Source organism: Sinohyriopsis cumingii, chromosome 14 (genome assembly GCF_028554795.1).
Source record: "Sinohyriopsis cumingii isolate HCF-2022 chromosome 14, ASM2855479v2, whole genome shotgun sequence".
Classification (NCBI taxonomy): domain Eukaryota; kingdom Metazoa; phylum Mollusca; class Bivalvia; order Unionida; family Unionidae; genus Sinohyriopsis; species Sinohyriopsis cumingii.
Window position 1 is genome coordinate 39881026 of NC_142974.1, and position 144179 is coordinate 40025204.

General features: G+C 35.5%; 1 protein-coding gene across 1 annotated transcript; it reads right to left on the reverse strand.

The window, feature by feature from the left end:
- Nucleotides 1-17981: 17981 nt before the first annotated feature.
- Nucleotides 17982-110701, reverse strand: LOC149783616 (cysteinyl leukotriene receptor 2-like). Its single transcript, XM_089931868.1, has 3 exons — nt 110311-110701; nt 28148-28262; nt 17982-21131 (listed from the first exon to the last, which is right to left on the reverse strand). Exons 2-3 carry the CDS (start codon nt 28184-28186, stop codon nt 19947-19949), a joined length of 1224 nt encoding a protein of 407 aa, XP_089787994.1. The 5' UTR covers nt 28187-28262; nt 110311-110701; the 3' UTR covers nt 17982-19946.
- Nucleotides 110702-144179: the final 33478 nt, after the last annotated feature.

The following is a 144179-nucleotide window of genomic DNA, read 5'->3' on the forward strand; positions in this document are numbered from 1 at the left end:
AAGGATTCCAAAAGAAATAAGTAGGTGAATGATTGAGTAGTGAACATAAATTAATTATTAATTTTGAAAACAGGTATATGCTGACAGAGGAGCGTATTGTTTTAAGCTGCTTAGTTTTAGGCTCTAATGTGAAGCATCCTTCAAGACAATTTCATTGCTGGTTTGGAACTCGTATGCTCTTGAGAGCACTTAAAGTTCGTAGTGGTCAGTTAAGTAAAGCGTGCTTAAACTGGATTTCTGTCTAGCTTCTTTGCTATCATATGGTACTATGTAAATGATTGTTTCTTTTCTTTGGTGTTTCGGTTTCGTCTACGTACTGACGAATGGAGATCTTACACGACAGATGACCTAATATCTTTACTGGAACCAAGAACTCCTGTCATACAAATTGGCGTCTTAAGCAATTTCCGTTTTTTATACAAACTTACGACACGACCAATTAATTGCATGAGTAATTTGCTTGGGAACCTCAATGAGTATGCATCTAAGCAGAGACTACAATACAATGCTGATGAAAGCAACATTGTCATATTTTCAAGGAAAATAATCCTGCAAGAAAATTCTTTCCGGCTCTTTGAGATCAGACAATCCGTATGGTGTCTTCACGAATATATGTCGGTGTTACTGTCTACTCTGACTTGTCTAATACCGCTACTTTGAAAAGTGCTGATGAAAAAGGAAGCTTAGGATTGTCATCATTCTAGAGACTGGCAATGGAAAGGATGGCATTATTCCATATTATAATTATGAAATCTGGTCAAAATCAATAAGGCTATGATGTTTTGACGCGAATTTAGGTCAGACTTGAATTAGTGATATATATGTAAACGTATGCAATTTCAAAGATATAATTGATGTTTATTGTCTGACCTGTCTCTTGTTTGTTGGACTTTGATAAAGATCCAAAGGTAATTGATATTTACAGTAATTGTTTTCAAAAGTCATCGTGGGCAATCAATGATATAGATAAAGGAATGAGCAACAAGCATATACATTTTTGGAACTCCCTTCTCGTTCTAACCATTTTTTATACTGTTATTGTTGCTGATTTGATTCATGTAGGACAAATATTATAAACTTTTGAAATTTGCTGGTGAAGTTTTTAAATAAAAATGTACATTCAATATTACGCAAAAGCAAGAAATTATCGCAGAAACATTTACAACAGAAACATGTTTCTATATATCTGGTAACCTGAAAGACGAAAAGAAGGACCAAATATGAAGATGTTGGCGCTGATGGTGTTTGGCTAATGGAAGATCAGGATCATTCCAATTCATCACGGTTGTTCTATATTTCTAATAAGAATGTAAATTTTGTAGAGGTTGTAGGTTGGACTGAAGACAATTATCTTAGATGTAATTATATACCTGCCTTGAAAATTCCTCATTGGTTTAAAAAGATTCGAAACTTTCAACCATTAAAATATATCTATAATATGTGACCAAAATTTGTATTGGGCTTTTGAACATAAAATTTGCAGTGTGGTCTAACGTAAAAAGTTTTCCTGCTTATGTTCACATACTGAGCATTAATCGCAAGATTTGAAATGGTTTCTGAAAGATAGTCCTTTAATGAACTATACCAATGTCGAAGTCTTGTTTGCATACATTTGTGTAAGCGTGTTTTAAAGGTAGTAAATGATCACTTCTGGTGGATTCATATTTAAGTGTGATTTAAAAAAGTATAACAAATGGTTTCTTCTAAATTCCATAAATAATTGATTCCTTATCGCAACAGACATCTGTGAAATCTCTTTTATATAAATTGTGTCCAGTCGAAAGGCTTTGGGAGTTTTCTTCCATAGCGAAATTGTTTATTACTCGCTCTCTCCATTACGTCATCGCGTATACTGGAGCCATGCCATGCATTGTACGTATAATTGTAGCGCGTTGTTGAATGTTTCATGAGAAAGGAAATTCCTAACATCCACATCTTAACAGCTGAGGTCACATGATAGGTTAAAGCTAGTTCTGCGCTGCTCGTCGCCAGTCTGTTGCATTTATCGGAACCAATCTCTGCCACAAGCAATGCTCACATGATCCTATATTGAGGCATCCAATATTTATATCACTTTGTACTTCGATTGATAACGTCCATGCTGCTTGGAGCAGTCTCCAGCAGTCTTGTAATGCGTTTCGGAATTGGCTTTTTTATAAAAGCAAGTATAACTGCCTAGAGATGCATTTTCCCACGCATTTTCTTCATTAGATTGTAGGCTGACAGTATTGAGGTGATTTTAGCATAATAATAATATCGACGTGCCTTCAATATAAGAACCATTTACTGTGGACTTCAAAATAATTGCCATTTAAAACAGTCAGAATGCTTATTACAAGAAAATCTATTGTTGCTATTTCATCTTTGGATGAAAAAGTATTGATCATTAAGAAACACGTGATTGGAGAAATGATTCAAAACATCATCTCAATTTTCAAAATGATTGATTAACAAATTTATATCAAAATATCTATATTATTGAAATATGATTATTTCATAGATTTACATATAAACGTCATCTCAATGATCAACATCATTGATTGAGTGGTTTACATTTAAAGACCATATCCATCATCGATGTGCCTTATTGATTGAAGATTTACATCTGGGGATCTTTTTATTATCTACATAAGTGATGTAACAAATTTCATGCAATAGCGTTCAACCACTTCACGATACCGTTGTACACGTATTTAGGACAATCGAAGATCGTGTACTCTAATTGGTTGGGCCTGTAAAGTTATAAGTTATTTGTCTTTAAATTCCATCTCTTTACTCGGTAAAATGTTTGTCCCTTACTTTTGAGATTTATCGTTGTGTTGTTTCTGAGCATGAAAATACGTGTCCTTTAAAATGAAGGAAGCACCTTTATTAGAAGCAAATCTTTCTTCGAACACAGTAATGTCCGATGTAACAAGATCATACTTATCTATTCTCCTTTAACTAAAGGTTATTATTTTTTCGTTTGGTTCTAAGACGTTGTTTTATTTTGTTTATTTACGAATGGAACAATCATCAGAAAATATATCTCTGTCACTAATATAATTGAATTTTGAGAATTTCACAAAGGCAAAGCAATATAAATATTTATGGAGTTCATGGGAAGCCGATTGGTCCAAGGCGTTCATCATTACCGATCACGCACATATCTCGAGTTTGACCAATGTGGGTATGTGAGGAAGTTTCTGGTAGCCTCCAGTGGTCCACTGGATAAACTAAAACAGTACTTTGTCACATCCGTCTGATCTCCATGCAAGTCAAATAGTACGTACTATATGCTTTTCTTATGTCTCAGGAATATAAGTACGATGTAAGTAGTTTTTTTTCCATTTTTGGGCGCCTTTGTGGCCCATTCCATCCATACTAGCCTCTACCCCCAAGATATATTTATCCCATACGCGACTATGCTTAACACTTTTCATGCTCATAACTAGTGATGGGATTAGAGTCTCAGAAGGAAGGAAGTACCTCAAAGGGTTTCCATCCAAGAGCAAATAACAGCCTTTAAAATCCGTTCAGAGAACCTCGCATTTCAACTGCTTTTTCAACTACTTTTTAAGCAACAACAAAACAATTTATTTTAATGCCTGGTTCTTGAATATGATGTTACAACGGGTTATGTGACAGTGGCTATAGGATGGTAGACTTGTTTAGTGGATAGGATGTTAATATGACAGACTGGTTTAGTGGATATATGGATAACATCATACTGGTTTCGCTGTTATATGGACATGATATAGCAACTATGTTGTAGACATAATGCACTGTGGTGTTATGAAAATCCAATTAGTAGCGTTAAATACACTTGATGTTTTTGTGAAAACTATTTTGAAAATATGGTTCATGTATGCAAGAATCAAAAGATTAAAGCTTTAATTTGGGAGAGTATTTGACTCGTTCTGTCAGAGTATATCTGATCATCGTTATTGCATTCCTAACGGCGTCGTTCTTTATGTTAAACTGAGTGTGAAGGCATGTAATAATTGTATCGTACTATGAACGAATTATGCACGGGCAGCAAAATCATATTAACCAGTGAACAGGTCCACTGAAGACTATTTTACTCGAAGTTATTAATGATGGAGTACACGTAATTATATGAAGTGATGTTATATATGGTGAAAGAATGTTTGTCATGCAGGAAATATAATCTTTAATATCTCCGCTAAGTATAATTGAACACAGATCACGTGTGTATGGCTTTCTCCGGTACTAAGCACACATCTTCAGCAGATGATGAATCTAGTCCTGCATGCCGATATGTGTGTATATTAGACACTCTCCAATGGAAACAAAGTATTTTGATGATATCTAAATAAGCAGTCATCTGACAGAAATCAAGTCCACATCCATTGCGAATTCGTCTGACGTACATCATTTACAATGTCATCCAAGTTTCATCTGACAAACTACGAATACACATCATTTCGGTTCCAACTAACACAAATCCAGTACAAAGTAATCCCTGTTTCAGCTGACAGAAGTTAAATACGCAGTAACTCCCGGTTCAACTGACAGAAATAAAACACACAGTAATTCCGATTTCATCTGACATAAAACAAGCACATATTAATTCCGATTTCTTGTGAAAGAAATCTAACAAACAACCAACCCGGTTTCATCGGACAAAAATCAAGACATATGGAAGAAGTTAATATAGATATTCACAATCATACATCAGAAAGAAAGGAAAATATCACCTCTGAATTGTGTAATTAAATGAGTGATAACAAAAATTTAAATCATATATGGAGACAACATCCAGTGCATGTTAATATTTTAATTCGCCCCCGATTGAGACTCGACACTGGATGCACAGTTTACGGTACTTATCTTCCTCTCGACCATGCTGCATGCGTTGGATGTATTGGACGCTCATGCTTGAGGCAAATACAATAAATCCCTCTGTCAAGTAATGATGCATGCGTTGGATGAATTGGTCGTTCGTGCCTGAGGCAAATACAAGACATCACTCTGTCTAGTCATGCTGCATGCGTTGGCTGTATTGGTCGCTCATTCTTAAGGTAAATACAAAATATCACTGTCAAGCAATGCTGCGTCCGTTGGCTGTATTGGTCACTCATACATGAAGCAAATACAAACGATCACTCTGTCTAGTAACGATGCCTACGTTTGATGTATTGGTCGCTCATACTTGAGGTAAATACATAAGAATTCTCTCTCTAGTAATGCTGCCTGCGTTGGATGTATTGGTCGCTCATACTTGAGGTAAATACGTGCGAATACTCTGTCTGTTAATGCTGCCTGCGTTGGATGTATTGGTCGCTCATGCTTGAGGAAATTACAAGATATCACTATGTCAAGTAAATCTGCATGCGTTGGATGTATTGGTCGCTCATGCTTGAAGCAAATACAAGAGATCACTCTGTCAATTAATGCTGCATGCGTTGGATGTGTTGGTCGCTCATGCTTGAAACAAATACAAATGATCAATCTGTGAAGTAATGCTGCATGCGATGGATGTATTGATCGCACATGCTTGAAGCAAATACAAGAGATCACTCTGTCAAGTAATGCTGCATGCTATGGATGTATTGGTCCATCACACCTGAAGCAAATACTAGAGATCACCCTGTCTAGTAACGTTGCGTGCGTTGGATGTATTGGTCGCTCATGCTTGAGGCATATACAAGAGATCACTCTGTCTAGCAATGTTGCCTGCGATGGATGTATTGGTCGCTCATGCTGGAGGTAAATACAATAGATCACTCTGGCTAGCAATACTGCCTGCGTTAGATGTATTGGTGGTTCATGCTTGAGGTAAATACAAAAGATCACTCTGTCTAGTAATGCCACCAGCGTTGGATGTATTTGTCGCTCATGCCTAAGGAAAATAAAAATATTACTCTGTTAAGTAACGATGCATGCGTTGGATGTATTGGTCGCTCATGCAAAAGGCAAACACAAGTGAACACTCTGTCTAGTAATGCTGCCTGAGTTGGATGTATTGTTTGCTTATGCTTGAGGTAATTATAAGTGATCCCTCTGTTTAGTAATGATGCCTGCGTTGGATGTATTGGTCGCTCATGCATTAGGCAAATACAACAGACCACTCTGTCTAGTAATGTTGCCTGCGTTGGATGTATTGGTCGCTCATGCTTGATGCAAATACAAGAGATCACTCTATCAATTAATGCTGCTTGCCTTAGATGTATTGGTCTCTCATGCATAAGGCAAATACAGGAGATCACTCTGTCAAGTAATACTTCTTGCGTTGGATGTATTGGTCGCTCATACTTGAAGCAAATACAAGAGATCACTCTGTCAAGTAATGTTGCCTGCGTTGGATGTATTGGTCGCTCATGCTTGATGTAAATACAAGAGATCACTCTGGCTAGCAATACTGCGTGATTTGGATGTATTGGTCGCACGTGCTTGATTCAAATACAAAAGATCATTCTGTCAAATAATGATGCATGCATTGCATGTATTGGTCTCTCATGCATAACGCAAATACAAGCGATCGCTCTGCCAAGTAATGCTGCATGATTTGGATGTATTGGTCGCTCATGCTTGAGGTAAATACAAGAGATCACTCTGGTTAGCAATACTGCCTGAGTTGGATGTATTGGTCGCTCATGCATAAAGCAAATACAACAGACCACTCTGCCAAGTAATGAAGCTTGCTTTGGATGTATTGGTCGATCATACTTGAAGCAAATACAAGAGATCACTCTGTCTGGTAACGTTGCTTGCTTTGGATGTATTTGTCGCTCATGCTTGAGGCAAATACAAGAAATCACTCTATCAAGTAATGCTGCATGCCTTGGGTGTATTGGTCACTCATGGTAAAAGCAAATACAAAAGATCACTCTGTCAAGTAATGCTTCTTGCGTTGGATGTATTTGTCGCTCATGCTTGAAGCAAAACCAAGAGATCACTCTGTCAAATAGTGCTGCATGCGTTGGATGTATTGGTTACTGGTACTTGAGGCAAATACAAGAGATCACTCTGTCAACAAATGTTGCCTGCGTTGCATGTATTAGCCGCTCATGCATGATGTAAATACAAGAGATCACTCTGGCTAGCAATACTGCCTGCGTTGGATGTACTGGTCATGCCTGAGGTACATACAAAAGATCACTCCGTCCAGTAATGCTGCATGTGTTGGATGTATTGGTCGCTCATGCATAAAGCAAATACAAGATATCATTCTGTCAAAATAATGATGCATGCATTGGATGTATTGGTCTCTCGTGCATTAGGCAAATAAAAGATCACTCAGCGAAGTAATGCTGCATGATTTAGATATATTGTTCGCTCATGCTTGAGGCAAATACAAGAGATCACCCTGTCAAGTAACGATGTATGCGTTGGATGCATTGGTCGCGCATGCAAAAGGCAAACACATGAGCTCACTCTGTCTACTACTACTTTGGATGTATTGGTCGCTCATGCTTGAAGCAAATACGAGAGATCACTCTGTCAAGTGATTCTGCATGCTTTGGATGTATTGGTCGATCACACCTGAAGCAAATACAAGAGATCACTCTGTCTGGTAATGCTGCTTGCGTTGGATGTATTTGTCGCTCGTGCTTGAGGAAAATAAAAAGATTACTCTGTGAAGTAATGCTGTTTGCGTTGGATGTACTGGTCGCTATTGCATAATGTAAATGCAAGAGACCACTCTGTCAAATAATGCTGCCTGCTTTGGATGTATTTATTCGCTCATGCTTGAGGAAAATACAAGAGATCACTCTGTCTGGTAATGTTGCTTGTTTTGGAGGTTTTTGTCTCTCATGCCTGAGGTAAATACAAGAGATGACTCTGTCACGTGATGCTGCATGCGTTAGATGTATGTGTCGCTCCTCCTTGAAGAAAATACAAGAGGTCACTCTATGAAGTAATGGTGCATGCTTAGGATGCATTGGTCGCTCATGCTTGAAGCAAATACGAGTGATCACTCTGTCAAGTGATTCTGCATGCATTGGATATATTGGTCGAGCATGCTTGAAGCAAATACAAGAGATCACTCTGTCTGGTAATGCTGCTTGCGTTGGATGTATTTTGTCGCTCATTCTTGAGGCAAATACAAGAGATCACTCTACCAAGTAATCCTGCTTGCCTTGGATGTATTGGTCTCTCGTGCATTAGGCAAATAAAAGAGATCACTCAGCGAAGTAATGCTGCATGATTTAGATATATTGCTCGCTCATGCTTGATGAAAATACAAGAGATCATTCTGTCAAATACTGCTGCATGCATTGGATGTATTGTTCATTCATACTTGAGGCAAATACAAGAGATCACTCTGTCAAGTAACGATGTATGCGTTGGATGTATTGGTCGCTCATGCAAAAGGCAAACACATGAGCTCACTCTGTCTACTACTGCTTTGGATGTATTGGTCGCTCATGCTTGAAGCAAATACGAGAGATCACTCTGTCAAGTGATTCTGCATGCTTTGGATGTATTGGTCGATCACACCTGAAGCAAATACAAGAGATCACTCTGTCTGGTAATGCTGCTTGCGTTGGATGTATTTGTCGCTCATGCTTGAGGCAAATACAAGAGATCACTCGATCAAGTAATGCTGCTTGCCTTGGATGTATTGATCTCTCATGGAAAAAGCAAATACAAGATATCACTCTGTCAAGTAATGCTTCTTGCGTTGGATGTATATATCGCTCATGATTGAAGCAAAACCAAGAAATCACTCTATCAAGTGTTGCAGCTTGCGTTGGATGTATTTGTCGCTCATGCCTGAGGAAAATAAAAAGATTACTCTGTTAAGTAATGCTGCTTGTGTTGGATGTCCTGGTCGCTAATGCATAAGGTAAATGCAATAGTTCACTCTGTCAAGTAACGTTGCATGCGTTGGATGTTTTGGTCGCTCATGCAAAAGGCAAACACAAAAGGTCACTTTGTCTAGTAATGCTGCCTGAGTTGGATGCATTGGACGCGCATGACTGAGGCAAATAGAAGAGTTCACTCTGTAAATTAATGCTGCTTATGTAGGATGTATTTGTCGCTCATGCTTCTGGCAAATGCAAGATATCACTCTGTCTGGTAATGCTGCTTGTGTGGGATGTATTTGTCGCTCATGCTTGAGGCAAATACAAGAGATCACTCTATCAATTAATGCTGCTTGCCTTAGATGTATTGGTCTCTCATGCATAAGGCAAATACAGGAGATCACTCTGTCAAGTAATACTTCTTGCGTTGGATGTATTGGTCGCTCATACTTGAAGCAAATACAAGAGATCACTCTGTCTAGTAATGTTGCCTGCGTTGGATGTATTGGTCGCTCATGCTTGAGGTAAATACAAGAGATCACTCTGGCTAGCAATATTGCCTGAGTTAGATGTATTGGTTGTTCATGCTTGAGTTAAATACAAAAGATCACTCTGTCTAGTAATGCTGCCAGCGTTGGATGTATTGGTCGCTCATGCTTGAGGTAAATACCAGGTATCACCCTGTCAAGTAATACTGCATGCGTTGCATGTATTGGTGGCTCATGCTTGAGGTAAATACAAGAGATAACTATGTCAAGTAATGTTGCATGCGTTGGATGTATTTGTCGCTGATGCTTGAGGTAAATACAAGAGATCACTCTGGCTAGCAATAATGCCTGCGTTGGATGTATTGGTCTGTTATGCTTGAGGAAAATACAAATGATCTGTCTGTCTAGTAATGCTACCTTCTTTTGATGTATTGGTCGTTCATGCTTGCGGAAAATACAAGAAATCACTCTATCAAGTGTTGCAGCTTGCGTTGGATGTATTTGTCGCTCATGCCTGAGGAAAATAAAAAGATTACTCTGTGAAGTAATGCTGCTTGCGTTGGATGTACTGGTCGCTATTGCATAATGTAAATGCAAGAGACCACTCTGTCAAATAATGCTGCCTGCTTTGGATCTATTTACTCGCTCATGCTTGAGGAAAATACAAGAGATCACTCTGTCTGGTAATGTTGCTTGTTTTGGAGGTTTTTGTCTCTCATGCCTGAGGTAAATACAAGAGATGACTCTGTCACGTAATGCTGCATGCGTTAGATGTATGTGTCGCTCCTCCTTGAAGAAAATACAAGAGGTCACTCTATGAAGTAATGGTGCATACTTAGGATGCATTGGTCGCTCATGCTTGAAGCAAATACGAGTGATCACTCTGTCAAGTGATTCTGCATGCGTTGGATGTATTGGTCGAGCATGCTTGAAGCAAATACAAGAGATCACTCTGTCTGGTAATGCTGCTTGCGTTGGATGTATTTTGTTGCTCATTCTTGAGGCAAATACAAGAGATCACTCTATCAAGTAATCCTGCTTGCCTTGGATGTATTGGTCTCTCATGCATAAAGCAAATACAAGAGATCCCTCTGTCAAGTAATGCTTCTTGCGTTGGATGTATTTGTCGATCATGCTTGAAGCAAAACCAAAGGATCACTCTGTCAAATAATGCTGCATACGTTGGATGTATTGGTCGCTCATACTTGAGGCAAATACAAGAGATCACTCTGTCTAGTAACGTTGCCTGCGATGGATTTATTGGTCGCTCATGCTGGAGGTAAATACAAGAGATCACTCTGGCTAGCATTATTGTCTGCGTTGGATGTATTGGTGGTTCATGCTTGAGGTAAATACAAACGATCTCTCTGTCTAGTAATGTCACCTGCGTTTGATGCATTTGTCACTCATGCCTGAAGAAACTTAAAAGATTACTCTGTTAAGTAACCCTGCTTGCGTTGGATGTACTGATCGCTAATGCGTAAGGTAAATACAAGAGTGTACTCGGTCAAGTAATGCTGCCTGCGTTGGTTGTATTTGTAGCTCATGCTTGAAGCAAATAAAAGATTTTACTCCGTTACGTTATGCTGCCTACATTTGATGTATCGGTCGCTCATGCTTGAGGCAAATACAAGACATCACTTGGTCTAGTAATGATGCATGCGTTGGATGTATTGGTCGTTCATGCTTGAAGAAAATACAAGAGACCATTTTCTCTAGTAAATATGCATGCGTTGGATGTACTTGTCGCTCATGCTTGAAGCTAATACAATAGATTTCTCTGTCAAGTAATGCTGCATGCGTTGGATGTATTAGTCGCTCATGTTTGAAACAAATACAAGAAAACACTGTTTAGTAATGCTGCATGCGTTGGTTGCATTCTTCGCTCTTGCTTATAGAAAATACAAGAGACCATTCTGTTTAGTAATGCTGCATGCGTTGTATGTATTATTCGCTCATGCTTGTGGCAAATATAATAGATAACTCTGTCAAGTAATGCTTACACAAGTGAGTGAGAATAAGTCTTCATCCATATTTTTGTTAGCAGGTTTGAATGGCTAAACCTATCATTTGTTGTCAAATATTGCAAATTTGAATATATAATTATGAAAAATTGTTACGTAGACCTAATGTGCATGAAACAAAAGCATTTCTGCTTCCATCGTGTATAAAATATTGGATTAAAATATCATCATTTCTTAAACATGTATATTATAATATCGATTTCTGGAGATCACATTATCACGGCAGATGAATGTTGACACTGTAAAGACTTTAAGGCTTTATATTCAACAGTTATTAACTTCGTGCTAATTAATTTGATGGAATCTAAGAAACTAATGATTATTTGTTTCAAAAATGATAGCAATTATAGCATATGTATTCTTCATCTTTATATAATAGTTGGTTTAAAATAGTCTAGTATAATCCGGATATGCCTCAGATTTGATAAAAAGTGACATATCGCGGAATCGTTAAATAAAGTTTGATATTTTGTCGATGCTGAACACTAACACAAATTTGTTTTTACTATTGTGGATAATATTGTTCAGGTGCATTTGCTATGGACTTCAGTTAAAAATTAATTTGGCATTGCCAATAGCAACTTCGACATTAGAGAGAAAAATAATTATCTGTTCCTTCCATGCATTAATCAAACTAATCAATATTTCATACAGAAGGCATTACCTCTGGTTTCACCATGCACATAAGACAAGTAAATTGCGTGTTGTGCAGGAATTAAGTCAGATGAGAAAAACACAATTTTTACAATTGCGTCATTCCCTTTGTAGATGGAGAGCTTCATTCGTTTGACTGTGATCAGGTTAAACATGTAATTAGTGCCATTTTCAAGAATAGTAGATCACATATTTAAACAAAGGGTTCCTTTCGAACCACGTCAATCTAAGGATATTAGATTTTATTTATTATTTTGAATATACAATTTTTTATTTTACCTCCCGCGTCTGATTCTGACGTTCTAACTACTAGACCATCGGATGGGTCCGTAAACTAAGTAACAGAAAAGAGCGAAAACCAAAACTTTTTGTCAAATTAAACAAATAATTTATATTCCTACAACAAAAAGTAAAATATTAAAAAGATCTTTCAATAATGTGAATTGAATCAGATATTGTCCGAAATGTAACATCACGAGTACAAAAGTATTCCGCATGAACGCCGACCTTGAAGGTGCTGATGACCAAATAATATCAAATAACGTTGATGTGCTAATAGTCCTGACATATAAACGTTTAATCCAAAGCATATCTAAATAATTTTAAAATAATCTAAAGCTGATTTAGTACCAAAGCCAAAGAGCACAATGAAATTCTAGTGAATGAATCCTCTAAAATTAAATATGTACACAACCAGAATACAGTTGTCAGGTCTTATCTTAGTTCTTATGTTGAACACTTCCTTTATAAAAAAAATACATGAAGACACAATAACAAAACAAGGTGAGAGTCATTTTCCTATCACATTCATCTCCAAAACATTACAATGTTTTAAAGAAGGGCAGGTCTGTTATTAATAGTTAATAATTCCAATTATTATGAAGTGATTGGGTCTTCTACGCTTGATTGGATGTAAACGGTCACGTGATGCTGGTCTGGAATATTTTACACATCGATAAATTCTGCGGACTACTTTTGGTTCCCTGTTACGAAATTATTTTATTTGAAGTTTTATCAATATCAACGCCTTACACCCTGATAATAATAATAACAAGCTCCCACCCACCCATTCATGTGATTTCCGATAACAATTGACAAGCCACAACTTAAAATCCACCATTAGAAGTTAAAACAATGTAATTGCACAGACCTTCACGCACTCCAACTCTCATGCCTTTTGCTGAAGAATGCATATGGCAGGCTTTAGAAGCCAGTCTTCGGAAATAATTGCATTTTACCTCGACGTGATGTTAAAGCAGCGGTTATTAAAGGTCTGGGTCATATGTCAGCCAAGGGATGTCACTAAAAATGGACACGAGTTTGCTTTTGAAGGATCGAAATGCCTAGAAAATAATAACGACTTTGCCGCAACAACACGTGCCATACGCAAGCGTAATTTTCAAAAAAAAAAAAAGGAATATTCCTAGTTAAACCGCAACAACCATTTGTTATATATTAATATATTGATTATAACAGTATATCACTGGCATGACCAGCAATGACATTCTGCAAAGTATCAATATATAAAGAATCGATGAATCTAGGCTAGCGAAGATAGGGATTTGTATTCTATCGCAGTTAAGATGTTAACGAAAGAAAAATTCGATGTACAACAAAGTGAATGTTTTGTTGGTTAAATCTGCTGATCTGATGTTATAAAGGAAGTAAATTGGAATTATAAGGATTAAATGATCATGGCTGGGTATTTATCGATGTGTAAATTTTACCTAATCACTCGCAAGTAAATAAAGTCCGAATATAGTAAAGAATATGAAAAACATCATATAGACAAATCCTTTACCCAAAGGACTATTAGCAATATTATTTTTATTTTCAAAAACTTAATTGTGTCGTTATTCAACGAAGTCCTATATATCATTAAAGGAATAAAAAAACAAATCAGTCGTGACCGCAGCATTGCTAAGTTGTTGTTGTAGATGCATTACCAACACTGTCGATGTGTGAAGATGAAAGATTAGTGTTGTTTATGTCATCATTATGTCAATCTACGTTGTTGTTACGAGCAAATACAACAGACACGATTGGAGGCACGGCAGCAGGTCTGTTCTCGTGGCTAAGATTCCCTGCATCGCGTCACGTATTTCAGAGCTTCAGGACAAAGGATGGCTGGATAATCAGAAAACCCGATAGCGCTTGACAAACGCAACGGTCCCTAGGCTTTGCTGCCACTTAGAGGTAATCAGGAACCGACGAATTCCTCTTAGATATTGATCACAGCCATGTCGCTCAATCATATCTGATAGCAATATCGTTCATGGGTATATTATAACTTCGACACGGGACTACACATTTCTTGGCGATATATTACTCTTCACTGAAACATCTTGAATTGTGCAAAGAAAGAGTTGTATGTGTATATATATATATATATATATATATATATATATATATATATATATATATATATATATATATATATATATATATATATATTTCCAATGCTGCTAAGGTAGACTGCGGGATGGAGCTGGTGCTTATGGGAGTATCGCCATGATATTGTCGGAACGAACACTACTCAACGATTTGGAGATCATTCTACGAATTGACGTGCCCAGAGGAATCATGTAACAGGGACATCGCAAACGCACAAACAAGTCGCAAGCTGTCAGTTACACACGCGCAGGCACCTGGTTAAATAAACATATCGAGCACAAATATGAGGGTTACATAAGCAACTTCGACAAGTGAGATTCGCAACCCAAACATGCACGAGCGACCTTGAGGCTGTTCCACTTAGTTATGTCTCGTAGCAATGCGAACTAACTACCGCTCAGTGACGTGCAACTTATACAGGTTAACGCGCTAGATAAGCTGGTCACAGGATCGCATTTAATTTATCGCGGCCGATGTCGCTGTTACAGAAACAGTGTATTTCCGTTGTTCATTGCAATCACGCGTTTAATCGCCTCTGTATACCATATAGTCACGAACGCGGCTTCACCTTGGTGCAGTTGAATGCGTCAACATAAAAGTTTGCAAAATGCAAGATCGGCCACCGACGCAGAGTGAACGATCGTTTTCTTCTATTTATTAATGATGCTGTTGGCACAAAATTGGCATTGGCTTCAACTGGCCCCGCGAGGTTAACTCGGAATGGGACGAATAACTTTATTTCGTAAGAAACGAATTAAATGTTTTCTTGGTGTTGTATGTGGAATGAATTGTAGGAGCGACCCCTGTCCTCCAATGATCAACCACACGAGACCGCAATAATCAATACTTATTTGCAAAATCACTCATTGAGTCGAATGTTCGATTGATCCATGTGCGATCGTTTATTTTATTCATACAGTTTAGAGAGTCCAAGTGATTGGAGTAAATCAAAATTGTTAATGCGCCTAATTGGTATCAACAGTTACAATGACGTTGACGGTTCTATTGACCAGAAGCTATTGGGGTCCTTGAGACAGTGATAACTGTAAGATAACCCCATGAAAGCCATGCGTGAATAAATAACTTACCGCAAACGTTGTGGGATAGCCATTCCAGTAGATATTTATAGAAGAACTCGTTAAACTGGTTAATGACATGCCAGAGCCGACGTAAACAAATAAGTGTCCAAGTACACAACAAAGGCGATCTAATGGAACTAATGAACCTGTCCAAGACTGGACCTTAAATTGTGTGAATTGTTTATGTTAACTGAAAAGCGATAACATCAGGAGGATCGCAGTAAATTCACTAATACACAGACAACGCAAGGTTTGGTTAGATCAATGAACTTAACTTGCTCCGGGACTCAGGCGTGTCCATAAGGACGGTATAAAGTGAGATTCCCGACAAAGTTTCAAAGTCGTCTGATACTATCAGGTCAACATGAGATCCAACAAGATCGTGAAGGTACTCACACAAGATGGCGAAGATGACTATCATAACCGAATATGCTGATCACGTATAACGATTTGCCTGGTGCGTTTTAAACGCAGATTTTTATCTTTCAAGTTCAGTACGTATTTTTAGCTGCCTTGCTCTCTGACGTGGCGACTTTTCCTGTTCATACTCGCGTGGCAATGACGCTTTTACACGTTCGACAGCTTTAGAATGTGTCAGCATCGATTTCACGTCAACGTTACATTCGGTAATGTATTGCTGCCGTTGTTTGACAACCCTATAATCCCAATGCAAGGTGTAACTACTGTCGTCACGATGTTGTTGAATTCCATCAAACACTTCTCTGATGAGATCCGGGTACTGTTTCGTGTGACGTTCATGACCATTGTGCTGAAAGGTTCGATTTAATGAACAAACAGTTCGATGTTGTCCACGTTTGTGTTGTATATGTATTACGACACTTTAAAATGACTTTGATATTTATACACAAGAGGAGACATTCTCACTAAAACTGTGCTGCAAATAATAATCTTTTGAAATTCTCCGCACCATTATTTGAAGCGGTTGTATATATTTACTTACGGTCGACAGAAGTGTGTTTAGTCAGTGTTAAATTTTAGCAGGTGTGAACTATAACCCATTGAAGTCCTAGAGTGCCAAAATTATCTTACTGGGCTCAGATGACCTCCCAGACCATGTATTTATCTCAGAGAATTATGTGCGCCTGGTAGGTATTTAACTGCGATTAACAACGTCCATTTGACTTCCATATCGGTACAACACAACTGAGCTCAGCAGTCTGCTAAATTGTTAAGGAAATGGTATGTACCACGACCATGATCCGATCTTAAAAAAAGTTGGGATCAATAACGTAGCAAGGCCGTCCAACCAACTAACTGAACGCATACATTTATGTTAACATAAAGATAAATCTTTCGGCTAATTTTTTTTCCGTTTTGGTGACAAATATCTGACACTTCCCAAAATGTTTCAATTTCGTAACGATTCCTTATACACCTCTGAGTGTTTGGCGAAAGTTATAAACACTGACACATGTCCCATGTGACCACCATATATAAGACCCTGTTTGGCCGAGTGGTCTATGGTTCTGGATGGCTGAAATGTCTAATGCGTTCACGTTAGCATATTACTCAGACATATCGCCACTGTCCGAGTGAAATCGAGTCTCGTCTCAACCAACGTGGTCACGAGAGAAAGCTTGCCAGTAGCTACCTGCTAGGTCTTGTTTCTTCTTAGGTTCTTTGCCCGGCAAATATGCTGACCGCCATATCAAGCCCATCTTAAACTAAAAGCTGGCGTTGCACCTTCAACGGCGTGTCTTCGTTGCTTTGTAGCTACATAATGTCGCGAGATAAATATGGTTTAAAAGAATATATATATATATATATATATATATATATATATATATATATATATATATATATATATATATATATATATATATATATATAGCTTGTTGTAATGTTACAGTATTTCTTTCACGTTAGTCCACTTCGTCGTATATGAAGTTAATCAGTACATTTTGCTACTAACCATGAACAACGCTGGACAAAACTGTTGCGTTAGATTGATATTGATGATGAGACTGAAGGACTGTAGGAGATGGTCAGTTCAAACTGAATAGCGATATTAAAAATGTGATATATTTTCAAGACGTCAAAGCCCTCGTGAAATATTAGTATTTATTTATTTTTGGTCAAATATACACATATATACACGGGTGCATGTAATGGTGCTTTTCCGTCTTGTGATAGAGCCAATATTGTATTATAGCATCATCCTAAAGACACACCAGCAAAGACAGCTCAGGAGGTGTAGGGCGGGTGTCTAACTTTGGATTTCGAGTCCTAAGCTCTGTCAAATCAGTAGAAACTTGATGGGGAAGATATATTGCGTTTAATAGGGCAATAGTTTGAATTCGTTAGAAAACTAATAAGTATGTAAGATATTTGTGAATGAATGCCTATGTTAGGGCAAATACAATAAAAAGTGTATGTTGGACAAACGTTATCTATTGTAATAATGGACATCAAAGTTTCAACTCTGATAAATTAAAAGTAATCAAGATCGCAGGAGATGTAATCTCCTATTTGAACGATTTTGGGTCATCGATTGTGGTATTATATTTTTGACTTATGTAGCGTTCTTCAAATTAGATGAGCATGTTAAAAATAATAAAACGTGAGAATTCACAACGTTTTATTTACAAACAAGAAAATATCACAACAGGTAAGCATTCACAAAGAAAATAAAATGGATTATATGAAACTGTGCAAGGAATGTTTATCAAACTTCATCTCTATTATTCATAAATCTATAGACATTTAAAAAGTACGATAAAACAATAAATAGCATTTGAAAAACAAAGATCACAAAGTCATACTTCATTAACAAAGCAATCAGAAAGTTACAGTTTTTTGTTTACATTCCATATACTAAATACGAGTACACACCATATTTATCAGTGACTGAAAACTACAAAGTAAATCAAAGTGACTGGAATATGATCGGAAGGTGTCGTATGAGCTCTTTGTTTTCTTGCTATTTATGTTGTTGATTTGCTATTGCTGCAATATGAACAACACGAACAGCATCAGCAATAAACGTAGCGCCAGCAATAAACGTATTGCCATAAATAAATGTAGTGCCAGCAATAAACTTATTGCCAGCAATAAACGTATTGCCAGCAATAATCGTAATGCCAGAAATAAATGTAATGCCAGCAATAAACGTGTTGCCATAAATAAATGTAGTGCCAGCAATAAACTTATTGCCAGCAAAAATCGTAATGCCAGAAATAAATGTAATGCCAGCAATAAACGTATTGCCAGCAATAAACGTATTGCCAGCAATAATCGTAATGCCAGAAATAAATGTAATGCCAGCAATAAACGTATTGCCAGAAATAAATGTAATGCCAGCAATATTTCCTTTAAAAGCATATGTATAGGCTGTAGAGATCCGATCTTTATGATGGCTATTATAGCGGCATGAATAGTAGTAGTAGTAGTAGGAGGAGGAGTAGTAGTCACAGTAGCAGTAATAATATAAGTATAAGTAGCACTAGAAGTGTTAGTAGTGGTTTAGAGCAGGAATGGTGAAGAAGCATTGGCGAGACAGGAAACAAACTTGAATGTAGTCGAAAGTCGTGGCTGTAAGCTGCACTTTATAATCATTGCCAATATCGTTGTAATGATTGGAATGATGCTATTCATTAAACTAACGCCTTGTTTGGCATTATAATGCAGACTTTACTGCCGTTGTAAACTTGCTTTCTTTCTTTCCACTACACACAGATCTCATTAATTTCTCACAATTATCGTATGATTCCGTCTATTAACAGAATTTGTTGATCGAGAAAAATTAAACATTAATTTTCTGTAATCTTCGAGGATATAGTTTGCATCAAGTGCTTACTAAGATGTAAAAGATAACCGTTTATTAATTAATCCCTTTTGTTTTAGCAAAACAAAAATATTAAAGAAAATAAAATAAAAATAATATTGAGGTCAATACAACGAGTGAACGTACGTATGGATGAGCATGAAGAAACAGGGATATATGGACTCACAGAGGTATGCAAAACTGATTGCTGTATCGGGTATATGCCAAGGTTGCATTGACAATAAAAGTGGCATGCTTATCCAGAATGTTGTAGATTCTCCGATTCTCTCCTTACTGTGTATGAACATCTAATTTTAATGTCATTTTTGCAGTTATCTTTTATATCTTTATTTTGCATCGGTATGTTTTTGTAAATTGCACTAAATATTAATTGTGTTTCCCTATAAGATAGACTACAAAACGTAAATACATATCTGCATTGATGATTGGATGCAATTGTAAAATTGACGATAGTTAATATATACTCAGAACTGAGAACAATGTCAGAATATGTATCTTATATACATCTATGCAAACATAAAAAAGTCCGTCAACACGCCTTACTATACCGTATCGATATTATCTGCCCTACGATAAATCGATAGTATCTGCCCTACGATAAATCGATAGTATCTGCCCTACGATAAATTGTGCAACCGTAATAATGCTGTTTTGATGATATTACTATAATTTTATTACAATGATCTGTAAAATACATGGTATCAATTCTCACGAATCGGGTCTAGGATGATATGGTCGATAAACTGCTAAACCCACGATTGTGGCGTTGTGTGAGTGTTACTTCGCGAGTTAGCTGAATAACGTCGGTCGTGTTTATTGTACTTGTCTTTCTTCAGGAATAGATGACGTAACTCATTCCGGAAGTAGGCGCCAGTGACACTGTACAAGAAAAAGTTTATACAATAGTTAATGTAGAAGATGGTTCTCGTTATGAACAGGGCATCACCCAGATGATGTGAATCGCTTCCTGCCAATGATGCATCATCCAGATCATCGGGGTATGTCCAGTATATTTTGCACCACACGGAAAAAAAGGGCACGTTTAAAGTAACAAAACATATCGAGATCGCCAGCAAAATGATTGTAAACTCCAACCGGATGATACTCTCTTCAGTCACGATTTTAATTTTCCTATAATGTTTGTTCCTTATGAACAATTTCCTGATAATAAAAACGTTTAAAATGGACAGGATAAAGAAGGGGATAATAGTAATAATGGCGGCAAATGTGCTGTCCAGGAAATATGACGTGTTCGCGTATTCCGGGTTTCCGGTACAGATCGGAACACGGTTTGGTCCTACCTCGTATACTCCACTCAGAATTGGCTTGTACACACAATATATGGACCCTATTACGACCATTCCCAAAATAATTCTTCTGGAAGCACGGGGATCACATATATCCCTCCTTTTCAAAGGATGACATACTCCAATATATCTCTCAACGGTGAAGCACGCCAGAAGCCAAGACGAAAGGAATCTTGAAATGTACTGGAAGTAGAGTAAAATCTGGCATGTGCCATTATGAGCCAGAAATGAAGCTGTCACGTGACCAGTCAGAACAGGAAGTCCTCGCTTGATCCACTCTGTAAAGACATAAAATATGAGGACCATCAGGTCAGATATTGACAAAGCCGCCAGATACTGACTTCCGGATAATTTACGCATGTTTTTGGATAGAAATACTGCCAGAGAAAGACAATTTCCAATTACACCGATTGTGAAAATTACTGGCGTAAAGTAAGTAAAAAACAACTGTGAACTGGTAACTATGGTAATGGCATTCCCTTGTTGTAACAGGTTCTTGAGATCATCCAGATTAATAGCTGAGCAATTGGATGCATTTCCTCTTGCCACGTCAAGCGTCTGGTTTGTTCCCGTGTCTTGCCCATAGTCATCTTTGCACTTTTGCATTTCCATCGAAAAGTTCATCTGCAAGAGAATTACGAAATATTACATGTTGTTTTTTAGACAAGAAAGCAAGAGGCAAATAAAGTAGCAAATATTGACTTGAACTTTGTGAACCTTAGATGTGTTTTTAAATCAAGCAAATATAATGACAAATGAATATGCGCTCAAACATACTGTTCATTTATTGGCAATTGTGTTTTCCTTTGCGTAATATAATCATGTAAAGACAATATGCACTTTTAAGTTCTAATGATTAATGTGTCCGTATAATGGACCTTTGAAAGCGGACCTTTAAAGTCCACCTATTAGGCCGGAAAAGGTGAGGGAGGTGTCCCTAGTCTAGGAATTGGAGCTGTTGTATCTACTCGCAGCGAAAAAGGCACGAAGCAGCGTAAAACGTATTGGTTGATCTCGTGGACATGAGTTGCAGATCAATAACCTTAGCTATTCAGTAAATCGACCTTAAACGTCAACCAGATGTTAAGCTTTACAGGTCAGTCAGAGTACTCTTTAGTTTGCATGTTCAACTACTCAAACAGATTCAGGTAAGGAGCAATCTTATCTGTCAACAAAACAATGACAATGCCAAATGTCGTACCAGTTCCTTTTTGTTTATACCGATGGTTAGGTTTTAGCGCCATTGTAAGATAAGCCACATATGGCGGCCAGTAGAACTGGTGAATGAATAACCCAGGATATTCCAGGTAAGAAACACCGACCCAAGATATGCTACTGGTTAATGTAGCACGTCCCACATTGTCCAAGCCTGAGACTCGAACCCCGACGGACAGAGATTAGAAGGCAACGAAAAGAAAAAAGAGAGTTTTGACAAAGTGGCTATCCCAGGCATAATTCCTTTTAATAGTAAGGTTCTACAACGAAAGCAAGCATTTTAATGCCGTAATAAAAGATGCATGTATCTAGCAGAATTAATATGTTATTACACCCAACTGATCTTGAAAAAGATATTTTGATCTGAACACACGGCGCAGTATGGTCAAACTAATAGCATAACCGAAGGACGCATTTGTGATTTCCCGATTTACATTCCGTTAGCTGCAATCAAATTATAAAACGCATTTAAATGAAATTCAATGACATAAACCTGTCATAATAGCTGCAACATTTAACTTAATGTGTGTGCTCATATAAGATTAATAATTCATGACACTTTTGATTGCAACATATTTCTCACAATAGATCTTTTGATTGCAATACATTCAGAATAATGGAAACATGTACATTTAAACACATTGAACGGGTTCATACTATCGTTTTTGCTTCTCGTTAAGATGGGGAACAAAGTTTATTCATGCCTCTCATCTCCCCCAACGGACGAGATTATTTCACATGAGAATTACTTCTCTTTCTGATCTTAAACGTAACCGACATAAAGATAATATTGTTGAATATCTGGCCAAAAAGAGAGTACCATTCAGTACATTCCTACTAACCCAGAATACCAATCTAATAAGCTGCCACCAAACCTACTTTCCTAACCAAAACCCAAGTATTTATAAGCATACAACACCAACATCCCAGCTAACAGGAAACCTTCATTCCTAACACAAAAAAGTATTGAATTGCCTACAATGCCAACATTCCATGCTGCAGTCAAACCTATATTCAAAACCACATACCCATGTATATACATGCCTACACATACATATATACATTAATTCATTGATAATCTTAAAATCTCTTTCCATCAAAATATAAAACTTTCCTGTCTGGATGGTTTAAATATGAACAATTGTTATGAATGTTTTATGATTTATTGATTACCTGTTTAATAGCAAGTTGCTGGGTATCATGATACGTTGCTCAGTCTCAGGTAGCATGATACGATGTTTCGTTTCCAGAAAATGTATACAGTGATAATACACGTGTAACATGAAAAGTCTTTGAATAGTTGCATATGTTTTGGTGGTATAATCGCATATGTGTTAATCGGTCGAAATACATAAGCTTCATGAAACAGAACAATGCAAATATTAAAGAAAGTACCTGTTGTAGTAGGTCCAATTCAAAATAGTTGCTTAATTTTTGCTTTAACACTCACTGTGTATTAACTGATGTTGTTTATTTGATAGCCTATAACAAAAAATAACATGCACTGTGTTGCACAGACGCTTCTACACGTTTCAGTTCTCCTTTAATGTTTCGATAGATTTTAATCGAAATGATCACACTTTCCGTTAATCTTCTCTCATGCCAAGTGATATTTTATTTTTTATTTCATGCCATTCGAGATGAACTGACTGATTACAGATTATTGCTTTTCATATATAAGGTTTCTAAAAAGTTGACCGTCGGTCGCTTATATATATATATATATATATATATATATATATATATATATATATATATATATATATATATATATATATATATTGCATTACAAAACCGGTATTACATAGGCGTTGCAGACAATTCACTAGATATATAAATATATAGCTAGCTAGGTAATTAGATAGATAAATATATAGATTGCAAGATATATAGATATATAACTAGATAGATAGATAGATAGATAGATAGATAGATAGATAGATAGATAGATAGATAGATAGATAGATAGATAGATAGATAGATGAATGGATGGATGGAGAGAGGGAGGGAGGGATTGATGGAGGGAGGGATGAATGGATGTATGGATCTGCGGTGATGGATGTTGACAACTATTTGGTAGTATCTAATGTGCCTTAAAGTCTAAAACTAAAGTGTCAGTCTCTGCCATACTTGTCGCATTTGTGATCTCTAGCTGGTTTATTTGCTTATGTTGGAACTGTCTGTGGAACCTTATTTTTACATATGCTTAGGATCACTCTCGTATTATGTCTTTTTCTGTTGTGACTCATGTTGCCACGGATTCTAATCAGAGGCAACCTCTTCCCACGTGCTTGTTCTGATTCTATGTTCCATTATATCCAGCTTGCATGCTTCCTTATATAACAGATGAGCTCGTCCCGCTTGATTTGCTCCCCATCTAGGAGGTCCTTTCGAATTCAGCGATCTTAAGTTCTGGACATTCGTCCCATCAAATGCAAGGGTCGTAGTCTTAGCAGATTGACATTCTTGTCATCACTGCTCTACCCAAGCACTGTGCTGATGGGAACTTTGTCACTCCAGGTAATGTTAAGGATGCGCCTGAGACAGTGAACGTGTAATTCATTAGGCTTTCTTTTGTGCTTTATTTGTTTTTCTTGTCTATGTTTTGCATTTGCCTATGAAAAAGAATCAAGAGTTGAAAGCGTTCAGGCTAGATAGATACTGGGGCCCGAGTGGCCGAGTGGTCTAAAGCGCTCACCGTTACGGATCACTGCCATCTCACCTCTATCTGCATGGGTTCGAGTCTCGGGTTCGGCCAATGTGGGTATGTGAGAAAGCTTGCCGGAAGCTTCTCGTGGGTCGGTGGTTCTTTCTGGGGTTTTCCCGGGTTATTCCTCCACCAGTAATACTGGCCACCATGTATAGCCTATCTTGTGCTGAAAAATGGCATTAAAACCTACAACAACAACAACAATAGATAGATACTAGTTTCGCACTGTTAGTTGTCAGTTTATTGCATTTATCTGAATCAAGCAATCCCTGACAAATGTGATCCATTGCCCGATCCAGAGCACGTGAAAGGATTGTTATTTGCCATATGATTTGTATTCTTGGTACGAGAGTAGCATATATATAAATGCACGTGCTTATCTGATCGTTCTTGGACCTGATATCCAGTTTAAAATGAAGCGTTAACAAATTTAATGACGATTATTGCGTGATGATGAACATTTCCTCAAATAATTTGTTTGTTGCTCCGCGTCGAATTCAGATAAGTAATCATGTTTACGTATTTTGGAAGGAAGCAGCCAGCTATATATTTGTTTATGGCATAGAAACTGCATCACTCACAGTGCCAAGTTTATGAGTTTCTTGTAGGATGATGAATACAGGCGACCATTAAGGGAATATAAATGAACATTTGTGGAGTAATAAGTTTGCATAGTTTGAGGACAAGTAATATTTTATTTGTACTTTAAAAATGTATACACTAACGATTTTCCAAAAAAATGTGAATGTTGAGGTTGTGGATATAACCGCATGTAATGTGATCTACGGTATCGAAAACGATATTAAAATAAAAGTAAACAAAATATGGGTTGCGATGATGAAGTTTTATCTCAAGATAACCTCCCAAGTCAATTAAATAGAGGAGATTTAAGTTATCCCTTATTGCAGTCCTGCCTTCCTGGAATAATGTTTACTTCTGGAGAAAACAATTAATTGCAATTGCCAACATCTATTTTCTCAGAAACTTATTAGGAGCATAAATGACAATTAATCTAGACTTTGTTACTGAACAAACAAATTATCCCATGCTTCATGTGACTAAACGTTCTTACGTAAACTAGGGTGAGCGTTATAGTGCATTTTATCAATGTTTGTTATCAGTGTATTTTATCATTGTAATTTATCAGTGTATTTTATCAGTAGATTTTCTTTGAAAAAATTGGAATTCCCCTTCAAATGTGAAAATTAGCATTGGGCATTGTTTTGCTTTGGAGATGATTAAGTCGCATCTAAGTCCCCATATTGACTTTTTCTGGACATGAAATAAACACACAGCAGAGATATTTCTCTTCAGAATCTATACATATATCTGCACATCTGAATCTGTAAATATGTGCATGTATGAAAAACAATATATTGCTACACCTACTATTACTGACTGAAAGTAACATATATTATAACAATTAATTAGATTTGTGGGGACAGACGCGTATCAAATCGCTATACTGCGAGATTTTGGAATATCTGGTCGGGGACGGTAATGTGCATAATTACACTTTTGTTTATAAAGCAGCCAGACGGACTATTACGGACACGGTAAACCTCGATTTCATAGTCGAACCGTCAAACAATGAAAAGTTCCTTTAAGCGGTAGTCGCAGTGTAGAACGTCTAATTAACCCCATATTTGGCGCCTAGTTATACAAAGGCGGCAAATATATTTAATCCTGATTGGTTACACTAACTATGAGGCGTGTTTCCCACACTAAGTTTCCTAATTTTAATATAGCCTCGTACTAATCTCGTAACAGCCACGTATTTGTCTCGTACTAGTCTCATACTAGTCTCGTGCAGGCCATATTCCAAGTCATACAGTTACAACATCAAGCATCCGGACTTGAATTTTTGCGATTATGGCTCGATGGCATGCGCTAGCATTCATTGTTTCTTTCACAAAAGAATGAGTAGTGGAGTCGGGGAAGAAATGTTCCGTTCTCGTTCTAGCTGCTTACCTCACTTTAAACAAAAAGCTAAGTTTGATTATGTAAACACTCCTAATATACAATAAATAAAGCACTGATAATGACCAAACACGACGGAATCAATACTTGAGTGTTACATACAATCCATAGTGAGATTTTGTCCTTCCTCTCTATCAGCAAATTGGCAAAGACGTATAGAAATATATGAAAGCAGAATTTACAGCAATATGACAAACCATTTTACGTCTATGCCTTCTCCTTTTAAGCGGACAATGTCAAAATGATTATCCACTGGTCTTTTTAGATGCATATGCTATTGTATTTTGGGACCTTTTGGCACTCAGATCAAAATAGACAGTAGTGTGTGTTATGTTGCTCAGTCCTATTTATTCTGTTCTATTTTGCTGCTCCAACAAGCGTATTCCGAAATGTGTTTTGTTTCTCAAACCAGCTTATCCAAGAATGTGTTGTAATGCTAAGTCCAAGGTATACTCGAGTGCGTTTCGGTCGTCAGTCCTAACTATCTTGCTATGTTTTCGTTCACAGACACAAAGATCCTGGATTGTATTTTTTGTTGATAAGGCAAAAGTGTGTTTTTTTGTGCCCAGTCGAAAGTATCAAGGTGAAAATTTTTCGCGATCGGATAGAAATTGTTAATTCATCCGAAACATCAAGAAAATTGGAATTGTATCTGGGTTCAGCGCGAATACTGGACAATCTTAATTCCCATGGTTTAGTTCAGTTAAATATGGCGGATGTGATGATTTTGTGCTTACACACACACACACACACACACACACACACACACACACACACACATATATATATATATATATATATATATATATATATATATATATATATATATATATATATATAGTTCTTGACGTTGAATTTCCTTGCACAACACTCAGACTTTTGGAATGTGTCCAGATATTCATGCATGAGTATGTTCGTTTTTGTAATTGCTAAGCCGTCAAGAATAATGACAACTTGTGCTGATTACTCCGAAAATAACAGACTTTTCTACATAGTTACCAATATAGCAAAAGCATAACCTTTATATTAATCGATATTAAATTATTAAACTTACCATTTTCACCAACAAGTCGACTTAATAATTATCCTTAAAAATGAAAAATAAAAACAGAAAAAGAAGAAAGAAGAAAAGAATAACAAGAATACTTCATTAATGAAAACTACTGCAATCTGGTCTCGTATATATGTTTTCTGCTGTTTATTCTATTAATACGTTTATCATCCATCTTCTGCAGATTCTGATCCTACCAAGCTCTTTTTTATCAATTTGCGAAAGGCCGCTCAAGTCAATGAACATCAATAAGGGGTAGGTAACTGCGTGATTTACATATGTAGGATCATTTGCAAGGTTTTTTTATCTGACCCTCCAACTAAGTAAGGAGCTCGTCTGCTGGAAATGAGGTGGCGAGGTTCGAAAAAGTTAGAGGACATCGTATGTCATAGATAAATTGAACGATTAAAAAAACATCCCTCTTACAGAATTTCTTAGTATTTTCCATTACTTTTTTCTTTTTCTGCAATGTTTCTGACATATTTTGCTTTTCAGGATCTATAACGTCAGGATTTAGAACTATACTCATATATATGTCTCTTCGTAAACATGTGTTGAAGTTTTCGGCGTAAATATCTGTTGAATTTAAGGAAAATGGCTGAATTATTATGAGCTTGTCTGCGATGTGTGTCTTATTATTTATTTGTATTTGTGTACAGAGAGAGGTGGACAGGCAGAGTGTACCTTGTCTGCCATTTCCATGAGAGAATCAAATATGTCCATAATGAGTTACAGCGCTGTCTCCGTATTAATCATCTCCAAGACGAGACTGTCGCTCTACTTTCCTCAGTGAGTACACCTGTAAAGAAACAAATATAATTACTTAGCTGTTTCAATGAAAGTAGAACTTTATTCATGTTCACAAAATAATTATTCCTTGCTAATTCGATCAGGTGTTCGACGCTTTTTTTTTCTTATCTGTCCACAATCTTTAGAGAAACACAAGTTGAACGAACGGCAGGGAAACACATAATGTCGTCAGTGACTGAATTGACTCGTACACTCCCTTCTGTCTTGTAGTCGGGAGAGAAGAACTTTTGGAATGGATAGTGTTACTTTTCTCTTAGTCGCTAATTTTCATGTGTAATTTGAGAACTGTTGATGGCGTAAAGTTCATATCAAGATGAGTATGTATGTATGTATGTATGTATGTATGTATGTATGTATGTATGTATGTATGAATGTATGTATGTAAGTATGACTGACTGACTGACTGACTGACTGACTTTATTTCCTCTTCAACAGAGATTACATCAGATTAATCAAATTCAGGATAATACAAGATCATAAAATAGAACAGAAAAGTGACAAAAATGCAATAGTAAGACTGTGTCAGCTATGACTATATCAGATTATATCAGGTTACTAAGATACATATTATACGTATCATAAGATTATGAGACACAGTATAGACGAGAACGCAAGCATGATAATACATCGTCAACTAATGCATTTACAAAATGAGATATATAAACATAGAAAACAAGATAGAAATCTCTAAGAAATATACATAAACAAACACACACACATACACACACACACACACACACACACACACACACATATATATATATATATATATATATATATATATATATATATATATATATGTACACACACATATATTAATATATATACATATATACACATACATGCACATACACAGACATATATATACATACGCACACATATACATATATATATACATATAAACATATACATATATATATATAGAGACAGACATACATACACATACATATATACATATACACACATATACACACATACATACATACACACATATACATATACACATACACACACATACACACACATACATGCATATATATACATACATATACGCATGCACACATATATTCATATACACATACATACACACACATTCATATGCATACATACACATATATGCACATATACATACACATACATACACCCATATGTACATGCATATACACATACATGTATATACATAAACATATACACTGTATACAGCTGTCATACAACAAAAATTGCGGATTTGACAAGACGTATGTATGTATGTATGTATGTATGTATGTATGGGGGGCCCCAAGTGGCCGAGTGATCTTCGTTCCGGATCACCTCCATCTCACCTCTGTCTGCGGCGGTTCCAGTCTCGGATTCAGCCAATGTGGGTATGTGAGAAAGCTTGCCAGTAGCTGCAGGTGGTTCGGTGGTTCTTTCCGGGGTTTTCCCGGGTTCTTCCTCCACCATTAATACTGGCCGCCATGTATAAGCCTATCGTGTGCTAACAAATGGCGTTAAACCCCACAACAACAACAACAACAATATGTATGTATGTAAATATGTATGTATGTATGTATGTATGTATGTATGTATGTATGTATGTATGTATGTATGTATGTATGTATGTATGATGCATGTATGTATGTAACTGAAGCCATCTTGATCACCAAGCAAAGACTTCCTCCTTCACGCACTTTACTTCTAAACATAAGTATCTGCAATAATAACATTAAATTTTCAGAGTACGAAACCTAGGTGTCGCTCTCGACAGTAAACTCATATTACGTATTTTATACTCATGTTATGCAAATCAGCTTCATTCGCCGTTCTCTATCGGTTGATGCCAGAAAACCACGTGTTTGTTATTTAGCCCTTTTAAGACTGGACTATTGTATTTCATTTCTGTCTTGTTAGTTATGTACTACATAAACTTAAAAATTCAAAACACGGCAAGTCAGATCATTCTTAGTACTGAGCACACCTCACCCCTGTTCTGTAATCTTCACTGTTCAAAGCTCAACAACTTCTAGGCAAGTTTGAGAAATAAAGTTTCACAACATTTTGCAATACCGTTTCCTATACATTCTTTCAAGAAGAGTTTTCGTTTTTGGCAACCAATAATAAAAAGAAAATACCAACCGGGAATGGAGAACACGTTCAAACAACGTCTGTATAGAAAAATGGTCATAGGTTATCTTTATCTTTTTCTGTCGAAGGATTGCATAAACAGTTAATTCTAGTAATTACAAGGCTGACAATTTCCCTACTTACTTAAACTCATAATATGAATGGCGACCTTTAACTGTTATTTTCCTTCAGATCGGAGCAGTTAAACACTTGAATGCATTTAAGATTCATTGACTATCGCCTTTTATTATATTCGGTTCTTGCAGCTATGACATAAGACAAATATAATATTAGCATAGAAAATAACCCCAAATTTACATTTAAATGTGTTTCCAACGCACCACAGATAACATCTATCACTTTTGGCAGAAGAATACGAATAATACATTATACAATTGTTGTTTGCTTCTGGTAATTTATTTAAACCCTTTTGCATGCCAATCATTTATTATTCTCACCAATCCCATTAAATCGGGCACTGAGAATACGCATACGTTGCTTCGACGATGAAACATTCACGAAAAGATCTGAAGAGTTATCTGAACACATAATTAAGCTGGCTTAAAACAAAAATATGACAGTGTAGGTTGAACAAATAAAACGCACTGACCTAGAATATTGACAGAGAGAAAAAATTGATTGGGAAAAATTTATATTGACCTATCTTCGACACACACATACAAACACACATACAAACATATATATATATATATATATATATATATATATATATATATATATATATATATATATATATATAGTGTGAGACATACAGACAGACAGAGGCAGAGACAGACAGACGGACGGACATAGAAAACATAACATATGTACAGTTTTGTTGGCACAATATATGTTTCGATTTCCCTAGTGAACATTGAATGTCAAGATCAATTTAAAAATTTGGATTTGCATGTAAAATGCGCTTGATGAATGCAGTACGCTGATCATTACTAATGATGTCCATGCTGTCATTCAAGCCTTTCTCAAGGCACTGATGGGCTTCATAAGACCATTTGTGATGAAGTAGTATTACAAGATTATTATTTTGTTAATTGCTTTTACAGAAGATGATGAATTTATACAGCCAAGCGATCTCCATGATCCAATATGATCTTCACTTTCGATCCTAAGCAATCGTCTAGGAACCAGTCCATGCGTGTGTTGTAATGCGTCATTCATTTGTATTTTCCTTGTCGATGTGTATACAGTTTACACTATAGCTAATGCTGTTGCTCTTAGTGGTAGCAGTTTTGGACGTTTTACTTGTTTGACTTTTTCTCATTTCTTTTATTCGAGCTCAGGGTGACATTTATTTAATGAAACCTTATTTTGAGTTCAATCATAAATTGTTAGACCAGTCACCAAAGCAAAGACGTCATAAATGAGAATAGGAACTTTCGTCAAATATTTTTATTAAATATACTCATATCACGCTTGCATTAAACGGTTTGTGTGAAAGGGTGAGCGAGACATTCTCAATGTAAATACTGCATATTATATGTATCGAGTTAGATTGTAAACATATGTGCCCTCTTTACGAATTCACGGACCCAAACATTCTTTCTACTTTATACTACAATAGGTGATATTATAAACCACCATTCTTGATTGAATGTACTTTCATCTAATGTGATAAAATGAATTATAACACTCATTCCCATTTGTAACACGCTTTTATAGTGATATATTAGTCCCTGATAAATGTTGTTAATCAAATAGATTCCATCTTGCAGCAAGGATCTAGGCTTTCACAACTAAGCGTCAGGTGTGGGAAGGCATTATTTAGACGAACAATGAAATTTTAATGCTGATACAATCTCCAGAAACCTAAATAAATCCTTGGATGACGATTGCTTTTGGAACCCGAGGCCATGTCAGAATGAAATCTAAATTTATGAGATTAAAGGCATTAGCTATTATTCCCATACTTTATTGTTGGCATCTTTGGCTCAGACCTGAAATAATATAGTCAGTTTTATTTTGCATTTAGCCTCATGGGTCTTGATTGAAACAGTAAGGAGTATAGTCTGACATACGTTCATTTATTTGACCACTTTCTAAATTATAAATTGATTTTTGTTTGCTTCATAGAAACCCCTTTCAGAATTACAAATTGATTGTTGGTAGCTTCATAGAAACCCCTTTCTACATTCAACGTCGATTTTTGTTTCCGTCGTAAAGACCCAATTTCTGCATTTTTCGTTGATTTTCCTTCGCTTGATAGAATTTTCTTGTTATTGATATAAAGGTAAATTATTACAGAGTGTAACATTAAACAACATACATTTGACTTATATGCAGGTAATTTATGATATATCGTACATAATAACTAGCCATCGTGTGACTGATGTAAAGGTAAATTATCATATATAGTATACCCACAAATAACTATCGTGTTATTGGTATAAAGGCACATTATGATGCGTCGTACCCAATAGACAACCTTCTTGTGATGGACATAAAGGTAAATTAGCATATATCGTACAAAATGAATAACCTTCCTTATCACATATAACCCGATATAGATACCGAAATCATCACCTGAAAACAGACAATAAAACTGATAGCACGCAGGAAAGCTATGCTATTATATAATACATTTAGAGAAAACGAATATTCTTCCCGATCATCCAATTCTGTTCTGCTACAGTAGACCCGGCAAAGTTGCCAGGTAGACGTGCTTCCTTTAACTAGTCTTCTTTCTTGTATTATCACCTCTAAATGTGCCAATTAAAAATTATCTACAGTAATTTCATCTCCGATATAGAAGGCATTTCATTCGTAAATGTCTTTGAAATGATTGCATATGAGCTATATATATTTTTTACCAGAAGTAAGATTAATATTTGTCTCCGTTACAGGAGACGGTGTTGTCTTCTAGACAATCTGTCAGTCTTTTGGTTTGATGTATAAAGTCACAATACTTACTAGTTAATGTAATATGATGTGATTTGGACTTTTAACGTAGCTTTATCAATTTGTCAGTCATATCGCTACGACGTCTAAACTGTGGCAGTTTATAGTGATGTCTAGCACTGGGGCATCATGCCGCAGATATGAAGCATGATGTCCCACCCAGTCACATCATTCTGACACCAGGCCGACCAGTCCTAACACTAACCTCTTAATGCTGAACACCCATTTGTGTAAGTCCTTGGTATGACTTGACCGGGGATCGAACCCACGAGCTACCGCATTCGAGGCGGACGCTCTAACCACTAAGTTACTGAAGCGGTCAAAGTTACAACAGCAATGCGCAGTTCAAGTTACACGAGTCTCGTAACCGCTTTGGATTATAGTGAAAATTGTTCAATGAAAGTAGTACAGATTGTACTTTATAGAAAAATATAAATGCCAGACGGACATAAGCTGAAAAAGGAGTTATTAAGTGGGTCATCACCAGGTTATCCAGACTTAGACAAGTTATTGCGCATGAATATGTCGTCACCATGTCGTCACCATGTGATTTATCATGATCTGACGAGTGGAACCATCGGTCGATGAAAAATGTATACCTTTTCAATCATTATCAGCTGATAGTTGTTGTTGTTGTTGTTATAGGGTTTAATGCCATTTTTAAGCACAAGATACATGGCGGCCAGTATTAAAGGTGGAGGAAGAACCCGGGAATCCACAGTGGCCGAGCCCGAGACTCGAACCTACGCAAACAGAGGTGAGATGACAGTGATCCGTGACGGAGAGCGCTTCAGAACACTCGGCCACTCGGGGGCCCCTTATCAGCTGATAGAGAAAATGAGATTTATAAATTCATATATGCTGGAAAAACTTAGATGTTCTAACATACAAAAAAAAAGAAAAAAGAATTTTCCATTCATATATATATATATATATATATATATATATATATATATATATATATATATATATATATATATATATAAACACTGAGAGAGAAAAGATTTAGTGACAAATTTTATTTTGACTGAATATTTTAATTTTATTTTGGGAGGGTTTCGTTGTCGCGGACAGTATGTACAACATTGCATACCTGTTTACGATAATCAATAAACTTCATTTTGATGGGGTCAGAATATGAACAAGACTACTAAGCATAAACAGACATTTCTTTCATTCACTTAGATGCGTGCTCTTCTTACCAAAATACGGGCTGTCAATACCAAAATGCGGGCTGTCAATACCGCAGTGAGGGTTGTCAATACCAAAATTAGAGCTGTCAATACCAAAATTATGGCTGTCCATACCAAAACGAGGGCTGTCCATACCGAAATGAGGGCTGTCCATACCAAATTAGGGCTGTCCATACTAAAATGAGGGCTGTTCATACTAAAATTAGGGCTGTCCATACCGAAATGAGGGCTATCCATACCGAAATGAGGGCTGTCCATACCAAAATGAGGGCTATCCGTACCAAATTAAGGGCTGTCCACACCGAAATGCGAACTGTCCATACCAAAATACGAGTTGTCCATACCGACAATCAAATTCAATGTAGTTAACATAAATCTAAAGGCACACCATCACAACCTTGAATTGCAATAAAATATAAGGCTACATCCTAGTAAAGATTTAACTGGAGAAAGTAGTTTGACTTGTGCCATTGAGTTGATATGGAGCATGATGCCATATCATATTTCTGGGCAAAATGCATTTATATTGTATTTATTGATATTTTACCCATGAATTTAATTTATCATTATTTGCAAGTATAATACATTGCGCATATATATATATATATATATATATATATATATATATATATATATATATATATATATATATATATATATATATATATATATATACACATTTCACGTATGTATGTATGTATGTATGTATGTATGTATGTATGTATGTACACTCATGCACAAACAAAATTGAAATGTAAAAGAAGAATTAAAGTGATTGATTAGCTAAACTTTTATATGATTGTTTAACAAAGGAAAAGCCATAGTATATAGGTTTGTTAGGTTCCAGTTATCATAATCTGTTATCTCTTTATCCATTCATGTAATCGTGAATTGATTGCGGGTTCAGACCCGTGACGCCTATCTGGAATGTTTTGGAAGAATTAAAGAGATCTTTGTATATTTGATTACATTTAAGGAAGTTAAATTTCCTGGTCTGAGGCAAAAGTAACGTTACAATTTTACATTGCGATAGCGACGCCTTTATGTGTTTTCTAACAGGAGATAATAAATGCTTTTCTAGTTTGTTAAGGGATACGCTAACGTCTTTCATCCGTGTTCTGTATCGGTCAGACAAAATACGCATTTATAATACTGACCTATATTTTTCACACAGTAATCATATTTAATTGAGTGACGTTTCATTTGTTAAACATTGTACTCTAAGTATTTGTCATTTCCACATTGTTGCTGGTGTGACATAAAAAAATGGGCAAGTTTGAAAATATTTCACAATCAGAACAAGCTGCAATCTTCTAATGGAGCAAAATCTTTTAAGATTGTCTCAGAAGAAACTTCGTATTCGTAGATTGATGTTGGTTACAGATGTACGGAAAAGTGAACCGAAATGGCAAAAGTTGCCAGCCGACATAAAAGCTCGAAACCTAGATGACAATTATAATAATTTAAGCTGTGTGGATTTTAATTTCCTACGACTAGCCTCACACTGACGTACGCTATCAGTCTACATCCCAGCGTGACTACTGCAGGGTTAATCTACATACTGCCGTAATTTCAAAATTGCTCAAATAACGCTGTCTTTTTAGCTACTATGAACTTTGCCCCAGTTACGCCGTACCTTCCTTGATACAGTGTATGCATGTATAAATGTTACGACGATGCAAATTTGCTACATTAACATTTACCTTGAGCAATTTATTTTCATGTCTTTTTTATATTCCTCGTTTCTTGTTCATGTAGTCAGGAACGGGTTAGCCACCTGGATAGAGCTATTCGACATCCACGTACTAGAGAGGCAAAGAATGTATTGCATCCACACTTTGACACATTTAAGCAGACACACTCGACAAATGGTCGAAAGAAACAATCCAGCCTAAACTACATATTTGGAACTATTGGTTTCAAAATAGCTTTCTCCATTTGTACCAATTTGTGCCAGGTCTGCTGGATGGTATGTCCGGTCAAGAAGTGTGCAGTTTCCTCTAGAATACTGATTGTTTTGCTTTGTTTTGCCTTTACAAGGTTCTTTAGTCTCAGTAAGAAAGTAGATTAGTAAGATTGTATTGCTTTTTGTTCACACTAATTAAAGGTCATCGAATTTAACAATGTTGTACATAAAAAACTGTGACATGACTGACTTAAAGTTTTCACCGGATTCCAACCGGAAATAATGTATGTCATGATTATTTCCTCTTGAAACATGGGAAGATCTTCTAGATCTGGGAAACATTTGATATAGTATTATTCGTGCACTATTAGCTTTTCTGTTGTTGTTGTAGTTGTATGGTTCAATTTTTCAAACATTAGTTTCTTGAACTTTTTTGTTTTTCAAGTGTACCTTACTTGCTAAATCTTTACATTCGTTTTCGACATCCACACCCATTAATGATACATTCAGTTCGACAACTGGATAATTGCTTTTTTTAAATGTTGACCTAAAGAGTTGCTTAAATTATGTTTTTAGCGTTATGTTAGATGAGGATTGTTTCCTTCTGGAATGAATTTGAGATTTTGTTCTTCATTACTATTCTCTTAGAAAATATAGAATATATAGAACAATATTTCCCCTCATTTTCTGAAGACTGCTTAGATTACTTCATTGGTAATGTACCTGCTGACACTTGGGTAAGATTACTGCATTGTTACAGTACATTTCGACACCTGGGTAAGATTGTTGGATTGTTGCAGTACATGCTGACACTTGGGTTAGATTACTGCATTGTTCCAGTACTTTTCGACACTTGGTTGGATTGTTGCGTTGTTTCAGTACCTGCTGATACTTGGGTCACATTAATGCATTGTTACAGTACCTGCTGACACTTGGGTTAGAATACGACATTGCAACGGTACAGTTTGACAGAGTTCCTTCCAGAGATTATATGATACTGTATTATTTTTCCCTGAAGAGTAACATTTAGTCTCTCAATAGCTCCCTTAAATAACTGAATTATGGATATGAATAGCAGGTGTAGGCAACTTTAATTCAATGAGTACGTAGTTAATGCTTTAAATTAACTTTGATTTAGGCACTTACCCATTAATTCTCTCCATTAAGGTTCCAACACGAAATAATACACCTTTTCGGCAGCTGTGTTGGACGATACAACTTGATAAGGGAGTTCCGGGTATGCTGAAGTACATTTCCACAGCAACATTGGGTCTTATACTAGTGCAGAAATAAACGTGTGTTTAAAGATAGTATAACTGTTTCTTGACAGATATAAATTAAATTTAAATGATATAAATGACTGTGCGTCGAGGTAATAAAATAATTTTTTTCTTCTAATTTCATTGTAGCCATGAGTATAATGCTATTATAATGTGGGGCACTTTGGGGAGAGACCGCTTTATACAAGGCTCGATTGCAACAATGAGGTTTCTGCCTGTATCGATACAGCTGTTTCCAAAGCCTGATTGCAACAATGAGGCTTATGACTGTATCGATACAGAGGTAAATAAGGCCTGATTGCAACAATGAGGTTTTCGACTGTATCGATACAGCTGTATAAAAGGCCTGACTGCAACAATGAGGTTTTTGACTGTATCGATACAGCTATATAAAAGGCCTGATTGCAACTATGAGGTTTTTGACTGTATCGATACAGCTTTATACAGTGTATTTTTGCAACATCAAGTTTTTTACTGTATCGATAGCACTGCATACAAGGTCTGTTTGCAACATTGGGCTTTTTGGCTTTTTGAGCTTTACATCATTATTCACAACAGCTCCTCAGGAAATTAATTGACATGGGGTTTTGCACTAGTTCTGAACCATGATATATGATGCGGGTTTGAATAGATGGGACAAAGGACCGTAGAGTCAATATGTGTCATAATTTTCTTACAGCTAACAGTCCCTTATTGAAAATAGATTTATTACTGAGCATCAAATGCACGCTGATTTCATGTAGGATAATGCCCGAAAGAAACATTACAGTTGGGTTTCCAAACCGTAAATATGTTGCAGATGTCACAAAACAAGAAGGCAGACTACACACACACACACACACACACACACACACGCGCACACACACACTAATATATATATATATATATATATATATATATATATATATATATATATATATATATATATTCAACCCTGGCGTGAATCCAGGCAGGTAGACGTCCCTTGTTTTCCATTCATGTCCAGCGACTTCTCGGAAACAATCTTTGTCTACTGGAAATTCCAATGCACAGATTATAAATAATTATCCTCTAATCAATGCAAGACCACATATATCAGAATACAGATTTGCTTCACAACTTCACAATTGCACGGCAACATCACAGCTGCATGGTTTTCCATTACGTATCGACATTATTTCTCGCCGTCAAATTTTACTCAAACACCAAATAGAATGAGCACGTTTTCCTACTCTACATAGGTCAGTCAAATCTTGATTTTAAGCCTCATTTCACCTGTTGTGATTTCGTACATAACCTATTTTAACCAAAGAAAGAAAAACATATTTTCAGCTTTCCTCATTCCAACTTTTTATCTGCGGAACATACAGTAATATATTTTCCTGACTTGCACGTAATATAACTTCTGCGACTATGAAATGATAGTGGAAACCTCAAAACGTCAAAACTTCATGGAGGAAGTAATATTTAAATAAACCGTATAAAATCAATCTGTAATATTAAGAGACTATTTAATTATTTATGTTGTACTCTCTCTTTAGAATCAATGATTTGGCATCGGGAACCTTTACAATGATATCTACTGCTCCAATAGTTAGTGGTTGGAACGTCTGCCTCGAATGCGAGAAGTCGTGGGTTCGAATCCCAACCGAGTCATACCAAAGATTTAAAAAAGTCTGACTAGCAGCTGCTTTACTTGGCTTTCAGCAGTAAAAACCTAATGTTAGGTCTAGTTGGCCTGGTGTCGGGGTAATTCTACACGGTGGGACATGAAGCCACATGTGTCACAAAAACCTCCCTCACTAAAAATCGTAGCGTATGACTGGAAAATTGTTAAAGCCACGTTAATAATACAGAATTTTGTTTAAGTTTAATATTGTCTGAAAAATCTAAAATTCACCAAGGGATTCACCGTTAAGCGCAGAACAGTAAAGTCTTCTTCCTTTATGTATCTATTAGTTCAGATGTATATAATATATATGTATGACTATTTATTTATGATATGCGATGGGCGACTGGCGAACATACATACATACATACATACATACATTCTCGACAGTCTCTCGGAAGAGAATTTGTGCGATCTCATCGACGGTGGATGCGCATGTGCGTCCAGAATCCAAATTCTAATCCACACAGGCGGTTGCTGTTGGGGCATGGGACACCGGTGGTTTGGGGGTGGCTGGGACACAGCTCTGTGACGTGTCTCGCGAACTTCAGCAAGACGCTAGCGTCCGATCCTCGTAGGTGGTTCTGGCTTTTCTGGTCAGGGATCTCCAGGGACTTCTGTCTTATGCAAAGATATCGACCTTGTGGTTTTGAAGGACTGTCCATTTGGAATGCGTCTTGAGATTGTCGTTATACCTAATGGTAGGGTGGCCTTGCTTTCGGTTGCCCTGCACTAGCTCGCCCAAGAACAGCTGCGCACAAGCTTAGGAAAGCCTTATGTGATGTAGGGCAATGCGCAGCTTTAGGGTAGTTCGGACACGTCTGAGGTCTGTCCAATATTCCGCTCCTCGCATGATCTGGCCATCGGGCTGGTGGACTATTACATAGTCAAATAAGTGACATTGGCGAGATCTGGGGCGCATCCAGGTGTTCTTGCGTTTGTTCGCCACTCTGAACATTGAGTTTGCGGTGAGGAGGTCAAATTATGCGCATATGCTGTATAACAGAATGTCGTTGTTGTTCATCTTGCCTGCACCGTGCTTGCCATGCACATCTATCTATAGACCAAAATCGCATCCAACACGCACTTTGAAATCCCCAGTAGTACGATCGTGTAGTCAGCTGGAACTGAGCTCTGTACAGAGCTGAGGCCCGCATAGAACTGCTCGACGGTTGCCGCGGAGCTCGACCGGGTCGGGGCATAGGCGATGATGATTGTTGAGTGGCATGTTTGGTAATAGGTAGTCCCAATTTCATTAAACTCTCATTGATACCAACAGGCAGGTCCGGAAGCTGTTTCAGAAGACTTGATTTGATAGCCTTGCAGACTCCTTGGATCCTGTCTTCGGTTTGGGCTTTTCCTTTCCAGAAGAAGGATTATCTGCTTCCTAGTTCAGTCAGAGAGCCCTTCTCTGCGACCCCGGTTTCACTCAAGGCTTCAATGTCGATATTGTAGCGTGAACGCTCTTTAGAATCTAAGGCAGTTCTCCTGTAAGGTCACGCTATGTTCTCTTTGTCCATGAGAGTACGGATGTTCCATGCTTATATAAAAACTTCTTTTCTACGATAGTTTCGACAGCAGATATGGATAATCTTTCCGCCTGCCCAGATTTTGAAGGCCATGCTATTTTTTAGGCCACCTTTTCTAGACCCCTCCCTATGCAGAGTGAGCAGCGATGTCCTGAAAATGACTACTCGGTCGCCCTGGATGATGCCGAACGCTTCCGCTGCCCTGGGTACAGAGTAGAGCGACCACTTGTCCAAGGGCCTCATACGTACAACTCCCAGTGGTCATCTCCACCTATTGCTTCGCCAGGCGCCAATCCCCGTAGGACTTTGGTAGGTGAAGGTAAGGAAAGATGAGTGTGCTGATGGGGATGAATGATGACTGTTAGGTGCACAACATAACCTGTGCATGACGAGATTTAAGTGAAACAGTCTTTGCGCAGAGACAGCCTCAGTCTCTCAACCTTGGTAGTTTGGACTATGGACACAATTGTCAACTGAACTTTCAGTGATTTGGTATCTACACAAATGTCATTGACATTTCAGTGATTTGGTTTGGACACAACTGTCATTGACCTTTCAGCGATTTTGTATGGACACAATTGTCATAGATATGTCATTGATTTGGTATGGACACAATTGTCATTGATTTGATATGTATTGCATATTTAGTAGGTGAAGAATGCTAAGATGCACTAACTACCAATCAGGAATTGATGGCATACATACATACATGCATACATACATTCATACATACATACATACATACATACATACATAGATGCTGCATGCATACACACACACACACACATACATACATACATACATACATACACACACACACATACATACATACATACATACATACATACATACATACATACATACATACATACATACATACATACATGCATAGCTATGTCCCCTAACTTTATCTCATTACTTAGATTTATTCAACTTTAATTCAAGAAGACGATAATCCGGAGACGATGATCTCGTCGGCATTACAAATTGCTATAAACATAGGTCAATGTTCAATATCTTACATAAAATACTATAACAGTATAACCATAAAAAGGCACTAATATAAATTGTTTGTATTAATATTGATTTGCAATGGCACAAAATGATACGTTTCCTAAACTTTAGCCTGGATTGGTCTTGAAAATCTCACAAAGATGAAGTGATATTCTCATATTATTTTTTAAATCAGCATACCACAATTAGTAATGAAAAATGAATTTGTGTTCCATTTAAAATCCACTTTGGACGTCGGAGAGCATTTAAATTATTGTCTTGCCTAGAAAATAAATAAATTATTTAATTGCGAATGGCCGCTATAAACTTATTTTGACTGCAAACCATTTGGAAAAATGGGTTCCATGTTAAAGTAATGTAAAGCCGTACAGTTGTGGCTAATGTGTTCAATTATAGTCGCCATTATCTGGAAATATCAGTCAAACTGTCTCAAAAACTGCCTCTCAGGTTGCTATATTTAGACAATCAACTGTCTGATCTAATACATTCAAAACCTGATCGCATTTCAATTGCATTAAAAGCTATTTTATTTTTCTTCGTCATTATAATGACTGTTACCAGGCCTACCTTTACAGTATTTGGTTTTTCTTAGTTAATGTATTACAGCTTCTTGGCGATTTTAGGATTTCGACAAAAGAAGTTATTGTTAAGAAATAATTCCACTTGTATCAACGAAAGCAATTCATGGATTGTAGCCTCCACATTTGCTTGGCACATACAACGTTAAAAGCATAACTTGACTTCCTTTAAATATTAGGACATTTAATACACCCCATAGAATACTTATTGCTAATGAACAGCAACCGAAGTTAATGGAAAGTAGGGCGTCATTAACAAAGCCTAATTTCCTTTGATATGCAACGATTATGTCTTTGCTGAAATCAGATCTTGATGTTCAGCGGACACGATCAATACTTTCGTAAATGTATGCATCAGCACAGGCTTTCATACTAATCTTCACAGATGCTTCCTTAAATGCAGATGGATTTCACTTTCTCTTTGTGCTACAATCGTCATGGCACAGAAACATGATCTAGTTCTTCATTCTAGTACGGTCAAGGCAGCCATTAAGAAACAGTATAGATAGATAACTATATATGTTTAGCAACCCATGTGTGTGTGTGTTTGCCTACTCGCTTATATACCTAGTACGCTATACATGTGTTCTACACATATGATCGGCACTTCAACTCGACACTTCAACACATTCATGGCTAAACAGTTCCTAGTTAAAGCCATTTTGTAAACTAATAGTAAATTCTAGACCCTCGTCTAAATTTTCGGGAAGACAAACGCTTTCATACAAGCTTAAATATCCATCACGAGTCACGAACATAATGGACACATGGTACAAATTGTATAGGAAAATTGGAACCAGACTGGAAATGGATGAACTTAAAATGGAGTATGCATGGGTTTGGCTGGCCAGGATTGGTTAATAATGAAAGTTATGTTTTAGAAGAAATAATCTTTTAAAAGTCTAGGCAAGTTGTAAATGAAAACAAAAAAGAGAAATTGATTTATTGATGGAATTTCAGTCCTTTAACAGTCTTGAGTTTGGAACAATCATTACTGAAATTAGCACCTGACTCTCTGATGGGGATTTGAAAGCAAATGTTTCAAACACATGTAGGTCCTGAAAATGACGCGGCTCATATCCTTTTCTCCACACAGAAGCTGACATCCAGGTTTCATATATACTGATAAATATAGATTTAATCATGATCACTCATAAATTTAAAGTTATTGAATTTTTAATATCATTGTGTTTGCATAGGTTTACTGTGGGAAATGAATTTGTACCTTAAGTCCTAAAATGCTATTACATATTTAAAAAACAAAGGATTAGTTGCATGGGACACATGGCGGTAATGTCTGGTCTATGCAGGAATAAAAACAGGACAAGTATGTTATTGACGTTGGTGTTATTAATATATATGAGGTAGTTTTGAGTTGTTCTATATTCCAAAGAGAGAACAATTGAATGTGACTTCCATACAAACTAAGCGGTAGAGTTCACCTTGCATAATAAACGAATGTTGAATACGATTATTAAAGAAGCAATATCGCTTAATATTTGTACAACCTGTACTAAAATCAAACATTGTGTCATAATTTATATGTATATTTCTGAATTCTTGAAGTTCGACCAAAATAACAAACTTTCATTTGTTCCATTCATTTTCAATCAATCATAATCCGTATGTTAATAACTTACACAGCATTCCTCCCTAAGTTCGTGGGAAAGTTTGTGTTACATTCATTTACGAATGATACAAAATGTAATTGAACAGGAAATAAACATGGAGAAAGAAATTACGGTGGAAATGGAAATGAGTATGGAAAAGGAAATTACGGTGCAAAAGGAAACGAATATGGAAAAAGCAATTATGGTGAAAACGGAAACGAACATGGAAATGGAAATTACGGTGGGAAAGGAAACGAATATGTTGAACGAAACTAACATTTCTTTAGATGAGCAAGAAATTAGTTTTATTCAAACAAAAGACAAGAACTGCCTTGTGGTATGCATTGCAAATGTGATGCAACAGACCTAAATATTTCCAATATAATGAGAGAGAGAGAGAGAGAGAGAGAGAGAGAGATATTAAGATTTCTAACGTAGCTTTAACAATTGTTCAGTCATATCGCTACGAGTGTGAAGCTTCAGTTTCCTTCTAACATTTTTGGATTGTGCCCTTGCCCAACATAACATTCCAAGAGTAATGAATGGTCCTATTTCAGCTGGAATATCCTTGCATATTTTGGGCAAAATAACCCTGGTATTTTTTTATTTTATTTTTTTATGAAGCGTGGAAACGTTATAAAGTATTGCACCGTAATTCACTACCATGAAAAGTAAAATCACATTTTCGATCACACTTACTGCAAGAAAGTGTTCATACTATTCGTTCTAGTGTCAATACGAAGCTGACCGTGACATGAATGATACCTTCCTTGGGTACTTTAACAATCGCATCACGTGACCTGAGGTTTAAGTTAATGAATTATCCAAGATTTAATGCAGATTGATACAATTCTTGTTATGCGGACTGAATATAACATATTATCATCTGACACTGCTTTCAGATCGGCCCTTGTTACTCTATAAAGATTGTTAGAATAGGCCGCTACGGTTTGATTTCCACAGATATGGGTCCACTTTTTGTTCTAAAATCCATTATTTTCTCAATGGAGTAGCAAGTAGTTTATACATTATTTTGCACTTAAACGTTGACAAAATGTCACTTTGTCGTATTAATTTGTCAAATTGGGAATAGTCAGGTCTTTGCTTTGTTAATTTAGATACATATCGAGGAATATATTTTAAAAAATTAATTGCATTCCTTAACATTAATTATTTCAAAACGTAATCATTTATGTTACACGGTGTTACACGGTGCAAAATACGAGTTTTGTATCACAAAAAGTATTTTAAAAAAGTGAAGCTATGTTTACGTTATATTATCTATATTGCAACAGAAACTACTCGCTGCTGTCCAACCCTGCTGGTAACCATACTGCTCAGAAATATGAAATTAGACTTAATTAGAATTAATATCCCAGGGCCAATGAATAATTTTTTCAAACGTTTTAAAGATAACAGACTGTAATGTAACAAGCCATTAGCTTTGGACAGAATTCCTTTATTTCAATTTACCTAGTTACGGTGGTATCAACAAACATTTGTGCAATCTAGGATTGTAGGATTGATAAATCAAGTTATCAGATATTCTAAGACGTAATCACTGACATAGATCAAATGTTCATCTAAACCTCTATCATGGCCTGGTGCTCTTGATTTATTTAGATTGGTGACGATTTTTGTTCCTTTCACTTGCATGCACTGATACAGTGTGCACCCTGTAAAGCTCTATGAATTAAAATAGGGTATATATATATATATATATATATATATATATATATATATATATATATATATATATATATATATATATATATATATATATATATATCTGATAGTACATTTTCATATTTGTCAAGCATCTCAATAGCAGCAGCAAAGGAAAAAGGACCTCTAACTTTCCAGCCCAGAATGGTACGATTAATATTAACAGAAGATATAAATATCACAATCATAATGCTTTGTACCAGCAAGACAAAGATGGGGAAACATTAGCTTGCGACAGAACATAAATGCAGACTTAAGAACAACCGCCTATGTAACCCCAGTCATGGGATATCATCAACCTTAACCTTCAATTGCTTCCTGTTTGCGATTTGTAAACTGATCTATCCAAGATAGATTACTACACCATCTCCTTGCATAACACATTGTGACGATGTTACAGTATGCTTAACGGTATTGCATTATGTGTAATAAATAGTCAGCTCGACAGTTAGGTCTCTTTGAATAAACGTAACAACATACTAATAGCTGCATCCCAAAAACTAGAAAAATAAATGAAATATAAAGATAGATTATAAGGTACTTAGCCCAACCCTAAACCCACACATATAGAAACAAATAAACTGCAATAACCGTTAATCTAAATTTTAAAAAAAAATGTATTTAATTATTATTCTAGGGCACCACAATCCTAAAACATGAAATTAAGGACACTAACATATTATCCTACCGAAAGGCGACCGCAGATTATATGTAGTACAACAAACGCAACTACACTAAGGCACAGCCTCTCCTCGATTAGAACACCTAGATAAGACCCCCAAAACTAGAATATATATGGTGGTCTACAAAGTCCAAGACAATCAGGCACCGCTACACAAGGCGGCAAAGTCTATCAAGATAGGAACATTTACTATAACCCCAAAATTAATACCCATAATGTGTTCCAAACCGCAAGGACCATCAGGCCCGACTGTACAATGCGGCAACCAAATACCTAGCGAAACTGGTTAGGACCCTAAACTTAAGAATATATGAGGTGGTCCAAACCCCAAGGCCCATCAGGTCCATCTGAACAAAGCGGTGCACCATTAAGCCTAGGAAAGTTTAAATAACCATACACAAAAGGGTGAACCCAAACCAAGAACCACCCCACCCAAATCAGACTCATTTTAAATAACCCTAACGACCATCACTAAGCGGTCACTGGTGCGGTACTATCTTTATAAAAATTATTATAAAAGATCGGCACAAAAGATACCTAAAAAAATCCGTCAAGACAACAATTCATTACCTTTCGGCAAGGGAGTCAAAAATATATACCCTGCATAAACCAAGGCGCCTTCCTAGTGAGCAGGCTCTTCTCTGACCAAACCTTCGTCCTCACCATCCCCGGTTTTTAAATTAATAATGTGCATAGCACATATTAAACACATGAAGGGAGAGGCACTTTTTCCTCTCTTCATGAACGATTAATTAACCCTCCACATGGAAAAAAAAACGTAGGTGTCCCGATGTGACGTAATAGTGGCGACCAATCACTACTGGCGTCACATACTACTTGGTTGACACCTGGCGCAGTGAATGCAGACTGAATTGCTACCGTTAACTCGAGTCTGTGCTGGGTCTATCCACACTCGAGTATAGACTTACATTGAGGTCGCTAGGGTCTATGAAGCCAGTCATACTGACCCAAGACCTGACGGCTGAATGAATTAAACAGTGCAGTTTATACACAGTAATGCCTGGGGGATGAGGCTCTAATTCCTTCCCCCAGGAGCAATTAAATAGTCCGCTTATGGACATTAACCAGACGTACATGCCCGTATGGGCGAAAACGTCTATAATTTAAACGATGATTATATCGTATTCATCTAGGAATGTAAATGGGCCCATTCCAATGGATTTGACGTCAATGCCTCCTACATAAAAGTACATTGTTCCTTGCCGGACCACACCTTCAAATGTAACAATCGCATCAGTATCATCATCAGAATGGGGTATGCAAATCGATACCTTTCACATTAATGCTGGCAGCAATCAGGCTTATAAAATACGATGTCCTGGTCATAGTACCACGTACAGGAATCTGTTTAGTGTAATCTAAATGGTTGATTTCAGTTTGGCTCATGTTGTTCGTGTTATTTATTACATGGATATGAAAGAATAGTGCAGTTCTGTGTGACATTTCCAGCTATGGGGGCTAGAGCTCTACTATCGACGAAAGATACAGTTATGGCAAATTTTTACGAACTTGTTTCAGAGATGTTGGGATATAGGGTCCGTAGTTTACGTACCTTGCATTCATTTGAAGCGGGTTGGTCCATTGCCCGGGCGTAAGATTGTATAATGGTTATATATGTGAATGAGTTGTGAGGCATAAATGAAACGGGATATAGAGTTTGCCACATAATTCTTGCTCTGTAATGCACTCAGTGAAGATCGATGCTCGTCATAATAATAATTGCATTACATGCTATGTCAGCTGCGCCAGCTGTATTTCTAACGAGTCCTGCATACGACGTCAAGTCTTCTAATACAGTCATGATAATGAACATGATACATGCTATCTACATTATTGTAGGCTGTTACCAGGAAACCATTTTGGTAAATATAGCACAATAAACTTACTTCATTGCGTACTAAAATGTATATAGTTCTGTTAGTTTTAATGAAGTTGTAACTTTTTATCCCATCAAGGACTAACCGTTGCGATGATTTGTGACCGGAATCAACGTAGAGAGATGATCGCAAGAACTGCTACGTGAAACAGATAAAGCATGTTTTGAATGAGTCGAAAATTTAAGGCACTAATTCATACTTAAGCGTCAGCAAGCAAACTTTAAGACGACACACTCATCGTCCAGTTGAGGACACCAGTAACACTTATCATGTGGTATTCTCACGTGATTTATTTATCCTAGATATACAAATTATTATCTGTTCTGGATTTGACCTATACATATAATGTATAACATAATTCCTAGAATCTGCCTTTAATAAACGTTAAAGCTAGACAGTTATTATTATTTATTGCAATTGTCCACCTTTACTTCATAGATATTTTTCCTACTTTATTTTGTCTCAAGCTCCTGATAACTTAATCAGTATAGGTATTACTTCTCTTCATTAGCCAGTTCTAAATCGTTTTTCGTCCTCTTCCACTAACTCTTCGTTATTCAAACTATCCTTGTCTGATTCATCATCGCCCTCGATTAATCGTACCAACCCTTTCGTGCTTGCTTTGCGATCTGTTCAATTGGTATTGATTATTCCAGCTTCTCTCTCACATTCGCCCCTTGTTAAAACCCTTTCCCATTCGTCCTCTGTGGCAGCAGCTGAATCACAATTACGTTAACAATCTGGCAATACATATGGAAAGACGCTAGAAGGAATTTTGAGAAAACTATGAAAGTGTTCTCTTTGAACCGAATTCCCTCCAAATCAGAGGGCATCACTCGGAGAAATGAACTATTTACCAAGATAAGCATAATCATTTCCGATGAAATGATAATTAGTCAAGATCATTAAAACTTTAAAGAAGCAATTTATAAGCAACTAGTTCAATCGATTCCATGAATCAAAAATCCAATTTTCAAATTGGCATTGTTCTTCTGTTCTGCACATATGCAAAGGAACTATGCCAGGTCAGCGTTTTCTCTGTCTTCGTGATAACTTCATTCTGTTATGTTTCTTTTTAAACCTATACACTATTTCTCCACTCCAAAAAGTCGTTGTCTTAACAAGTACAAATAAAACAATTAAAACCTCTAAACGTTACTATTCGTGAACCGAATTTCCATTATGCTTGTCTAAACTTTGTCAATCTTTGATATCTTGATAAATAAGTTCATAATTGTTTGAATTTGTAATGTCAGAAACAAAGTTTTTACATTTACGATGACAGACGTTTAACTTTTAACATGATGCACATTCACGTATCGTGTCAAAAGAAATATATGTCATATTAGCAAAACATGGGATGGACCGAAAACGATCCGAAATCCAAAGCGGAGGATTCCAATTGAAGTATAGATTGAGAAGGAATAAACGAATCAATCAGATAAGAAATAGCAACCTGTTTCAATAATAGGTATATTTAAATGTTTGTAATAAAAATCAAAATACTTATTATTTAATCGCCTCTACGTGTATGTGGTTTTCTTTTTATAAACCAGTTCTTCTCCTTGTTATATTGACACCTCTCTCAGTGCATATGTGTCTTTAATAGAGGATTAGCCAAATGGGATGTTCCCCTGTGCCTCGTTATTATCATTATTATTATTATTATTATTATTAGTAGTAGTAGTAGTAGTAGTAGCAGTAGTAGTTGTAGTAGTAGTATTAGTACCTGTCTAAACTGGTAGCGTGCTAAAAGCGCTATAGATTGGCTGCGGGTTAACTATTTTGCCCAGACTGGTCTGGGTCGATCGCAAGGGTATGCATCTAAACAGGTCACTCTATTTAATCTAAAGACCGTTCCGGTGGTTAGTGCGTCCGTCTCGGATGGGGGATTTCGCGAGTTTGAACGCCAGCCGAGTCATACCAAAGACTTATAATAATGGTACTTAACAGCTACCTCGCGTGGCGCTCAGCAGTAAGAGATTAGTGTTAGGACCAGTTGGCCTTGTGTCAGGATAATGTGCCTGGGTGGGACATATGTTACATGTCTGTGATGACTGAGAGTTAAACATCACTATAAACTGCCACACTGCAGACGTTGTAGTGATATCATTGAAAAATTGCTAAAGTTACATTAAAAATCCAAATCACACACACATATACACTTAAGTTTTTATTTTAGAACTATATATTTTGTATGTGTTGATGTGCCTTTGTGTACACATCAATTAACCCTTCAAGACCATAAGACAGTTGCCATTTAATGTACACCAATTTACTCCTCAAAGACCAAAATCATAGGAAAGGGACAGTTGTAACATGGTTTTTGCTATAGGATAATTGCATACTAATTGGTCAATACATTATCGTAAGACAATGTCCGATCTATCCTCGTAGACCCACAATTCAGTACTGTAACATATTGTCCGCAGAAGTGTTGTGAAAATACTTTTTCTCTGTTGATTACAGTTGTGGTTGTTTCTCACTGTAGCAAATTATTATCGAAGAAGATCCCATTTTTATTAGACAGATAGTGGTAAAAGCATTGCTAATATTAATCTTCTCACCCAATCAATATCTCCATTTGCAGGTTTAACATCTTCATATTCATCGTATAGGCACCAATGAAACAAACTCCTCTCATCAAAAAAACATGACCGTAGACACACGTGTAAGACTCATTGAAAATGTCCCTATGTGCAGGATCGAGACATGCGTGCAATAACATTAGATAATTAAAACTACTTTTAGCACGCACGTTTCTGCTCCCCACCACGCACGTTATGCATTTCATCACTCAAGTTGTCAAATCCTCTATCGATATGAATCCCAAGATTCAAGTATACAATAATAGCTTTGTGACGAATACTCATCAGCATGCTCAAATCACTCAGGAACGTCAAGCATTGCAAAATTTGATAGTACAGTTTTATGTAGGGTTATAAATCATTGTAAAGTCAAATTTACTAAATTACATGCGATTTCAATTGTAGTTTATTGATATAATTACAATTTATAAGCATAAATATATTTTTAATCTGCAATACATACTGCTGCGTTTAACTTCTATTGTACTTATGAATTTTATGTAAATGCTTGATTTATATTCTATATAATGTTTCATTTATATGCAACACTTTATCCTCATTTACACCAGTAGTCGTTTAAATGAAATATTTGCTGATTTATGTTTGTTCTTTTTAACTGTTTATTTTATATGTATTTAAATTGTTATTCCTGTGGTGGCTGATATGCAGTCTGCAACAAAAGTCATTCAAACTACAAACAAGTTTTCGCATACGTTTGCAATACTACTGCATTCAGTTGGTGTAAGTCACCAGAGGTTTCAATTGGTATACCACACCTGTACCAATTGGTATAATATAACGTTAGTGATATGGAAACTAATTGATGTAATTCTAATCGCTATTTATTTTTCTACTCATTTTTTTTTTTTTTTTGCATGCATTCCGAGCTGTATAGTTAGCAAGGATTTGGCGTCGAAAATTCTCTTTTATTGCTGCCTTTAGGTTCAACATTCTGCAATTTCTAATAAAGATTAACATGCACGTAACATACTATGGCATGTTAGGTGCGTAACCCGGCCCCATGCGTTCAGTTTTCTTCTTCATGTGTTAAATATATTACCTTCTGAAAGATAGCACGGTATTTTTAGTTGCATACTTGCTTGTGAGCCAGAATTTAATGTTATCTAGTCAGTAGGTAATTTGCCAAGCAGTGCCCACAGGCAAAACTTTTCCTTGCTCTTTATCAGTCCATACCAGATAGCTAAAATACCATGTTAAGAATATATATATATATATATATATATATATATATATATATATATATATATATATATATATATATATATATATATATATATATATAGTGGATGTATATTTGCAACTAAATTGCACCACTCGATAGTTTATTGTTATTTTGTTCCATTGTAGGTTTGAGATGTTTGTTTCATTAAACCAGCATTACTGACTGGATCTGAATTCATATAACATCGCTTCAAACTAAGCATAATTATTTTAACGACCTATATGGTCAGTATCTATTATCCTCTTGACACATATTTGACCAAAAAAATTGCAATAAAGATGTCGGAGATGGAATAAATAATACAATACTATTCCAACGCTGCAAAACATAATTACTATTTGTGGCACGTTTTTATGTTATATCATTCTTAATTTGTGAATAAATATGTCAAATAAAAGCATGTGCGAAGACAGGCATTTGCTACATAATCATGTGTTTAGAATGAGGGATATATATGGTTAAGATTTTTTGTTTCCCCTACGTAGGTTCGGACTTAATTGGATATGTCTAATGATTTGGTTTGCACCAATCACTAAGGTCCACGCTAGCAGGAAGCATGCGCAAAGGGTGGGTGGGGAGCCAAAAGTTTGGTCACGACCTAAATCTAGTTTCAAACAGTTTGATGCAATATATATATATATATATATATATATATATATATATATATATATATATATATATATACAATTAATAATGACTTTGTATAGCGCCTGATCTTTAGAAGCTCTAAGCGCTTTACAACATTAGAAAACTCCTATAAGATAAAAAATCATACAATGATATGATTACACAAACAAACACCATGACATTAGAAAACATAAAAAACATGATGAGAATATTTAAGGTAGGAAACATTATTAGGTCTTTAAGTTTGTTCTTGCAGTCGAAATAAGTGCGTTTTGAGAGCACTCTTGAATGGGACCACTATGTCTGTGTGTCAGAGTTCAGTGGGCAATTCATTCCACGTTGTTGGACCCTGGTATGCAAAGGAACACTGTCCATATGACTTTGTTTTCATAGTGGAAATACTGAGTATTTGATTGTCAGAAGAGAAGCGTAAGTATCTTGCTTGTGTATACATATGGGTGAGGTCGGATAGTTATGTTGGACTAGAGCCCGATAGTGAAACGTAGCGCAGAGAACAAATTTTGTGTTTGATTCTGGATCGAATGGATAGCCAGTGTAGGGCACAGAGCAGCGGTGAGCTGTGCTCTGATCGTGGTACTCTATGTATGATCCGAACAGCTGTGTTTTGAACGTTTTGAAGTTTCCGGAGCATATATTGAAATGAACCAGACATAACTGAGTTACAATAGTCCAGTCTCGAAAGTTCTAATGAACACACAATTGTTTTAGTGGCATCAACTGAAAGATATTTGCGAATTGAGCTAATGCGTCTCAGTTCAAGATATGCACCTTGCAATGTGAGAGTACTGTCCAGAGTAACACCTAGGTTTCGTACTGACTGTGTGAATTTAATGTTGGTTTTGCTGATATTCATTGTTTGAGGTAAAGGATGTGAATGAGAAAGTCTTTGTGTTGTGATCAGAATGGCCTCAGTTTAGCATCATTCTTCTGCAGCTTGTTACATGTCATCCATGATTTCACATCAGAAATATACGTCTCTACACCTTGGATGGTAGCATCAACTTCAGTTGGGTGGCTAGATTTGTATATTTGGGTGTCATCAGCGTACAATTGGTGAGACACTGGATGATGATGAATGACACTTGAGATAGAATGAAGAGAACAGGTCCAAGAACAGACCCCTCTGGAACACCACAACATAGACCAACTCGGCTGGTGTTTATTCCAGTTGCAGATACAGTTTGTGTCCTGTTGACCAAGTAGGACTTGAACCACAATAAGGCTGTATCATGATTGCCAAATATATGCTGGAGATGGTGAAATAATATAGCATGGTCTATTGTGTCAAATGCTTCAGACAAATGAAGGAGAGTGAGGACTGTTATCTTTCCGCTATCCAACGCAGTTTTAGAAGAGTATTTTCAGTACTCTGTCAAAGGCGATATGCAGATTGTACATTGCTAAAAAGAATATTTGAATTCATATGAGATAAAAACTGGGATAGAATAACCTTTTCTAAAATGTTTGATATGAATGGGCGATTAGAAACTGGGCGGTAGTTTTTAAATCGTTATGGTCTAGTGTTGGTTTCTTCAGCAGAGGCTTTACAATGGCAGTTATGAAAAATGATGGGAATTCCCCGGATGAGAGAGAGCTTTTAATTACATCAGTTAGTGAAGGCAATATTGGATATATATATATATATATATATATATATATATATATATATATATATATATATATATATATATATATATATATCTGAGCATTCAAATATCATGTCAGTTGTGAACCAAGTCAAATTTATTGTTGGTGAATACTAGGTACTGAACTTTATTGATTGTACTAATAGGTTTCTCTGGACCCATTTTGTTTTGTCTACGTTCAAAATTAATTACACTCACAGTTGACTTGTTCCTCTTGTTTCGCAGATTTGCAAACAAATCTTTACTCTATTTGTTATAAATAGCTTTAAGATTTTTTCTATAAAGATACAAAGAAACATATAGAGAAGGAAAAAAAAAGAACGGAAAATCAAAATGCTTCATGAGTAGGTGATTTATAGATAGAACGTTTGCCAGACACGATGAATAACGGATATATTCAAAGTGTGGGAGACCGATTCTGTATTTTCCCCCACGAGATGAAATATTATCATTATTCACTTGTAGCGAAAGTATATTCTTTTTATTTTATGTTCAAACGTATCAGTTAGCAATATGTATAACAGAAAGAAGTAGCAAATGTCTTCATGGATTCCGCGCGATATCGGTCCTTTACTGTTTATCTTCTGATGTTCACACAGGATATATAAGCAGTAACATAAATCTCCGTCGCATTTTGAAGTGAAAAAGTACGTGAAGAAATATTAAAAAGAACTTCGCCAAAACCTGTTGGATTCGAATCGGATCTTGTTCAAAGAAACGCCATCATACTAAATGCTCTGATACGCAGGCGCAAATAAATATCTTCCATCTTTCATGGTCGAAATGTTGTCAGTGTCTATTTGCGGGCAGTGATAAAATCTAATATGTTCCCCACTGCATCCATCAAGGTTATTTCCCTAAATAAATCCAGTAGTTCACAGCCTAGTATAAAATAAAAGTGTACAACACACCCAACAAATTATTGCTAACATTTTTAAAGGCCGGGTCAGGTCAGGTCAAGTGTCGGGGTGGGGGTTCAGAAATTGTACAAGTTTCCTGACTTTCCTCGAAACGGCACCAATTCAAAAGTATATGTTTCTATTTAACCAAACGTGCGCAAGAATAAAGGGACTGTACGTTTGTGTGTATGTGTAGACTGCTTTTTAGCTGCGAAGGCGATATAACCAATCCTGGCATGTATTTCTATTAAATAGATGCCTTTTTCATCATATTTAGTAGTCTCTAACATGAAAAATAATTGTCCGTTAATATACATCGTTTACACGCTGCTGACGAAACACTTACAGCACGCGGTTGACTAATTCCATTGTCTGAATGCTTACGTGTTGCCTTGCTAATAGTACGTTATTTCGAGCATTGCTTAAGTGTTTCTTTGTCTATAGTACGTAATATCTAGCTTTGCCTAAGTATTTCCTTGTCGACAGTACGTTATACTGAGCGTTGTTTAAGTGTTTCCTTGTCACTATTGCCTAATATCCAACATTGTTTAAGTGATTCCTTGTCATTAGTACGTTATATCGATCGTTGCTTAAGTGTTTCCTTGTCAATATTACCTATTATCGAGCGCTGGCTAAGTGTTTCTTTGTCAATAGTTATATCGAGCGTTGCTGAAGTGTTTCCTTGTCAATAATATGTTATATCGAGCGTTCCTTAAGTGTTTGCTTGCCTTGTCATTAGTACTCTATATCGATCGTTGCTTAAGTTTTTCCTTGTCTTTGGTACGTTATATCCAGCGTTGCGTAAGTGTTTCGTTGCCGTTAGTACGTTATAGCCGACGTTGTTGAAGTTTTTATTGCCTATAGTACGTTATATCGAGCGTTGCTTAAATGTTCCTTGTCTATAGAACGTTATATCGAAGGTTGCTTAAGTGTTTCCTTGTATATAGCAGATTATACTGAGCTTTGCTTCAGTGTTTCCCTGTCAGTAGTACGTTATATCGAGCGTTGCTACTGACGACATGATCCTGTCAAATGGTAATATTCGTGATAGATTTCAAAGATTCTTGCCCATGCGTTATATAGCCAGACAAAATGAAATAGTGTTAGCATAGGAATTAATTAAAGGTAAAGGTCATGCTATTAAATAGCATGATATTAGATGTTTGCCCCTTTATTTAAATAGTAAAACAGTTTTGCCTGCGAGCAACCAAAAAGAGAACAATTTTTGACACTTTAATTCAAATGTCAGCCCTGTCATAAATGCCATAATCGTTCCTTGGCCACTTTGCTTACCTTTCCATAAAACGCAAGAAAAACACGACCTTTGCTGGGCCACTTTGCGTACCCCCTTTTAAAACAAAACAATTCTCCGCCATTGCTGAACTACCTTCCTTACTATTGCATCAAGGAAAATAATTTTAAAAAAATTCCTGTGCCTGGTCACATTTCCTGTTACTAAATTTAAATCATCAAATAATATTATGAGAGGATCATAATACGTACTCAGTCAAAACATATTAAGGACACATAAGAACAAAACTTATACATACAGGCTAAGTATTAGAAGCATGAGAGAAAATCTCGTGTATGCCGGGAAAAGAAAGCGCAAAGTTTGATAGTTCGTTATATGCAACAAGTCTACAAAGGACATATTGCCTCTACATATAGGTGCTACATGATTTGTTCTAATCTACTCCCCATGTGGAAAAGGCATTAAGTGTTGAGATGGAAAATGTGCTAAAATATTTGGTAAATATATAGAATTCCCAGAATGACTAAACGATTCATTCTAAATTATTGAAACTTTGTCTACTAAATAAATTGTGTTATGTATATTTAATGTAATAGTGTTTTGTTAGTTTAATTTTTTTATTTCATTCCATGCTATTGTAATATAACATTGTATGCTAGACTTGACCTTGTCCAAAATCGTGTTCATTTCTGCTTGACCTTATTGACTTTTTTATTCACTTATGTAAACAACTAATAATAGTTTCATTATGCTCTTATTGGTATGAGTTTAATATTAGGATTATTATTCAGGTAAACAAGAATGAGTAAATATGTTGATTTAGGCCAGGGTTTAGGAGTTTCCTAATGGAATTTTACAGGTTATTGTGTTGTAAATAAACAAGGCTAATTAGGTCATTCTAGAAGTTAGTGTCCATTAGGTAATGGGTTTTGTAGAATATTTTAACTGTGACCCGAGTTAAAGTAGGGAACTATTTAATATTGTGACTGTGAGTATTTTACCAGTCATGCTTTAACATCTAGCACGTTCAAGTTGTATTTTGTTGTGACCAGTTTAGGCTGAATTGTTTTTCTTTCAATTATTGAATTCAAGTGATTGTTTTCGTTGGAAATACAAAAGCGCTCTGATACAATTTTTTAATAAAGACAATCGTTTGAATTTATACTGAATTCAAATCTGGAATAATATGTGTGTGTCCCAGCAAGGGGGAGCTAAAGTTACTTGCAGATAATTTTACCATAGAACAAGATCTATGAACTGAAAGAACGCGAGCGAAATGAACTGTCATCCAGCCTTGCTTCGGCTGTATATATACTGGACAGCAATTAAACGAAAATATGAGCGTGTGTTTGATAAAATACAATATTTAACCGTAGTTGAAGATAATATTAAGCCATATAATGATGTTCCTACATTGTTTTAGTAACATGTCTACCGTGAACGTGATATGTAGATTAAATTTGTTTCATTATAATTAATCAAGTTTAAATGCTCCTAATGATAAATACACTAGTGAAATTTATGATCGAATGAAAAAATATTAGTATGCTATATTACGATTATATGGTCTTAAAGCAAGTAATAAAACAGAGTGAAAGCAACAAGCAAAAAGCTTTGTAAATTTTAACAAATAATGTATTGACCTAGAAGACAAAGTGACAATGTAAAAGAACGTACGGCATTGTGAACTAAACTCCAAAATAATTCTAGGATTAATAACACAAGTCGTAGTGAAAAACATTTCGAATAAGCTTGAGTGGTATTTCTAATAATCTGATGTGCCGTTAGTGGTCTGTACTTTCTAATGCACTAAAGTACTCTTGGTCTGTATTGTATTGATGTGCGTTTTTTTTTCTTCTCCTTTCTCTCCAATTTACTTGCCCAAATTCACTATAATTCACTTGACGTCACTATCATTAACTTGACTTCATTATCATTCTCTTGACATCACTAACATGCACTTGATTTCACCATAATTCCCTGCTAATGTCTCTTTCCAATAATATCATAAAAAACACTTTGTATGTATTGGGACTAAAAACAATTTGACCCCAGCAAAATCTGAAAACACCAATATAAATTATTTCTGCCTAGGTGTTAGCGAAGGAATAAATAATTTTCCTGTAAACAAGATTTTATACTCATCTACCTCACCTAGGTCACAATTGGAATTTTCCAAACATAAGCTGTTACCTAATGAAATATTTCATTCTAGAAGATTCGCAATGTTTAGAAGATACAATCTGTTCCTAACATTGAAATATAGAATGTGGTAAACACAATGTCCACAATGAACAGTTCCATTGATAATGATCCTAATATTAAACCAATACTCATGCAGAAAATATTAGATACGTATTAGCTGTTTAATTATTTTAAACAATTAGTGATTTTGGTCAGGTAAACAGTGAACGTAATTTTGGACAAAGATAAACTTTTACATAATCCACAGCATATAACAAATAAACATCACAGTTGGTCGAGCAAATTTGTCGATATGGTATGAACAGTAAGAAAACATTATTACATGTATAAAGAAAACAGTTATTTACAAAATTCTAGATATTTTTTTCTCACTGCTTCAGAGATTTTATTCAGATTAAAATAAACGATGGTACTGTGCGGGTTAACTCGCTAGATATCGTCCTTGAAAAAGCAGCAGGTTTAACATTTTAAAGCATTGTCACCAACTGAAAGTCCAGTACATCATTTGCTGAGACTGTTAACTTATCATCATACCGTAAACTTTGAAGGGTATGAGGTACTCACCTCAAAACTGTAATAATGTCACAAATCGAGCCATTGCAGCAAGAATACATAAGTACATAACTCTCACAAATCGAGCCATTGCAGCAAGAATACATAAGTACATAACTGTTCTGTATGTATGTCAGGTAAATTCACAGATAATATACACCAGTATTTTTACAGCTGGGCTGATTGCATACAATGTCGCACATATCCCTTTTAAGATAGAAGGACGTCTCTCAAAGAAACATGAAAATGTAAAACACTTGGATCTCACTGAGGAAGACTAAATATACTGAACTCAGCGAATGCATGTCATATTAATAAAATATTTAAATACAAAGGTAATGGCCACTATCTCTTAAGATATATTTGCAGAGGTTCGTCCCAAAGTGACCAAATTTAAATTATAGTTACCCAGAATGCATCCCACTGTTTATGGAGTACTTGTCAGATTATGAATAATATCAGTCCCTCACGAGCCATGTGATTTAGATATTGAAGTCAAAATGAATCTCAATAACAAAGAGCAATACATTCCATTCAGCAGTAATGCCATGTTTGATAGGCTAATAAATTATGACAAAGATAAAGCAGGTAAATGAAGTAATAAGCTCGTATACAGTTTTAGGTTCATGGGCCAATTTATAGCAAGTGGCTAAGCGTTATTGACGATAAATGTACAGAAGCATTGCAAACTGCTGTGACAAGAAACATACTTGTTTTTAAGAAAGACGTTCGTCTATAAGAATTGGTGGGTCTTTGATAATTCGATGAGATTTCTGTACCATCCAAATAACAGTTGCATTCAAGAGTGTTTCGAACATATCATATAACGATCACCAGTGGTGATGTTGCGATGTTATATATTAGATTGTGCCCACAGGGTGAAGTTCAAGAATATCACTTCATGAGGGCAACGCGACCATTATGTGACGTTATCGAAGATTTTGGAATTAAAAGCATTGTTCCCCATAAAGTTGACTCAGTTCACTCTATCAGAGTGATACCAAATTAGCTGATGATGCCGGTTTAAATATCTCAGGTACAGAACTCCTCTTTAATATACAGTATGATATTTATTTAATTATCTAGAACATGATTGCACACACATTCACGAAGATAAATATGTTGATGATATTACAAAACAAAACGTGACGAAACCTTAGCTGGAAAAATGAAAACGAATTACGTTGACAGAGACAATTTTGTTTAGCACGGCTGATGCTGTTAGTGACAAATGGTTGATGCGAATGAGAAATGGGTTTACATATATAAATATTGAATAACAAATCCAGGTATATTATTCGATACAGAAACGTAACAATTTGCAAAATGTACACAGCCAAATATGAAAACTAGATACGTCATTCGCTACATAAACCTAACACTTTACCAAACGTACACAGCCTAATGTGCATATCAAATAACAAAGCAAGGTACGACATTCGCTACATAAACCTAACACTTTACCAATCGTACAGAGCCTAATGTGCATATCAAATAACAAAACCAGGTACGGCATTCGCTACATAAACCTAACACTTTACTAATCGTACAGAGCCTAATGTGCATATCAAATAACAAAACCAGGTACGGCATTCGCTACATAAACCTAACACTTTACCAAACGTACACAGCCTAATGTGCATATCAAATAACAAAACCAGGTACGTCATTCGCTACATAAACCTAACACTTTACCAAACGTACACAGCCTAATGTGCATATCAAATAACAAAACCAGGTATGTCATTCGCTACATAAACGTAACACTGTACCAAACGTACAGAGCCTAATGTGCATACGGAATAAGAAAACCAGATATGTTATTCGCTACATAAACTTAACACTTTACCTTCATTTTGGTTTCAAACTAGTAAAGTTGAACAGAATCCTGCTTTAACAGCAATCTTGTCTAAAGACAAATATTGATCTCAGTGCAAGTTTAAGACAAAAGGCTGCCACTGATTTCGACCTAAACTTCATCAGCTTGATTAAATATTCAGTGTGCAGTTGCGGAAAAGAAATAATCTGGAACAGAACAACAGTAAAAGTAAGTCCAGATAAAATTATCTCGTCAATGGTCAAAATGATATAACATTTTTGAGAATGGATAATGACAGATAACGACGTAGTCATTGTCAAGATAAAATCTAAGATATAAACCTAATCAAACCTCTACCATTTTTTCTTGTTTTATATTTAATCCTTCAAATATATAATTGAATCAATGCATGTTGTTTTTGTTGATCTAATCAACAACGCACGAACATTTAGTTGGTTTTACAAATGAGCACTAATTTTCATTTATCTTTTCTAAGCAATGAAATGGATAGGCTGCCATTATTAGTATCGATTGGTAAAATACTGTTTTACAGTAAATAACCGAATTATAATGTAACTCTCTTGACTTGGGCTGTTAATTTATCCAGCAATGTTTCTTTTTAATTTTCCCCGTTGAGTTTGTTGTCTTTTCTACACGTTGTGTTTGATTACAAATACAATTAACTCATTATCACTTATCTCGTTTATTAGTGACCACTTGACCACTTCACCTAGTAATTTAGCAGTGAATATCGTTCCTATTAGAGTCATAACTAATCCAGTGGATGTTATACACTATACAGATGTTGCAATGCCTATAGCAGAGGAAACTCTTTGCATATCAGCCTCTGAAGCTTTCGAAGTTTTAATATAACTCTATATTTATTTCTCCTTATTTGTAGTATTCGGTCTTGACAACATCATTTCTTATCTCGTTAACATTAGAATATACTGTTGATTGTTTATTGTTGTTTTTTATTCTTCGGATATAATCTATATATTGTGTAACAATTATTGTCATGATAATGTTTTTTGGATACCATATTTTCTGTCCTCAATAAGGTCCAAGAACTGAAATGCTCAGCTTAAAACAGCATCGACAATGCCCATTATTAATCGAGGACCAATTGTAAACTGCAATAGCTTTTAGGAAAGTATGTTTCATATGCTTCGATGACCTAGATTTTAGAGCGTCAGCCTCGGATGCGACAGTTAACTAGCATGGCGCACAGTATTAAAAGATTAGTATTAAGAGTGGTCGGTGGGTGTCAGGATAATGTGACTGGGTTGGATGATGCTAGATGTGTTCGTCATGATGCGCAAGTGCTAGGCATCAATATAAACTAAAACCTGCAGATATCGTAGCGATCTGACTGAATAATTGTTAATGCTACGTTAAAAATCCAAACATACACACATAGACACACACACACAAACGTATGCAGCGGTAAGGAAAGATCTTTATTTCGCGTGGTAAATTGTTGATAACCGAAGCTATAAATTTCAATAGTTCTTTTTAATGAATTCTGTGTGCAAAAGTGGGACGATATGAAAGTGCCACTTGGTAAAACGATATAAGCAATTTTATTTCTCGTCATTTTTTATTATCTGTAAAAGATAAACCTTGTAACCGTTAGCGTAAAAACTACCCCAATGTCTGTTCCAGATAAACAGAATCCACCTATTGGAATACCAATAACTAAACACAATCCAACTATTGGAATACTAATACCTAAATACATCCAGACTATTGGAATACCAATAACTAAACACAATCCACCTATTGGAATACCAATAACTAAACACAATCCAATTATTGGAATACCAATAACTACACACAATCCAACTATTGGAATGCCAATAACGAAACACAATCCAACTATTGGAATACCATTAACTAAACACAATCCAACTATTTGAATACTAATACCTAAACACATCCAAACTATTGGAAAACCAATAACTAAACACAATCCAACTATTGGAAAACCAGTAACTAAACACAATCTAACTATTGGAATGCTAATACTTAAACACATCCAAACTATTGGAATACCAATAACTAAACACAATCCAACTATTGGAATACTAATACCTAAACACATCCAAACTATTGGAATATCAATAACTAAACATAATCCAACTATTGGAATACTAATACTTAAACACATCCAAACTATTGGAATACCAATAACTAAACACAATCCAACTATTGGAAAACCAATAGCTAAACACAATCTAACTATTGGAATACTAATACTTAAACACATCCAAACTATTAGAATACCAATAACTAAACACATTCCAACTATTGGAAAACCAGTAACTAAACACAATCCAACTATTGGAAAACCAATAACACCTGAAATTATTGCATATCTGCTTGTAAAGATTCAAAAGCTTTGATATCGCACCGCTGTGCTTGACCGATCTCGTTAGCTTAAGGAATACACTACTGTTTGATAACTGTTTTGAATTCATCGAATAATCTGATGACATAACCACATATACTGTACTGAAAAGATGTCACTGAATCTCGAATAAAAATAATTCATATCAGTTCGGTAAATAACAATTTCAACGATTGATGAGAAAAATTAAGCCAAAAAAGTTAATGCTTAAAACATCATTTTGTTGGTTCGGCTCCATTGTTGTACCAGCGGTAAGGACGGAGCTGCATGTCGGGTGGTAACTTGTGTCGATCAAGTTCTGTCTTTATCTATTACTCTATCTCGCGCTGTTTAATTAATTACATAAATATATACTAGGGGTACAACATTCGAGAAAATTTCTAACATATATTGATTATGATCTAACGTGAGATAAAAATAATAATGATACTAATAATGAGGACTTTGTATAGCGCCTAATCTTTAGAAGCCCTAATTGCTTTACAACATTAAACAATATCTATAAAATGAAAAACATATAATAATATTATTACAAAAACAAACACCATGAAATGAGAAAACATTTATAAAAAACATGCTGATATTATTTAAGGTAGGAAACATTATTAGGTCTTTAAGTTTGTTTTTGCAGTCGAAATAAGTGAGATTTGAGAGAACTCTTGAATGTGATCACTGTGTCTTTGTGTCTAAGTTCAGTGGGTAATTAATTCCACGTTCCTGGGCCCTGGTATGCAAAAGAACGCTGTCCACATAACTTTGTTTTCATAGTGGGAATAATGAGTATACGATTGTCAGAAGAGAAGCTAAGTATCTTGCTGGTGTGTACACATGCGTGAGGTTGGATAGGTATGTTGGACTAGAGCCCGACAGTGAAACGTAGCACAGAGAACAAATTTTGTGTTTGATCATTGATCGAATGGATATCCAGTGTAGGAGACAGAGCAGCGGGCAGATGTGCTCTGATCGTGGTAATCTAAGCATGATCCGAACAGCTGTGTTTTCAAATTTTTGAAGTCTCTGGAGCAGATATTGAGATGAACCAGGCAGAATTGAGTTACAATAATCCAGTCTTGAAAGTACTAATGAACACACAAGTGTTTAGTGGCATCAACTGAAAGATATTTGCAAATTGAGCTGATGCGTCTCAGCTCAAGATATGCAGCCTTGCATATGTTCATGACATGTTGGTTCAATGTGAGAGTACTGTCGAGAGTAACACCTAGGTTTCGTACTGATTGTGTGAATTTAATGTTGGTTTTGCTGATATTTATTCTTTGAAATAAAGGATGTGAATGAGAAAGTATTTGTGTTGTGGTCGGAATGACCTCAGTTTTATCATCATTCGTCTGCAGCTTGTTACATGTCATCCATGATTTCACATCAGAAATGCACCTCTCTACACCTTGGATGGTAGCATCAACTTCAGTTGGATGGCTAGATTTGTATATTTTGGTGTCATCAGCGTACAACTGGTGAGACACTGGATGATGATCTATGATACTTGAGAGCGACTGAGTGTACAGAATAAAGAGAACAGGTCCAAGAACAAACCCCTGTCGAACACCACAACATAGATCAACTGGGCTAGAGTGTATTCCATTTGCATACACAATTTGTGTCTTTTTGACCAAGTAGGACTTGAACCACATTACGACTGTATCATGAATGTCAAATACATGCTGGAGACAGTGACGTAATATATCATGGTCGATTGTGTCAAATGCTGCAGACAAATCAAGGAGGGTGAGGACTGTAATCTTTCCGCTATCCAATGCAGAGAGAATGTCATTAACTAATTTTAGAAGAGTAGTTTCAGTACTGTCGCAAGTGCGATATAAGATTGTACATTGCCAAAAAGACTGTTTGAATTTAGATGAGATACAAGCTGGGATAGAACAACCTTTTCTAAGATTTTTGATATGAATGGGAGATTAAAAACTGGGCGGTTATTCTTTAAATCGTTATGGTCAAGTTGTTGTTTCTTCAGCGAAGGCTTTACAATGGCAGTTTTTAAAAATGATGGGAATTCCCCGGGTGAGAGATAGGTATGAATAACATCAGTTAGTGAAGGCAATACTGGATCTAAGCACTCAAGCAGCAGTGATGATGGAGTTGGATCAATTTCACATGACTTTGGTGCACTCTTCATCAGGATTACACGTACGAAAACCATATAGACAGGTTCAAATGCTACTAATGGTTGCCGGTCAACAAAGACGCAAATTAATGGATAGATAGACCGTTAGAAAATAGGATGAAGCAAAACGAAAAAGGACTAAATATGGAATTACAGGTTGAAAAAATCTTATATAAGAGTGGATATAGTTTATAAATTTAAAAGAAAGTAGTTTCAAAAGTGATATCGCCACTGTGGTGACAGGAATGATGTAGCAGTTGAGGCGATGTAATTTTTCTCCACCTATTAAATTTCCATATCTCATTACGAAGAATATAATCATGTTTTGTCAATAACAGCAATAACAGGGAAAAAAAAAACAAAAACACTGCTACCACTTCTCTTAAAATTAAGCCCGATTTTTTTTTTTTTGTATTACATGCTCGCTTTCTTCTCCGTGAACATTACACTGTGAAAATGTTGCAGTATCGGTTCCATATAGCACGAGTTCATATGGCACGACATGTGTATCAAGGAACGGTATCATGCATGAGGAACTACATATAAACAAGCAAGGTGCTTTCAGTTAGCAACCAATTTAGCTTGTGGTTTACTAGATTAGTTAATGGATGAATTATACAAGCTGTTTTGTCTCTTTGAAGGTCGAGGTGGTAACGACGTGGATGAAGTTACCGACTCGCAAAAGAAACTTGCAAACAAGGAAATAAATGAACGCATTATTCGCAATGTCCGCAACAAACGCTAGAATTGCAGAATTGAAAATACCATTCAGATCATTGAAACAATTATTCAAGCCAATGTTCGTAACTTTTCGCAAAATCATTCTTTCGGGCAATGATCAATGCTCTGTACAAAAGCATAAAAACCATATTGATGCCAAGGGCTATCGCATATATTTCAGACGCGTACCACTACTACTAGTACTATTACTACTACTACTAATACCACAGTTATTAGTCTTGTTTTGATTATTGTTATTAGTAGTAGTAGTATTAGTAGTAGTAGAACTCGTATAAGTAGTAATAGTATTAGTAACAGCACAAATATCAATGATGGTACTGTAATGTTTTAAACATTGAAAAACATTAACGGATTCAATATAATTTTTTAAAATTACATTGTAGTAACAGGTTGATTGGCATCCGTTAGTCTCGAGAGACGATGGAAGTGCGCCCATGAGAGATGTTCCAGTTAGTGGTTTTGCAGCGTCTGCTGTGGCTATGTAGTCCAACATGGGAGGGACAGTCCTTGCTGCACTTGCTGCACTTGAAGGTTGCGTCTGGTGTTGGTTGGAGCTGCTTTTTCTTCTTCGGTGATCGTTTTTCATCGGCTATCAAGCGTAATTTGTGCTAGAAGGCTGTTAAACCAGTGATCAGAGAATCTCGCCAGCTTGACCTGTCTAGAGCGAGCTCTTCCCAGGTGTTGACATCGATGTCAAGGGCTTTCATGTCGCGCTTGCAGGCATCCTTCAAGCGGAGATGTGGTCTCTCCCACCGTCAGAAGCAACCCTTTGCGTATGGCTCTACGCCAATCGAGCGTTGACTTATCACCGGTAAACTTCTGCTTCCCGTGTTGTGTCAACGCTGTGGAGCGAAGCTAGAGTGATATGGAGAATCAACTGTTGGCCATGCAGGTGATCCCCCCTCTCCACGCAGCTGATGGATCCAAGGGAAAAGACAAGCCGATACCTCATGGCACTAGCTGCGTCGCAGGAGTTACCGAGATGACACTGAAAGCAATGCCACGTCGCCTTAAGGACTCCATCTCCGCATTTTCTGTTGGGGTTTACTACCTTAGCCTTTCCCATGAGAGGATATAGTAGCAAGACAGCGTAGGTTTGAAATCGGAGTTTACCTTCTCGTAGATGTGCTACCACCCAAGGTTAACGATCCCCATCTGCTCGAAGCATCTGGTTTAGAGGCGCCAGAAACTCGCCTGTCATCCATTCTCCAGTCAGTTCAAACAGATTCCGCGACTGGTGAAGGTCTGGGGCTGGATTTGGTTGTCAGATTCTCTATCAGATGCAAGCCATTGGGAGATTTCCAAGGGAAGTGAGTGCTTATCTCCCACATCCGCCCCCGGCGATGACAACCCATGAAACCCAGCAGTAACAGGAATGCACTTGATACCGATGACTTGAAGAAACATTGCTTTTGTGGTTTCATCCTCGATAGATTTAGCTTAAAGTGTGAGAAATAAAACGATGCACACAACAACACTTTAAACTCTTTCAAGTCATCGCATATAATCTGCAATGTCGTCATCTTTACATACTATGCATACACTGTGGCTTGCAATAATAAATATTTAACTTCAGTTCTAACAATATGGTTTATACATTCATACAAATGAGATAAGCCAAAAGGTAGGAACATGATTTATCACAAACACGGCCAGATCTCTGCATTTATAACACAGGGTCTATGGAAAAGAAATTGGCAATGCATTGAGAACACAGGGTCTATGGAAAAGGAATTGGTAAAGCATTTAGAACGCAGGGCCTATGGAAAAGGAATTGGCAATAATAATGAACTTTATCAGTTATTCGTTCTGCCTCACTTTTGTCTGTTCCAAGCATACATCAAAAACAAATTTAGGTCTAAAATATATTTATTTTCTTGTTTGTCTCCCAACTTTAGAACAAACTGTATCATACAATTGCCAAATAATAACACTGCCAGTGCTATAAAAATGTTTTAGGCTCTTAAAATCATCCAAATGTTTGTACAGTTTCGTGCTCCAATAAAAAGTAAACATGTATGGTTCCATACAAAGTTTAACAGACAACAAATAAATCCAGTGAAATCAGAAAGATTGATGAAATTTTCCTCGTATTAAGGGGTGTATTAATGTTTAGGTTTTTATAGTAAAGTAGTATTACGACAACGACAAACTTGGCTCTAATAGTAACTGTCTCTAATTAATTAACAGTCGATTCTTTCTGTAATTCATACTTGCCATAATATATAATTTACATAGATCTTTAAATACTCACCAAAAATATCCCTGAAGACCGATTTCAATCAATATCTTTAAATTCACCTTCCTTCTTTCATGATGAACTATCCATGGCAAGGCTTAATACCTTTCCTGCTTCTGCATATTTAATTATCCAATTTGTATTGATCTTACTCAGTCATCCAAACCGAAGACTAATGGTAGAATTACCATAGTAATAGGTCGATAAAACATGTAGCCTTACTAATTTTAACATAAAAGGTATACGTTCAACTGACCCATCTCCATTCCGTCGTTGTTAGTGCATGAATAAGTAAGCGCTAAAAGCACGAAAAGAAGTCCACTCAGTGAGAGTAAAACAAAAAATGAATGAAATAATAATTATGATTGATCATTGATTGATATATTCCGTTGATGTTTTCGTTTTGTTTTCGTTCTTTTTATGGGATTGTGGTTATAAGATAAAGGTATTACCAGAGACGAGGTCATCTTTGTCTTATTCGTCCTAGTCGACGTGTAAGGTTTGATTTCTATATTGTTTGGAATGTCCTAATAATGGTTTGTGGAAAGAAAGCAGGGTAATAAGGAGACGCATAGTGAAACGCATGGCGGAACATTTTCAACGAAAGCTTGTAGCATCACAAGATAATATCCTCACCCCTCTTGAAGAAATTTATTTAATTTGTCTCAAAGTGAAAATCCGCCATCTATTGCATTGTTAAGAAAGTATTATGCGATAGAAGGAATGCGTTGCAAATATTCGTATTTACTTTGCCTTTAAAATTGTGTTAATCTTTCCGCCATTCACTGGCTCGGTATAATCTTAACTCCACATTTAATGATAGAGGGATCAAAAATGAGACGCCGTAGCGGACATGAGCTTCCCAAATCAGAATGTTACCGTAGCGGACAAAAGCTTGCCCAGTCATAATGTTACCGTAGCGGACAAAAGCTTGCCCAATCAGAATGTTACCGTTTAGAGATCGCTCTCGTGAACAGAACACTTGATCCTACTTGAAGTATGTTGTAGTATGATAAGTCAATGAAACGGAACGTCCTTGATGCCGAATGCAACCTTAATTTAGGCCGGGAGGTAAGGGCTGGAGCAGTGGCGTACTAAGGGATGTTCGGGGGGGTGGGGGGCAGTTCGCCGCGAGTGAAGTCAGAAGGGAGGTGGGTGCCATCGGGAAAGTTGAAATACCAGTACATTTTTTAAAAAAATAAAAAATACGGTATACATCTTCACTAAATTTGTAATGTCCTGCATTCATCTTATTTCCAAATTGCTTGCTACATCACTGAACTGTTTAACAAATTTACTTGCAGACATATTATATTCGTTTGTGCTTACATTCTAAATTTAGTTGTTGGTGTGCCAAAGGAAGGATCCGCATCGGGTGCTAAATACTGTAGTTATGTCCCTTGGCTGGAGATGAAAAACACATTTTCATAAGTAATATCGAATATTTCTTGCACCCTAACCTCCATGTAAATTGACTGAGGGACGCTGAGCCTATTGTGTACTATGTTAAAGAAAGGTAAATATATCAGGATTTCATCCCGAGTGTAGCCGGAGATTCGGGTGGTTCCAGTGGTATTACTACAAAGAGTGCAGATAGTATAATGCCTTCCACATTGCTCCTTCTTTTCTGCATGTGAATACAATCTATTTAAGAACATATACCTCTTACAATTCATTTCCGTGATCATAATTTGTTGAGTTTTTTTTGCTTCGTGACTGAGAGTGCAAACCACGACCCCTAAGGTTTCACTTTGTCCTAAAATCAAAGAAAAAAAAAACCATACGGGTTTCACGTTGTCCTGTAATCAATAAGTACAACCCCTATGGGGTTTTACGTTGTCCTGAAAACAATGAGTACATCCAATATGGATGTCATATGGTCCTAAAATCAAGCAATGCAAAATTTGGTCTTTTTATCTTACTGGTTAAACTTATTACTGTGCGGTTTTCAGTTAATTATATCAGCAAACATTAAACGCAGCAGAAATTATAGTGAGTGTTCGCGGGGTTTTTTTTAAAGCACCGACTGACCATGACCTTTCACAAAACCCCAATTTATCATCCTTTAAAAAAAAGTTTTTAACACATCGTTCCCTATCTTTTTATATAACATATATACAAGTATGAAAAATATTTTAGTCCTTTGGGATATACGTTTGTGGAAATACCATTTAATTAATCGATCACTCCCAATTCTTTTTCATTGCTTACTTAATGTTCAGTGTAAATTTGTGTTACATATTTCAGAACTGTACACGGAGAACAAAGTTCTGATGGAATGTGATACATAATTGGTTTTTCTTCACGCTTTGGTAAGCTTCTATTCTTTTCTTATTTCGCAACAGTAAGCTCGATGAATTTGATTGACCTTGTCAAAATGGAGATGAATTCTGCAAAACTTAATTTTATGGTTGAAGATTTCTGTGCATCACAAAGCGCTTTGTAATGTCACAAAAAGGCATTTGGATATCCAAAATATATTTCAGACACATGTATTGCATATGGAGACAGGTAACCGTTACTGCGTAAATATGAAACAAATGTATATTACACGGTGCATAGAGCAAAACGTTTATATTTTGGTACGGAGAAGCAAACCAATCTAGAATTATGAAAAGATATATAAAACATTAACAGAAGAATGAATGCATTTTTACAGTGGGACCCAAGATCGAATAGAAGCTTGAAACACGATACAACCATACTTCTACAAAAGTTTTAGTTATCTAGGTCCTTAAAATGATAAATTATATTCATAAAGCACCACCTGTAAATTTTCATTATAGTTCACCTCTATCTTCTTCTTTTTTTCTTCTTGCTCATTCCTGACAGGATTTCAAATGTAATAAACAGAACTTTGCATATATTTACGCTACAACATGTTCGCAGACAAGACGTACTACTACACCTACAACTACTACCACTACTACTACTACTACTTCTGCTACTACTACTACTACTACTATAACTAATATTAATACTACTACTACTAATACGAATACCGCTACTATAATAATAATAATAATAATAATAACAACAGCAACAGAAGAAACAACAATTAGCAGTCTTGAAATGTGGCCAGTTGAAAGATATGTAGATAAATCAGATTAGGTTTCTTCAACAAAATCTGCAGAGCTAATGGGTCACTAGCATGGAAAAGTATTGTCAACAAAATAACTCTTGACTTCCTGATATACGAGAGCGAGAGCGGTGGTTTTGTTAAAGATATATGTCGTGCTCTTTTGTAATATCAGCTTGGCGGTTTCTTCCACCTATACATGAACACCCCATATTCTGTCCTGAAACCAATCTGGAGGAGGAATATTGAATCATTGTGGAGATCTAAACTTGAAATGAGACCTGAACTTTTACATTATGCAAGTGTCCCTACTAATCTTCAACCACTGTCTTTAAGCTTGGTAAATGTTTTCCTAATAAAACTTGGACTTTCGCTAACATTGCCTATTTAACTATGTGTTCAGTTTCAACAGAGAATGAATATAACTGTAAACTCTGCGAGATTGACTAAAGACAGAGCCGTGCATATGTTACTATACTGCCAAGACCTAAACAACGAACGTAATACTATGGTTGAAAAAATAATAGATGCAATAGACATTCTAGACTCGCACTGGCTTTTATGGCAGGACAATGACTCATTACTTCATATCTTTTTGGGCAAGAGAGTGGATATCTTTGATTCTATGGATGGTCAATCATGGCAGACATTCATGTGTGTGGTGGCTGATGGAATATATTCAATGTACAGAAGAATAAATCAACTTGAAAACGATATCTGATAATATGCTTGTTCAGTAAATTAGGCAAATGGACCCATTTCTTTTCTATCTTATAAATTATTGACATGTGTTCTAAGTGAGAGAGAACATGATAATCCATTTAAATGGTTCCAGTCGAATGTAAATCATTCCAATTACTTTATTTTCCTCTCTTAATCTTTTTGGCTTGTATATCTCGTTTGCAATAAGTTCTCTCACTCATGTGTTTAGATATTGGCGTTTTCTTTACTTTTGTTGATATATTACATGTTTAGTGTACTGTAAGTCCGTTAATGTTAGGCTATGTTCCTATATTTTTTGTACTAACTAAAAATTAACTGAATGAAATCTCTTCTGAAGAGGAAATAAAGTCAGTCAGTCAGTCAATCATACGTACATACATACATACATACATACATACATACATACATACATACATATATACATACATACATTTGTCATGACTATAAATTGTATTTGGCACGGAGTTGTCTATATCTTTCAAGTATTTATTATTTGGATTAAATACATGTACTTGAGTTTCGATTCTGTGTACAGTGTTACCAAGAAGGTGGTTTATGCATAGTGAATATTATTTCGAAATGGTGAGTTAGGTTCATCCCATGCTGAACGAGCAAAGTGCTTACTATGCGAAAAGCGATTTACCTTGAAGGTACAGTGTATGGCTAGATGGCCTGTGTATAAATTACCTCATCGTAGATTAAAATATCACATTACGAAGAGTCTTGTCGGTGAGCAGTCCACTTTGCGACGCGCGATCTCCAGCTGTAGAGATGACTGATTGGTGAGTGATTAACTGAAGGTCGGTGACTGATGAATGCTGAGTGTAGTGATGAAGAAGTGAAGGAGGGACAGAGTGTTAGTTATGCTATTTCTCCGTACATGAACCGTACTGTAGGTGTCGCTTTGCCGTGGTGCTAATTTGGGTTGTGTTATACCTAGTGTGCTGCTGTCAAGGTTGACCGTTGCCCGGAAGAAGATACAGGTCATCACGTGATGAAAAACAAAGGTTTCTTGACCTACGGGTCTGCAGAGAACAAGAGATTTTATGGGTCTTTAGGAAGACCGGAAGGGGCAGATCGTTCTCGGTGTCTCTTCAACAATTCGACAGAGCGTTGGGGCTGAGAAGACTTTTCGGATTTCTGTTCCACTCCGCAAGATACATGTCCCAATAATTCATATCATATTTCACTGAGCTAAAACTTATCATATTTCGCTATTCGAATGAAAATGTGTCATATTTCATTATTTGAGTGAACTATATCATTTTCGTGTGGGAATTGTCAATGCTTACGTATTATCATATTTACATCGTTTGTGTGGAATCACTATGAATATTAATCATTGTATCTTTTTACTAAAGTTTTTCTTGCATATCAATCCACATTTCAGTTAAATCGCAATACATTATATGGTTCCTGCATATTTTGTTAAATATATACTATCTGGATTTTGTCGGCGCACGACATTGAATCTTTTCATAAATAAACATCACATTTTCATCACCATCAAAAGTGTTCGTTATAATCCGACACAAACCGGTTATCTTCCGACGTGATTATCTGTTGTTTGATTTGGTACGTGCAAAGGTACAGTTGTAAGCTATTAAGGAACCTAATATTGCGTAAGATCTATAAATAGATGCTTTTGTATGTGAAAGTCCAGTTATGTTTTTGTTTTTGTTTTTTTTTTTTTGTTGTTTTTTTAAAGGCCTATTTATTGTCAAATCGGGATTAAAAGTGCCTCAGCTTTGTCTAGTCTGGGATTAAAATAGTGTAACATATGTCCAGTCTGGGGTTAAATGAGACTAATCTATGTCCAGTCTGGGTTTAAAATAGACTAATTTATGTCCAGTTTGGGCTATGTCCAGTCTGGGGTTGAAAAAGATTAATCGATTTCCAGTCTGGGATTGAAATAGATTAACCTATATCCAGTCTGTGCTTAAAATACCTACATGTATGTATACCTGCATACAGGTAGGTAGTGAAATACGTGTATGTATACATACAGACAGGTAGGTTATTAAATACGTGTACGTATAACTACAGACAGGTAAATAATGAAATACGTGTTTGTATACATACAGATATGTAGGTAATGGTATTCGTGCACACAAACGTTACAGACAGGCAGGTAATGGTATAAATAAAGACTCTTAATGAGTCTTTTTCAAAGGCAAATACAGAACTGCATTTATCTTAATCAAGCCCTGACACACGTGATCCCTAGATATACGTACACTTCTTATGATGATAAAGGGAGAGTTGTATTGTATCGGTTCCTAATCGTAATAATGAGGCATTTTCTTAAAAGACTTTCCGATTTGCATTGAATGTGACCGTTTTTTTCATAATTTTCGAATAGTAATAAATCCAACCGTGTTTTACATATTTCCTGAACGGTAATAATGGGACAGTTTTAATTCATACATAATGAATAGTAATAATGCATGAGTTATATATGATACGTTCGAAATTGTAATAAATGGGTCATTTATATTTCATACCTTCCGACACTTATAAAGGGATAGTTATATTTCATATATTCCGAATCGTAATACGCTACGAATCGTAATGGGACCGCTATGTTTCATACGCTAAGAATCGTAATTGGACAGTTATGTTTCATACGCTAAGGATCGTAAGGGAGAGTTATGTTTCATACGTGCTGAATCATAATTTAAAGTTGTGTTTCATATATACAGAGCCTTAATTGAGCTATATTTCATACCATAGAAATTGTAATAAATGTGACAGTTTTCATATGTTCCGAATCGTAATAAATGGGATATTTATGCTGAATTAATTCTGAATCGTGATAAATGGGACAGTTATATTTAAAATATTTCGAATCTTTATAATATGTAATACTTGGTGAACATTCTTTCGCTACTTGAACACCATACGATACATGAACGAATTCGCGTTTAATTCAATTTCTTGAGGGTAATGACGCTCAAGGAAGCATGATACGCAAAAGAACAGACATATCCAGGGCATATCTTTTTACTCAAATATAAAAATTATATTCTTGTAAAGAAAGTAAATACAAAATGACTTCTTCTTTATATTGATTTTCATGAGTGGTACTATCGTATGTGTAAATGGAAATAAAATTTCGAATCTCAGTAGATAGAGGGATTTATAGAATGCCAAATTTATACGTAGTCCCCTGACACATATACGTTTGGCTGCTCCGAGAGACACCGTTCTAAGTCATCAGACTTAACAAGGACAATCTGGAACCATTCTGACATTTGATTTCCTTAGAGCCTAGATCCTTTGAGCATTTATTAATAATGGAATGAGAGATAGGAAATAGACTATCTGATTATAATGTTCATAAAGACTATCTTTGAGCGTGATCTGGATTTTTAATATAACGATGCGTACGATGTATGATATGTATGATCATCAATATTATCCACAAAGTTGATTTGTTGTTCCCAGTCTATATCGATGCGTATTCCAGCTAATACGTAAATTAATATCAATAGTTACAGGGATCCCGTCTTCAATCTGACTTAATATTATGTTCAAGATGCCGTAGTTTTTTTGATTATACGGCGTTGGTAGCAGTAGGTCATATATAAATAAAAGTTGTATTTTGGGGGCTTAATCCAACAACTACAACAAAAAAATACTGTAATAATTTCAACGTTATCCCGTTTAAATTTGATATGGTTATCGAGAATTGTGATGATCTAGATGGGTTATTGCCGGTATATAAAACATTTCGCACACATAACATATTCAAGTTTTGACGACTCTAATAATAAATTAAATATGTAATTATGTACTCGCAACCTTACATTTTACATGAATTTGCGGGTATGGGAGAGGGTGACATACGAGTAAGAGAGGAAAGCATACGAGTAGAAGATGGTGGCATACAAGTAGGAGAAGGTAGCATACTAGTAGAAGATGTTCGCATTAGAAAAGCGTAGCATAAAAGTAGGTTAGGGTGACACTGGCATACAAATAAGAGAGGGTATCATAGGAGTAGGAAGATGTGGCATACGACTAGGAAATGGTGGCATACAGGTAGGAAATGGTGGCATACAAATAGGAAATGGTGACAGACATGTAGGAAATGGTGGTATGTGACTAGGAATGGGTGGCATACGACATGGAAAGGGATGCAGATAAGTAGAAAAGGTGGCATACGACTAGAAAAGGGTAGCAGACAAATAGGAAATGGTGGAAAACAAAGAGGAAATGGTAGTATACGACTACGAAAGTGAGGCAGACGAGTAGGAAAGGGTGCCATACGACTGGGAATGGTTGGCAGACAAGTAGGAAATGGTGGCAGTCAGGTAGGAATGGGTGGGATACGACTAGGAAAGGGTGGCAGACAAGTAGCCGAAGGTGACAGACAAGTAATAAAAGGTGGCATACGACTAGAAAAGGGCGGTATACAAGTAGGAAAGGGCGGCTTACGACTAGGAAAAAGGGTGTAAAACAAGAAGGAAAGGGTGGTATAAAGTATAAAGGGTTTGGTTTACAACTAGAGAAGGGTGGTAAACAAGTAGGAAATGGTGGTATAATAGTAAAATAAGGTTGTATATGAGTATTAGTGCGAATAGTATGAGTGCGAATAGAGTAAGGTATACAAGTCTTCAAATTAATAGTATAAAATGTTTGGTAATATAAATTATAAAATAAACAACACCAACACGTAGAATGTGTATCATATATATTATATATATGTATTATAGAGTTATATCTATCTATCTATCTATCTATCTATCTATCTATCTATCTATCTATATATATATATATATATATATATATATATATATATATATATATATATATGAAACTTTAGAGAGGAGAAACAAGTCAATAAGTTATTAAGATGACGATGTTTACCCCTGCAATGTCAAGTTGTGATAACTGAAAGATACGAGTTCATACCGATATCGAATCAATAAAACAAGATAGACTGCAATCGAACCTAACCATGGTAACGCACATTTACAGTCGAATTTAAAGAATTATCGAAGCGTGCTCTTGGTCCGTTTATAATGCAATAATCGATACTACACTGCAAGGACAAAGTGGCAAGGCTAACTGTGCTAAATCGATGCTATTAAGTATCGATACTCAACGCAATCTAAAACAAAGTCTAGTCTAGGTATTTATCTTTGATCTGGCTATTTCATGGTAAACAACATTAACTTTTGCCTGAGTGAATGCTGTTACCTGAAAGAAGTGCGTTACTGTTAGGTTTATGACTAGAAACTGAACTACAGAAGCAATCAACAAAACGCAGTAGAGGCAAACATGAAAACGGACACAGTTCATGCTATTGAGAGAACATTTCATTGTTGGTTGAAAGTGTATTTTTAATGTATAATCCATATACATTACATCGCGCTTATTATTTCCTTTCCTATTGATTATGTCAGCAGCCAAAATGAGGGAATTTTCATGTTGGTAAATAAGCCAGCAGGAAGAGAAAAACTCCTCCAAGATTCACATTCCTCCTGAACTAATAGCTCGAGATTTGGATGAGAAATAAAATAACTGTGAATGTATCTCGGCAACATCTTGCATATATTTGCTATCTATATGAAACATTTCAGAATTGGGAAGTCAGCCAAACCTCCTTGGATATTCACACTTTCCTTAGCTAATTAATCAAGGCTTTTATGAGGAGAAAAACAGAGTAGACTTTATAGCTGTTAAAACAATTTATATATTTGCCATTTCCATTAAGCTTTTCGTAACGGAGGAGCCATTTCACGTTGTTTTGTCTATCACGAAAAGTCATACTTAATTGTTTATGAAGATAAATAGCAACATGTTCACAAACATTCTGTTATGCAGTAAACAGATATTGTTTCAAATTATCCATTGTTCCATTACAGTCACCAAGTATAGTTTCCAGATATCCTGTTATACATTACAGCAACCAAATATCGTCTCCAGATATCCTGTTATACATTACTGTAACAAAAATATAGTCTCCTGTCATCCAGTTATAGGGGCCCCGAGTGGGCGAGTGGTCTAAAGCGCTCTCCGGTACGTATCACTGCCATCTCACCTCTGTCTGCTTGGGTTCGAGTCTAGAATTCAGCCAATGTGGGTATGTGAGTGCCTATCGTGTGCTGAAATATGGGGTTAAACCCCACAACAACAACAACATCCGGTTATTCCTTAAATGAACCGAATATTGTTTCCTGATATCCGGCTATACATTACATTAATCAAATATCGTCTCCAGATATCATGTTATACATTGCAGTAACCGAATATTGTCTCCAGATATCATGTTTTACATTACAGTAACCAAATATTGTCTCTTGATATCCGGTTATGTATTAGATTAACCAAATAGTGTATCCACATATCTGGTTATACCTTACAGTAACCAAACATTGTCTCCAGTTATCCCCTTATACATTACAGTGAACATATCTATCTATCTATCTATCTATCTATCTCTCTCTCTCTCTCTCTCTCTCTCTCTCTCTCTCTCTCTCTCTCTCTCTCTATATATATATATATATATATATATATATATATATATATATATATATATATATATATATATATATATATATATATATATATATATTTGCTTGCAAATAGTGAATAACGAATATAGTTCAGATTGTCCTCAACGAGAAACGGTCATACATACCGCTAGATTTCATAAGCTTTTAAAACAAAATCTTTGAATATCTTGGCTATAATTTTAGCAGTATCTATTAACGGTAATTGGGAAACTATGATATTATTTCACTCCGATGAATTATCAAAATAATTCCCTCAGAAACTCCATTAATGCGTGGCCTATCATAAAATACATTCTACCTCGTTTAAATAATATTTAACAACATATTTGAATCTGCCCATATCATACCAATCGTTGACATATTTTAAACTTGTCCATATTCTAACGATTGTTGACATAATTCAAACTTGTCTGTATGCAATCAATGGTTGATAGAAATTAAACTTGTCCATATCCTAACAACGGTTAAATGAGTTCAGACTTGTCCATATTCTAACAACGGTTAACATAGTTCAAATGTGTCCATTTCAAATTAATGGTTTATATGGATTAGATTTGTCCATACCCTAACAATATTTAACAGATTTCAAACTTATCCATATCTTAATATTACAATTCTATGTCCTAAACTAACCCCCCAAAAGGGAAGAAAATCCACCATGTTTTGTACGACTTGACAAATAATTTAATTATCAAAGTTATAATTGAACATGTGACATGAATTTGCAGTATTATGAAGTGAATACAAAAAAATCCTGATAAAGTTCCATGAAAGTCCTAAAGAAATAAAATTTTTGTGTAAATTTCTAAATCGGAAATGTTCAGGTCACCCAATAAGAGAAATGTTATCAAGGTTGCGTTGTCCAGAACTCCGTCGAGTAATTCACAACAATTCCTCAACAATAGTATAGTCCGAACAATGAGCACTTTCTTTTTCTGTTTTTCCTCTAAAAACGTGTCTACGAACAAGAAACACGTCTGCAGAAATTACAACAATTACACAAGAAATGAGTATGACTCCAGTATTGTAATGAATCTGATTGCTTCACCCACCCCACAACCCATATACAGCGTCTAGTACGACTATATTTCACAATATACAGAACGTGACGAATCTTACAACTCATGTTGCAACGACATTGTTCATTCATATGACGTAGACCAAACACTGAGAAGCATCTGAATTTTGCAAGAATCGTCTAAACTGCATCAGCCAATGAGAAATTAATCAAAATACAGCACTAAGTATTATTATTATTATGATTATTATTAGTACTTGTCAACAAATACGTCAGTATCTGTTTACAGATATGATGTAATTTTTTTCTCTTAATAGACTCGAACCACTACGCAAAATCTAAAAAAAATATATTGCTAACAGTTACAACCATTACTAAAGATTACAACAATTAAATCGAATCATGTACTAGGATTTAAAAAAATAAAAATATACATAATACACTAACAATGGCCAACAGAGTTTACCTTTATCCATCTCTTAAAAACTGGTTGATAGAGTTCAAATTTGTTCATGTGCTAACAATGGTTAATGTGCAGCATGAATTTAAAAATAAACAAAACAAAATAATTTTCTATCTCAGGGTTTCGTTACATTCGTGAAACTAAATGTGTCTGTGCAAGGACTTTCGTTATCAAATTACTGTCGGGTATTATATTGTTTGACTATAAAGACATGTGGCCAAATCAATACTGAGACTGGACGGTTACTTTAGATTCATACTGACACATCGAATGAGCCCGATATATGTTAATCAACGTTTGCATACCAATCTTTCAACTCATCTGCAGTCTCAGTCTGATCACAAAAGAAGCTGTAGATTCTGTCCCAATTGCATTAAACCAGTATGGCTGGCAGATAACAGGCGTTTGAACCACCGTATCAGTCAAATAGATAAATTTGCCAACATTTAAAATACAAAAACTAAAATCTGTACATAATTTCGAAATGTTTCCTCCTATATTATTACAGTATTAACAACGATGTCAGATGAATTATTTCAATCATCGTTGTAGAAGGAAGACACACACCAAATTTAAATCAAAAGCTCTGCTGATTAGAAAGTCGACAAAGGAGACAAAGTATTATACATAACAAGTGACACTACCCATTTTATACCTCAGTCACGTCCGTGCCTACAGTCGCTACTTGATATTTATATACTACAGTCGCTACTTGATATTTATATACTACAGTCGCTACTTGATATTTATATACTACAGTCGCTACTTGATATTTATATACTACAGTCGCTACTTGATATGTATATACTACAGTCGCTACTTGATATTTATATACTACAGTCGCTACTTGATATTTATATACTACAGTCGCTACTTGATATGTATATACTACAGTCGCTACTTGATATTTATATACTACAGTCGCTACTTGATATTTATATACTACAGTCGCTACTTGATATTTATATACTACAGTCACGAACATAAATATATATACTATAGTCACGACCATAAATATATATACTATAGTCACAACCATGCATTTATATACCATAGTCACGAACATGAATTTATATACTACAGTCACGAACGTGCATTTATATATTTTAGTCACGACTTGATGTTTATTTACTACAGTCACTAGCAGATATTTATATACTACAATCACAACCATATTTTTATATCCTAACGTCAAGACCAGATATTTATATACAACAGCCACGACCATGCATTTATATACTATAGTCGTGACTTGATTTTATATCCTACAGCCACTACCAGATATTTATATATTACAGTCACGACCAGATGTTTATGTACTACAGTCACGACCAGATATTTATGTACTACAGTCCAGACCTGATCTTCATACTACTTTGAAGACTAGACATGTATATACTACAGTCACGACCATGAATTTATATACTATAGTGACCACTTGATATTTATATACTATATTCACGACTTGATCTTTATACCCTACAGCCACTACCCAATATTTATAAACCACAGTCACGACAAGATATTTATATGCTACTGTCAAAGCCAAATATTTATGTATTACAGTCCATACCAGATATTTATATCCTACAGTCACGGTCCAATATTTAAATACTAGTCACGACGAAAGTTTTATATATTTCAGTCACCACCAGATATTTATATACTAAATTCAAGACCAGATATGTATATACTACAGTCACGAAAAAATATTTATATAATACAGTCACGAAAAAATATTTATATACTATAGTCAGGACAAAATATTGATATACTACAGTCACGACGACAGTTTTATATATTTCAGTCATGACCAGATATGAATATACTACATTCAAAACCTAATTTTCATATACTAAAATCATGACAAAATATTTACATACTGCGGTCACGTCCAAATATTTCCTACCCCAAGGTTTTGTTTTAGTTTCATGCCATAGAATAGCAAACTGTTCTAAACTATACATTGTAATATGGTTATTTTCAATGGATTAGTATTGACATGGGTCTAGTTATCAATAGAAGATACAAAGTGGGTTAGGGAGGATTAAAATATATTTCTTATATCTACACGTCACATTTAGTTTTGTCTTTAGGAGATTATAGTTTTGAAGAATTTATTTAAGTATATGACATACGCCTTTCATCGTATAGGTTGGAAGGTATTTATTGAAGAATAAATACAGACACCTTTTATTGTATAGTGTTGAAGGAACTGATTAAATTATATATGCAGACACCCTTTATCATATAGTTATGAAAGTTATTTATTTAAGCATATGACGAACGCCCTTTATCGTAAATGTTTGGAGGTATTTGATGAGGCATATGACGGACGCCCTTTATCGTATAGGTTTGGAGGTATTTGATGAAGCGTATGACGGACGCCCTTTATCGTATAGGTTTGGAGGTATTTGAAGAAGTATATACAGACCCCTTTATCTTGTATATTATAAAGCATATGTTGGTCTCTTTTGCAGTAAACATGTTGCCTGAAGTCGGAATATAAGATGGGAAACTTGTTGTTAGCCAATTGATCATGGACAATTCTTCGCCAAAATGTCAATGTTATGTTCCATATCCATTATTCTTAGCCAGTGTTGCTATTAGCTAGAATAAAGTTAACAGCGTTAATATCGACTATATTAACATGTATAGTCTACCTGGTGTGGCATACCTTATACAAATATATCTGATATAAATTTTCAGGCAACAAGACTTTAGAAACAAAATTTGTCAGCGTACAACCATATTCAATTCGGATCGGATCCGTAGCTTATGTTTATGTTTACTACGAATGTCCAGTCACAATGAACACGCTTATATGCTAGTATGCCTATACACCACTTAATTATATTACATTCAAGTGTACCAATATCACACTTAATTGTATTACATGAAAGTGTACCAATATCACACTTAATTGTATTACATGAAAGTGAACATATACCACACTTAAGTATATTACATGGAATTGTACCTATGCCACACTTACGTATATTACATGGAAGTGTATCTATACCACACTTAAGTATATTATATGGAAGTATACCTGTACCACACTTAAGTATATTACATGGAATTGTACCTATACCACACTTAAGTATATTACATGGAAGTGTACATATATCAAACTTAAGTATATTATATGGAAGTGTACCTATACCTAACTTAAGCATATTACATGGAAGTGTACCTATACCAAACTTAAGTATATTACATGGAATTGTACCTATGCCACACTTAAGTATATTATATGGAAGTGTACCTATACCTAACTTAAGTATATTACATGGAAGTGTACCCATACCAAACTTAAGTATATTACATGGAAGTGTACCTATGCCACACTTAAGTATATTATATGGAAGTGTACCTATGCCACACTTAAGTATATTACATGAAATTGTACCTATACCACACTTAAGTATATTACATGGAATTGTACATATATCAAACTTAAGTATATTATATGGAAGTGTACCTATACCTAACTTAAGCATATTACATGGAAGTGTACCTATACCAAACTTAAGTATATTACATGGAATTGTACCTATGCCACACTTAAGTATATTATATGGAAGTGTACCTATACCTAACTTAAGTATATTACATGGAAGTGTACCCATACCAAACTTAAGTATATTACATGGAAATGTACCTATGCCACACTTAAGTATATTATATGGAAGTGTACCTATGCCACACTTAAGTATATTACATGAAATTGTACCTATACCACACTTAAGTATATTACATGGAAGTGTACCTATGCCACACTTAAGTATATTACATGAAATTGTACCTATACCACACTTAAGTATATTACATGAAATTGTACTTATACCACACTTAAGTATATTACATGGAATTATACCTGTACCACACTTAAGTATATTACATGGAAGTGTACCTATACCACACTTAAGTATATTACATAGAAGTAATCCTTTTTACAAGATGCCAAATAGGCCCAAAGTCAACTAGTTTAATAAGCCTCAGAATAATGTACGATAATTTAAAAGTCATTTAGGTAGGACCAATCATGTACATTTATTTTGGCTATGTTAAAAGCAAACACGTACTTCAATCGATATTAATTACCAGACTGTTATTGTATAGATACCGAGATTTACAAACAAACACCTGCATAATGTACGATATTTTTTCGCGTATCATTCTTTGGTGAATGTGGTGATACTGCTAGTTGTCTGAATTTGGGTTAATAATGTCTTGTTCAAAATCGCCTGCGTGAAATTTTCTCAAAAATTTATAGTTTGTGTTAGGTGACACACAACATTATCCATTCTTGCCTTCTAGTTTCTTAATGGAAATGTTTGACCATTTCCATACAGTTAAAGATTCGAAAAAATATGTTATCCGTTACATTTTTCAAATATGGAAATGGTCTATATCCCTCCTCGAGTTAATATTGCATTTCATGTTTGACACTATATTGCCATATTAATGGAAACCTACGGTAAAGTGTTAATTCAAACATGACTATAATTTGAGGTCAACAACTTCTAGCAATGTTATATGTATCCCCAATGATAAATTTCTGTTTGATCCCAAAGTGAATTCCCAGAAGACACGTAACTTGAGGTTAACCACATATAAGAATGATACAGTGTACACCAATTGTTAAACCTATGTCTTATTTTAATACATCTCCGTTGTGAACCCATACATTTTCCATTTTTTTCCCCGTATTACTCCATACGACCACCAATCACAACATAAGACTATTAAGTATGATGCCCACCTTGTAAGCAATATAGAATTTATCAGACTCATTTATTTGCATTCAATTAGGCCTAAGGAATTTTACATAGAGTAATCAGAATGTATAACAACGGTTTTTATGGCTTTTGATGCTATTCATAAATCTGAGAAAATATCAGTTTTGAAGCATGTTTAAAAGGTATGATTCCTCAATATGAAAACCCTTTGTAATACAATTATATAACCCAGGCAATTTTTAAAATTAGCATCGCGAAAAGTTAAGTAATAAGAATACAATTATTATTATTATTATTAGTAGTAGTAGTAGTAGTAGTAGTACAATATACGTGTACATTACGATTGCTTGTTTGATTAAACTTTGTTTTATAAGTTTGCCGAGATTAGTATTCGTCTGACATGTCTTTCAAAGATAAGCATTGACTGAGAAGAAAATTTAATTCAAAAGTGATTATCCGTCATTTAAATGCATCAGATTGCTAGAAATGTTCGAACCAGACAGATTGAATTTCAAAGTGCGAACCAATGTCGATAAACGGATAATGAACTCGTAAAACAGCTATTATAAATAAAGAATACTCCAAGTATTAGCTTCTGATCTCACTATGAAGAAATTAGAGATCAGTGATACGATTTGACTCGTCTCAAAATGAGTGTTGGTTCGATTCCGAATATAGTATCAGTCTGGATCGGCTCTTGTGGTGCGTATTGGGGAAATACTAATTAATCTACTTTCATCTACACCATAGAGCCCTCAATCTTCTTGAGAAAGCACGATATAACCTGCAATTTTCTTGATTATGCACAAAATAACCTTCAATCTACTTGCGAATATGTCATCTAACCTTCAGTATACTTCTGCCCGAACTATATAACCTTCAGTCTACTTGCGTATATGTCATATAACCTTCAGCATACTTGCGTATGAACTATGTAACCTTCAGTCTACTTGCGTATGAACTATATAACATTCCGTCTACTTGCATATGAACTATGCAACCTTCAGTCTACATGTGTATGAACTATATAACCTTCAGTCTACTTGCGTATGAACTATATAACTATATATACACCATGCAGTCTACTTGCGTATATGTCATATAACCTTCAGTCTACTTGCGTATGAACTATATAACCTTCAGTCTACTTGCGTATGAACTATATAACCTTCAGTCTACTTGCGTATTAACTATATAACCTTCAGTCTACTTGCGTATTAACTATATAACCTTCAGTCTACTTGCGTATTAACTATATAACCTTCAGTCTACTTGCGTATTAACTATATAACCTTCAGTCTACTTGAGTATGAACTATATAACCTTTAGTCTACATGCGCATGAACTATATAACTATATATACATCATGCAATCTACTTGTGTATATGTCATATAATCTTCCATCTACTTGCATATAAACTATATAAACTTCAACCTACTTGATTATGCGTCATATAACCTATAATTGACTTGCGTATGAACTGTATAACCTACAATCTGCTTATATATATATATATATATATATATATATATATATATATATATATATATATATATATATCATAACCTTCAATCTACTTGCGTATTCGTCATATAACCTACATTATTATATGCTCATTTTTCCCCCGTTAACTTTACATTGTCACAATCGTGCAGTATTACCCGATTCTGATCCCGCGCGCCAATACACATATATAGCATTCACGTACATAAAGGAACTACTTTATATTGTAAACAAACAATAGACGCAGACGCCAGCGCTTTTGATTTGTAAACAAATCATGTACACTCGCGTAAGATGCGCTTTGCGTTGCGGTTGTTTAAATTTGTGTCTGAATGAACTAAAACAGATGATTCGTGGACTGCCACATACCAGCTCCTTTGGCATATTCCGCTTTGATACAGTGTTTCGGATTTAGGCTAGCTACAGTATACAACAGACACAAGAAATGGTCTTTACAAATAACACAAGTGACAATTCATATACTGTCTTCTTTAGCAGGTGATAAGAATGGTAAATAAAATATACTTAAAGTTTTACATCCTGAATTTCCTCAAAATTTACTTTCTTAGTTCTGCAAATCCGATTTGCATGAGCCATGTCATAGGTTCTCAATGTTGATTACACATTTCAAAATTGTACTGTAATTTCGATGACAAGTGCAATTATATCCTCCTTACTGCACTCAAAATGAAATAAGCATTAAATTCCATAGCGTCTTTTTGATAATTGCAATTGAAAGACTTCATATTTTTCCCACATTATGATTTCAAACATTCAGTGACAGAAACAGAAACACATTTGCAGATGTCAACACGCTTCTCCCTAGATTCTTCAATCCCATGTATTTCATGTGGAATTGTCACATACAAATCCAGTCCATAATCACGAAATTTCGTAGAATCGAAAAAAAAACCCCAAACATCCAGATCAAATGGAAAAGTTGTTGTAATGCACATTCATTCACAATATGACTCCAAATTTCAATTTCAACTAGACATGCCATTTTCTTTCGAAAGTTATGTCGAGCGCGCGACTAAGTTTAAATTTATATTGGCGGAGTTATGTGCGCAGTAATAATGTTGTTGTTTTGTAATGATGAATATGTGCTTGTGTATTTAGTTTTGAATACGGCATACATTCATTTACGTTGTTTCGTGTTGTGTATTTTGTTAGTATAATTACCCCTAAGGTTGAATAACAAAATGAGCATATAATATAATGTTACTGCATTGGTATGGGAAAATATGAACTCCCCCAAGGTCGTTCAGTATTCCATCCAAAAAACTCGTTCATATTTTCCCATAAAAATGCAGTAACCTATTAATCTACTTGCGTAAATGTCATATGACCTTCAATCTACTTGCGTATACGTCATATAACATACAATCAATTTGCGTACATGTCACATAACCTGCAATTTACTTGCGTATAAGTCATATAACCTTCCACCTACTTGTTCTAATCGACATATATTCTTCAATCTGCTTGCGAATACGTCATATAACTTTTCAGTCTACTTGCGTATATGTCATATAACCTATAATTTACTTGCGTATAAACTATAAAACCTTCAATATACTTGCGTAGCGTATACACGATACAACCTTTAATCTCCTTGAGAATATCCTTCAGTGTACTTGCATATGTTTTCAGCTTCGATGATGCGAAACCAATTATCTTCTTTGACTAACGGTGATAAATAAGGATTTTTAATATATAATATATGTACCTGAAAGTTGACGGTGCGACAGGACAAAGCCTTTTTATTAGTATTTTTAATTTTAGTTCTGTGAGATTATTTTTTCCTAAACCAGCAAAGGCTTTCATTGGTTTGAAATAATTATTTTTTTTATTCAACTGGATATTTCCTGTTTTGCAAGCTACGTTGATAACAATCGGGTGAGTCATATTTATTCTTTGATAAAATGATTCAGGTATTTTCATAACGGGATTTTTGTAGAATCCAAAGATTTCCACAGAAAGCATAGCAAACGTATTGTATTACCATTTCAACGTAAACAAGCAATTCCTAATTGAGCAACAACTATTTGCATTGGATGTTTTTGCATTCAATATTAGACCGACCGACACCTTGGTTCCCGAGACGCAAAGTAATAGACCTTTGTTGTTTCATCTCCCTTCATCTCCCTTCTCAGTCGTTTTGCCATTATATCTCACCACACAAATATTATTTTGATAATACCAGCAAACATTTTATCTTTTGGCGGTTACAAATTCCTGAGTGGATCAGATATTAAATAATATGGAACTAGCTGTAATTTCGTAATTCTGTCTTCGACAGTCTATCACATATAATGAGAGATATGTATCAGAGGCTAAATGACTGCGAGAACGTGATACTGCATAAATCCGACAGAACAGAAAGCATTCTTGGTACATTTTATTCTCGTATATCAAGAGTAGTATTTAGAAGATCATTGTGGAACAATGATTTACTTTTCTTTTTGGAGTATACCTAATTAGGCGACTCCTTTTGGTGAATGTAAGCCTTTTTCGGACAAATGACTGCAGCACATACATGCATCATTGCATTTAGACTCAGGCATCAATTTAAATTTAAAAACAAATGTAGCCAACAGAGCTTCAGAATGACGCTAAATTACAAAGAAGACACTGTATGATTACAAAATTAAAAAAATCAATACCATCAATCTATTGCTGAGTGTTGGATCTTAATCCATAAGAGCCGTTATCTTTTCAATGTCCTCTTCTACGTTATGAAAGATCAGTCGTTCGTTACATTTTCACATCAGAACGGAAACAAGGCATCGTTCATTCTGATGCATTGATTTCCGTTATAGTTTACAAAATGTATTTACAGTAGCTAGCCCAAAGGCCACGTCCCGTGGGGTTGTCCTCACATGCAACGCTGGAAGGTACTAATTGAATTTGTAATTAATTATTTAATTAACTTTTTTTATACAAGCCTAGGCACCATAGCTCTTAATAAGAGACCGGTCTCTTCTCAATTGCATACGACTTCTTCTTATTTATGTAACTCGGGTAACTTCCTGTCAAAATGTTATTATGGTGGAAGATGACACCATGTGCCTGAAAAATGAGACACAATTGTTCATGGCGGTCGAAAGAAAGCACGCCTATAATGTTAATGTAACGTATACGAAATGATTATTGTCGTGATCGAGACTGTTACCGATTTGATTATTGACAACATGTGATTATAACAGATTATACGATTTTCAAATAAAACTATAGCTATCAATTACAAAACAGTTGAATAGCTATAAATGGTTGTGCATGTTTTCGATTTATTATATATATATATGCCAAGACGGACTTGGTCTCCGGAATGTCATGGGTATTGATTTGATTGATCATTCTTCTTAAGAACATGCACCCTACACAGATAAGCGTAAACTCTGAACTTCTACTTCCTAACTTGACAACATGTTAGGGTGCGCGTTGCACGTTTTGCTTCTAGTTTTTAGAGATGGGCGGAGACCCAGATCTAATGGTACTTTTGCGACTGTCTGCTCACAGTTCGATTTGCGTAATGGATAAACAAGCCAGATAACAGAAAACAAGCCTGACAGCATACTATAATAAAAGGAACCGTGAATCCGAATATGAACCGTGGATTCAAACAAGCAACGTGAATCCTAATAGGAACAGCGAATTCGAATATGAAACGTGAATCATAATACGAAATGTGAACAATCCCATATTTAAAATTGTGTCTATGCAAAACCTATTATTAGCCCTTTCAGTTTACGCGAATGTAAAACAAATCCGGTTAGCATGTATTTGTTTTACCTGGGAAAGCAAAGTAAAGGCAAATATAGCGTTAATCATATTGAATTAGTAAATATGTCAGTAGTAGTAATAGTAGTCGTTGTTGTTATTGTTGTTTAAGTGGTTGGATGATGAAAAGAGAGAAGACAAAAGCGTATTGTGGAGGAAGAGATTGGAGAGTTTGACGATCAATGAATTTGTTTTAAATGGACAGAAATAACATTGATATATTATGCACATATTTTTAATGACAATAATAACAATACTTGTGTTGCTGCGCTTGATGATGATAAAATCATAATGAGGAAGATGATCCTAATAAGGACAAAATTATCATCATGGCGATTAAGTTCTCATTCTTGATGACAATTAAGACTGAAGTGAAGATCATAACAAGGGTGATATCTCAAGTGTGTGTCAATAATTGAAAGAATATTCTGTTCCGATAAATTATATTCATCTAATTAATTTTCTCTCCTTAAAAGTGTCCGCCTGAATACATATACATTAAATAAATATATATTAGCATACCGCAGCCTTTTGATCTCTAATGTTTCGTGGAAACGAGATTTATCAGGGCATGGCTAACTGTTCTTTCTTGCAATAACACAAAGTATAGACTCTGCTCCTACCCTGCTCCCCTCCCCATGAGAATAAGATACATTGGTCAGGTTAAGTTTCTGCCGATCAGAATACGGTAAACTTCGAGGAGGAGTATTATCATTGCTTTTGTAATCTCAATTTAGAGGGGGGAAATGCTTCAAAAAGCAATATAGCCGATGCTGTGTACAAAAGAGCCACCGTGTGATGTCAAGGACACTTTCCTTTATAAATGCCGACGTTTGTAGTCGTTGAAAAAGTAATAATTTTATTGTTATGCGTTCAGAAAAAGAGAATAGGCAACGGTCAAAATTATAGCCTGGTGTACTTTGTAATGTCTTGTACAAAATAAACATATATTCATGCCACTGGGGACATTATATAGAAACAAACATATATGCATGCTATTGGGGCCATTATATGGGAATCTCTAGGAACTGGTAGAGGGTTAGTCCGTAAAATATATGTTGACTGTATAATTAGAGCTCATCAAATCTGTACATTTTCAGTATAATGAATTCAACTTATCACCTCCACCAAGATATGAATGCCATTGCTACTAGATTATACGCCGTGTTCAGTTGTGATCTGGGTCCTCCATCGTTAGCATAGCAAGGAGTATTGATGTACAGGAGCATTTTGCGATGGCATATTGGGTTCCTGTTGCTTGCAATTGTGCTCGACGTATAAGAGAGTATATTCGGTATGTTATGGGCTAAGATGTTTCCTCTTGACACATTAATTGAAATAATATCATATTTATTATAACAGTCTGCTCGAGAGGCTGATTTTACGGCAGGTTGAATGTAATTAAATCTTTCTCAGTGTGTCACAACCGCTTGCTATATATATCATTTTATATTACGGCCCTGTCGTTTCAGTGGAAAAATATTACTATTTTTCATAATCGAAACAATGTCTTTGTAATCATCTAATTTGATATCTTAGATTGTTTGCTGCGATACGATGCTCTAGTGTACAACAAGTGACACAATAATGTTGACGCAATAATGATTAGGTCATAGTTATAGGTTACATTATCATGGGAAGTTATGAACGAGTTTTTCGGAAAATACTGCACGATGTTGCTGCGTGCAGTATTTTTCAGATAAAAAAATTCATATTTTCCCCGCACAAATTCAGCAACCGTTTTAATATTATATGCTGATATTTTTCCCCATTAACTTTAGATTGTCAGAATCGTGCAGTATGTTACGGTATTGAACTTGCGTGAATAAAGGAACTACTTTCTATTGTAAACAAAAAAAATGGACGCAGATGCCATCATGTTTCATTTTTTATTTCTATTGATAAAGTAAACCATCTGAATGAGCAAAAGCAGATGTTTCGTTGACTGTCACACACAAGTTGCTTTGATACATTCAGCGTTAACCATTTTCATACAATGTTTCGAATTTATGCTAGCTATATAGTAAACACCAGACAGGGTCCTTACAAATAACATTCAAGTGACAAGGTATAAACTGTCTTCTTTAGCTGGTAATAAGAATGCCAAAGAATTTATATACAGTTTTACATTTCCTCAAAATGTACTTTCTTAGTTCCACAAATCCGAATTACAAGAGCCAAGGCATAGGTTCTCAAGCTTGTTTACGCATTTCGAAATTGTACTGTAATTTCGAATACAAGAGCAATTACATCCTCCTTACTGCACTCAACATGAAATAAACATTATATTCCACAGCGTATTTTAGATAATTGCAATTGAATGTCTTAATATTTTTAGCACATAATGATTTCAAACATTCAATGGCAGAAGAAAAACATAATTGCAGATGTAAACAGGCTGACGTACTTCATGTACACATACATACATGCATGCATGCATGCATGCATCCATCCATCCATACATACATACATTACATACATTACATACATACATACATACATACATATATAACCACACACCCACATACATACATACATAACCACACACCCACCCACATACATACATACATACATACATACATAACCACACACCCACATACATTCATACATAACCACACACCCATCAACATACATACATGCATACATACATACATACATACATACATACCCACACACCCACATACATACATACATAACCACACACCCACCCACATAAATACATACATACATACATACATACATACATACATACATACATACATACATACATACATACATACATAACCACACACCCACATACATTCATACATACATACATACATACATACATGCATACATACATACATACATACATACATACATGCATGCATGCATGCATGCATCCATGCATACATACATACATCCATCCATCCATCCATACATACATACATACTTACATAACCACACACCCACACACATACATACATAACCACACACCCACCCACATAAATACATATATACATGCATACATACATACATGCATACATACATACATACATACATACATACATACATACATACATACATACATACATAACCACACACCCATATACCTACCTACCTACCTACCTACGTACATATATACATAACCACACACCCGCCCACATGCATGCATACATACATACATACATACATACATACATACATACATACATACATACATACATACATGCATACATACATACAAACATGGGGCCCCGAGTGGCCGAGTGGTCTAAAGCGCTCTTCGTTACGGATCACTGCCATCTCACCTCTGTCTGCGGCGGTTCGAGTCTAAGATTCAGCCAATGTGGGCATGTGAGAAAGCTTGCCAGTAGCTTCTCGTGGGTCGGTGGTTCTTTCCGGGGTTTTCCGGGTTCTTCCTCCACCATTAATACTGGCCGCCATGTATAGCCTATCGTGCTGAAAAATGGCGTTAAACCCCACAACAACAACAACAACATACAAACATACATACATAACCACACACCCACACACATACATACATACATACATACATAACCACACACCCGCCCACTTAAATACATACATAAATACATACATACATACATACATACATACATACATACATACATACATACATACATAAATACATACATACATACAGACAGACATACATACATACATGCATACATACATACATACATACATACATACATACATACATACATACTTGCATACATATATACAAATATACATACATGCATCCACACATACATAACCACACACCCACATACTTACATACCTACCTACCTACCTACCTACCTACCTACCTACCTACATACATACATACATACATACATACATACATAATCACGTTCCCAGACACATACATTTTTACTCTCCTTACAATACATTTCTGTCATGCCGAGATGTCTGCAATGTGGTAGTTTATAGTGATGTTTAGCATTGAAGGATCATGCCGCTAACACGTATAATCATGTCCAACGCCATCACATTATCCTGAAACCAGACAAACCAGACCTAACACTCACGTGTTAAATGATAAGCGCCAAGCAAGGTAACTGCTAGTACCATTATTATAAGTCTTTAGTTCAAACTGGCGACCGCCCGCATCGTAACCACTTAGGTAAACGCATTTAATCACCGTTGTTCAGTTTATTGACAACAGTACCCTTTCTCTTAAAAAAAACCCAAAATGCAATAAGAAAACGGTAATAAAAACCCTTTAGTCCCTCTGGACATATGTCTACCTGTGTAATTGAAATATGTTGGGAATGTTACACGTCTGTTTTAACATGTCGCTTAATTTTGTCTGTCTGTCTGTCTGTCTGTCTCTCTGTCTCTCTCACACACATACACACATAAATATATATATATATATATATATATATATATATATATATATATATATATATATATATATATATATATATATATATATATATATATATATATACATATAGATATATATATATATATCTTAAGGCCTGTGCCAGCTAAGCAAGCCAAAGTATGTGCAATAGTAGTGTAACAGATTGAAAGTAGTCACTATAACTGGTTTCATCTAACATCTTTAACTTCAACAAACTATAAACTTCTGAACTCAAGGAAAATTTAAGAATGAATTGAAAACAAATAAATTCAACAAATTATTACATACTTGCATATTGTATGTAGTTGAGACGATATCCTTTTACATTCCCGAACCCTCGCTCCCTTATCATCTAAGAAGTCCGTTCGTCTCGTATTTGGTTTCGGTCTCTCAAATTTCAGACCACATTCCTTGGACGACGTATTTACCGGAATAAATTACTTATTAATTTTTCTCGTAATTAATTATGTTTTTCCTCAGAAATTGGACTATTTAATTTCGCGAAAGGAAATTCTTAAAACCTGAATTTTGTCTGGGAACAAGCACTCCTTCGTTTAGCTAAGCTAATCAGGGTTACTTTCTCTTAAAGCTCCAACAAATTTAATACCCCCATCGAAGTTAGAAAAATCCTCTGCAGTCCGCCATTTTTAATAACTATTCTGAGAAATATCGTTTTATAACACCTGTTTCAAATGGCCGAAGTCTTCCTAAAATGTTTCTGGTTTGTTTCATTTTTAAGCTACATGATATTATGCTGATATATATGTCGGGCCGGGGGCCCCGAGTTGCCGAGTGGTCTAAAGCGCTCTTCGTTACGGATCACTGCCATTTCACCTCTGTCTGCGGCGGTTCGAGTCTAAGATTCAGCCAATGTGGGCATGTGAGAAAGCTTGCGGGCCGTGATAATACTACTACGAATACCACTACTTCTACTACTGATACTAATAATCATAGATTTAGATCATTTTGGTTTTGTTTTATGTGCTAAACATTCTACAATAATGCTGTACACAGAAGTGTCTTCACCATACTAATATATTCATTTCACTTTTATACTGCATATAGGTAAGCAATTTAGTTAACACGAAAAATGAATATGTCATGTAGTCATTATTATTGTTGCTCTTGCTGTTGTTGGTCGGGGCCCCGAGTGGCCGAGTGGTCTAAAGCGCTCTTCGTTACGGATCACTGCCATCTCACCTCTGTCTGCGGCGGTTCGAGTCTAAGATTCAGCCAATGTGGGTATGTGAGAAAGCTTGCCAGTAGCTTCTCGAGGGTCGGTGGTTCTTTCCGGGGTTTTCCCGGGTTCTTTCTCCACCATTAATACTGGCCGCCATGTATAGCCAGCCTATCGTGTGCTGAAAAATGGCGTTAAACCCCACAACAACAACAACAACAACTGTTGTTGGTCTTCTTCTTCTTCTTCTGGGAGCCCCGAGTGGCCGAGTGGTCTAAAGCGCTCACCTTCATGGATCACTGCCATCTCACCTCTGTCTGCGTGAGTTCGAGTCTCGGATTCGGCTAATGTGGTTATGTGAGAAAGCTTGTCAGTAGCTTCTCGTGGGTCGGTGGTTCTTCCCTGGGTTTTCCCGGGTTCTTCCTCCACCATTTATACTGGCCGCCATGTATAGCCTATCTTGTGCTGAAAATGGCGTTAGACCCTACAACAACAACATCTTCTGCTTCTTCTTCTTTTCATTATTGTTGTTGTTATTGTTGTTGTTGTTGTTGCAAATACAGCAGAAACAATTCCTAAATATTAGTATAAAAGTGTGATAAACATACACATTGTCACTAATACAATACGTTCTAAATTTGAAAATCTAATTACAAATAATTAATTTCAAAATGATGATTAAGATATCTGCCATTTTACAGCAATTTTATTTTTAGCGTTTGTATTTGATATGGTAAAAATAATGGCACTCTATTATTTTAATTATTATTTTGATTCTGCATGTATACTTGTATTGTACTTTCTGTCCTTTGTATTAATAACAATACCAATAATAATACCAATAATAATAATAATAATAATAACATAAATGCATTTATATCTGAAACAGTATTTTCAGTTATAGTTCGTTCTACACAGCATCGCGAATTTTATCCTATTTGTAACTCAGTAATCGTAGCATGATTAACTGTAGTTAAAAATGCCTAATTCGTTTCACAATAACTATTTAAAACTAATTAGGCACTTTTAGTTACATTTAATGGCGCTGGTTTGAACATTTACTAAGTAATATATAGGATAAAAGTCGTTATGCTGAGTGTAGTTTCTTGCATAATAACACATAGTTGCACTTCGTCTGCGCATGTTTATTTCTCTGTCAAAACGTTGTGAAATGCGTGTTATTAAAGTTGGAAATATCTTAAGTTGCTATATCAGTGATTTTCTTTTGCTATTCATCTGTAGCTGTTTTGTTTTATAATAACTCTGTCAGGCATAGCGGAAGACATAAATGGCCTCTTCTTTTTGAAAGTAGTTCCTAGCGCATGTACAACGTAACTAAGAAGACTGGACAATCGGACTGAGATAAGAAAAGTAAGGGCAGCAAAACAGCTAGATTTCTGTCGCATGGGTGAGAACCAGTCTGCTATGCAAGTAATTAGGGCATTTAAGGGCACTTTCGTAAGTTTAATCGCTGAGTAAAGAAGTACATTTATTTTCAGGTAAGTATCCACAATAAAATGGATTACATTTCTTAGTTGTTATACGTTGCGATCAACACTCAAAGTAACATCCTAATTAATAGTGTCCGATGTTATCATTTAAGCTAACATTCTCCATATGACAGTTTCGTTGTGCCCTTAATAATGCGTTTAAAAGAAAGTGGCTTGAGACGCAAATGATGCAATACTTGCAACAGGTAACAAATAAAACATCAATTTGTTTTATTTATTTTCCAAGAGCAACATATATAGACTGATTCTACATTGAACATTATGCAGATTTCCATAAAAGAACACAAAACCTAATGATGTTTATATAGAGTGAGAGGTAATAATAGTACCTGATGAATACGATGTTTTGAGTATGCTAACCGTATTTACAACTGTGAAAGGTTATTTCATTTGGGTGACAAAATTATATATATATATATATATATATATATATATATATATATATATATATATATATATATATATATATATCGATGTTTGTACCAAGATCAGGAAACACGAGTCGAAGTGTTACGTTTCGTTGTCTCTCCATCCCTCTGCAGAGCATTTTAGGGAGACAAAAAATGTAACATCTGGTAATTCCTTTTCTCAGAGCAAACCCCAATACGGAGTCCCTTAACTTCAGCAGATTTATCCTGTCATGTTTAGTTGTAATCTGACTGACCTGAAATCTTGGTATGCATATTTAGTTTCAGTAGGGATCCTCGTTATCTATGACATGCTGCTTTCGTTAATTTGTAAATTTTGTTAACGTGCCTTTGATAGCCGTATGATTATAAGAATGACCTACATTCCGTTAATTGTTGCATGTACATATCTTAGAAAGTACAAATTGATGTTAATTTGTATTGTGTTTTAGCGATCAACGCGACCATTTGTCAAAATCAAACGTTGAAGAAAAAAACATACATTCAGCATATTTACATACAATTAAAAGCGGAAAGGAATGAAATCCTGCATGTTACTGATTTTTCTCAACAAAATACCAAAAAGCAATCCTATTTTTATGAAAGGACTAAATTAAACGATCCATATGTAGTAATCCACGTATCGAACTGTAACGAATGGCCTACAATGTGACAACATTGCGTCATCGAGGTAAGCATTAAATTTATATCTTGTAAACTGCATCTGTGATATGCTGTGTCGTACAATCCTATATATGTGTAATCTTAATTGTAGGCAAGTACTACTACTACTACTACTGCTACTACTGCTAATTTATGTTCTGATTATTTCATGCTGTTTCAAGAAGTTTAGTCCGATTGTCCTTGGCCAGATTGCACTGCCTTGGTTATTCTCATTAACAGATCGAATTGCCGCTTGATTAATAACTATATTGAATTTTGTTCTGAACAATTATGTCTCATCTATTTGCTGGTTTCAACAACTGGTTTCTCAGCTTCGTAAGATTAAATAGAGGGTAATTGTTTATGCACGATGATTCGTCCAAAAGTGTAATCTTGACAGAAGAACAAAATTCGTTACAAATTAAGGAAAGCTGCATGTCAAGGAGATCAGGATCCGTGCTGAAAATACATGTGCATACCAAGATTTCGAAGGATGTTTTCATGTGTAGACAAGTCAATGAAAAGGGTGTGCATGATCTTCATTGTGTATTCCTTATATATCTAGATGGATGGTGAAACTATCAGCCATACTATATTCATTTAATTGTTGTATTGCATACTAGATTTTGGACAGTATAATGTTATCGCCCATGGTCAGAAAAAGTCATTAAAGACAAGTCACATGGAACACTTGTCTGCCTCATAAAGGGGATTTAGTTCAAACAGATGATGTTACGTACACAGTCTGATAGTAGTAGTAGTAGTAGTAGTAATAGTAGCAGTAGAAGCAATAACAATTGTAGTTGCAATACCAATACTACTACTACTACTACTACTACTACTGCTGCAGCTGTTGCTACTACTACTACCACTACTACTACTACTAATAATAATAATAATAATAATAATAACAATAATAATAATTTAGAGATATTAAATTTGGTCCCCAAACCAATAATGAAGATATGTTACATTTAGTCCTCTAGGGAAGATTTTAAACACGTAGTGTGAGGAAAAATAATACAATAACATCTAACCCAACTGCCGATAAGTCAGGTATAGGCCTTATCTCCAGTGGTCTTAATTTCGTTTTGATTATTGCTTTTGTGATATTAAATACATGTTAAACTCTACGAGGTATGACATATTGCATAACCTTGTGATCAATGATGATAGATTTTAGATACAACAAGAATACTAAGGCATAATTCATGATTTCCACTAGGTGATTTAATACAAAAATGGACCGTAAATTAATCACGCAAACATCATTTAAGAGACCTATGTCTCTGAATGAGTTCACGGCTATTTTGGTAGCTAGGATGCCATTATTAAGTTCCAAGGATTAGATTATCAAAGTCGTTGTGCTGAAGTGAAGATAATTACAAATTATGCATAATAGCAAAAATAAAAATAGTAAAATCGCACGAAATGCATTTGCATTGGATATCATTACCATAGTTGTCAATATGTGAAAAAGAGTTGCTTGGTAACAAACTTCGTGAAATTAAGCTACAAGGATTTTAAAACAAGAATAATTTCTAAATTCGAAGAGGGACGCCTGTCAACAATATATACAGGTTATATGGTATATTAGACATATCGCTAATTTTGGACGTTTTGTTTCTTTCTTTTTTTAAGGCGTATGTTAATTTTGATTTCCAAACAGAGGAAATTTTTTTATTTCCCTCGGTATAGCATACCTTTTTGTATTGTACATGTCCTTATCGAATCAATCGCAATTTCTCTAAGCCAAAACTACACTGTTTGCGACAAACGGATTTTATCATATGTAAAACAAACCCCTTTATTGAAGAATGCGAATGTTACTGGGGAGTTGGATTGTAAAACTGGCGGGAGGTGTAGACATGTACAACTATAATACTACTACTACTACTACTACTACTACTACTAATAATAATAATAATAATTTTCCTCCTCCTCCTCCTCCTCATCATCATCATCTTGGGCCCCAGTGGCCGAGTAGTTTAAAGCATGCGCTTTTACAGATCATTGCTATATCACCCCTGTTCGCGTGGGCTCGAAGTGTGCATGTTAGACAGCTTGCTAATAGCTTCCTTTGGGTCGGTGGTTCTTGCCGGGGTTTCTCCGGTTTTTTCTAGCACCAGCTATACTGGGGTGAGTTCTACCGTGGTCTATACATATCTGATCATGCGCTGAAAAATAACGCTGAACCCCAAAGCGTCATCAGCATCATATCAATATGAATAAATCAGCACAATTCCTTCTAATTTTGAAACTCATTACCAAAATCAGTCATCAATATTTAAATACACTGGCAGATAAAAAACGAACCAACTTTACGCTAGTTCATCAAAGTGTAACTCGAGTGATACAAAGAGTATTCCCTTGTCATTAGACACTAGATATCTCATTGGGTTATAGCCACTGACATGCAACGTAAGTGTTTTATTTGCAGTGAGCTTCAAGCACTGAATTATAATACACGTGCACTGCTTATGCACCTGTAATCCACATATATCTGGATAACGGGTACATGGTTGTATTTTATGAACTGGTTATATACCTATCTTCATAATTTTCGTATTTATTGTTTTGATCTTTGGACGTCTTTACTGAAGATGAATACACGAAGGTTATATATTGCTGAAACAAGGATAGAAAACTGTGCTGCCTAGCAACACACCATGGCAGCCGACCACAGTGTATCATTCAAAGCACTGGAGTATCACGGGGGGGGGGGGGGGGGGGGCGTGAGTGCGTTGGGGGGACTGAGATAGCTTGTATACTTGGTAGTATCCAATTTGCCCCCAGTTGAGATGATTTGTAACTATATGATTCTTTAATTACATCAGATTAGTAAAATATGAATATATCCATAACTGGCTCATTAAATTTTGTTTCCCATAAGGTTTTGTTCTATATCCACTTCATATCTACAGGTAAATTACATATGCATGTTAGATTTACATATTATTGAACACCGTATATGCAGACAACTGGTTGAGCCGATAATATAATGCAGTGCACGACTAAATATATGAATAAGAAACTGCAGTTGCAAATGATGATGTATAATTTGTATACACCCTTGACGCGTTTTTGAAATACATTGCATGTAGTCGGAACCTAACCTCTCTCATAACAGCACAAAAACGACGGTAGTCCCATGACGTGTTGTCTACAGTTAGCGCTGTGGATTGGACATAATAAAGCACACCAAAGTATTTAACAATAAATATAGCTGTATTATCATACGTGATAATATATTATCGCTTTATGAAGCTTGTACAAATAACATTAAAATTATCAACTACTGCCTTCTATCTGCCAAATTATTTCGCATGCGCATACTAAACAAGTGGCGACATATTATAGATTTTTTCGATGACAAGTATGTGTGTGTGTTTGGATTTTTAACGTAGCTTTGACTTTTGGAGACATATAGCTACGATGTCTGCAGTGTGGCAGTTTATAGTGATGTGTAGCCGGGGTATCATGTCGCAGACACGTGGAATTATGTTCAGCCTATTCACAATATGCTAACCACTGGCCGACCAGTCTCACACTAACCTCTTAATGCTGAGCGCAATGTATCATTCTTATAAGTCTTTCGTATGACTCGGCCGAGGATCGGACGCTGTAGCCACTTAGGCCACAGGAATGGTGGTTTTCAATGACGACAGTACTGTTGACGAAATATATTTATCTTATATAGACGTCACTAACATTAGGGTTTGTTGTTATTAATACAAATGGTGACCATTTGGGGAAAAATATTCTTGATCGATTACACAAATGCCTTTTTTTCTTTTAACCAACTTGCAGGTGTGTTATTTTGATTCCAGAATGTCCAGTGAACCACCAATAGACTAATAAAGTCATATATACTGAATATTATATTCCGATCTTTCCAGATTAAAATAGCGTCTTGTAAAGGTACAGTAAAAAGGATACGTAATATGTTTAGAGTTCACGTTTTTTGTTTTTCAAAATAAGTGGTGATATAGTCTAGTTCTTTTCGATGACAAGTATGTTTGTAAATACAGATGCTTAATTGTTCTAGATGATTATTCGTATTTGGTTTATGACTAACATGACAATAATAGCAATGCACTCCGCTTGATTCAGATACAGTAATAATGATGACGATAACTTAAACGAGGAGGGCGACGATGGCTCTACTGACGATGACAAGGACGATACTAATGCCAATACACAAATGGCATTACCGTGAATGTTTTTAATGTATTTCCTTTGAAGAATTACCTCTGATTCAGCAATTACTTCTATATTTCCTGAATTCAATAGGACTGTTATCTATATTTAATCTGTATTCTTTTCATTATGTATATGAGCTTCTTTGTAATTTATATTTGTCCAAAATCAAGTTATTGTCTACCTGACTAGTTACATTTATTTTATAAAAATGACAATACATAGCTAATAATTCTCTCTAGATGAGGATTAAATATTCAGATCATTATTAATGGAAGGAAACATGTTTATTTAAATCTGAGTCTAGAACATTAATACCCACTTGGAAAGTCCTAATGTTAATGACAGTTTAGAACGTTTTCGAAAGAATCTGATCTGCATCCTCGCTCTATTATTGTGTCTCAGCTTTTGATATTAATGCGATTTACTCCAAACTTATTTATCCTTTCATTAACAGCCATACGGAATCAATCTTTTTGTTGTGTTCAATTTTTTTTTTGACTTGGGAGGGCTTATTTATTCAAATTATTATCCACCTGCATTATAAAGTGCTTAATCATTTTTTTTGGAATCGTTGTGAATTCATTCGATGACATGTTTGATTATAGTTATTGTGTTACATAAATAATGATAACACATCGCCATATTTCAGGTCACAAGCACATGATGCATATTCGAAACATGTTCAACAGCACATTCAGTACTGGAATTTATTTGGAATTCCACTGGAATTCATTTGGAACTCTATATATTTGGGCTTGTTATAAAACATCTAGGATTATTTGGGATTTTTGTTGGACAATATTGTGAGTTACTTTTTAAACTTTTACTTTTGCATTCAGGAGAAAAAAATTATTTGTCGAATTTGAAAAACTTGTTGCTTTTCGCTTTGTTATGTTGCCTAGTTAGGAGCACTGAGTCGTTATGGTACTAATACGATATTATAGAGTATAAACAAAGTTAATTTTTATCAAGGCAATGAAGGATATTCTTATTATATAGAAAGCTGGAATAACCATTTCCTCAACAGTCCTTCGGCCTGTTAATGATAACTCGGCCTCACTGAAACATCGATTGCTGTGATAGGAGCGCTTTATACGATAACCACAAAATCCGCTTAAATTCTTGACGCCTTTTGTCACATACACGCAATTCCAAACTATAATAAAACCAATGAGTACCCTTAAATACCCCCCTTTGACTACTAGAATAATATTTATTTTGACATGTGTACCATCAAAAAACAATCCAAAGTAATAAATTAGAACGTGATGTCCGAGATGCTTCATTCACCCTACTACGTATCAACCTAGGCAGATAAATATCTTGGGAATTGTCGTAATTGAAACAACATCCCTGTCGTTTACTGAAAGCCTTTCTTTCCATTAAATTCACTGTGATATCAATGCGTGCAAAAGTTAATGTTATGTTGTAGAACATTTGCACACACGGACTAAGGACTAAAACGCATGCGTAAAACAGCCATCTCAAAATTTGACAGGCAGCGATAAGGGGTCAAATTTTGACCTTTTGATTTCTCAATAAAATCTTAACTTTCTTGCCGCAGGAAGTGATAATCGTCATCCGTAACGTCATTAGGAACATGCCGTATCTAAATATATCTCTATTTCGTTCACAGAGCGAGCTGTATTCGGAGCAGAATTGAGTAGCTTATATGTTAGGCTGCTAAAATTGATTGGGCAAGGAGTTTCGAAAGAACGTCAGACCATCTAATTGTAGGCATGCCTCTAAGTTCTTCGTAAAGCATCTATATATATATATATATATATATATATATATATATATATATATATATATATATATATATATATATATATATATATATAAATCCGGTTATGGACTTTAAAACGTATATTATTATTATTTGTTATATCGTTCATTGCTTATAATATTATAAAATCAAATGTATTCGTCATTAGGATTTAATCAATATCTTGTGTTTTATATAAACTTGAAAGAATATTTAAATTGCAAATAATTATGCGATGTCCTTTTTATCTTTCCAAAACAAAGATCACTAAATCTCTTTTTAAGTCATATGAATGGTGGTCCTGATCTTATGGTAGAATAGTTTTGAAAATATTCTGAAATCACTGAACTTCTTATTCGCGCTTTTCCTACAGTTCTATAAAGTATACTAGTTGACTAACTATACAGACATCATAATACTAGATGACTAAGTGTACCGACTGACTAGATGATTAACTGTACGGACAGCCTTATAGTAGACGACTAACCGTGCAAACAGCCTATAGTTATTTACGGTATACTAGATAATTTATTGTGCACACAACCTTACACTAGATGACTAGCTGCCTTATACTATATGAGTAACTGCAAAATGCTTTGTCCTAGGTGACTAACTGTACAGCCTTATACTAGATGGATAACTGTAGAGACAGCAGAATACAAAATGACTATCTACATATACATCATAATACTAGACGACTAACTGTGCAAAGAGCACAATAATAAATGATTAACTGTACAGACAACCGTACACTGTACCGTTAATCATCTAGTATAATGCTGACTGTACAGTTAGACATCTAGTATGAGGTTGTCTGTACAGTTAGTCAACATCCTTATAATAGATGGGTAACTGTACAGACAGCAGTATACTAGATTATTAACGGTACATACAGCCTTATACTAGATGACTAGCTGTGCAGACAGTCTTATACTAGGTGGCTAACTGTACAGAAAGCCTTACATAAGATGGCTTACTGTACAGACAGTCTTATACTAGATGACTAACTATACAGACAGCCTGATAGTAGATGCATATCTGTACAGACATCCTGATACTGGATGGCTAACTGTACAGTCATCTTTATACTAGATGACTAATTATACAGACAGCCTGATACTAAAAGTCTAACTGTACAGACATCCTTATAATAGATGCATAGTTGTACAGAGAGCCTTACAATAGATGCATATCTGTAAAGACATCCTTATACACGATGGCTAACTGTGCAGACATCCGTTTAGTAGATGCCTATCTGTACAGACAGCCTGTTGATAGATGGCTAACTGTACAGTCTTATACTAGATGACTGTACAGACAGCCTCATAACATATACCTAGCTGTATAGACAGCCTGATGCTATATGGTTGTTTGTACTGACAGCATTATACTAGATGATTAACTGTACAGACATCCTTATACTAGATGACTAACTGTACAGCCAGTCTTACAATATATACATAGCTGTACAGACAGTCTTACCTTAGATGTCAAGCTGTACAAACATCCTTAAAATATATGGCTAACTGTACAGACAGCCTTATACTAGATGGCTAACTGTACAGACATCCTCATGCTAGATGATTAACGGAACAGACATCCTTATACTAGATGGCTTACTGTATAGACATTCCTGTAGTAGATGCCTCGCTGTACAGACAGCCTGGTGCTAGATGGCTAACTCTACAGACAGCCTTATACTAGATGGCTAACTGTGCAGACAGCCTTATACAATATGAATAAAAGTACGCACTATATTATGCAAGATGTATGTACGAGCATGTACAAGATGAATCACTGTACAAATGGCCTGAAAGGTCTGCTTATCTTTATACGCGCAGTCAAGTAAAGACTTCAGTCAGGCGTCAGACGATCTCTACAAGTATCCATTAACAAAATGTGCTTCGACGTTTCCGATGATCTTTCAGTACACCAAATATGCAAGCGCATTACAATCTTGCTCATCCATAATTTATGACTTACACGCGGATCAACCAATAATTGATGCCTTCTGTTACGATGGGATTAAATTTAACGATTTATTTTGAAGTTTTGCTCTTCAGCATGATTTCTGAGACATTGAAGCCAAAGGTCCACAGTACACAAGGGACAACTAGGCTACATGTCAATTTACTGACAAATTTAATTTCAGCAGGTATTATGAAATATTTTATATTCTAATCAATTAGATTTTAATATCATGCAACGATTGTAGAAATTCAGAAATGACAGCTTGCCCTGTAAAACTATTTCAGTCCCAGTGAGAGGTTTATGTGTTCACCCTTAGAGGTCAGTAATTGTATATTATATATTGTGCGGATTATGCTTCTTTAAAAGTAATGCAACGCTATCTTGAGTGATCTTGTTGAAACTGTTTAATCCTATCTGCATTATATGCAGAGTGTAAATGCATATCTTCATCTAAATTGAGACGTGGTATAAATCGAACAATTGTGGATGCAATATGGAAGTTGTTTTTTCGTTGACTGAAATTTTAAACAGTCGATTCTGTTTACTTACAATTGAAAATTTCCCTTACATTGAAAGAGAAAAAAAAACAAGAACAAAAAAATCTATATTCCTCAAAACCTCTGGATTCAACGCAGAGAGATAGCTGATGACGTAGTTAAAATTGTTTGTATAGTAATGGTTGTTGTTTGCTATGGCAGGACAAATTCATAATCACGTATGTATGAGCATCTTCCGAAATAAAGCCAAATGCCAACTACGCATGCCAAAGTTTTAGTCATACACTGAAAGTCGACCTATAACTATTTGATTATAGTTAGTTGTTGTTAAGTGTATTCGGTAAACCCTTCATGGATGCCACAGTGTAGCAGTGCCAGTGTTAATTTAGGACATATATTTATAACATTCGGAATTTTGCCATTAATAATCTAAGATATACGATAGCAAGCATAATATCAAAGCTGTATTCAAATAATTACTCGCTTGATAATGACAAGTATATTATTATTATTATTATTATTGTTATTATTATTATTATTATAAATTTGGCGTATGTGCATTTTGGTTATGGCGCTCCGTTTTAAGGAATTCTTAGATTTGTGTGATTACTTGTGTGATTGTTGGAATTCGGCGCATGGAAATATCCCTAGCCCCGAAATAATTAGCCAATTACTAGGAGCAAACGTCACCGAGTGAAGTGTTCGTGAGTTTCCGTGATACCATGGCTCACTAGTATTGAATTCAGGCCAAAATCGAATGAATGTCCCTGAGTAAGATAGTCCATATTGGTGTACATTGGTGGTGTGACTGCAGTGACAGTATTTACGGTAGGAAACGGGTAAATTACACAAAGGAATAAATAAGAAGGGACTCGGCAGATACCGTTTATGTCACCATGGGGGAAAATATGGTACAGTTATATTGGCTAAATGTGCCTGGAAAGCATACATTGACTGGCCTAAGGTGGTGGAGTTAAAATAGTTCCCAGCGTTAGGGAATACTCGTAAATTTTATAAGGCGTGAACGGCTGGCGGTACGGAAATCTGATGAAGATAAACCATGCGGATGTGCGGTTGATAGATATGTGGCAGGTTGTTTTATCTGTGGTTTTGCATTAATTAGGGTAAAAGTTAGGTATAGAATGGACACGTCGGGCTTTCTGATTTACAACTGAGGTTGTATGGAAGTCTTTGGAAAGTTGGGGTAAACTTATGACTTCTAGCGAGAATCGCGCCATGGGTTTGACAACCGCTCGGTAAAGTAAGGACAATTGGCTGGTAACATTATTATTATTATCAATGCTGTTGTTGTTATTGTCGCTAAGGACATTTTTTGTGATCATTACCGCCATTTGAGACTATTGTCGCGCAGATTAATATCATAAAATGTGGACGCAATGAGATCGTGACCCAGGGTAAATGTGAGTATATTTCAATACAAGAAATCCAATAACGAATCTTCAGTCTTTTAAACAAAACATCCCGTGAGTAGTTTCTGCTCGCGTGTTTATCACTACCATAACTCCTGGCATATCATTGGATTCCTCTATTAATGGGTCATTCATAAAAAAAAGTTGCTTGTTGGTCATACTTGGCGAATCAGTTTTCTAGATATGTGTGCCTTGAAATACCTGTATATGTTAAAATACGAAATACCAGTATATTTACATATTTGAAATACCGGTATATGTTAAAATATGAAATACCAGAATATATTAAAATATAAAATACTAATATATATATATATATATATATATATATATATATTTATACATAGTTGGGATACTGGTATATGTTAAAATATGAAATACCAGTATATATTAAAATATAAAATACAAATATGTATAAATAGTTGGGATACCGGTTTATGTTAAAATATGAAATACCAGTATATATTAAAATATAAAATATATATATATATATATATATATATATATATATATATATATATATATATATATATATATATATATATATATATATATATATATATATATAGTTGGGATACCGGTATATGTTAACATATGAAATACCAGTATATTAAAAATTTTAAATACCGGTATATGTTAAAATTTAAAACACCAGTATACGTTAAAATTTAAATCCAAGGAAATGTTTACATTTGAAAACTATATTCTGTTATAAATATATAATATGAGCTGTATTGTTTTATAGTATAGGGATATTTTGCTTCTGTTATTGTAAGTATATAGTTTAATTTGATCCAACAGAGGTGGTCAGTTTTAAATCAATTATAAACATAAATGAAACTGGAAGACGATCCCCGACCTGTTGGACGCTCTTTGCAGGCTTGAAATACTTCACAAGCATATTGTTGTCTATAGTCATGCCAGAATTTCATCATCTTTTTTATTCCATCATCAGCTGGTAGACATCAAGACAAACGCAGTCTCTCTCTCTCTCTCTCTCTCACACACACACACACACACACACACACCATTTCCATACTAACATGTAGTCATTTTGCGTGTTTTTAATTTTTCTGGATCCAAAATTAGTAAAACCTAGGCAATGATAATTTGATGGAAATTGTATTGGTACTAATTTTAATATTTAATAAACCTATGTAAACGGAGTATACATCGTATTCTCAGAATGTTGGGGCCATGCTTTCCCTTAAACTTCTATTTGGCTGTCATCGAGAAACATCTTGTGGTGATCTATATGGATGTCAGACAAAGCAAACTAGCTGGTAGTGATTGACAAGTAAACGTGTTTTACATTTGATTGAGACAGAGATTGACAGGTTACGTGTAACAACTAATTGACCACCTGGCAATGTTAATAAACTACAGAACTATAAACTATTATTGATTATTCTAACAGACTGACAAAAGGATAGTTTGTTGTCATACCTTATTGTTACGGTCAGATAACTAACTACACCTTATTACACTAATCATAATTCAAATGTACTATTTACCACCCCTTTCCCCACCTATAGGGACCGATCGAAAATAAAATTCGTCCCTCTTTAAACGAAGTTTTACTTCAAGGATTTGTTTCATTCTTCATACATTTATTTCAAGTACTGACACGTCTGTAAGTTTGGTTGAAAGTTTGAATTCAATAAATTTTAAATTAAATGTAAATAGAAACAAAAGCAAATACTGGAACACTTGTTCATATTCTTTCAAATGTACTTACCTTGAAAACAACCAGACATAGACAGGACTTTGCCCAAGTTTACATTCACATTCTCCAGATAAGACGTGTATAGTGTGGTCTACAGTTTCATACTTTCCAAAATGTTACTCAAAACTTTTTAGCTCATCCATGTTGTTAGCGGAAATGTGTTATTTTTTCTGCCTTTTCTGCGAAGATACGGCAAAAACAGCTCAGTTGATTTTTTTGAGAAAAGATTTCCACCACTGAGATTCTAGTCTAAGTTTTCCAGCGAAGTTACAATACAGCAATAACGTCTCAGTTGACTTTTCGAGAAAAGATTTCCACCACTAGGATTCTAGTCTACGTTTAGTAGCAAAGACCACGGCGCACACCAATCGTCTTACACAAGTCATGACATGTAAGGTGCGCGGAATCCTATGTTTTGTGCTGCCTATTGATCTTGGCAAGATGTATTATCCTACGTACGCGGCCAGGACCGCCTATTTGAGGAACAGAACAGCGCAGATCTTGCTAAACATGAGATAATTGCCTGTTGAATAGAGTAACATTGCCTTTTAATTTATTCAACATTCGTTTATGGCACACATCCGCGGTATGTTCGCTTAAATAACCTCTTCGTAATTGATATTATTGAAAGAAATGCTCGACTACAGACATACCTTTAATATGAGAAAAGCGTCACTACTTTTGCACATGAGAGCTCATATTCATATTTCAAACAAGACTGAGCATTTATGTTCAGGAAATGAAAATCTCACTGCCTTGAAAAATGAAATGCGTACATTGTTATATTTTACTGCACACATAAAGCGCGCATTACGCTAAATGAAATGAATTGGACTGGGAACAGATTAAGCAGAGAACGATAAGCTAACCGAGCATACAAACCGAAGCCTACAGTACAAAAATTTTGAAACGTCAATCTACAAGGTTACTATTTTTATTAAAATTATTATTATTATTATTATTATTATTATTTTTATTATTATTAGTAGTAGTAGTAGTAGTAGCAATATATATATATATATATATATATATATATATATATATATATATATATATATATATATATAGATAGATAGACAGACAAACAGATATATATATATATATATATATATATATATATATATATATATATATATATATATATATATATATATTATATATATATATATATATTTACATAGATACATAAGGAAACATTAACTAGGTACAATTGTTTATTTGTTATACATGATACAGTGAACTGTCAGATGGGAGAAGATGATCTGGTATATCTGTCCCCAAAAGGGTTTTTGTCATCAGCCTGGTATACGCAACTGCGTACACCATGCTGATATGTGATATGACAAAAACCCTAGTGACATAGAATATATCTAAAACAAATGAGTCTTAAAAAAAGAATATACTGAGCGCGGGTCACAAGGCCAAATTCAGAAATAAAAAGCTAGCACACTAATTTCAATAAAAATGTGGGTGTGCTGTAATAACATAAGCTAATATTTGCTTGGCAGAAAAGGAAAAGGAACTGTGTTTATCTTTACGTAAATATAATATATATTGCAGGACTGCTATCAGGCGTCACGCGAGGTAGAAAGGCTTGAAATTCCCTTTATAATGTAGAGGCTTAGTACACCACACAGAAAACAAACACACATCTTATATCACGAAATCATCTATCAAAATACTCATCCTCAAGTAACAATACACATAAATGCTTGCTAGTAACATGGACCCAGGCCCCACCCGTCTACCCCCACCCCCACCCCATAAACAAACATTGCACTATTAATCCCTCAGGATAACTAAACGAAATTAACACGAATCTAACAAGCTGGAACAAACATGCTCACATAGGTAGAAAATGAGGAATGATTGAATGAATGAGCACGACCGAAGTAAATCAATATAAATAACTGATATGCCAGAGAGAGAGAGAGAGAGAGAGAGAGAGAGAGAGAGGATGCAATAGGAAAGGCAGTTATTCTCGAAGAGGTTATTTTCCTATCTCTATTTTTTCTCTCTTTCTTTCTGACACGGAGACTTTCACACCAAACAATCGCTGTTGCAAAAGGCGAAACGAACAAAATTCACAACCAGAACTCAAAAACCAGCCTACATACAGTACATCAACAACCAATTTACATGCATAACTAAAAAAACCAATATAAATGCATGACACGAAAATCAGTAAATGGTAAAACCATTATACAGGCAGAACTCAAAATCCAGAATACAGGTAGAACACGATTACCAGTATATAATCAGATGACGAAAAAATTATAAATGAAGAGAACGAAAACCAGTATACTTTCATGAAAATCAGTATACTGGCAGAATACAAAACCATTATGCATGCAGTGCACGAAAACCAGTGTACCTGGTGTTTACTTAAACGAACAGTCAAGGTCAAACTATTATCTGGAAAAAGTATCATCTTTAGTGAATCAATTTACATTACAATAACATGTAATGAAAAATATAATAACATTTAAAACTGAAGAACAAACAATTAAATTGAAATAAATATATATTATATCAAGATATAATTAAATCAATTATACATAAAAACTGGTACATCAGAACAGTTTTTATCGGAACTCCTCTGGAATTCATTCGAGACAGTCAATTATTTTGGAAGTGGGGTTAAAACTGTGTGGTTTTAATTAACAGTACTGTAAATTCATATAAAACAAATTGAAACTAAGGGATTTACACCATTTGCTGAATTTCAAAATTTGTTGGTTTGCTGTTTGTGTTACCTAAATTTTAGATCTTAGAGTCGTAACCGTTAACCATTGAGTTAAACGTTTGTTGTGTATCAGTCTTCCTAATTTAAGCAAGTAAATCCTGAATGGTTAAACATTTTATCGGCGCAAGATGGGTCAGCTACCAAATGATTGGATGTAAACGCTTGAGGTCCGTATTCCAAGGGTCGCGTGTCGCGTATAATATACTCGTCCAGGCCAGCCAGGGTCATATGTCTCGGCGTGACCTTGGGAAAGGCACTTAGCTTCCGTTACCTCGACTTGATAAAGGCAATAATGTATGGTTAAAAATGCCGATAAAAGCAACCATAACAAAGAAATCCACGCTATATTTTTACGCATATCCTATGCAGTCAATATTAAGCATATCCTATGCAGTCACTAATAAGCATATCATATACAGTCTCTATTAAGCATAACCTATGCAGTCTCTATTAAGCATAACCTATGCAGTCTCTATTAAGCATGCACTCTCTATTAAGCATAACCTATGCAGTCTCTATTAGGCATGCCATATGCACTCTCTATTTAGCATAATCTATAAAGTCTATATTAAGCATAATATATGCGGTATGCAATGCGTATGTCCCATGCAGGCACTATTATCAATACAGGAATATGCCAATTAGAACTTAACAACTCTAATAAACATCAGCGTTCATATGGAAACATTAAGACTGCTCCAAAAACTATGTATTTAATTACCGATTAACAACACCTTAAACATAGACTGATTAAAAAATTATGCAAAATTTATATTAACTTCTGTGTCAATTCTTACTATTGTCAGATTCATAGAAGAAACGAATGTATTGTGATTGAATCACTTTTTCCTCGGGTTATGGGATTGGCTGAAAGTGAGTATTGTCTCAAAGATAGCGATATTATCAATATCTCCCAAATGGATAATGTTGCTATCTCATTTCTAATCAATATATTTGAAATACAAACTTTCCTCATATAAAAGTGTTGTGTAGTATGTACAGTACACATATCTGTAAGGACGTCATACAAGTAAAAAAAAAGGTAACATTTAATATACGTCCCTCTAAGGGAAGTCATAATAGCTAAAACGATGACATCTAGTACACGTCTCTCTAAGGGAAGTCATATTAGTTAAACGATGACATTTAATACGCGTCTAAGAGATGTCATATAATCTTAAACGATGACATTTAGTACACGTCTCTCTAAGGGAAGTCATATTAGTTAAAACGGTGACATTTAATACACGTCTCTCTAAGAGATGTCATATAATCTAAAGATGACATTTAGTACACGTCTCTCCAATGGAAGTCATGTAGTTAAAACGATGACATTTAATACACGTTTTTCTGCTCGAAGTCATATAAGCTGAAATGATGACATTTAGTACACGTCTCCCCATGAGAAGTCATATTTGCTAAAATGACGACATTTAATACACGTCTCTCTAAAGGAAGTCATATCAGCTAAATCGATGACATTTAATACACGTCTCTGTAAGGGAAGTTATATTAGCTAAATCGATGACATTTAATACACGTCTCTCTAAGGGAAGTCATATTAACTAAATCGATGACATTTAATACACGTCTCTCTAAGGGAAGTCATATTAGCTAAATCGATGGCATTTAATACACGTCTCTCTATGGGAAGTCATATTAGCTAAATCGATGACATTTAATACACGTCTCTATAAGGGAAGTCATATTAGCTAAATCGATGGCATTTAATACACGTCTAAGGGAAGTCATATTAGCTAAATCGATGGCATTTAATACACGTCTCTCTATGGGAAGTCATATTAGCTAAATCGATGGCATTTAATACACGTCTCTCTAAGGGAAGTCATATCAGCTAAATCGATGACATTTAATACACGTCTCTCTAAGGGAAGTCATATTAGCTAAATCGATGACATTTACAGTTACGATTATAATAACATGTCTCTTAAACTAAGCAACGTATTGCATTGTGTATTGATTCTAGAACATGGCGATCAAGAACTAGTACCCAAACTGCATTGGATGGCCTGGAGCGTGACATTTTGTTTTCGCCATCTGCTATTTGACATAATTTCCATGTTTATATGGAATGTCATTTGTACCCCACCTTCTTCTATCGATACTGCAGATGCTACTGCGACTACTACCACAGCTACTATTACCACTACTACTACTATTAATACCATAACAACAACAACAACATATACTACTTGAACTACTACTACTAGCAATGCTATATGCTCGTGAAGATTCAAGCTACAACTCATACCGTTCCAAGTCGTTGGGTTTGAGTGACCTAATTCAGCTAATCCAATGTGCTTCGTTTTGCATCCTATTTTCCGGACTCCGTGGATGGTTGTGCGCTATTCGTCGAAAATGGTGTCATTGAACGTTTGTGTAGGTGTAAGAGTCGTCATCAAGGCTCGTTTCTGATAGTTCAGGCATCTAATAAGTTCTTTGGGTTTTCACTATTTATTTAATATATTCTTATTTTCTACATCTGTAGGGCTAATTCCCTACACATGATGCTTCATAAGCACGTGTAACACTATGTCCACGAAGAGTCAGTTTTTCGTCTGTATAAATTTGCTGGAAATGAACTAATTTTCATCACTTGTTGTAAAGGTTTTCACCTTTTATCTTACGGAGTACTAATATATTACTTGTTGCTTACTGTATGAGTACCTTTAGTTTTCCTCAGACAATGAGTATGTCAGAAAGTTTGGTCTGCCGAAAACTACAACAAATTTAAGAGGAAAAATGCCACGTGCTCGAGGACAATCGGGATGATAGGTGAGGACGATGTGTACGCGTTGGAAGTTTCCTTTTGTATTTTTTGTTCAGAACATCAGTGAATAATTTTTGTTTGGCCTCTTTACATAACCTCCGCTTTTTGTTCCTTTTTGCAGTCATCAAAGTAGTCATTGTGTATTCAACTAATTACAAAGAACATTTGTGGTGTATCACATATTAAATAAAATATAAAATAAAAGCTACTCTAACAAGATAATTGCCATAGAAGGAAAGAACATTATGCAAATAGGCAAACATATTAAGTAATTGAATGACTGCTGCGATATATATTTCTCACCCATGCGACAGAGAAATCTAGCTGTTTTGATAACCTTAATTTTCTCATCTCAGTCTAGTCATCTCAGACTAGTCACCTCAGTCAAGGTGTCCACGCGCTCAGAACTACTTTGAAAAAAGAAACCCTTGTTGTCTTCTGCTCTGCCAGACGTAGTTGTACTAAAATCAAACAACAACAACAACAGCAACAAATCTATAACAAAAACATAGTAACTTAAGGTAAATCCATCTTTGAGAACACACCATGACTTGTTTTTGAGAGAGACAAAGACACAAACGCATACGATGTCGAACATGTTGGTATTATGCTTGTTCTTTACACACAGCGTGGTCAATGTTATCTATATGCAGGCCTAGCTCAGTACATTTTCAGGTCAGCGTCATTAAATGTAGCTAAAGCTACCTGACTAGTTTTAAATACTTCGTGTGAAACAAATTATATACTGTTAACTACATTTAATGACTCTGACTTGAAAAATGCTACAGATATGATAAAATTCTAAATGCTGTGTGAAATGAACTATGACAGAAAACACTGATTCATGCACATAGACTATATACCTATAAACTTCATAGCCTCCCAACTCTCTTAACATCTACAGAAAATTTAGTAACAGCCGGAAAAGTGTTATATAAAACATGCTTTATTCTAATTTTGTTAAGCATCTCCATTGTGGCCCGGCTGAATCAAACGTATACCTACAATATTTAATGACAAAAAATGCACTTACCAGCCATAAGGAATCATTTGTCCGTCAGCACGTTCATCCATAAGCAAATTACACTGTATCAGTTGCCATATTTCCAGGACAGAAAAATAAATGTTCAAAGAATATGTGAACTTGAAAGTTTAGGACATGGTTTTCCTCTAAAGTCCGTTTCTGGAGGGTCTATTAAACACGGGGGATTAATTTTACAATCAATATTAAGGACAACACAAGTAGGTCACATACAGTTTCACCTCCTTCAAAGAAAAGAATAGTTATACACGATAGTGACTCCGAATTCTAAATACCCATGAATAATCAAAAGCAAGATGTTACTCTTCGTTACAGCTTTTACTAAGTATAACTACAGTAGAGCTGAGTAGCAGTTACCGTTTTATTATTTACATTATAACTTTTTAAAATTGGAACTAATGAACATAAAACAGTTTCATGTAACTAAAATTAATTATGTATTGCCAATTTCATATAACATCTATATATTAAATGTGATAATACCTCATTACTATGTGACGTTTTATGTTGTTATTTTTCTTTGCTCACCCGTAAAAACTGTGTACTTCGGATGCAACGGTTATACCACAGCCCTCATTAACATATTTATATTCTTGCCCCGCACGTAAACATTGTACGTGAACACTAGTGAAGAATTGAAGTTACTTTAAATGAAAATATTAGGTGAGAAAAATAATCTACGTTGGGGTTTGGACCGAGACAAGGAAATCCCAGTCGCTGGGTTATATTATATGTCTCCCCACGAGGCTTGTCCTCGTGGGGAGACATATAATATAACCATGCGACCGGGATTTCCTTGTCCCGGTCCAAACCCAAACATAGATTCTATATATATCTTGCGAAGATTAAACATAACATTGTAATGTTAAAATTAACAAGCACGTTATGGATTTCCGTACGTTCCGATACGCACTGCCGAAGACGTAGGTTCAGAAACATTTGAATGAGAAGACAATAATCCCAATAAATAATTGTTTTCGAATCAAGGGGTATCCAAGTGCATTCCGTCTTATATGCATTCCCGTCAGGGTATATCTTCTTTAACAAAATATGTAATGTCATGGCTTTTTACCTTGATCTTTGTTTGTTTCAATCCTGCCATTATCGTCCTCAGATCACCTTGCTGGATTACACGAAACAATCGTATGATCGACATTTTCAAACTGCATTTTAACATTTCTGCATCTTGCTGGTATGTTGAATATTATCTTGTTATCCACATTTTACATTCATTCCATCTGCTGATTTTACATTTAAGTGAGGCATTGTGTTGAAATGCAGAACTATCCGTTAACTTTGTTATACAGTTATTCTTCAGACATTGAAGGAAGCAACTGCTGACCTACTCGCTTTAGTGTTGTATATATCTAACCATCATATACCACTTAAATCTATCTCTCTCATATATTGAAGAGCAGGGATGATATGTGTTAGTTTTGTTTCAAGGTTTGTTTCAACCTGTAACGATTATATGAAACATAATGCAAACAATGTGAGAAATAAAATTCATGATATTGGCTGGATCGGTGGTATGTATTACTGGCAACTCGGATTATGCAACATCAGCTGTCTTTAACCTATTCGCTTTTTACCGATCACATTTTAAATTTGTCAGATTTAACTAATCGATAGCTACATACATAAACTATTGTTAAATATGTATACATGTTTGTTAAGGTGGTGTGCAAAGGCCATAACCAAATTACAATAATATATATTTGCCAACCGTGAATCTATGTTTAGTATAGACACGCTTGCGGCTAAACACTGTACATTAGCTGCGGTAGAGGGAAATACGTATAAAGTTTGAAGAAGCAAAACTACTTTTTTAAGGTTACATTATATGCAACACAACTGGAAAATAAATGTCAAGAATTAAGACCTATTCCATTTGAACAACAGTTGTAGCCGGATCGTTAATGCTCTCGCAGGCGGCAACCTTTATCATACCGCATGTGGGTAGACGGTGAATCTGTCAAAAGTAATGCACATTACATTTACGGAACCCGTCAGGACATTAAAATGATTAAGCTGATATTCAGCTGCTGCTTTGTCGTTTATGTGGGTTTGACGACGTTTTTCAGCACAGGATAGGTTTTGAATGGCGGCCAGTCTATCTGGTTGAGGAAGAACCCGGGAAAAAATCAAGAAGAAGCAATGATCGGCTGGGAGCTACTGGCAAGTTTTCTTATATATCCACTTTTGACGAGACAGAGGCTCCAACCTAAGAGGCCAGAGGTGAGATGTCAGTGATTTGACGTTCCGTACTTCAAGGGAAGGTAATAGAAGATATGTGTCATATATAATATTAATCTCTTGCAAAAATTACTATTACTACTACTACTACTACTACTAATAATAATAACAATAATATTACTATTAGTTTATTTACTACTACTATTACTACTACTACTACTACTACTGCTACTAACAATAATCATAATAATAAGAAGAAGCGTGTTCAAATGCACTATAGACCATGCGAGTAAGAGGAAGGTAATGGTCGCAGGTTTCTGGCTTATCCCCAAAAGTACATAGCTAGCACATGACAAAAAGTTCAGTTGTATCGATCCACCATCCCGTTTTAAGAAACATTGGCTCTTCTTAAATACTGACAAGAAACAAAGTTCTTTAAAAATTAGAGCTTTTGAATTGACTACTTTGTCTCTAAGAAACATAAGAGGCACGGCAAAATCTACAAATACAGTTGTCAGCCAACGCTCATGCAACCATACTACCCTCAATAATAGGCAGAGACATTTACTAAAGTGATCTCTGAACACAAGAATGTATGCGACTCCTCCTCTGGCTTCATAAGGGGCCCTAAAACATCCAAGGCTACGAGCTCTTCTGATTGAATAACTGTATTGATTTGAAGTCTCGGTCGGGGCTTTTTGTTCTTGTTTTTGTGCTGAACATAAATGGAGAATGTCGCACAACACTCGAAAATATCATCTTTAGTTTCATGCCATTGGTAGCTATGGCGTTCTTTACTGTGGACCTTATTGAATCATATATGTGACCCAGCTGATCCATCATTGCATTGTTTAAGACTTCCCATCGCCAGCGTAGGATAACACGCTAAGGATGATAACTGGCTTTCCAGAATGATAAAGCCTAACTCTCACGAACATCTTGTCAGACATTACATATAGCCTGTACACTCCCCATAAGTCTGTGACGTCATGGTAGTCTCTAGATACTTCTTCACAAGAAGGGTTCTGCTCAGCATCAAGTCAACCATTCACACCAGACAAAGTTGTGTTTTGCCTCTGCACCTTTCCAAATTGTACATTATTGTTAAGCCCTATAGCGTAAATCTTCACATAATGCTTGCTACAGTCTTTGCAACCTTTCCAGGGTAGGCTGCTTATTCAATATGCGCGCCATGCCGGTGCTCTATCTCGAAGTCATGTAATTAAAGTTGTTTCAACCAACGAGCGAATTGTCGGTTGGGCTCTTTCATCACGAGTTACCCTGTTCAGTATGCATTTTGAATATTCGACTGTAAAGAAGCGTTTTGCAATACAGATTACAACGTACAAGGAGCAATACCTCACGACAAAACGACACAATACTGTAGTTCGGCAGTGTATAGGCACCGATTAGCGTAAGGTACAACCCTTTCATTTTCCGTCAATTTTCTGGACAATGGCAGCCTCAGTTCTTCGCCACAAACATTTGTATCTTGCATGAAGGGACAATTCTATGTCGAACACAGGCTAGAGTAGTTCTGGAGCATAGGCTTTAAGTACGTCTTCGAATGCCGTCTGATGTTCATCTGTCCAGTCCAAAGAGACATTCCCTTTTGTAAGCGGATGTAATGGAGCAAAGTGACTTACGAACTGCTTTAGCACACTCAACTTAGCAATGGCCCTAATTATTACAACTCGAGTACGTGATGTTTGATAACTAAGTAGCGTGCTGTATGTATCGCTGTTTGCTCCGATGGTCTTTTCGTTCTTCTCTCATTTGCTTGAGTTGCTCAAATAATTTCTGTATTGTCGCTTGGGTTTCGTTTACAGCGGGCAGTTTCGTCTCCAAACCTTGAATTTTAGTCGTTGATATTCTTAAATGCGAAAATTACATATTTTTCTCTTGCACCATATCGCAAGAAATCTTTCCGTTCGACATAATATTCTGATTGCTTAACGGAAGCCGCTAGAGCGATGTCTCAAGTGTTCATTCTAAATAGTTCCCATTAAATTGCCCCTTTCAAGTCACTCGCGATTATCAGGTTAGAAAATAGGATATCCCTATGAAATAAATATTTGCATGATTTGTCCTAACTCTTCCTCAAAAACGGCTTAGAAACTGCTCCTGATAGTAATTGTCTTGGTTGCAAGGAGAGGTGAGGCGAAGCGAGTTTCCAAGGAAACTTTTAACGCTATGAAGTCGTTTTGACCGGTCTATACATGAACGTATGTCTTGATAAAGAGTGCATTCTTTGTTAAGCACGTGGCAACACCTAATCTCGTCTACGTTTTTTTGGTGAATTATTTGGCCATTTTACTGTGCTCAAGAAAATGGGCAATATAGTCAATAAATGATAGTGAACGATCATAGGTATATGCATTAATCATATTTTTACTTCGTAACATCCGTGTCAGTGTCGATAAGCCTCTTATGAGTCCCGGCAATATATGGTACTGGCGGTAAAGGCCGCCTCTTAACAGTTCGCGGTATTGGCGTAACGACAGACGCGCTTTCTGCGCTCCCACCGGTGACCGCTATAATGAACAAAAGATGGATTTGTAATAAATCTCACTTCAAATTCTTTACTGTTCTATTACGATGTAAATTATTATTATTGTCTGTTCATATCTGAGAGTATGTTTGCAGATTAAAAGAGTGTTATTAAACTTCGACCGTTCTGGAACATTGCTAGAAGAATTATTTAGTTTTCAGCTGATAGAAAAAAGCTACCGGTATGAGAGTGTGCTTCAGCGCCTTTGTAAGATTCGTTTGTTGGTAATCAAACACAATACACCAGCAATGCACCATGTAATCATTGTTCCCGATTGGGAAGGAACTCATTGCAAACTCATTTTAGTAATTTAATTAAGCCACGAGAGATAACGATATTACGTTCACGTCGTTTTAACTAAAATTGCAATTGAGCTCACTTCATATCAAATCAAGGCAAAACACGTTCCACACTGCTACACGTTTTGGAAGGAGGATTGCCACTATTAATAACATAATATATTCTCTGCTAACATTCAAATGGAAGTTAAAACAAAGAATATATTTTCTTTAATGCACCAAATGTTCCAAGGAGCGAAGCCTCCGTGCAAGAAAGCATTCGAATTCATGGAAGACATATTTTCATTCCATTTGCCATCTTGATTAACTCGAATGTATTTTTTTCAACAAAAAATAAATGAACAAAAATAATATAACACAGGTATGCAAACTGGCACAGCTGCTACCAGGAAATCTTTCTTGATACACGTAAGGGGTCTCATTATGGAGCGAATCAAACACCTGCATCTACCTTGCCTTGGAGTCCAATATTTTCCCTATTTACACAGGCTTCACGACAATAGCCCTCGTCAGGCAATGGTTCCTAAACGCAGACATATTTGTCTTGTCTAAAGACCCTGATTAGGACAGAACGTGGCACTTGCATTTCACACTGGTATGTTTTTTTCTCACATTTGTGTATGATTCAACGGTAAACATTTACATGACGAATGCTAATACTTCTAACCACTCAATGAAAAACGTGACCTAGACACCTAATGAAAGAATTACTCCTATCTTATATCAGTAACACACACACACACACACACACACACACACACACACACACATATATATATATATATATATATACATATATATATATATATATATATATATATATATATATATATATATATATATATATATATATATATGCAGATAATTCCATATGTTGCGAAATTAGGAGGGTCAATTTTCGGAACTAATCAATGCTGTCTTAAAATATCTGGAATATTGTACGTTAACAAGCCTGCTCGTAGGAATGTGCATTTTATTCGGCTGAAAAATGCCTTCCCTACACCGGCTCTCTATAAGCTCTCTGTAATTAACAACTAATCACCAAAATTTAACAATGATATAAACGAAAACGTTAATACAAATAATATATACTCTAGGCTTATAGCAGCAGCATCTAACCCAGTAGCAATCCTTCGTGAAGGCGAGACGGCGCTTTGCTTGAAACGGTCCTTGGTGAATCATTGATCATAGGTTCAAACATCATTCTTTATTTGAACGTATTTAAATCTTATGACAGCTTGCTTAGGGTCATCACTGGGGCATTTTTTACTGGAGTATTCTTTACTTGGTTCTTTTTTTAACTGAATCTTTTACGATAGAAACTGCGTGCTAGGTTGCGCTAGATATGACGCATTGCACACATGTGCTATCGATTATGACGTATTTTAGGTGCGCAATAACTTGAAATTCAAACTGATAATTTCCAAGACGAGAATTTTGAAAATTGTAAATACGAAATAAATTATTGACTAGGGAATATGAAATATATAATACTTTCTTGATCTGGTTCAATACCATATTGGTAGTCAAGATGAATCGATGCTTTTTAAAGAATTACAAAATATATTTCATATTCGATATTAAATCAATTAAACACTGTCGATGCTAGTGAAAATAAGATGATCGCAAACATTATATTGGATATCAATAGCACAATTATATGAATGCTGTTAAAACCAACAACGTAGAAAGTAAACATTTCCCAATCTGTGATAGTCCTTTGTATTTTGTTTTGGAATCCATCATATTTCCCTAATCTGTCTATATTCCGTGTATGGTAAATATTATTTATTTTTGGCGACAAATATATCTCTTCTGTCAGCATATAAATAGGTATAGTTAGATACTACGGTCATATTTACACCACCCCACTCCCACCATCCCCCCACCAGCACAAAACAACAACAATAATAATAATACTAATGAGAATAATTTGAAGCGCAGTATAATGCAAAGCGGAAGTATTAATACTTCAGAGAAAAGTCCCATTATTTTCAGAGAAAAGTCCCATTATTTTCAGAGAAAAGTCCCATTATTTTCAAACTTTGGTGCGAGAGTCGTGAGAAAGCTGTCTTTGGACACACTGCAAACGTTCCTAGCCATTGGTGTGCAACAGACGAACTCAATAATCTTCATGTCTTGATTTAAAATATGTATGCCCGGTTTATTTATGTTTCACATACGGGCTATCTTATTTTGTAGGGCATCTAAAATATGTTTTTGTTTGTTTCTAGTTTGGATCGTCTATATAATAAAGATTGCTGCTTTCATGTATTTTAATTTATTTACTTTTAGGCGCTTTTGACTGCACGTCAACACTTGAAGGTTATATTGCAACTGCTTGGTAATTGTAAAGTGCTTGCTATGAAGACATTATACCAGTCGACCCAAGGAAAAGGTAAAACCCACACAACTCTCCGTAACTTCCCCTACCAGCCCTATGTTTATAGTCTGTTGTGTTATTGGCGGGGCCTCATGTGGTTGAACTATGCATGTCTGTAGTGCTATGACTACTACTAGGTATAACGGTAGACGACAGTGGCCTATAGTTAGTTATTCATGATACTGATGAATGTACGCCGACAGATTTTATCGCATGCAATGTTGATGACGAGAGTGGTTGAAACAGCTCCTGTTGTTTCGAGTCTCTAGTACAAGCTGCTTTGCACACGACTGTTAGGTATATTTAATGTCCTTTGTTTGTTAGCTAATTTCATTTGTTTACATCATTGCATGCTATTGTAATGTAACATTGTATGCTGAACTTGATCTTGTTCAAATTTGAGTTCATTTCTTTACGATCCAAGTTGTATTTTTAAATACATTTTATTCACTGTAAGCAACTAATACATAACTAAATTATGTATGGGTTTAAAATCAGTATTATTATTAAAAAAGAAGTAAATATGTTTATCTGATTCTAAGTTTTGGAATTTCCCGTGTGCAATCCATGTTATGGTCATAGTTTTGCAAACATGAGGATTGTTCGAGAAGATTATTTTCCATTATGTAATATTAAAAATACAGAAAACTATTCATACTGTAACTGAGAGGATTTTATCATTAGTATTTTAATATCTAGGACTTTCAAGTTGTATTATGTTGTATCAAGTTGGTTTGAATTTTATTATTTTAAGTTGTTTAATTTGTGATTATTTTCTTTGGAAATACAGAAGTGCTCTGAAAAAAGTATTCAACAGAGAAACTCATTGGAATCGATAATTTATTCAAACCTGGAATTATAATACTATGATTCACCAAAAGACTTTTGACACATCAGCACTCTATAAGCCATCAAAGATGCGACATCTCCTTGAGGTTTTGATTTATTCTTGATAGTTACTGGATGTTGCATGTATATCGGTTGATCTGGAAGTTTTCACTCACGCATTGTAGACAAACGTTCAAGAGCTTGGGCTGATAAACAGCATAAGACATTTTTTGAGTTTTTGTTTTCATGATTGGACCAATTGCCAGTACCGAGACAATCAATCACAAATTCATATATAATGTTAAAAGAAAGAACTGACTTTTAACTACGTATTAGTCAAGGGGTCAATCTTGACAACTTCAAAAGCACTATAAGGTCAAATCAAGATCAAATCCTTCACCTAGATTGAAAAATAACCATATCATGTGTCGACCATTTAAATAATTTTATCAGATTGTCTGCTAAAAACGAAAATGTTATCCTGACCACAATATTGTACCATATATACATCTATTATCGCATGGAGAAAGTTGCATAAAGATCACTAAATATTAACAGTGACCTAAATATATAAATCTGCACAACTACGAACGTAAGTCTGATATTGTGTCTCGCTGCTAGAGTGAAGCCGTAACCTATGACATAAGCGATACAGTACGGCCATGCTGCCAGATTGATACCGTATCATGTGACATAAAATGTGCAATATGACCTTGCTGCTCTATTAACGGAATCAGTGTAGCAAAACACATATGCTTTAATACTAACAGCGATGCCGTTCGTGCGCCGACATACTGATATCATTTATGCACACTCTAGCCACACTGAATACCACTAACCCATCTAGGACTAGATATCAAACTGGCCTAATGGTGATCTGAATGGATAACCTACGATGAAGCATTCAGCTAGAGCTAGATCTGTCTACATAGTATGATTATACCAAGTATCCGCGCTTCAGTTAAGGTGTAAAGATACACTAATCGAAATATAATCATTGAATATTCCTTGAACATTTATGATGGTGATTTCTGCTTGCACTGCCTTACACTGACAGGTAATGGTTATGATTCTTTAGGATACTAAAGAATAGATAATTCGTACGGTACCTAAGGAGATGGGTTAACACATTGACGTTTTGCAAACATTCAAGTGAAAGTCAACGACAGTTGCATCATATATGGCATCGACTAGTAACAAATTATATCTAAACGCTATAACAATGCTGGTGAGATCGAAGATGTTCGAAAATGGACACAGAGTGGACACACAGTGTCTAAAGGGAGCCACGCCTCTTTAAGATTCTCATTATCGCACGTTCTTACATACAGAATAGCAGGGATAATCAAACTTCCATGGAACTATTTCCTGGAAAAGGTTACTTACTTATCGGAAAGCAAAAATTAACTTTTGAAGACTTTGATATGCACCATGACATCACGACTTAATTTGTCCCATATACTGTACTATTATATTCCATGTGTCAAAGGTTACATGCCCCAAAACCATGAACTATTATATTCCATGTGTCGAAGGTTAAATGTCCCCAAACCATATACTGTACTATTATATCCCATGTCTCGAAGGTTACATGCCCCAAAACCATACACGGTACAATTCTATTCCATGTGTCGAAGGCATATAGCCCCAGAAACGTTTACTATTACATTCCATGTGTCGAAGGTTACATGCAGAAAAACATATACTGTACTATTATATTCCATCTGTCGAAGGTTATATGTCCCTAAACCATGTATATTCCATGTGTCGAAGGTTACATGCCCCAAAACGATATACTGTGCTTAGATCCAGGATTGCCTACGCTAACTGGTGTTATTAATACTGTAGTAGCGCCTTTCTGATGTCACTGCGCTATGGGGAATTAGTCACAAGCAAGAGGGTTTCTTCTTTTTCTACCTTTAATGAAGTATGTTGCCCCTAGTTCTTCATGCTGACTCCCTGCACTATGTTTGACCTGGTTATTTAAACAATCCTAGCGGACTTCAGAGAAAACATTCCCTGAAGACCTAATCTAACTAATATTCTGGTCTGATTGTGTTAGGTGCAGACCCTTTATCTAACTCTAATCTACATATCACAATGCACAGAATCTAAATTTTGTAATCCAAAATAAAGCCATATATGTACTCTCCATACACACTCTTTTTCCACTGATGCTGTGTGTTAGAATTTATAAAAATATTATTTTGAATATGAAATTACTTGTAAACTTTATCCTTTTGAGCAAATTACTTCAAAATTAAACTATAACTACTCAACTCTATTTTAAGCACTTTATACCTACTAAAAGAGATTCAAATTTCCCTTCAAATGGTCACTAATTTTAATGTTTAAGCATTATGGCAAACTTGCTATAATTGATTTTAATTAGCTTTACAAACACATCTTCCAACTGTTCTACTGACTCCTTTGTTTCAATTTCTCTGGACTGTAACTTGACACCATAGCATTTGAATAGCTGCTGGTAACCTAGTATTGACCCCAAATCTCTGCCTCTAAATCTAACTGTGACTGTAGAGTTACTCCTCTATCATAGACATACTGTTATTAAATTTATATAGAGAATTTAGAAAATTTATACACAAATATATCTTTCCTTCTAAAACTAATATAAATACCATAGCACCTGTAATAACTAAATTTAGCCCTATAATAATACCTCTCTCTCATCCGGCGAATTCCCATCATTTTTCAAAACTGCCATTGTAAAGCCTTTGCTGAAGAAACCAACACTAGACCATAACGATTTAAAGAACTACCACCCAGTTTCTAATCTCCCATTCATATCAAACATCTTAGAAAAGGTTGTTCTATCCCAGCTTGTTACCCATCTAAATTCAAACAGTCTTTTCAGCAATGTACAATCTGAATATCGCCCTTGCTACAGTGCTGAAACTACTCTTCTAAAAGTAGTTAATGACATTCTCTCTGAGTTGGATAGCGGAAAGATTAGTCCTCACCCTCTTTGATTTGTCTGCAGCATTTGACACAATTGACCAAGATATATTACTTCACCGTCTCCAGCATGTATTTGTCATTCATGATACAGCCTTACTGTGGTTCAAGTCCTACTCGGTCAACAGGACACAAATTGTATCTGCAAATGGAATACACTCCAGCCCAGTTGATCAATGTTGTGATGTTCCACAGTCCTCACCCTCTTTGATTTGTCTGCAGCATTTGACACAATTGACCAAGATATATTACTTCACCGTCTCCAGCATGTATTTGTCATTCATGATACAGCCTTACTGTGGTTCAAGTCCTACTCGGTCAACAGGACACAAATTGTATCTGCAAATGGAATACACTTCAGCCCAGTTGATCAATGTTGTGATGTTCCACAGGGGTCTGTTCTTGGAGCTGTTCTCTTCATTCTGTACCCTCAGTCGCTCTCAGGTGTCATAGATCATTATCCGGTGTCTCACCAATTGTACGCCGATGACACCACATATACAAATCCAGCCACTCAACTGAAGTTGATGCTACCATCCAAGGTGTAGAGAGGTCCATTTCTGATGTGAAATCACATCAGATGAATGATGATAAAAATGAGGAGGCCGTTCTGATCACAACACAAGACTTTCTCATTCACATCCTTTACCTCATCAATACATACGAAACTTAGGAGTTACTCTGGGTGGACTTTCACATTGCACCATCATGTCATGAATATATGCAAGGCTACGTATCTTGAGCTGAGACGCTGTTAAAAACACAGCTGCTCGGATCATACTTAGATTACTACGATCGGAGCACACCTCCCCGCTGCTCTGTACCCTAAAATGGCTGTCCATTCGATCCAGAATCAAACACAACATTTGTTCTCTGTGCTACGTTTCACTGTCGGACTCTAGTCCAACATACCTATCCGATCTCACCCATGTGTACACATTAGCAAGATACTTACGCTCCTATTCTGACAATCGTATACTCATTATTCCCCCTATGAAAACAAAGTCATATGGACAGAGTTCTTTTGCATAACAGGGCCCAGGAACGTGGAATGAATTGCCCACTGAATTTAGACACAAAGACTCAGTGATCGCATTCAAGAAGGCTCTCAAAACTCACTTACTTCGACTGCAAGAACAAATTTAAAGACCTAAGGATGTTTTCTACCTGAAATATTCTCAGCATGTTTTTTATTTTTTGATGTTTTTCTAATTTCATGGTGTTTGTTTTTGTAATAATATTATTATATTTTTTTATCTTATAGGTGTTGTCTAATGTTTTAAAGCGCTTAGAGCTTCTAATGATTAGGCGCTATACAAAGTCATTATTATTATTATTATTATTATTATTATTATTATATTCCATGAGTCGAAGTTTACATGCCCCAAAAAGGACCTTCCTGTATAACCACACTTTACACCACCACATTCAGAGTCTACCACTGGAACAGTTCACCCGCATGATAAATAGTTTGTTATAATTCAAGTGAAACGCAAGGAACAATTTCATTTGACATGGCATTTACGTTGTAATAATCGGTATATGAATGATATATAAAGAATGATTACTTTTATAATGTTCAGAAGGTCCGACATTGATCAACTATGAAGGCACTATAACACGTACCTTCCTAACACTTTAGTTATTAATAAATCCCTGGAGGAAAATCACTGCATCATTCAAGACTTAAATAATAACATGTTATGTTAAAATGATTGATGCCTGAAGACGATGCACTTATATTTGCTTTTGATTGATGTGAAATGGCGTTGCATTTCATTTACAAGCAAAATGTTTGTGTCAACCGTGACAACCAAAACACTGTCGTGGCAACAAACGAAAACAAAAAACAACTCACTGTGATAAAATTATAGTGTTGAATACAAGTTGTTATAATCTAATCTGCAAAATATTTTTCTCAAACATTACCAACTCTTCATCCGTACCGTAATGTGTATATAGCTAGCTGGTTACAACAAAGTACTTATGCTTGAAAGATGTACATAATGACGTGAATTAGATGACGTCATCTTAGAGGGTAGATCGATTCCACAGCGCACAAAACGGTGTAGGCAGAATGTTTACATATATGTAAGTTACGCAGCTAGAAGGAGACTTTTGTAACATTGCATGTTTAGATTCAGCTTTAGCGATTCCAATATGGGCCTTTTTGTGTACGGGATAACTTATATCTTATCTGTCTTCGTGTTTTAATTATGTACCCTACGTCAAAGACATTATATGCCACTGATTGTAAGACAACAAAGAGGAAATATTGTGTACCTGTTAAATGATAATATGTTTTCGTTTCTGTTGCACTTCCTTGAAAAGCAAAATGACGTTAAATGTGGGTAAAATATCGTTTGTCTTTGATGGAACCGCATAATACTAAACATAATTGTCATGCCTGCATCTTCCATTCCCAAAATGACGATGAAAAAGTCACATGGTCACAGTTGAGTGGCGTGGTATTATCACTATCCCCTTTTCACCTTGACTTCAGGTCCGAATGATTTAATCACTTTGTTTAACACAGATACATTCTTGTCGATCGTCCTCCACAGCATATAGTGTAGTGTTACACGGACTGGCAATAGTTACTCAAAAAGTTACTCAATAAAAGTCCAGGAAAATACATTTTATCTGGAGAAGGCGTATCTTGAAATGATTTTAGTCAAATATCAATCTTCTTCTAATATCTGCTAGCAGACGCGGAATAAATGTATGTACCGCCTAACCCGCATCTCACCAAAAATACTCGATGCACAATATGTTTTGCTATTTCAAAGTCCAAGAGACAAATCTCAAGATCACGTGTTCCCGAACAATTTCGGAAACTTTGGCTAATTATTCGCTTGAAGTTGTGCTCATTTGTATTAGACATACAACCAACTGGTTATTTTTTATTTCGTAAAACTTAGGTTGATTAGCGTCAGGAATACTGGTCAGTTGTTTTTGTCATCGCCTTTGTTGTCTCTCTATGCTACACCTTTCATTTAATTTATTAGTTCGCATTATGCAGTCAGTCGAGAAGGTATGCACACGAAAACTTATATATGTTTGAAGGTAGTGTTATAAATGTGTTAGTATAGTTTACTTTAAAAGCAAGCAAGTCAATTACTACAAGGCATTATTCAGTTAGAAAACAAAAAATATATTCGTTTCGAAAATTATAAAGGTGCTTCTCACAACTACCTGATATAATATCCAAAAAGTCACTCGAAAACATCAGTCATCATTAAACCCAGTGGAAGTGGATCCAATAGTCACTCCAAAACATCAGTCATCATTAAACCCAGTGGAAGTGGATCCAATAGTCACTCCAAAACATCAGTCATCATTAAACCCAGTGGAAGTGGATCCAATAATCACTCCAAAACTTCAGTCATCATTAAACCCAGTGGAAGTGGATCCAATAATCACTTCAAAACTTCAGTCATCATTAAACCCAGTGGAAGTGGATCGTTGAAAGCGTGATGAGGCTAATACAATCTAAAAAAACAGCACACCTGAAAGAAGAGAAATGGTACATCCAGTTCACGCTCTAAATATGATAGAAGGTTCAAAGAAAAACAATATCTTTGCAAAGAAGAGAGATACTGATGCTTGAACGTGCACGCATTAAACAAAACTTCACTATATTAACGGTTTACCCTGCCAACTCTTCTCCTCGTTCGTTAATTCGATAACCTTAAGAAAATTCTGCCTCACTCTCTACTGCCTTAGCCCCTAATACAACAGCCAAAATATAGTCAACCATAAGGCCAAGTTAAGGGCATAGATGTTAAATAGCTTATTGGACATATTCAAACATAATCGGCAAGATCCCATCCATTTAAAACATATCATCTTCAAATGGTGGGTATACCTAATCAGTGGAGACAATCAGTGGAGACAAATTCCAATATAAAAAAGAAGATGTTTTGGACAAATTTCACACAGTTTCCCTTTGAAAAGAAAGATCTGACAAAGCTCTAATATCAACATCAACACACTCCAAAGTAACTTTCATCCACAACAGTAGACAAAAGAACTCCCCGTAGTGTAGATAGACGTTTATATCTTAATAATTACGGAAAAATATCCAGTACACACGTTCGAAAAAATCATTTACATCACCAATAAAAGTATCGAAACCGTGTGCGAATCATGTTTTGAACGTTTCGAAAGTAACCGTTTTGTTTAGACCATGATTCAGAAACAGGCATCATGATGAAACTGCCACTTTCTCTGCCAAAAAACAGACAAGAAAATAACCAACAAACACAAAATTAAAAAATAAAACAGCTCGTTCAAACATGAACATTCCCCTCCCCCCACCCGCGAAATTCTAAGAGAAGCGTGCTTATCTGCGGCTGTCACTTTTTCAGAAGACATATTTGTACGGTTGCATGTATTGGAAAGACAAACTATAACTTCAGTAACTTTCAGGCAATGGATACAACTACATCGTTACTACGAGTTACGGCCACGTATTTCGTTCTTTGTCCTCATCGATTTGTCTCAATTGCAAGAACTGTAACCATTGATGGACCAAACGGATTTGAGAAACAGAAAAAGCGCAATAGTTGATAATGTATTGCAACCCCTTCAGTTGTTTCTCTAACAACCCTTGGACAAATTAGTTGAATCTCTGCCAGGAGATTTCAAGAATGTCGTGAGAATAGACGGAATTCATAAAATAAAAATGGTAATGAAAACCCTTGCCACGTGGATGAAAGAAGAAAAACAAAAATAGAAAAGTTTTCAAGCTGCGTCATTTTCAAACACTTAGTATGTCAGTCAAACAGATTTAGGAAGTGTCTCTTCTCCAGCTTCGTGCAGTCTTTGTCAAAAGTATTTAGTTTGTGCCCTTGTCATGTTTTCAAAGTCATATTGGAGAGTTACTATGACTTCAAAACAAGTTCAGTTAATACGTGGTTTTAAACTGGCCTTAATATTTTATGATAAAGGAAGAACAAAAGATAACTAATATATGAGCATAATGTATCATATGTGAAAGTCCATTTATGTTTGAAAATATAATTATGATAGGTTACCAGTCTTGTTAATTTTAAGTATTGTCTTTTATAAGATAAGAGGAATCCTATTGAGAAAGGTAATACAAAGATTCAACGTTAAGGTCTGAATGAGACAATAATATCATTTTCATATGATGTGTTATGCATGATATTGGTTTTAATCATCATATGGACCTCATAATATTTTTTTGTTCATCCATGACGTTGTTTTATCATCTTTTTCGCTTTGAAGCATTTAATTATCTCAGATCTTAGTTATCACAATCATGATTGCGACATGCAATGTATTGGTTTTGGTTTCAATGTGAAATCGATGTCTATATATGAAGAATTACAATCAAATAAGTCTTTTGGATATCCATGTTTTGAGATATTAGGCTTAAGCGATGCTTGTATGATTGTGGTACTACTGTAGGTTAGCTTTGACATGTTAAATTCTAGCAATGATAATTTGTTGCTAATAATGGCGATTTTAGCGTTTGAACACTATAAGTGGATTAAATTCCTTTTATGACATCCAGGGTACGACCGAAACACTGTTAAAACAGTGGAAACGTTCATCATCGAAAAGAATGCTAGGTGATCTATCATATAAAGACACAACCAATTTGACGATAAAAGCCTGATTAATGTTTCATTGTTATACAGTGTCTCAAACAAATAAAACACATCTTCATATTTTACTATAGCATTGTGTGCTTCTGTCTACACCTTTATAAGCTTGTGTATTTAAGATTTCTTGATGCATTATTTGTATTAACAAGACCCAACCGTAACAAACATTTTCACTTATAACAAACTTAGGACACATGTTCCATATTTTTGTGAGTAATCGTGGTATGTAAACTGTGAATTGGGTGACGTACGAATAATATAAGGTATGGACTATTAGTATTTTCTTCGCTGTTAACAGTTTAGTTCGTTTTATTAATTATTTTGGTATCACTATAGGAGCATATTTTGGAACGATATTTTCTGAATAAAGTAACTAGCCAATTACCACGTGAAACAGACCTTATAATGTACAGTATTTAAGAGAATTTTTTTGGTAGTATGGGTTGTGTTCTTAGAAAGGCCTTGTCTCCAGTACTGAGTGTAATGCAGCCTGTGATTATTTGGACTTTTATTAATTACAAGACAGTTGCATGTGATATTAGTGTGTTTAATGAATCTTTAATTTAACAGACACTGTCATCTTGATCTGCGTATAACTAGTGCCAACAGTGATCTCAACCAAAGACAGCCTCGGGCTAGTGTTATTTGATATCCTTACTAGTTTTAATTTAACAGACACTGTCGTCTTGATCTGTTTATAAATAGTGCAAACAGTGATCTCAACCAAAGACAACTTCAGGCTAGTGTTATTTGATATCCTTACTAGTTTTAATTTAACAAACACTGTCGTCTTGATCTGCTTATAAATAGTGCAAACAGTGATCTCTACCAAAGACAGGCTCGGGCGAGTGTTATTTGATATCCTTACTAGTTTTAATTTAACATACACTGTCGTCTTGATCTGCTTATAAATAGTACAAACAGTGATCTCAACCAAAGACAGCCTCGGGCTAGTGTTATTTGATATCCTTACTAGTTCTGAATCAACATATAATGACTCATTAACTAAGATATAATTGTCAATGCATGCAAGGAGATAATATAACGTTTTGATGAATTTCGTCGAACGAGTTATAGTTTTAATTATACTCTGAGTAAGGTTATAGAGATAAAATAATTCATATTTGTTCAGTATAAGATGAAAACCCATAGAAAACTGACGTGGCTTTAATATTTCGATTGTGCATTCAGTCTATTATGTTCGATGATACATGTAATCTTTGTCGTCATCAAGGAATTAAAATGGACGTGTCGCAAGTAATTCACTCAGATAAAGGACGAAAGCGGTCGAGACTCATGACACCTGTGTCAGATTTCTTTCGATTTAATTGAATTTATATAGAGTGACGTTGTTTCAAATTTTGCTTCAGAGATCAATCTCACCCCACAAGCGTCTGTGTTCTTATTGGAAGTATCATCCTATTCATATCCATGCCAATTCATGACAACTTGTTCCGCTTGTCAGTCAGAACGGATTTGAAAAGGGTGCTATTTCCTCTAGAAGCCCGGATGAAAAGGATGATATTTCCTCTAGAAGCACGGAAGCACTTTCATCATTTGAATTATTTCGGGCATGAATTGTATCCAATTATAATCCATGTCAATAAGCATGTCTGCTTCTATATATTTTTTTCTGGGTTTCTTGTAGGATTCTCGATATCTCCACATGTTGGTCGAGTAAAGATAGTTGCATTTTGCCTTCTTGTTTACTGGGATAGAGACATATATGTGTATAATAACTTGTCTATATGTGTTTCTTAAGTTTACTAATATTGAGTCTCTTGGTCGTTATATCCAATTTAAAGTTACGTACATGGTTCAGTGCAAATATTGAAATAAATCTATTTGACGAAACATGTAAGAAATCTCTTTTAATTGAAAGAAAAACAAAACGTATATAAGAATTAATTATAGTATCTTTCATCAGTCACAATTAAAATTAGAATTCCAATAATGGATTGTTACAGTATAATCAATATATCATCTTGAATACCACTTGTAAGTTAGAATTTCCAGAATTTAACAAATGTACACTTAAAACAGGTTTTCAGGGTAGCATGCATTTCTCATCGGAGAGATTGCCTATTTGGACAGTATTATATACTTAGCACATATTACATCTATATATACCACTTGTTTGGGCCATATGAACATATTCCACATGTAAACACATTTTAAATAGATATAATAATATCGTTACATATCCCATTTTGATATCCGGGCCATGTTGAGCAATACATATCTATGTTATCTGGCCGTACGAGTTACTGGGGGTGGGGGTGGGGTGGGGGCGGGAAACTCTAGTACTCATGAATACCATCCTAATATACGGGCATTTTGGATGGTATTCACGTATCCCATCTGGTAAAACGGGCTTTTGTGGTTTTATACATTTAATGCCACATGCATTATCTAGATGTATACATCTTTTTGGGATACATATGCATATCTGGTCTCTATTTAAGGGCCATTTGGGGGGTATACGCATATCTGATCTAGACTATTCGGATTGTGCACACATATCCCATCTCGACATAAGGTCTTTATCGCGGTGTGCTATTATTAAAACATATATTATCTAGATATACGAGCTGTCTGCACGGTACAAGTACGTCTGACACCAGTACATACAAAATAAGTGCATGGTCAATATGATGGACATACCTTAAATAATACTTTTTGAAAAGTGCAATGGCATATATTGCAAAGATATTTGAGACTGCGGGTGAAAATACCGTATTCATTTGAGAGGCAGTTTTATGGAACTATATGATACGTCGCAAATCAAAGTTCCTAAACAAATCGCAAACATGGTCTCCTAGCAAAGCCTCTAACGCACAGTTCTGAAACAAACCTACTGTAAAATATGTACTATACTACTAGGACTGGAAATATTGAGCAGAACTATTTTTCAAACCGAGAGCGTTGGTGAGAGTAATAATAAATCCCACTTTTATCTTTTCTCTGATTCAAGATTGCAGTGCATTAGACACGATATCAATATATTTTATCTTAATGTTCGAACATAAACGATGCCGTATCGAGGATAATCGATATTGGATCAATATCAGTATGTTTAGTAATTCCTAGTGTCTAGTTGCATTGCACTTGACGAAAGGACTGGACCGTGATAAGAGAGCTGCTTGTTAGAAAGCATTCGAATCATCGCGATACTATATAGAACAAGACGCCATTTAATTACATTAAAACCTACTATATAGAAAAAGACACCATTTCATTACATTAAACACCTACTATATAAATATCTTTAGACACACATCGCATTATCAGACTAGCGATAAAACGAGCGACTCCAAAGGCCTTCTTGTGGTCAAAAAGAAAGCATGTACAGGCTCCCAGTACATGTGCAAAAAAGAACGGTTTTGGATATCCCATGCAAAGTAAATTAAAACTTGTGTAAACAACCATGAATCGTGTTGTAGTAAGGCATTAATGCCTTTCAATGACTAAATTTGTTAAATAATTCACAGGTGCTCCACAATGACATACTTTGAGAGGTAATTTGATTTGTTTATTGTGTTTGAGCGAAAGGAAATATTAATGAAATTTGATCATGTTAAATCCTAATTATCTGAAACGGTCAGCTTTAGGTTGATTCACTCTTGCAGATAAATCTCGAGTTAAAAAGTATTGCAAAAGTTTTCATGTCTGACAGACACAGTTTGGAGCAAACTAGGCCACATGTCTTATTTGCAGAACAAATATTATCTGGGACAATTGATAGCAATCATGGAATATATCGTTAGGAGACTAACTACAGAGTTGCCATTACACATTTTGTTAATGGACAAGGAATTTTTCAGGCTATTCGGCAGAAAATATTTTCATGTTTAAAACTGACATATTCTGCTTAACTGCACAAACTAGAAAATGATGGTTGTGGGAAACTGCCATATGACGTTTTTAATTGGTGAACAACAAGGTCTATTGGTTTACCATAACTAAAGAAAAGAACGTTTAAAAGTTAATGAGATATGTATATTGTTTGGTTTCAGTTTCAACACGAGTTTCAAACATGATTTTTTCTTGTAGATTCTTCCTTCGTTCTGTTTTTTATTCGGTTGGGGTGTTGAAAGAATGCACATTGTTATAATTATGGACTGAGTCCCTAACATAGCCTGATTTAATTGATGGCGCCAATGGCTTGATATTCCTCATAATAGATATGGGATGTGTTTAAGTTTTTTTGATCTATTCATTAAACATCTTGAGTAAGGTTGTATCAATACAATGCAAATTGTATTACAACTTGCAATGATTTCCATAAATGTCTTATCAGAACATGTAATGCTGGTGTTTACTTGTTTTCATGCAGTTGTTTGACTGCACTGTTAACTACGGGTGTACGTATCACGATGTCTATTTTGAACAGAGACCCCGAGGAGTTTTCCGTATTTATGAAAAAGTCATGCATTAACTCCATCCTACATTTTATACAAAGAAATCAATTTCTTGACATGAAGCCGCTTATTAATTCTTGTTCTTCCTTTAGATGCAATACGTCACAGGAACAAATACAGCGATTAGACTCTCCGGTATTTATGAAAAATGTAAAACATTAAATCCCTCCCACATTTTATACAAGGAAAACAATTACTTGATATGAATCATGTGCGTTATCTTTGACTTTCTAGTATGTAAAATGAGACACAACCAAATATGAAGATTATATTCTTTCTTCATCAACTCTTCAGATTCCAAACATGAGTCTAATTGATATGATTATTTTACGAAGAGATTTGCTTCGTAAACTCTAAGTCAATCCGTTTCTCAATTCCGAGAGAGAGAGAGAGAGAGAGAGAGAGAGAGAGAGAGAAGAAAGGAAGTTCAATCCTCTTGAAAGAGGTGTCACTTGATGATGTTGTAAATACAGCTACATGTTGGGAAAGCTTGGCATGCGAGAGTACACGGGGTCGAGCTGTAAAGACAAAGCCTGTTTAAGCTTCTGGCCAGCAAAACTTTATTGAAATACTCAACATATAAACTTACATTTCAATATCAAACTACAACAAGCATAATTTTCGGATATAAGAAATACATATAAAACTACGATATTCTTTCACTTACCAACATCATACTTGTATAATAACTGCCGTTTAGAATGTAATACAGATAATTAAATATCGAATAAATTCACAATAGCAAAAAAATCTAAAATTCAATATTTCAGTCTAATATCGTAATTGAAATATATTTTACTGAATTTATTCTAAAAGGTCAACATATTAAACTCTATTATTTAAAGAGTATTTTATTTCTAAATTAACTATTACTGAGTATGAAGTTGGTAGCGAACGTTGCTTTTACTATAATCAATAATATAATTATAAGTAAATATGAGTTCTTCAAACAGTTAAACTTTCTAATACATTATGTTAAATAATAGTAAAGAAATATTAAAATGATCTAATGTTTAAACATACTGATGTTAGGTTAACATCTTAGCACTAAAAATTCTTATAACTCTAAAAAGTCTTATACTATGAAAAATTGTATATAGATCATAATCTTACCTGCAAAGACAAAGCCTGTTTGAGCTTCTGGCCAGCAAAACTGATGTCAGCCCGTGGCTGGAGCTTTTTATACCCGTTTCTTAAGACAACGCCAAATATGGCGAGCTCCTAGCTCTTGCGTTGGCCAGAATCTCAAAGTGAGGCTTCGTAGTCTCTTACAGATTATTGTCTAGGTCTATGTACATTATTACGTAGGTACTTCTGCAAGATCAGCACATTTGCCCTCTATAGGAATCTTTGGAATCTGTCTAGTTCACTATTTACGTAACCTAATGAATGTACTCTTTTTGTGCTGAGTCTGAGGTACAAGTACTGTTTTGTATAAGACGGTTCCTACTTGATCATAATAGCGTAATCTTTGTTGAATAGTAGCATATATTTGTAACACAAATAAATGGATTCAATCACTATATATTTTAGTAGAAAATTGCTTCCAATATAATTTATCAATTTACTTCTAATACAATTTAATCAAAACTTACTCTTAATACAATTTAGAGGAATTTTCAATCTTGTTACTTGTACTAAAAAAGTCTGTCCTAAGAATTACATTATCTTGAACCGTGTTGCCTACAACATGTATATTCGAAGCCCTCCAATATTTTTGGTGTCGCCAGTACCAGTCGTCTCTACTGGAAACAGCAGTACTGTCCTGACCTGTCTTTATCTTGCAACTTGGTGAAGAAATAATTATATTGTGTGTATATCAAATCATTGCTATTATTATGACATTACCCTTGAAGAGCCACACCGTTACCGATCGCTAAAGTAAATGCGATGATCATACCTGTATTGAGTTTGACCTAGTGAATGAAGTCGATCATAATTTCGTGTGGTTTAAGGAGATTTAATATATTCAATAATGATCGGTCTAGCCATATATATATATATATATATATATATATATATATATATATATATATATATATATATATATATATGGCTTTATTTGCCAATATGAAACAATGGCGTATGGCTAAGATAGCTTAAGCGTTGAACGTATTCCGTGAGAAGAAACGTTGCTGGCTCGAATTAAGTTTGGGGATACACATTATTTTACTTTCTTCTCTTCTAATTGAGGAGGCAAGCTAAATTAGTTTGGGTTGCGTATATAAACTGAGAGTCAGCTTGACGAATCTATAAATTTATTGTAGTTATCCGATCTAGACACAACTAATATCCGAGACAGTCGGTTCAGTCTGACAAATCCTGTAAGCCTTTTATAACGGCAATTAGCACCCTAGGTGGTCAATATTTGACACTCTAGAAGCTCATCTGGGGGAATATTCATGCCGCACAATTAACATTGTTTAGAGCGTACTTTTGCTGACTGAACAAAAACAGAATATACAGCATCAGGCAGCTTGCATGCACACACACACACACACACACACACACACACACACACATGCAGTAACAAAGTCACAATAACCTTCACCCATTTATGTTTGATTGCGGAGTTCTTCGCGGTTTTATAAATTGTAGGCAGGTTTGTAAAAATACTAGTATGTCCTACACGCTAACGTGTTCATGGATCAGCAAGATTAAGTACTGCAAATCCATGTAGCTGTTCTTGTGCGTGTGAAAATATTTTTTTTTAAAATCGTTTATGATCTATGTTGACCGAGCACAAGGTATTGCAAATATTTTCCAGCGCATTAGTTATCAATCCCGTTTAAAACTTTGCTGTCTCTAATCGCTTTCATTGTATCGCTGTGGTACATATATTAGGTGCTTTTATTCCTGCCTTTTGAAAATCCTCTTTCGGTGCTAGATTGTTGATCCAACATGACGTCATCGTAAACCTCAATGTTATTCAGATTCCGATAAAGTTCACCATCCGATGGCGCATCCCTGATATCTGTAATATATTTCACTGTAATGTCACCAGGCGATACATCGTCAGGTAAACAATCACCTTCGCGTGTTTTAATAAGAGTTATGTTGAAATATTTAATAACATCATAACACTGCTTAGCGTCTTCGAATGGGGCAACATGTTTAGCAACATCAGAGCTAACCAGATCCCGACGGCCCAATAATAAATGCTTGCTTTGAATTTGGTAGAGCTAGATGATTCGTAACTGTGGACCTGTCTCGCCTTGCTGAAAAGTGAATTACGTTCATGTTAAAGTCTGACATGATACAAAAGAAATATCATGTCATATTGTGTTCGATCTAAAGCTTTCACTGAAACTGACAGTCCCATGGCACGTAAGCGCAAATATATGCAATAACATGTACATGTGCGTTTGTGGTGCCAAACAATACATATTTATCAGCGCGCAGACTGCAATCGGTTGACAAGTCCACACCATAGCGATATTACAGTTGCGCTTAGTAACTTGCAAGGGATTTCATGGGAATAACTTAAAGTCACATAAAAAAAACTAACGAAACGGACGCATCAAGTCATTGCTGATATTTTTGTTAAAACAAATTCACGAGCATCGTATAATGCCATGATAATTCGGCATCTCGCGACATTACCACAACGCAATTAACCGTGTTGTATCTTTAACGATGTGATAATTTGCGTGATTTTCGTCAAACGAGTATTGACCATTGTTTTGAGCTTGTTTATTGACATCGCAGCTGTTAATCAGCAACAACGCAACCGATATTTAGACACATACGTTATTTGCAGGTGACGAGAACTATTATCCGTCCTCGTCGTCAGATGATCAACATGTTGGTAAAGAATACCTCACTGTCGGCGACGAAAAATAAAGAACTACAAACTAAAGAATCAGTTAGATATACGCTTCAGTACCAAAAACGATTTGTAAAATTACGTCAGGTGCAAATACGGCATTCACTGGCGACAGTTTTGGCGGGTGATGTTATTGTTTATGTTCGGCTTGCGACCGCGATTGCATGTGTTAGATTAGCATTGTCACATACAATATTAATGAACCGTTCCGGTGGCCCTTTGGTTCGAGAGTCCGCATCCGATGCGGAAGGTCGGGGGTATGATCCCCGGTCGAGTCAAATCAAAGACTTAAAACAAAGATAGTAACAGCTGCCTCGCTTGGCGCTCAGAATTAAGAGGTTAGTGCTAGGACTGGTCGCCCTGGTGTCAGGATAATGTGACTGGGTGGGACATCGTGCTGCATGTCTGCGGCATGATGCACAAGTATTATACATTAATATAAACTGTCACACAGCAGACATCGTAGCGATTGGACTGCGTCACAAGCGCGAACACGATAATTGCGAAAACCTTTTTGCCGCGGTAGTTGTATAGAACGATGCTACGCATATTCGCCTATAATTTGACACAAGCAACGCCACGTCATTAGCAACTATTGTAGAGTTGATTATGTTATGCTACACTTGACCGCAGGTTTATTTTTTTTTGCAGGTTTTAAGCAAATGTCCATGCTAGTCCGCCAACCCGAATCTCACTCAGAACAACACTGGGGTGTGACATCGCTGATATACCGGTTGATTTGGCACTGACTCGATCAGGTAGCCCGGAGACACGTTCGAGGATATATCCGCGTTTCGTTTGATACCCGCTGAAGGATCCATATTGATGCACAATCAACGGCCACGTAATCGAAATTGACCTCGATTGTCGAGATAATATTCACAATGCCGGTGCTACTACCGTCAGGATCGGCATTATGTTTAAGAATAGTAGCTGTCACCGCCTCCCATATTACTTGTATATGTAGTATATACTCATATATTAGGTCAAAAACATAATTTCGTTTTACATGAAAATCATGAATCCTCAAGTAACGTACTCCATAATAAAATGGGTTCTGGACATTAGTAGTAATAATACAAAAAATCATGATCGTGTATTCTACGGACTGGCAACCTGTATATATTAATTCGTATCCTTAGCAAAGAAATCTATGGTGATTTATTCAGTGAAAACGGAGACATACATTCCAATTATATATGGTATCCAGTTGATGCACAGAAAGCCAGGTACATACTAGTGTTAGGAAAATAGTTTTGTTTCCAAATAAATATTACCTCCTGTAATAAAAGTAACCAATTGTTGTGTTCGTTTGATTGAAATGATGCGAAAGCCAAAATACAGGAATGGGCATAACACATGCCATGCGAGAAAGGGGTTCTAGTGATCAGATAATAATAATTGCTCTCAGGAAAATAAAGATAACGGATATTCCAGAAGCGCATACAACATTGTAACACCTTATAATCACAGCCATAACGTAACAGATTTATGGAGAGAACTGTTACCATAGCTACAGTTCGTTAAGACAGGCAGGTGTATGGATTAATATCATGTTTAGTATCGCTGTGGTAGAAACGAATTATTGCAGCATATAGAATAGATAACAGACGTATTGATTTTAGAGAAGAAAGAAAGGCAATGGAAGTATCGCATCCTTTATTTGGCAAAACGATAAGATGTAGAAGTTGTTGTTATAGTTACTATGGTTACCATTAGAATATGTATAACCTAAAATGAAGCTAATAATTTACTCAACCTGTTACAAATGCAAGATTAATATTTTCTAAAAGTATACTGGGTTAGATACAAGGCTATTTATTCTACATAGTTTAAGGTGGCCCACTGCATCTAAATTTGCCATGTCTCAAAAGTGTTCATTTAAATTGGAACTGCAATGACTTTGCTTATTACCTGTGTACGGACTTTCTCCTTTTGTGATATTAATGCAAACTATTTTCGAATCTTGGTCATATACAAACGCAAATGATCACACATTCAACATTCAGAATAATGTATAATTAATATTTATTGGAGGTGTTGGTCGGAATAAGGTTTTTAAAATTTCAATATTGTATTGCACAGAGGTGAAATTGAACGTGGAGAAGTCAAAGCCTTAGATAACACGGCTTCAAGCGTTAACATGGTTTCGATCAGCCGGGACGATTTTAATTATGTAATTGGCA

Excerpts from the sequence above, each read along its gene's own strand:
- LOC149783616 (XM_089931868.1), bottom strand. The coding sequence starts at position 28,186 with ATGGACATATTTGATTCTCTCATGGAAATGGCAGACAAG. Across the intron at positions 21,132-28,147 it reads TCATGGAAATGGCAGACAAG|ATGAACTTTTCGATGGAAAT; the intron begins GTACACTCTGCC and ends ATTCTCTTGCAG.